Genomic DNA, 130,450 nt, shown 5'->3' on the forward strand with positions numbered 1-130,450 from the left:
TCACTGATGGACATTGCATGAAGCAACCATTATTGCAGCTGACAAGTGCTTTTCAGAAAGAAGTATCTGCAGCAATTTTCTGATTTCTCTCTGCCTCTCCATAGGGAGTATTTTAATATCAGTTTTAGACACTCATCAGATCAACAGGCTATTGGTTTCAGTAAGTCCTCTGCAGCAGTTTCCATAACTCCAGCAACTCGTGCCTAGTATTTGTCATGATAACGGAGATTATTTCATAAAAGTCTCTTTAGCAGAAAAGGAGGAAGGAAAATATCTCTCCCTCTGTCCTCAATCTTGAAAAGTTTTCTTTGAGAGAATGTCAGTGGAGATCTAAGCAGTAACTATGAATGGTTAAATTAAAAGTAAGTCTGAAATTATTTTTTAAGTCTCCTTAATAGTGATGAATCTTAGTATAACTAGGAAGTGTATCTCTACAGAAAACTGTGTTCTTCAGACACCTCGTGTCATAAATGAAATAAAGTGTTGTAAAAATAAACAATTTTTTGTTGTTGTGGGTATGGAGGCTTTTTCTCTGGATAGACAAAGGATTGCCTCTGTGGCAACTCTAAAGAGTGCAAGTCTCTTATAATAGAATCTGCAGACATCTTGAAACCACAGACACTTGGTATTTTTCTGGATTTTTACTGAGAGATAAGATAAAAATTTCCACTGATTTTTTGTTTGCATCTTATCTTCTCAGTTTATTTCCAGGTGCAAATGATAAATACGGCCTCAGTCTGTGACCTGACTTCAATTAAGTGGATGGTGTCATTAGCAGAAGTTTGTGCTGGATTTGCTAAATCTGAAGAGACATCTTTTCTCCCTTCTCATTTTGATGAGAAATGGCTCAATGAGCCATTTCTCATTTTGTTTCTGTTTGCAAAGAGTGTGCATGTTTGCCAGTAAGAAAGTTTGTATTTAAGTGCCTCATGTCTAAATATGAAGTCTGAAAGGCATTTCTACAAATGACTTTTTACTTCTCATCACATTCATATAGTGCTAATAAGTTTTTAATTTTTTTTAAAGAATATTTCCCTTCTTGAAAAAAGAAGAGAGACGTATTTGAGGCATTTAAAATAAAAGAAACTTGTACTTCAGGATGAACCCAAGTACAAATCATTTTAATGACCAGAGTTTACAGGACAAAGATTACAGAATGTACAAGATAATTTCAAATGTATTTTGTTCAGAAGCTTCTGTCCTGCTGTGTCAAACCTTTTCCCAGTGATGATAAGTTTGCTGCCTTCTGTTTTTTGTTACTTAAGGATTGTCCACCTGCCCCACTTCTCCTGTCTGACATGACCTGGAATTGTTTCCTGTGGAGCACTAGCCGAGTTGAATGCCTGACATTGCTAAAGAAAGACCTGTGATAAAGGATTGGTGGTGAGTAATCAGAGAGAGTTTTAAATGAACTAAAAAGGAATCAACCACAGTGAAGTAAAGTATGTGGAAAGCTGTCTACTCGAGGATAACAGTGAGGTTTCTGATGACATCAGTTTGTTCCGTGACTTTGGACAGGACAGTGTTGGGCCTGGCCATACCCCAGGGAAATGATGCTTCCATTTCCAGAGTAGGACATTATTAATTCTGCAATGAGAGTGAAGGAGCATGATTATCTTACTTATCTGTACATTTCAAATAAGAAAATAGTGTAGCCTTTCCCTTTTGTGAAACATTTCTCAGCCCTTTGAATAGAGTGGGGAATTCTGAATTTCAAACAGCTACATCTATCATTGTAAGCCCTCACTATCAGCAGATTAGCACATTTCTGGCTGCTTGCACAGCAGTGGTGTTTGCCACATTAAATTGAAGAGTTTTTATGTAAAAATTAGTAACTTATTATATTAAGATAAATAACCATGTAATCTTCTGTATATATCCTAAAATACCATGATTTTGGTTGCCAGTCTTCCATAAAAATTAGAGATGCTTTTAACATAAGCATCTATTGTTGTATTGACAGGCGTTGAAAAGAGCTACGTAAGAAACAGTGGGACCTATAGGCTTGCTTAGACTGTCTTGTCCTTCCTTCCCAGGCCTCAAAGGAGCCTTTGATGAGAAGGAACTGTGCTGATTCTCACCTACTGAGGCAGTGGTAACAAAGGATCCAGGTGGGAACAAATCTTTTTCCTTCATGATATTCACAGTGCATCCATCTAACCCACAGTGCATGTCTCTCAGACAAGCTTAGGAGAAAATAAGAGTTACAAAGACTTACTGGAACATATAGTCCATTTTGCAGACAGTTATTTCTGTAATCCCATTAAAAACATGATCAAGCTCCACATTTGAACTGGCTAGAAATTGTGATAAGAGCAACTTCCGGGATGCTTTCAGTTTCTCTTTTTGAGTTACATATCTTTTTCATATTTACAGTCTAAATATATTCACAGTCAATTTATTCTGCTCTTCTTCCCTCTCCCCTTGCCTGGTGGTTTAGATAAAACTGTGCTCTTGAGCTGTTCACTGATAATTTCCCGTAATCATTCCGTCTTTCACTGTTATTGATAATTGTGTAACTGTGAGGAGAACTATTCCTTCTGTAAGGAAGCTGCTAATGAATTGTGTTTTAAAAGTTCTGAGTACTTCCCAGAGGAATAGAAAAACTGCTTAAGATTCTGAGTGCTGTATTTATGCTATCAGAGCTGCACTTGTTTGTGGTCGTGTTTACACCTCAGCTCCTAAGCAGAGTGTCTCAGAAGCTAACAAGGTTGTTGCCATGGCGCTGGTGTTGGCACGCTGACATTTTCTGGAGGTGGTGGTGAAGTTGTCTCAAAGCAGCACTAGTCTGATCCTCTGAACTGAATGTCTACTGGAAGGCACCAGGTCATTCTGTGGAAAGCATCAATTCCCCAGCATCATCCAGAAGGAATATAGCTGTTTTGATCTGAGCCCGCTCCTTGGCATGAACCAATGTATGTGAAAGCAATTGGTAAATTCTTTTCAGAAACACAATCTCCATCTGGCCTACAATGCTAATATATCTGTTCTCATTCCTCCTCACTGTGGAAGACTGATAGGGATTTTCCTAAGACTGGAACTCCTGTGCTGCAGGTTTGAGGTGATGGCATAGTATTTCTGCAAGTGAAAAACCAAGGGGTGCAAAGTTTAAATATAATAAATCTAGGACATATTAGTATTTCTTTCAGCATAAAATGGAAACTGTGAAGCTGTGCCCGCTGGTTTCTCTCTCAGCCTTGAGATTGTATTTGATTTTTTAATGGGACTATTGATAAAATTATTCTCTGCAGATTTTTCCTTATTCATTTTGATTTTGGTTGGTTTTTTGTTTGGGTATTTTTTAGGGGGGGAGGGCATTCCCCTCAGGCTGTGTTGTGACCTACTGAGTTTATAATTAGAGGCAAACTGAAATAGCACCACCAGAGAGTGCAGCAGTGATCTCATTAAAAAGTCAACATTTGCTAATAGAGAAAAACTGATGTTGAAAATGCCTTTAGGTGGAAATTCTTAACAAGGTGGCTTCACTATAATGATCCCTTACACATCTATTAAGGTTGCATTTCTTTTTGAGAATTCATCAGTTTATTGTAAAAATGTTGAATAAAGGTGCCATTTATTTTCTAATGTGTCACTTAGAAGTGGGCTAAGATGCCATTGTCTGCTATGGAAGCAGCAGAATAAAAGGCTTATAAGTTCTGAACTCTTTGATACCACAATTAATACTGCTGCAGTTTAACCATCAGTTAAGATGTCATAATTTACTACTGAAACAGAAAAGTGAAGGGTTTATAAGCCATGAGCTTTTCTTCACACCACAACCACTATTGCTGCAGATTAACTATCTAATACCTATTTTAGGTTGGTTATTTGACATACTGTTTTAAATAAATGAAAAAAAATCACTTAGGGCAGTGAGAAGGTTTAATATAGACTTACTGCATTTAGAGTCTTTACAAAAAAGGAGAAAAGAGTTTTTCTTGGCTTCATGTTGGGCTGCAGGTTTGAAGGCACCTGAAAGCCTTTCTGTGATTATGACAAGCTATAATATCCAGCCTCCATAGGTCGCTGGTTCAAGACATTGCTCTTAGGCATAAGTCTGCAATGCACAGAATGGTTGGTGAAGTAACTTTAAAACCAACTCAGAGTTTCAGATTAGGTTTACTAAAAGCAAAGAAACTCCTCTGAGGTGTTTGTAGTTCCATGAAAAATGGGTATAAGTCTTTATGGGACTGACTGTGGCTGCCAAACCCAGGATGTATGCTCACTTTGAGCATTTAAGCAGTCAATATATTCATAGAGGCTGAATTACACAGTATTTATCATGCTCCAAGCTGGATATCTGAATTGAGCACTTTGTGGGACAGAGACTTAATGGACTGGGGGAGAAGTATGGCATGTGGTCAAGATTACCAGGAAAAGGCAGTGAACTAAGGGCTGGAATGAAAGATCAGTAAAAGAACAGGATTACAGAGAAGAAATAACATCTGAGACAGCCTTGGAATGAAAGATCATTGGAGGAGACACAAGAAGACTGGAAGAACCAGGGGAGAGAAGGTATGCACTACAGAGAAAAACAGTGTGAAGGGAGATACACAAACCTGGCTCTTACCTCCCTGATTCCTCATGCAGAGTGCTCTGTAGGAAGATATTCTGTTGTATGGTTCAAGTCTATCAGGATGTTATAGAATCACAGAACAGGTTGGCTTGTAAGGGACCATTAAAGGTCATCTCATCCAAACATTCTGCCATGGGCAGGAACACCTACCACTAGACCAGGTTGCTCCATGGCCTGTCCAACTTGGTCTTGAACACTTCCAGGGACGGACATCCACACATTGCTCTTTGTGCAACCTGTTTCAGTGCCTAAGCATTCTCATAATAAAAAATATATCCAATCTCAATCTACCCCCTTTCAGCTGAACATCATTACTCATGGTCCTGTCTCTACATGCATCAGTATAAGGTTTATTTTCACTGTAATTTAAATCATCTTTATATACTGAAAGGCAGACACAGAAGGTTTCCCCAGAGCCTTTTCTTGTCTAGGGTGAAAAACTCCAACACTCTCAGCTTTGTAAGGGGGTTTCACCCTCTGATCATTTTAATGGACCTCCTCCAGACCTGAGCGCACAGGTCTACCTATTTTTTGTGTTTCCTAAATGGATGTCTTCTAGCTATCAAGAGTGAGGCAAGATTTGCCTTAAGGGAAAGATATCTCCAAAACCTCCAGTAACAATAATATTGGGCCTGAGTGAGTGGAACAAAGCTAGGTGAACTTACAGAAAATAAAACCAAATTTCTGTAACAGAAATTCTGTGAAAGTATCTGTCATATCACAGTAGAAGAAAGCAAGGAAAAAATCAGGTAAAATTTGTTTATCCAAAATGGGTTTATTTATTCTTTGTGTTGCAGAATAACCTCTATAATTCATTACATAGGAATAATAGAAATTCTAGACTTTTCTTTCTAATTAACAAAATCTTTGTGGTATAGTGCATAAATGACTCAAATATATGGGAAGACAGTTTTAAGAATATGAAAAGAGAGGTTTAGGTGATTAAAGTGACATACTGACATGCAGATACGAAAAATACTTCCTTTTTAAAATGAGTTTACACTAAATTCTCCATCTTGAAACTTTCATGGACTCAGAAGCTTAGCATGGATGCAATCATCACTCTTTTTTAAAAATATAGAATCCACATTTAGTCAGAATTTGTCTTAGAAATGTTTGTTTAATATGTAATACTTTGCCCAGTCATTTCAAATTATTTGAAGCGTCAGGTATGTGTAGTACCTATTCAAAAAGTCTCAATTTTGGCAGAACTTTTTTAAAAAAAGTTGTGTTAATTTTTGTTGCTTTTTTCTTCATTTTTTGCTTACTGTGGATGATATGTGGAAGACTGGGGAGTTTCTGCACTACTTCCATCTTGTTTTCTGTAGCCACTGACTAGCAGTAGTACCTTCCTCTAAGCAGGAGACAGAAGAGGACTCCCTTACAGGTTAAGCACTTGGTTACATATTCCTTAGATCAAAGGAACCTTGAGGTAAATGCACGAAGTGCACCAGAATTCCCTCACTTTAGGATGGAAATGAATCTGTTTAATCTGCTTCCTGCAGATTCAAACTAGAGAGTTCAGCACTAGGAATACACAATACAGTAGTTTGGGTAAGAAAATAAGGATTTTTAGGAGGGTACTGCTGTAAATATTCAGCATATTCCTTGTATCTGTTGTGCTTCTAGACCACAACAGATTTCATTGAGAAATTTCCAGGCTGTAGATTTTTTGCAATAATATGGTTTTAGAGGGGTTGTTTTAGCAGATCAATAGAAATTGCTGAAGTTATTTCTGTCACTGAGAATCCCATGTCTGTTGTGGACCAAATCAGCTCTACTATCATGGGAAAAGGTAGTTTCCTCTCTGTCCACTTTCTTTTCCTTCTCTGTCCTCATATCACCCTAACTAGTCCCCTTCCCATACTGCAGGATCTCCCTGTGAGGCAGGGATATGTAGGCTCTTCCCTCTCTTTCCAAAGGTGTTAAATATGAAAACAGTGTCAGTTTCAGTGCCTCTGAAAAGCCCAGGCATGCTGACTCTCAGTATTGCAAGCTTGCTGTCGACTCTGAAGGCACCTAAAGGGTGCAATCCCAGAAGCTTGGTTGGAGGACAACTCAGTTAACGCTTGCTCCTTAGGTAATTGAAAGGTTTCTCTCTTCCTGCTTGTATATATTTCTGAGATAAAACTCCTCCAAAGCAGACTGCAAGGGCTGAAGTGGATGAGAGAAAGGACATTGTTTTGCAGAGAAAAGAAGAGACCTCACAACTTTGTAGAAGTTGTAAAGCTGGCATGTTTGTTTATTGCAGTGCTGGACACATGCGGAGATTGCTTTCCTCAAAAGGCATGCGTACCTCTGAGAACTTCAGGTCTGTTTTTATCTCTCTCTCAAATACATATCCATACAGTTTCACAATAGGTTCATACATATTTATTTTTATGGGTTTCATGTGACTTTTACCACTAGTTCCTTTTTATCAGAAAGAATTCAGAGGTCAGGTTGACTTGTCCTTACAGCAGTCCCTGTCACACTCTATCATCTTCTGTCCCCCCCCTTTATCTCTGTCCTTCACTGAACTAATGTCATTGAGCTTAGGCCTTGCAGTCTGGCTAAATAACTATGGTTTCTAACCAGAACTCAACTCAAAAATGTATATTTCACCTAAATTAAAATGGATCTCTATCCTGGAAAATTTTTACTTTGCCTCAGACATCACCTGAGTCTTCACTTCACCATGAATGAGTTTGGGCTCTGCATCAGCATTATTGTGAGGCCCAGACAGGGTTTTTGTCAAGTAGCTGGCTGCACAGAAGGCTTGTCCTGCATAGCAGGATACCTGAGCACCATGGCTGGGACAGCAGAATGGTCCTGGGTGGTCCATGGGACCTCCACTGCTCCCACCAACCCTCCAGCCTGCACCAAGTTGTGATGTTAGTGCTCAGTCTCACCCAGATCTGATTTTGTTGTAACACAATTGGAGAATTGCACTGGGGTCGTTGGAAGAATGTATAAAAATTGTCTAGGCAAACACCAAAAATGCACACAATCCCAAAGACAGAAGTAACACTGTGCGACTAAACAATGCATATAAATCAAATGACAAACATCTAAATTTTCAATAACCTGGAAATCAATACTGACTTTTTGCTATTAGAATTTCATCTCTTGCTATCATCTTAAGACATTTTAATAACAAAAACAGGTCATACTGCTAACATTTGATATGAACAGCGGTGTTATTGCGAAGACTGACATTCATCTGAAAACATTTTCTTGCAAGACATTTCTTCCTTCATTTCCCACTCAGACCACTTTAATTTATATCTGAAACCCTGCAGTGCTAGCATAATCTGAAATCTCAAAAAATTTAGAGGAACTTTAGAAAGCTTGTTTTACTGCTTAGAATGCTTCCAAGTCAAAGTCTAGAGAACAATGTTAGGCTTTTTTACTCTTTACTGTAGAAACCATTCCTCTCTATCACCTACATATTCTTTCAAAGTAATTAATTTTTCATACTGAATAAATTGCCAATTTTTGCATGCACTGAAATACTTGAAAAGTGAAGGGAAGACAAAATCTGTTGGACAGGCTATAGAAATAAAAACCTATTTTAGAGATTTGTGTGCATCAGCATTTCAAAAACCATTTCTATGATGCACCATTACACACTACAAATCAACAGTTATCACTGATAATCTTTTATAAGGCAATTTGCATTTCAAAGGGTTGGTGTTAATTTTTCATCTTCCCCTCATCCCACCCTTATATCCTTCACAGAAAAAAATTAAAGGACATTTATTTTGAAACAAGATAATGTGGCCCAGTTCTACTTTGAATAAGGCACTTCCGTACAAATGGTCAGATGAATAAAAATTTACTCTACAAATCAACAAAAAATATCTCTTAATCTTTTTAAAAAGTAGCTCTATTTTCATACTGTTTAGAGTCCTGGAAGCAACTGAATCTTTTGCTCCAGTGTGTTACATAATGTGTCAAAGAATATTAAATCTCCACAAGTATTTCTGGTTGTGGGGCAGATTTTGATCTCATTTATTTTTACACTAGTGCATTCTACTCTTTGTGGAGTTTTCTGCAGCTTAAATTCTGTACCACATACCAGAAGTAAACTCTTAAACCTTCACAAAATCTAATTATATGCTACAGTGATGTCTTTTCTTCACAAAGAGGGCTATGTTTAAAAAAGAATTTATGTTCTTAGCTTTCTTAAGAAGTCTCTAGGCCCAAAATAAGCTATTCAAAAGTTTTCTGCTCAGTTTCATCTTAGTCTGCAAGCTCCAAAGCCATTACCATTCTTCAGCAGCTGAACTTTTCTGCAGACAGCATTCAGCAGCATGTATCCCTCCTTTGGTTAAACACCTTTGGATGCTTCTTACATCAGTCTCTTCAAAAGCAATCATAAAGAAAGCTAGTAGCCTTCACCCACCAAGCAGCTCAGAGTGAATAATCTTTTGTTTACCCACAAAGTGGTTTGACCCCACACCTCCTACCATGCTGCTTTGTCTCCTAAATTACAATGTGCTCTCTGGTAGGGCTGTTCTGGCTCATTCCTATGAAGCTGTTCCCCTCAATCCCCAGCCTACAGCAGATGCTCCACCTGCCTTAGAGTACCTTGGAGTGACTGTTGTGACAGGAGTTTTGCGTATGTGAGTGCACGGGCACACACTCATTGGGCTTGGACAGGTTTCTGAGATCCTTCCAAAGGATGTGCTCAAATTTCAACTAGCTGCTGGTATTCCTGCTTGTACTCTAGTTGATATTCCTTCTGTTTAGATCACAGTTAATTCAGCCTTCCTTTTCTGAGGCTTCACTAGTAACTTCTATTACAGTCTTTGCTAGTTTTCACTTAGCAGAGTTACTTAGCAGTAAGAAGGCCCTTTGTCACTCTTCTTGTTGCTGTCAGACATGCCTTTGAGAAACTGAAGATGAGGTTTTGTTATGCTAGCTCTGAACATTAAAGGGTCAAAATAAAATGCCCCAAAAGACGTGGAAAGAGATACAGGTCACAAGCAGAGTTTTTGTGTTGGCTGCTGACAGCTTGGGTAGCTTTTGCTGTGGTTTCTCTTGGTTGGATTTACCATCTGGCCTGTCCCTCCATTTTTCATCCTCTGAAGCACTGTGGGTTCTTGTGCGCTTGTGTCAGGTGGCACCATCTAACCTTGGCTCTGACTGAGTGGGAGACCTGTGGTGACCTTCTCTGGCTTACAGCTGTGACTCTTTACTTTGCTCCTCACGGGGCAGCTATTGCTGCTTTAGCTGCTTCTCTCATTTCTCACCCACCAGACTGCTGTGCTGCTACTTTGAAACATGATAAATTTCTCCTTGAACTTGTTCCTCATAAAGGAGCAGAGTAGCAACACACTGCCAGGTCAGATATGTGGATGTGACAATCTCCAGGCTGCAGGGCCAGGGTACTGAAGTATTTTATTGTCCATTCATGGGGTAGTAATGTCACAGCAAGTACCTCAGCAGACACAGGACAGTTCCATCTGCAGATTCAGCTCGTTTCATTCAGCGATTTCAAAATAATTTACATTTTAAATAGCAACTTAGAAGTGTTCATTTTCTTTATTTAGAATGTAAAAATGGAACAGCTGATCCCCATGACAGTAATTATCATGATGGTGTGATGTTGTTGATACACAGATCATACAGCAGAAAAGGAGGACCTACAGATTAAGGTGTCCAGTGGGAAAGTACAGGGCAGATGTGGTTCGAACCTTTTTATTTGGGTGGGTTCATTTGTTTGTTTGTTTGTTTTGTTTATAAGTAAATTACTTGTATTAGGACTAATCAAAAGGAAGCAGCTGTTCTGTGTCTGTGAACCAATTTTTAAATAGTAGTGGAAAGTAACAGGAAAAGATAGCTGAATGATAAAACAGGGACATTTTAAAAGTCATTATTTGATTTCTCAGGAAAAATTTGCTTAGGAAAAACTATTTAAACCAGAAATTATGTACTTGTTTCCACAGTTTGGAAGCCGAACGGTGTTGTTATTATTTAATACTCTCCCCTTATTTCCTGTGAGTGAACCAATTCAAATTGCAACAGTCTCTAGTCAAAGGCTTGAATTGCACCAGGATAGGTAGCTGGGATGAGTTTCTCTGCTCATTTGAATCTCAGAGCAAGCCACAGCATTTTCACTAGAACAATAGAGAGGCTAGAGAACAATGAGGCTAGAAGGCTTCTGATATCTATTGGCTTACAGAGAATCAGATGCTGAAGCAGATGTATGTGGCCCCTCAGTACCACTTCTACAATTGAGAGGACGGTTAACAGTTTTCATTGCTTTGCCCATGTCCTTTCACTTTTTCTTTCCCTGGGGAAAGCTATGTGGACCATCTTTCAGTCTATTCCTGCTGCTCCTTAGGCACCTTCTCCTGAAATCCATCAAATGAAATTAAGTCTGTCTACTGGGTGTCTTAATTGGGAAAAATTACAGCTGTTAACAAACTTGAAGCTACACCTCAAGTGACTGAAAATGTGGCAACGAAAGATAGCTTAGTGTCTAACTTCTGCCTGGCTTAGGGGTGCAGCCACCCAGTGTTTGGCACCAGCCACACATAACACAGATATTTTCCCTGTGTTGGAAAATTGCTATAGAATAACCTCAGGAAATGAGCAGATGCAACAAGCAGGAGAAAGGATATAAATCAATAGTGAAATAAAATTGGCTGGTAAAATAAGCAATGGTCAAAGCACACCATCTGCTTTTTTTTTTTTTTTGTTTTCAGAGCCTACAAATCACTAAGCAATGGTTGGAGTGTGTTTAAAAGCATTTGAGGGGAAAAATTATGTTGCTGTGGTTCCTGAGCATATGTAAAAGAATGGATTTCAATTGTATCTGCATCTTTTCCAATAATTCACAGGATATTAAAATTCAAGACTATTTTATTCAAAAGTATTTCTGTTTCTGAACCAAATTTTCGATGGCCAAAGCAGCAGCTATGTTTACAATTCAGAGGCACAGCTCTGCTGTCAAAGCTCCAGGAAAAGCATCTGCATTGGAAAACTTTCTATAAGGCAATGGCAATTTTTTTCTTTTCTGAAGGAGCATAACTCAAAACTGCTGCGAGTTGTGATTTTGCCGTGTTTTCTCAAAACACTTGGAAAATTTGCTGCCTTCAAAAGGTGGTCGTATGTTAAATCAAAATGTTTGCTGAGAGCCACATCTTTCAAAATTCCTCCCCACAGGTGTAGTGTGCCTCTGCTTCTTCTGGCAGCTTCCCTGAAAGTAGACTTTGGACTGCAAAAAGAATCAGTACTCCCTTTTGCTAAAGAAATATTATCTTTTTTTCCTATGGCAAGATATTAGATATTATAAGAGGTACAATGAAGCACATCCCAAATATACTAATGGCCTAGGACTTGAATGCAAAATACAGCTCTCTAGTTCCATGTCACATACTTCAGGGAAATAAATTGTCATTCTTTTTATTGAGACCTGCCACGTTATCAAAAGGATACCAAAATCTACGGCATACAGTCTCTGTCTTATGTAATCCACTCTCTCTGAACTGTGTGCCTAGTGACAGATACAATTCCTCCTCCCAAACCCCACCTTGCCTTGAAGTTTACATTAAGAACATCAGAAAATAGTAGTCTTGCCAAGTTGCTATTGTCACTAAGGACAAAACAATAGTATTGGCCTTCTATTTTAAAATAGCATTGGTTTTGATTACTAGTAAACTTCTTTCTTTCATCTATTACACTAAGTTACAAACAATAGAAACTGGAACCCAAATTAAGTATGATTTCCTGCTGTTTCCCTCCTGACACTACAGGTACCTCTGAGATTAAGTGATTCTGCTCTTCATCTCCACCACTTGTCTCATACCCTCTTTTAGGTGTATTTCACCAGTTATGTGGGAGAAAGCTCACCTCGTTTTCTAATTTTTCAGGTTTTTCAAAATGTAAGATTGTAATAGTCAAAATACTTGAAAGCTAGTACATATCCCATGGTCAGCATTGTAACACAGGGGAGCAGAAATATGCAGAAATGCTAAAGAGTTAGGGATTTCAGCCCTGAAGGCCAAGGCATGTTATTTAAGCTTTGTCAAGCCCTAAATCTTCAGGTCAGATTATACTACATATTGCAGCTGATAACTGTCAAGGGACCAGTTCACAATTTGCCCCACCTGCTTTAGCAGTGTATGAACAAATATTTGGGCATCCAGTAATCTCTTGCGGGTTTTTTACTTGTTTGGTAGGTTTTACTGATGAATTAGCTCTTGAGGGATCATCAGCTTATCAGTTTCCAAGTAGCTATCAGGTGTAATCTCTGGACAACCTGCTATTATGGCCCAAAGAACCTTGTATTCTATTGTTTCTGATGTGGTCAAGTGAGATACAAGAGCCTTACACTTCTATTACAACTGATCATCATTCATTGTAAGAGTGTGCAGTTAAAACAAATGCATATTTTCTTTCTTACACTTCCATATCTCACAAGGGCCACAGTCCCATGCTTTACTATCATGTTTTATTGCAGCATACCTCACATGGTGATTTGAGACTTTCAGGGGGAGTAAAAAAAAGGTCATTTATGTGAAGGCTATTCCAGATATTATAAAAATTTTGAGGCCATAAAAAGTGAAAAAACAAAAAAATTCCAGTGATTTTTTTCCTCTATGATTCCTAAAATCTAGGACATCTGTGAAGGGTAAACTTTTTCTTGGTTGTCTTGCAGGGAGTCTGAAACACTGAATTATACATATATACATACATACATACATATATATATATATATATGTATATATATATATATATAGATATATATATAGATATATAGATATATATAATATTTTACTACTATGTTAAATACGTATAAATATATATATATTTAACATATATTTATTTTTGCTAATTTTATGAGTGAGGAGAAAATGTTTGTGGAGGGGAATGGCGTCTTTGCAATCTCTTTCTTAATGAATTGGAAAATCAAGGAAAAAAAGGTTTGAGTCCTGGCTTTTTTTTTCCCTCCTGAAAATATGTGGGACAATTTGCCCTCTGAGCTCTTTGGAGAAAAAAATATTTGTACATAGAAGTGCGCTTGGACTGGGAAGAAATCAAAGCCTTTTGATCACACTCCCCTGCTTCCGCCACAGTTGTCTAGCATAGCTTAACAGGGTAGGTAATGTGAGAGAAAGAAACTCGCAATAACTAAACACAGCCCTGATTCAAGCACAGTCTCTACCAAATACCATTGAGTTCTGGACAGTTTCCAACATTACAGACAAATGCAAGAACTTCTTCAGATGAATGTATATGTGATTTAAAAATAATCCCGGATCTACAGGAGTTTTCACTGTTGTTTGATGCAGTATGTGAGGGATTTTAATTTAACTTATTTTGGAAGGGAAACTGAGAATTCTTGGTCAGTAAGAAGAGAGAAACTTTGTTCTTTCTGTAGGAAATAATTGCCATTGTAAATTTTCCATGTGTTGGCTTGTAAGGCACCAACCTAAGCACTACAGTTCCTGCAACCTTGCAGGGCTGTCACAATTTGCCAGTCTAATTGCTCTGCTACTGTTTAAGGCTGCTGGACTTACAAATGCATCCAGCCTTCTTCAGAAAATACTGAAATTTAATGTATCAATATAGAAAAAAGGAAAGGAAAGGAATAGGAGGATTTATTTAAATGGGATTTTTCCCTCTCTGTCAAGTCATAACTCCCTGTGCTCTCTTAGAATGTCTTTCAGCTCCTACTGTGTCGCTGCAAGGGATTTACTTGTAAATTTAATCTCTTTTCCTCATCTGTTTGACTACTTAAACTTGGTGACTTCTAAAACATAAACAAAAATCCATACATTTGTCTTGCAGTTGTCTTGGGAAAAGGCTTATTTCTACAGGGTACCTTCAGGTATCTTTGTGCTCATCTTTGGTTTCTGACATGCTGTCTGGCAAACTGTGGCTGGCTTTGGGCTGCACCACAGCCCTACCATTCTGGAAATAAAACTCAAGATAACAGAAACCAAACTGTACAAAATGAATATATAGGAAACCTACCAGGCCTTTTTGCATAGACTAGAGTAATGTATTATTTGTTGCCAGGTGTTACATGGTCCTGGATTTTTACCTGCTTACAGGAAAAAAAATCGAAGAAAACTCAGCAGACTTTTGCTAGCTGCTGAATAAACATACTGCCATTATTTTTAGTTGTCTAGTGATCACAAGATATTTTTTCGTGATCTGCATTTTTTCATGACCTTTATGCAATGAAACACTAGCATTTCTCTATTTCCAAGGATGCAGTAAAGCCAGTCATTCAGTGGCCTCCACTTATGTTAAATTAGCCATGGTTTAAGTTGTGATGTGACAATGTGGCAGGAGTCAAGTTCCTCCACTTCTAGCTAGACGTTTAGGTGTAAGATATGCCCAGAAGTGTTCCAGCAAGTGGTCACAGCTCTAAAAGGACATTGGGAAACACCTTATTTGAAGGGTCCATGTACAGTCAGGCACTAATACTGTGGTATGTATACAAAGTAATACAGCTCCCTTTCCCCCATTTTTTGTCCTGTCCTGTTAGGATTTTTATTCATGCTGAGTTCAATTAAGTCAGATACTTAGCAGTAACTATAAATAAATACATCTTAGCATTGGTGTCAAATTAAGATTTATGATTTGGCTTCCTTGTATAAAGTTTAGTCTCCATAAACCTTTGTCACTCTACAGGGTGCTCCTTGGGGCACTAAAGGAATAGGATGTTTTTACACTGTTCTGCCATATCACAAAAGAACTATGAGTAAAGGAGAAATAATCTCCGTGTTCCCACTCTCTGTTACACTGACGGAGAGCAGCATCTGAGAGGTGGGTTTGGCTCCCTGGTTCTCCCTTTTTGTGATGTAAAGAAGCACAGGGCTTCTGGTACTGGCTTAGACTAAAATAAATAATGGGATACAAGCTGTGCAGCTTATAGCCATATGCCCCTAGAAAATTTGAAACATCCTCTTTCTCTGCAGAAGCAGGAGAGCAACAAGCCCTGCATGGTTTATTAGGTTCAGGCTGGCATGGACTGCTGCTACTTGTTCAATTGTTGTTCAAGTCTAGACCTCTAGCTATCTCAAACCCACTGTTTCATGTTCACTGAAGAAAGGAGTCTGTATGTTGCAAAGTTTGGACCAGTAAATCTCATTTGTTGTTAGTGCAACGTTTTTCAGCATTTGTGCCAAATTAAGCTCTGGTTGAGTTACCAAAGACAAAAGGAACCCATAATCCTGCATGGACCTGCATTGCTTTGTAGCAGTCAGTGAGAAAAAAAGGAAAAGCAAAAGGATTAGTCTGCAATATTTCACTAGTATGGTGTTAAACTCCCCCTAAGTTGTTGTGTTTTCACAATTAATGTGGTAGGATTAAAACAGTAAAAAGTTTATCAAGTCTCACTTAGATGTTCATTTCAGAAATGTGGTGGATTAAAAAGCTATTTTCCTTGGATTGTTTGCTACAGCTCTTTGCCAGAACTTAAAACAAAGGGATGCAGAGGATCTTTCCAGTGTTCATTATTACCCTCAGGACAGTGAGAACCATATTGACATTACCATGTTTTAGAGGTCACTCTGAAAAGGAGGCTGAGCATGATTCCCAGTGCTTCTGGATTAGGAACTGAACCCTCTTTGGGCAATGGGATTTTTACCATTGTACCAATTGACTCAGTAAGCATCTGCCTCTGTTTATCATCTTGCCTTGATATAAACACGAGAAAAAACTGAAAGGTATTTTCAAGTTGTTATTCAGATATCCTTTTTCATAAACTGGTAAATGGTTTGAAGCTTCATTTTATCTCTGAATGCAATAAGAGAAAACATACAAACAAAAAATTGAATTCATTTTGCTTGGATTTGGGCTGTGCTAGCAATCCTTAAAAATTTACATATTTCCCATATTTCACCTCTGACATTTTAGAGGGATCTTCCTCTTTGAAGGAAATATGAGCATTTTGTGATCTGATTTGGAACAGACATTGATTTGGAAACTTCAGTAAGATAGGGTGATTTCTTCCTATTTCTGCTTATTGCAGGCTCAATATAAAATCATGCAATGGTTTGGGTTGGAGAGGACCTTAAAGAGCACCTAGCTCCAATCCACCTGCCAAGGGCAGGGACACCTTTCACTAGACCAGGTTGCTCAAAGCTCCATCCAGCCTGGCCTTGAGTACATTCTGGGATGTGGCATTCATGGCCTCTCTGAGAAACCTGTTCCAGTGCTTCACTATCTTCACATAAAAGATTTCTTCCTAATAACTAAAATTTCCCCTGATGTTTTCTTCTCCATTCTTTTAACATTTTTGAAATCGGCGCAGTTGCAGATGCAGGCCAGATTTGAAACAAAAATATGTGTGATATATAAGTACATTCTTGCTCATAAGGTTCAGCTTTGGGTTTGATGAAAAAGAAAATTTTCCTCTTTTAAAAGCTATCAAAAGGAAAAAACAAAATAGAGAGTGCCTAAATAAATCCTTTTTCTATAGCTCCTAGAAACAAATAGTTGTCCCTTGACTTTATTCCTAATCTCATTTATTGTTTTACAGGGATCTTTTTTCTAATTGCTGTTATTGTCTTCAATTTGCACTGGCTCTCTTTTGAGTGCCTGCAATTCACCATGCTCAGATTACATGTGACCATGACATTGTTCAAGGTTCACGTTTTATATTAAATTGCAAGATGATGGGGAAGTATCATATGACTGCTGCCAATACTGAAGAGATATTGCCTTATAGACAGTTGGATAGAAGGCTAAGCTGGTGCAAACTCTGACATGGATCTGCTCAAATATTCTCCTTATAGTGAACTCCTGTTCGAAGACCAAAAGATTTTTATAATCCAAAAATCTTTGTTTGCACTCAAAACACCAGAAGGGTCATTCTTTTGAAATAAAGAAAGCACCAACCAACAAATTAGGGCAGAACAGAAGTAAAAAGTGTCTGTATGAGATTTGCAGGCCCCCTCTGTCTTGTCAGCCAAATGCTTCTGTTGCTGGTGCAGCTTACCCCTGAGATGACACAGGAGGTTGAGAAGGTCGAGGTAGAAGAACAAGCCCTCTCTTTTCCCACCTCCAGGGACCTCTGTCTGCCTTGGTTTTCTTAAAAAAATGTATACATCTAAGTCAAGAGAAAAACAGAAACTCTTTGTGATGTGCATAATGATCACAGGGTTTTCTTGGGCATTGCCTCTATTTTTTGTTATCAAGAGGGCCTTTGGATGGAGGTGCTTTTTCCACAACAGCAGGAAAATACAGAAAATTTCTGTATGTAGCTCTTATACAGAAAAATCTGCAAATGCTATTGGTTTCTATATGGAATTAATTTCATAAGATATGAAGATATATTGGCATTTTATTTTCTACTTTTGTTGCAGGCTGATGCAGGCAACTAATTAATCAAAATATTCTATTTAAAGGAAAAGATCAAGCACTTAACTCTTATACAGAAAAGCTGCAAATGCTATTTGTTGTAATATAAGGTATGAAGATATATTGGCATTTTAATTTCTACTTTCATTGCAGGCTAATGCAGGGAAATAATGAATCAAAATATTCTATTTACTGGAATGATAGAATTATAGAATGGTTTGGGTTGGAAGAGATCACAAAGAATATCTAGTTCCAATGATTCTGTTGTGGACAGAGAAACCTTTCACTAGGCACTTTCTCAAAGCTTCAACCAGCCTAGTTTTGAGCACTTCCAAAGATGGGCCATCTGCACCTTCTCTGGGCTACCTGTTCCAGTCCCTCATAATAAAGAATTTCTTCCTAGTATCTAACCTAAACTACTCTCAATTTGGAAACTATTCCCCTTTTTTCTGTCACTACATTTCTCCTATAAAAGTTTCTATCCATATTTCTTGTCAGCTTCCTTCAGGTACTGTGAGGACTTATATTCCAAAAGAAGCAGAGTCTACCGCTATTTACAAAGATGAATTATTTCCAAGGCAGCTAAATTGTGACTCAAGGCTGTAGAAAATTAATGAAAAAAATTTTTGGCAGAAAGATTTCAATTCTTCCTTCAGACTTTTCAAATGAGACATCTCATTTGAGCAGTCTGAAGCAAGAATTGAAACCCCAACTGTGAACAAAATTAATGCTTTGCAGCTATGCAAATTTTTAACATGCATAGGAGGATAATAATATGATAGAATAGTTACTCTGCATTGTAATACTGCCAGTGACTGTTGGATCAAAGACAATGAAAAAATTTGATGATGTGTATCACATTGCGATAAGCATCTATTAATTAGAGCACACTTTTGCATGCCAATGTATTCATAGATTATGCAGCTTGCAAGACAGTAACAATGGGACCGGAACAATGGTATGTGTTCAAGATTTGGTTTTGAATTACTGAATAAATGGTTGCCCAGAATGTTAATCTGCACTAGAAACTTTCAAAACAATTCTCTCCTAGGCAATATCCAAGCAAACTGGATTTACAGGTCAAGTATGTCTGGTGGATTGCAAGAAATGTAAATGTTTTCTTCTATGCTTGTACAGAACACTCTATGTGAGGGAAAGAGTGCATAGCACACAACTGTTTCTTTCCCCCTTATGTTGTTATGGACAGGAGACTTTCTACATGGAAAATTCTGCAGGATGGCAAGAATGAAATTACATATCTTAGAAATGCAACCCATGAGGGCCTCAAAGAGATGTACTTTTCCCTGTGCTTCTCACTTGCTTCACTTGTGGGTTTTGCCTCACTCCAGAAGAATGCAGGGGTCTTGATACCAAAAATTGGTGAAGTAAAGCCCATTAACATCAATGGAACATTAAGAAGAAGAAGAAGACATTCTTTACTCAGCCAGATTCACAAGGAGGTAAAGGCCCTGAAATTCTGTACACACTGAGTACAGAAAAGGCTCCTGTTTAAATACTATATTTCACATATATTTTCATTTGTTTTCCTGGAATGAACAGGCATATGATAATAATTTCTTCAAAATCCCTGTCTTCACTCCCCTTTGTGCACATGTTCTTCTCTCCTGGGGATCTCTTTGGTAGTCCCTGGTGCTTGGTGACTCCAAAGCCATACCTGACAGCCTGATTAACTACTTCTTTCAAAGTTGAGAGAAAAGATGGCATAAGTGGTCTGGTTACTCTCCCATTCTTCTTCTTGGTTAGTGTTTAACCTGATCCTACAGAATAAGCATTGTGTGGTTCCATGGGCTGGTGGTTTTAGAAGAATAAGCATTGTGTTAACCCACCAACTGTGCAAACTGTTCTTCATCTGGGAACAGTCTTAGAGGACTCCTGGAGACAGATGTGCCTCTGGAGCATGAAAACCTGCAGTGAAAACAAACTAGAGCCTCACAAAGACAAACTGAAACAGGTTTTGACAAGTCACATGGTAACTAAACTATTTGTAGATTTTTATTCATTCATAGATGTGTATGCTTTTCACATAGAAGATTTACCACCATCCTGGATGAAGAAGATATGTAGCAAGATTGCTGCAGACAAGTTGCTCTTTGGATAGTTGCTGTGTCTAAGAGAGCTGTAGATAGAAAGGAGCAGTTGTCTTGAATTAGTGGTCTCTTTATTCATTTTTGGTAATTAAGACAATTTGAGGTGCATGTAAGATCATGGTTCACTAAGTTTTTATGTAACCATCCTCTGATATCTATTATTTCAGACTTGCCTGTCCTCTCCATGCTGAAAGCTCAGATATCTCAACTCCTTTTCCTTTAATTTTTTTATACTTTTTTGAACATATAAGACTTTAGATTCAGCAGCAACTAGACAAACTTCTGTTAGTGACTACTGCTAAAAAAGTCAGAGAGAATCACAACCCAGAAATTTGAAAGAAGTTTGCCAAAAGTAAGAAGTGTCATTTCCTCAGCCAAACTATGGATCATTTCTGTAAATGTTATTGTTTCCAACAGTGTTATGATGTACAATATAAGAGTGTGGGAAAAATATAAACTAAGATAATTTTGTGATGATAGCAGGGAGGGAGGACAATTTTAGTGGATTTTAATTAGAGAGATTACCTATACCATATATGAAGTATTTTCAGCTTAAATCTTTTCAGTAGGAATAGAGAAGAAAGGGTGAACACACAGCTTTGACTGTGGGTATCAGTCCAACTCCATTACCAGAACTGACTATAGTTGAAATAAATAAAACAATTTGTTACTCCAAATTAGAAACATCAAAGAGAAAGAAATCTATTGTTCTGAGACACTGATGAATTTGGCTCAAGGGGTCACTGCCATCAGCAGACAAAAGCTGACACATGATGCATTGTGCTGCACTGCACGTTGTGCTCCAATAGGCATGCAAACACAATGTTGTTCACTTTGCATCATATGCCATTGGTAAGACACCACAGTCCTGAAACACTGACTATGTAGAACTATCTGTCCTTGTGCGCCTGTAAGTGGAATTTAAAATTGTGTCACATGTGCCATTAAATGGAACTTTCAATTATGTCACCCCCACAGAATAGCTGATAAAAAAGACTAAAGCAGAACAGTACTAGATTTTTTTTTAATAATTCTTAATTAAAAGTGAAACATCAATGAGTATGGAAAAGGAGTGTTCCCTCCAGTAACATTTTAGGGAGAAAAACACAAGGTAGGTCAGGAAACATTGGTTTTTCTAAAAAATCTGTGCTGAGCTGAAGAGGCAAGTGAGAGACAGCAGTACTGATGGTAGTAAGAATGACATGAATTGTGTAGATTAGGCCCACAAAAGAAAATTAATGACCTAAACTTGTGAGCCACTGTACACATTGGGCCAAGAATATGTCATGAACTTTTCTAAAACTAGTTCAGTACAGAAGATGAATACTCGGCTCTCCTAGACCCAGCAACAAAGAATACAGCTAGAAGGGACCTCTTTAGATTGTGTAGTTCATTCCCAACTACAGGAACTCTTCCAGAAATTTTCCTGGCAAAAGGGTTTTTTCCTAGAAAGTTCTATATTCTTTCTTGCATAATACATTCTCTCTCTTAACTGTCCATGCCATCATAGACATCTTATCTACATGCAGTTGAGGATTATTGCTCTTGTTCTACATCCAGGAGACATATGGAAATACTTATTAATTCTTTCACTGAAATGTAGTGTCTTGACTAAATAAATATCCAGTCATTCCTGACAAGCCCAACACCCTGAAATTTTGTTACCACTTGTTGCTCTTCTCTGAAAGCTTTCCCTTAATATAACATTTCTTAAACTGTGGTGCTTAGAGCAGAGTATTCCCACTAGTAAGGCTTTCACTCGTGTTGGTTGTCAGTCAATTTCACTGCTGGTAGTCCTGCTAATAACTCAGATGATGCTATATCGGAAAAGTATGAGTGGTTAAAGCCTCTTTGATCTATGAGTCATTCTATTCCCCATCTCCTTTCCTGCAAAGCTGCTTCACAGATGTTTTTCCAGTTGAACTTGTGCAGTTCATTATTCTCACAGAAACATAGCATTGTGCACAGATTATCTCCTTGACTTGCCGAGATAATTTTGCATTACTTCTTTCTGCCAAAGTGTGTGCAATCTTTTCCACTTCACACACACACAAATATATTTAATGCACAGTCTACTCAAGTGTTCAAAATGATTAATGTAAAAGCCTATTTGATAAATTTTTACAGTTTGATGGTGAAGCAACAAGGACTACTCTGACTATTATTTTTTAATCGATTCTATATTTGGTTCATGGTAGCTCCCACCTGAACAGTATTGCTGCAGTAAAATTCTGGAAAGGTCATCAGAGACAGAGAAAACCTTCCCTGAAGTAAGAGATATTGCATCTACTCTCTTTTGCCTATCTGCAAAGCTTTCAAAGACTTTTTTTGCCCTTGAGGAGATTATCTTAGAGGGCAATGCATTTTCCCTCTACTTGTAGCTTTTAGGTTAGAGAAACTGGTGTCAGGAACGCCATAAGGGAATTGCCTAAGAGAATTGAGTATATGATATCTTGAGGTCTATTTCATCCCAATTTTCTGTGATAGAAAGACATTGCTGGCTAGATTGTTCTTTGGCACTCTGCTAGCTTTATATAAGCCTGATGAATGCAGCCTCCAGAGACTTATCACATAAAACTCAATTATATGTTCTCCAAGAAAGAGCTGGAACAAAGATATACTGGGTTGTTAGGGAAAAATATATTTTGGGAAGTGGAGACGTTATTCAGCTATACATCTCATCTTAATTAAGAGTTGAGCCCACAGTAAAATCTTAGTGGAGTCTCTGCTTACATATCTTCTTGGTAGTTGCATATTTTGTACTTCACCAATAAAAACAACTTGCCAGTTTGCACTGGACTCCTCTCTGCTCTGCTGTCATTTACTACTTGCAAAGCCACCAAGAAGTTTCAAGCACTTTGAACTTTTGAAACCAGTGCAGTTTAAAGCAGAGTCCATGGAGTTGCAGGAACCATTGGCACATCCATGACTCAGACCCAAGCTTGTGTCCACTTGTGTCTTGGCAGAGCAGTGTTGTAATATAACTCTGCACCACCAATTCAGAAGGAACTATGGGAGAAAGAGGAGAATTGTGAACCATACTTTAAAGATAAATGCTTCAAGACACATTGAAAAGAGACATAGTAACTGCTTTTCTCTGTGACTTTCAGGCTAATGAGTATAGAGAGGAAAAAATGTTTTGTTTTCCATTTTAACTGCATAAGATTACTTTTTGTTTATGTCAGAGCTGTTTCCAGCTCCAATAATGGTTTGTAGCCACCTAGCCTTCTTGTCATAACTACTCTGGCAGTGCAAGAGCTTCATACTATTTAATGCACACAGTTTAGAACCTAGACTTTTGTCTTTACCAAAATTCATTTTTTGATCGAGTAGTAGTTATACAACAATGCATTTTTTGTTTTAGTCCAGCTCTTGCATTGTGCAGGTAATGAAGTTTGACACCTTGTTTCCATGTTTTCCACTGCACAAACACTTTAAACAAGTGCACATAGAAACTACATGACTGTTATCTTAATACTCCCAGGAGGCTTAGACAGAAAGACTGGTTTGCACAAAAGATAGGCAGGAAGAAACTAGTGCAGGGTATACCACTTCTGAAAGCTGAGTATTTTCTAAATCATGTACTTGTCAGCCCTGGTTTCTTCTCTCGGTAAGAAATATAATTTGTCTGTTTCTTCTGGGGGCAAAATGACAATTTTTAAGCCTCAGTAAATGTGACTTGTAGAATATGTTATTTCCTGTTGTAACTAAAAAATAACACAGTGAGCCATTTTGTTTTGACTTAGTGGTTATTCTGGACTATCTTAAGAACCTAGGTTTTTTCTGTTGTTTCTAATTTTTTTTTTTTTTTATGATCAAAATGATCTGTTAAGTTTGCTAACTACCTCAATGACTGGTCTTAAGAAAAAGGCTGTGTGTTATACTAAAATAGGTGGAGATTTGATTTGTAAAACAATTTGTAAGTTCTCATTCTTTCTTCTGTACATGCAAACACATGTACAGAAAATATTTGGGCTAGAGATGTGAGCATTTTAACACTGGAAAATAAGTTAACTCATTGTGGATAATCTTATACTGATTTTTTATAAAAAGTTGCATATTTCTCCTTTTATTTCTTCTCAAACAAAAGAGTAAGCAAACACCTTCTTCCCAAACATAGAAATGTATTAAATTCTTTTTTAACTTAATGAAAATGTTTGTTAATAAGGTAAGGGATAACATGATCTTATTGTTAATTTTTTAATAAATTTATTAGGCTTTTCACCAGTCTTGTGCAGACAGGAATTTAATCAGGAGCCACATAGGTTTGTTTCACTGCTGGGAAGATATAAGGCAGTTTACTCCAAAAGTCAGAGATGCCTTTCTTGCTACTATTGAGAGATGTAAGCTGTTATGCTTCTAGTTTGACCTGTTACCACAAGGAATAACATAACATAACATGTTAAAAATTCAAAGGGGTATACCCAAACGTGCAAAAATGTTCAGGGTTATACCCAGGCCTGAATCTATTCTAACTTATGTCCTTAATCAAATCATATTATAACATGAAATGCCTATATCCAGCTAACTGAAACCCTTGCTCACTGAAATGTTTTGACTGTGTTCCAGACTTGAGCTACAGACACAGACTTTTTTCCAGTCTTTTGCTCAGGGTATTAGAGAATGCCACACACCTTTTGTTCACTGTGCCAAGTCATTGTGAAAGCTAGGATCTGCTGTGAGTTATCACCTCTGAAAAGACTGCATTATCTGCATAAAACTACATCTGTAACTATGGACAAAACATCCCAGGGCTTCACTTGGTTTCTAAAACTTTTGTCAGATACTGCAAAATTCAAAAAACCAAATAACCATCTCCAGGAATCCTGTGTGAAATTCAAACATTTTTCTGTCATTTAACTTATATAAAATAGGCAGCTTTGTAGAAGATGATGAAACATTTGAGACTAAATACATCATAGCAGACTCTTTAGCTTACAGTTTTCTGAATTTGAAATCAATCCAGGACTACATCAGATCCATTCTAAAAAATAATGCAAGCCTAAGGATACCAGAACAAGCTTCATCTATTAATCTCTCTCAAGCGTAGTGCCAACTAGAATTATCTTGTTAAAAAGGAGTGTATGAGTAAGAGGTGTGTGTCTAGACATAAATATTCAGTCTGGATCAATATTAAATGAAAAATCCAATCCACTTCTGTAGTCATAAGGTGGGAGATGTGACAAGATTCCTCCAGAATCTTACAGTAACAAATATGTAGTGGGTTTCCCTGTCTGGATAAGGGTTTCCAGTATGATGCAGTAAGACAAACTTAGCATCTAATAGCTGTGTTTTTGGGGGCTTCTTTGGTTTTCTGAATTTGCTTGTTTTGTTTAGGTTTCTTTAGGTTTCTTTCTTTCGGTTTCTTTCTTCCTCCCTTTCTTCCTTTCCTTTCCTTTTTCCTTTCCTTTCCTTTCCTTTCCTTTCCTTTCCTTTCCTTTCCTTTCCTTTCCTTTCCTTTCCTTTCCTTTCCTTTCCTTTCCTTTCCTTTCCTTTCCTTTCCTTTCCTTTCCTTTCCTTTCCTTTCCTTTCCTTTCCTTTCCTTTCCTTTCCTTTCCTTTCCTTTCCTTTCCTTTCCTTTCCTTTCCTTTCCTTTCCTTTCCTTTCCTTTCCTTTCCTTTCCTTTCCTTTCCTTTCCTTTCCTTTCCTTTCCTTTCCTTTCCTTTCCTTTCCTTTCTTCCTTTCCTTTCCTTTCCTCTATATTACCTGCTATACTTTAAAAAGTGTGCCTACTTGAAAAAATTCTAAAAATATCATTGAAGGGCAGTACATGTAAAATTATTTGAATCCTCCTTCTAGGATGGCTACATACAGTCATATAATAAGGCTGTTGATTTTGTTCATACTTCCATTCCAGGGTAAATACTTATCTAATTTATTTATCAATGGACAATACAAAGACTTTCTTAGCTTCCTTCATATGTACTTGCATGTAATGCTTTATATGTCTGAATAGCAGGCTTATGACTGTAGAGTAATAAATAATGAAATCCGAGACCTGTGCGATATAAATGCAGAAGCAATAGACATCTGAGAAAAAAGAATGCTACGGCTAAAAAAATGAAGTGTTTAATTGTAAAAAATGCACCCAATAACTCAGGGATGGTATGAAAGCTTTGTATGAGTACGTCTGCTTGCAGAAGAGAGCTTCCTATATGAGGAAGTTCTGACACTTTGCTTCTGAGCAGAAACAGTCTGATTGTGTTGGAATGACAGTTGTTGAGCCCTGTTTCTATTTGTTTATACAAATATTTATTCTTTCCGGCGTGTTATCAAATTAAATCCCAAACTGTTTTAGTTTATTTTCAGTTTAGAAGAATTAATTGAGGAGCAAAAATGTTTCATTTTTATCAAATTGTAATGGCTCAGGGAAATGGTTGAACACAATTGCAATCTTTAAATATTTATCTATCTTGGGTTCTACAGCTTGGATGATACTTAGTTTAATCTGTTTACATTTGATTTTATTTTTAGGAGCAAATATCACGTGGCAAATTCAGCTTTATTCATGAAAGGTACTGAATTCTATCATTTACATCAATGAATACTAAACACACTGATTTTAACAAGATGTAATGAATCATACTTTCAAGTGTTCAGCCCACCTCAAAGTTTAGCTCATAATGTGATTAATCACATAGGCAGGACAGGCAGGATTTGAACAACAGCATCCTTGCTAACGTAGCAAAATATCCACTCATGGCAATGAAAAAAAGAAAGCCCAGGATTTTTCAGGCTGAAAAGTGTCTTCCTGACCTCAAACCAGTTTGTTGTTCTTGTGATCTTAGTGTAGAGGAAGAAGAGGGAGTGGACTGTTCTCATACTGGAGTAGCCAAGCTCTGTTTTCTCCTGTGGGAAGACTGAATGCTGCACTCGGGACAGGACGCCCAGGTCTCGAGACAACAACAGTGTAGCTGCACTGCTTTTGCAGTTTACAGGCTGTAAACAATAAAGTTAGAGGAAGGTGAGGTGGGACTGGCTCACAGGCAGAAAAATGTCTGGCTGCACTAATGCAGCTGAAGGAAAAACAGAAATTACAACATCCTTGCAGATTATGTATAAACACTTTATTTTCATGAATTGAGGGGCAACATGGCTGAGAAGAAAGTTCTATGTGAAATACCAGGTGAGGGTTACTGTTAGGGCACACAAACCATACACCAGCCTGTGCTCTGGCTGTGTGATGAGGCAAGGGCTTCTCTAAGAGACATGTCACAGAGAAGTGCTGAAATATCACTGAATGAAGGTGCATAAATTCACCTCATCAGTGTCTGTCCCAGACTCTACCAAACTTCTCTAGCTGAATCACTTCAGTGTTGTGCAAGCCTCTGTTGTAGCAACCATTTCCATGCATTGAAAGTGTCTACATTTCTGGCCTTTGTTATGCAGCTCTATTAACAGGTACTTCAATTTGTTTCTTCCAAAGCACCACACAAACAAATTATTCAGATGAATGATGCTGTAACTTTTTAAGTAATTTTCTCTGTTCATAAAATTTCATTAAGTAAACATTTTCTTTGGCCTTCACATATTTATAGTTATTCATATCTGCCTGTAGCAGTGGCGTATTTGTGGCTAAACATCAGAAGACACCAAAGCTTTATAGAAAAGAAAACAGAAAACATAGTTTATCAATTTGGTTATGATAATAAGGTTCAATTATTTTACTAAAATGAAAATGTAATTTCTAGAACTAATAATATAATGTGTATATATATATGTATATATATATATATATATATAGTCAATTTCAATAATTGCTAATATATGTATTCAAGCTGGTAATATTTATTTGCTGAAAATTTAAAATGTATTTTTTGCAATTGTCTATTAAAAAAAAAGAAGAAACAATACCAACACCTTCCCCCCGCCCTTTCCTCCCCAGATTCTCAGTTTATTTTGGGTCCAGTGAATTTTGTTTTCTTTACAAATTGTGGCCTAATTATCATGACTGGAAAACAGCTCTTGACTGAGACAGAAACCTTGGAGACAAGACACTCTGGGCATTTTAGCATTAATGGGGTAAGACAGCCTTGGCTTTGGCTTTTTCTGCCACTCACCTTATTCCACAAGTAAAAGAAACAAGACAATGGGACATTCCTGAACTGACTGGAGAAAAACTTTGTTTTCCCTAGGTCAAAGTAATATGCTCTCAACAATTTCACTTATTCAATTTGTATCTATCACATTAACAGATACAAAACTCTAGTGAGAAAAAAAAAAAGCTGACTATTCTCAAATACATATAAATAATTAAAATTCAACCCAGGGACCATTACATAAACAAAGACAGAATCATTTTTGCTGTTAGCCATCTCACTTGAGTCCAATAAACACATTTTACAAAACCCTAAAGCTTTTGTTAATGAATTACAGATAAGAGACCTCAAATGAACCATGGATATTTTGTGTTTCCTTTCTTATTAGGGATCAATCACAAGGGAAATGTAGGCAGACTCTGAATCACTAGAACAACGTGGGCATGCCAAAGAGTGATAACACAAGGGAGCTTAAGATTGCAGCTGTGCTTTGCTGCTGTGTTGATACACAGGATACATAGGCACACAAGATGAGGGAATTTTTTATATCCCCTCTTCTTGTCCACCTGAAAGCAATAATGAAAGTATGATAAATATTCATAAACATTCACTTTCATCTGGGAGTCCTTCCGGGGGGAGTCTATTCAATTATAATCTATACGACCTAATCCATGACTACTTTAGCTTCTTCCTCTAAAACTAATTTCCTGTACCAGAAAACACTGTTGGTACCTTTGTTGTACAGTTAACACATAATCTCCCTTTGACATAGAAATTAGATGTTAACACATCAGCCTCTTTGAGGCAGTGATCTGGTAGGGTTTTGTGCAGCACACATTGTACAAAATCTAGAGGACTGCAGTTTTCATGAAATGTAATAACCACAGGCATTACTGTCTTCCAAGCATGGCTTGGGAAGAGGTAATGGAGGTGATGCTCTGGACTGGACAATTATCAGAGTCTTAGACAGCAGGAATCCCTGTCCCACTAAATACTGAATAGGCTGTATAGTCATGCTGCTTACCTTTTTCTTTTTCAGAGACTTTATTTAATGCTTTGGCAGGAGAGACATGCAGACCGTAAAATATTATTCTGGGAGGGTTTCCAAAAGGTAGGAGATGAATTTCTAATTCCAAGACTATGATGCAGGAGGGAAGATGCTGTTTCTATTTCTGGCTGTCTTCTATACTGACACGTTCAGGAGAGGTTTTGGGTTCTTAGGTGGACAGAGCTATTTCCCTCTGCTCAGAGACCTGGGGAACGGGACATATATATTGCATCTTTTTTACACTTGTGTTTACCTATTAGCTAGTTCTTATAGTTCCTCTTTGGGAAACAGTATCTGTGCAGGAAGCCTAAGCGCTTAAGATTAATTCCCCTAGCTCAAAGCAAAGTTTCTGCGGTGCTCAGAACTGTGACACTGGAGTGGCTTTATTGACGTCACATGATAAATGTGACAGAGTGGTACACTCTGATGTGGCAGATAAACGTGGCACCTGATAGTACTCTAGACAGAGGTTTGTTTCATCATCTGTTGAAATTAATATCCTTTTACTTACTGTTAGAGGCATTTGATCCCAAATATTTGATTTTCATGTGAGGAATTTGTCTTTTATACTTCAGAAAACAGAAAACTAAAAAGAAGGCTCAAACACAGTTCTGATAGGAATTCTATACAGGTATTTCTCCTTGCATCAGCAGCAGTTGCATAGAACATGTAAAAGTCCAAGACTTTTACAGGCCTGCAATGACCTTGGAAACACTGCTTTTGGTGATTTCAAATATTTTCAAGGTGTGATACTTGAGACTGGATTTTCAGCAGCTTCTGAAGACCAAGACACTATTTAAAATGTCAAGTATATATGTCAAGAATTAATAGAGCCAGCTTTTATACTCACATCTGAAAGAAATAAATTAATTATTTCAGAAGATATAGAAAAATTGGGTTTTTTAGCAAAACAGTTATGAGGAAGCACACTGATGAATTAAGCAAATGAATATAAGGTATGCATATAGATAAAATGGGATAACCCCCCCAATCCCCAATATGTGTTGTCCAGATCCCAATTTAATTTATGAAGAAGGGAGCTAGAAGAATTATTCAGCACTTTGGTGCCTCAGTATTTTTCAACCATTTTCCCCTAAGTTAAAATCAAGTCCTTTGTAACTCATCTGCAAAGTACAAATACTGTGCAAAGCAATTTTGAAGTAGAAAGACAACTTTTTCACAATACTGTACACTGCAATAGCTGTAACTAAGTCTAAAATAGATATTTTTTTCTCTTTGGCTTCACCATGTGAGGAAGTACAAAAAAAAAAAGCAAGTAAAAAACAATGTCCTGTATATTTATAGATTGGCTATATACAGTCCAGCTGCAAATGCTGAAGTTCAGTTTCTACAGTTCTTTAGTTTTAATACATTTTGAAGGCTATGAGAAAAGTAACATTTTTTTAATGTAGATTGCTAATGCTACTCCTGTTAGATGGAAGACAGAAAATTCAAAGGAGAAATTAATATACAGAGAAGATTTGACTTCTTCCATTAACTTAATATCTTCTCCACAGAGGAGCTTCTCTTTATGTAAGATCAGCATTTCTCAATGCTGTTCTTTGTCTTTCAATAATCCCTCTGTATCTTTCCCTTTCATATAATTGAAATCAATATTGTCAGCTAAAATTGCTTCCTAAATTCTGTTCAATGAAGATGAGTGATAGAGTGCAATGGAATAGTAATTAAATTCTAAAATTTGAATTTTTTTTTCCTCCTCATGACAAAAAACTGTTAGGCATTATATTCCTTCTGAAAGGTGAAGAAAAATGCTGCATAAAACTTATTGACCAGCTGTCAGTAAAAAGGTGATTCAAGGACCCTAGTCCCTCTGATCTCCATTGCCTTGGGTTTTTTCTTAATTAAATCAGTCTGCATTTGCATATAGTTAAGTATAAAACTCTAGTCACAATAAAGCTTGAATAAAGCTATATAAAGAGGAGGAGAAACCTTTATGGGTCTCACCCTTGATGAAAATATCACTTTTGATGAAAAGCTATATACATTTACTTTAAAATAGATTTGTTCCATTATCCAGCTAATTCAGTCATGTGAAAAGTCTTCCTCCAAATCCAAGCAAAAAAAGCTTTTTCAGTATTTATTTACCTGGATGGTTTGCTGGAGGAATCTGTCAGTTTGCCCACTGACTAGTGAACCAGTCACCTTAGCAGGGGTTTTCCTGCCGCATGACTCACAGCTTCAAAACAGGAAAAAGAAAAAATATTCTGTATTTTACTGCAATTTTTTTCATATTCAGCTGCCATTTTGTTTTATTTATTTACAGTAGGGCCTTGATGGAACAGCAGTAAAATTTTCTGGAGTGCTATGCATCCTGGAGCACTACACTTACAAATAAAATCTGAAAGTGTTTATACAGAGGAAAAAAACCCAACAGTTGAAATCAATGGGTTTGAAATTCTTTGAATAAATTACTTAGTATTCTGCTTCACTAAATTATTAAGTTTTAGTCTTGTGCTCTTGCCACATGGAATTTTACTTTAACATTAAAGAAATATTGTATGATTGGGTAAAAATTGGCAATCATCCCAAGACATTACTGAAAAGACAACTTTGCTTCAGAGTCCTCTACAGATTTTGAAAATCCAAATGAATTAAATGATTGTCCCTTGTTAACACCATTGTGGTGACTTCATCAAGCAAATCCATTGAATTTTTAGGCAGGACTTCTGCTGTGGGGAAGAAAAAGGGATTTGAATCTTTCCCAAACTCATATCAGTCCAAGTATGTATTACTATTATATTTTAATATAGTTCTTACTAATTTTTGCAGTTCTAACATCAGGTTTACTGGTCTACAGTGTCACTTATCATCCCAGGAACCTTTGCACTGTATTAGCCATTTGCCAGATGTGTGGTGTTGACACAGTCTTTAGCAAGATGTTATATGTTCTGCAGTTAGCAATTCAGCTACTTCATCTTCAAATTCATTTATAAACACCCATTGATATTTTTCCCCTTTATTTCTTTTTACTATATCCTTATACTGCAAAACAATATAGGATAGCTATTCAAACGATCCATCTTTTTCTTCTTTGTGGAGTACTAAGTGAAAGATGTAAGATCAGGACTCAAGGCTTTGAGGTCTTTATCATATCTACTACTTGACTCTTTAGATGTTTTCCCTTCTAGTAGCTAAATTCTCATGTCATTTATTTTTTGGCAATGCCCAGGATTAAAATCTCACATGTAATGATCAGCCAAGGACCCAGCTCATGTCTGCATCTGCCTAAAACTGATTTTAAGTATTTTTTCTACCTCTGTCTCACCATCATGGCCAACTCCATTGGACATTTTTGCAACTTTTCATATAATTTCTCTTCTTCCCTTACTGCTCTCTTCAGAACAGAGGTGTTGCTACCTGTTTCCACAAACTCACTTATTTAATAATCTCATGAGATAGAAGTGTCCCCTACCATGTGAGAGACAACGCCGCAGATCCCTTCTGTGTGATAAAATTTTAAATCCTGCTGAGCAGGATTGCTAATTGCCAGAATATAAGGTAATGTTTTTCAATTACTCTTACTGTAGAACAGAATAATTAAATAGCCACTGCAATGCTTTTCAGACTAATGGCTGAGGAAGTAATTTGAGACTTGGAAAGCTGGATTCCAATCCCTGTACTAATGAGTGTTTAAAGTTCATTTTATTAAGTGTTTTATTTCAGAAAACTACTTAGGTTAGTGGCTAAAGCATAGAGTTAGGAGACACATATTAAAACTCATCAAACAGAAGGAGATATTGACCCTATTTGTTCTGCAACTTGGGCATATGCTGAGCAGGTGAAACATTGCATGGGCACTCCTGCATCCTGTTTGTCCTTTCTTCATGTTCTCTCCATTTTTGCAAGGAGCAGTGATGAATTCTGTGCCCCAGGAAACAGTTTGGATGTGGGATCTATCCTGGCATGGTAGTATCTCATTTCTCTGAAGTGCCATCATCCTTCACAAAGCAGTTGCCTGCTGGCTAGCTTAGGCTCAGGTCCTGCATTTCTATTTTGCAGTTAGGTGATTAACTCTTGAAGTATATTAGGTAAAGTTTCAAGTCGTAATCAGCAAACAAAGGGTTCCCATTATATTAGTAGCTAGATACCCAAGAACAGTTATAGTGCTGAGAGTACAGAATTAACAACCACTGCTGATGTGGTGCACAGCTTTTGAACCTTTAATTCAGGTCACAGACATCAAGTGATGCACTGTGGGGCAAGGTGTGTATTCAAAAAAGGAGGAGTTTCACTGGTTAACAATTTTAAGTATCACTTATGACCTAGAATGATAGATTTCATAATTTTATGAAATTATTGTCAAGATATACTCAGGTGAGAGACAGTATAAACCATGATTAAGAAATCCATCTACTAGGAAATTTTCTGGAAGCAGAAACTTACAGTATGCAAGCTACTGAGCAGTTATTCAAAACAGGCAAAGACTGAAATGAGAGAGGTGTTCTAGGATACATAAAAATTGCCTACCTTAAATGAGCACCTTTTTAAATTAAATTCTAAAATTGAGAAAATACAAAGATAAAATTGCAAACTAACCCTAATTTGGATTATCTTCTAACAATTCCTTCTTTTGCCAGTGGTCTTGTGTGCTTCATTGATCTTTCATAATTTCTCAAGTATCTGGATTATTATTACATCTTTATCCCAGTTTGGTCATACATTAGTGCTCCACTGGCTCACTGAAAAAAATCTAAGAGGAGAAAGGCAATGTAGTGGCTAAAAATCACCCCTTAAACACTTCACTCTCACAGTATTCCAGGCATGCAGGGATTCAGAGAAAACTAAGACAATGTAAAAGGATTTTTAATCAAGTTTTAAAACTGCTGATATTCTCCTAGCCAAATAAGGAAGTTTTATTTATATTACTGTAAAATATGTATCTTTAATTCCATGACCACCTGGAAATGCTACTGCTTTCTTCCCGAAGTAGCCTAATTCCAATAGTTTACTTTTAATGTATTTTATTGATATTCTTTTAGAAAAAAGTCTTTACACTCAGGGGAACACCTGAACTCAGGCTGGAATACTCTTCTTCTACTCTTCTGCCTTGTACTGAAAAATAAAGTCTTGTACTAGAAATATGAAAGAATACCAAATCTGGTAGCACAATACTAATTGGCTTCATTTTCAGAATTCCTAAGCACCTGATATAATTGTCAGTTTAGCAAAATATATCAGTCAAGAAGTTCCAAAAGATCTGTCACACCACCTCCAAGAGTTTAACATAATTTGCAGAGTACCCGAGTCATATCCTTCACAGGTATAATAGAACCAAATGTGTCCCCTTGACTGCAGTGCTCTGTGACAAGTACTTTTAAAAAATGTGAATATTCACAAGCCTCCTGAAAAGTAAACTGGGTTAATCTTTGCTCGTGCCTTAACAGGATAGAGGATGTTAAGAATGAGCTCATCATTACTAATCCTGTGTTCTTTGCTTGGACTTTGGAGATAAGCTTGGTTTCAACAAATGACATAAAATTAGGAACCTTAGGAAACTACTGCTTTAATGTAGCAATAAAGGAAGAATTTTTAATGTTCTTTTACAAAATGACCTGAGGTAGGAATATTAGACATTGCTGCAGGTAACACAGTGAACAGCTTCAGTATGCTCTCACAGATAAAGATGCATTTTAAAATAATAGGGTGAAGAATAACAAGAATAGCTTAATAACTTTGAAGACACATCAGTAAGCATTCTGCTCTGAAATGCTGCCCTGGACATTCCTTCTCAAGGAGGTGTTTCAGTCCTAAGTGTGACTAAGAAATGGATAATATACATAGGCCAGGTATAGGAAACACGTTTGAAAGAAAAAACTACATGGACTTCTCACTTAACTTTTTTGAGTGGCCTTCTGTTGTAAAACACAATGTTATTAAAATAGGGTTTTTTTTTTTTAAATAAAAAGGCTAAAAATAAAATGCAATAAGAACAAAAGAAATGAGACCTGTGTCTCCTTTCTCTTATCAGAAAAGTTAGCAGCAAGTGAATGAAATATTAGAAACAGAATTATTCAAAATTTATAGTGGAATTGGAGTTGTTTTTTTTAAATTTTTCCTGAACTTTTACAAATTATTTTCTTGGGGAGTCTGATCTCTAATGCCAGAAAGATTAGAATGTGGACAGGGCATCAATTTAGATTTATAACTACTGTTGCAAATAAGAGACCTTGGAAGAGGGATCCAACCTATTATCTCACGGCAATCACTGCCAGAGCTGTTACAGGGCACATCTGAAACCAGACAGGTCTGCAGACCCTGTCAGCCTGCTGCATTCTGGAAATGCTCTTCCTGCCAGAAGCAGAGCTGCTTCCTTGCTCCACATCCACCGATCCAGCCTCATCAATCGCCAGGCTTCTGTCACCCACAGCATTTAAAGTCACGCTGAACACATGCCCTAGCAAGGGGAATGGATTGTCCCCTTATTTACTGCCAAGTCCTGAGCACCATCCATATACCAAATGTCTGATCAACTTCCATCAGAGATAGGATACTCTCCTAAACTTGGGGTCTAGACACTGCCTTCTCCTCACAGATTACAAAGAGAGGCAGCCCTGGTGCTCACAGGCCTTATCTGCTTTCTGTAGTTGAGAGGAAGGACATGTCAGCCATCTCTATCATCTGCTGAGGACCTAGATCCAGCTCGTAAAAATGACAAGAAATTTTCACTAGCATGATTATTCTTAAAAGAGCAAGTACTTTACACCAATAAGCCAGTTTTCACTGCTCAGGAGTCCACTAAAATGGTATTTGTATTCTACAGAGATAAAATGTGTTCCCAGAATTTAAAACAAGTATTTAATTACAGGCATTCTTGCATTTAAGAAATTCAGACATGGTGACATTCAAATTCAGACAATTTTTTTTGTATACGTATTGTATTTCTGGCCAAAACATCACCTCTCCTTTTAAGCACCATTTTCAAACACTGTGTCTCAGATATTTTTTTTAAACATCTGCTGTCACATCTATTTAGGAATTGCAGCTTTTTTTATCCCTCATTGCCATTCTTTCCACCTCACATAATTCATCTCTATAGTTCCACGATTCCTTCACAGTGACTGCTGTCTTGTTTTCATTTCTAGCTCTGCTGCCATGAGTCAGTTTCATACTACAGACTAGAGACCAGTAAGCAATACTCTTCTACTTAAAAGGCTTTTACCTGCTTACAAGGAAATTGCTTATGAGCATACTAGGGGGCATTTTCATGCAAGTTCACACTTTGCATCATAATAAACTGAAATTACCCTCTTCCTTCCAGTGTGTGACTGTGCAATCACTTTCAATGCTTCAGTGCCGACCTTCCCAGCCTGCCCACAGCCCTGTTACTACATAAGTACACATGTAGAAATAAACGTATATTGGCAGAGTTTGTGCATGCCAAAAGCAGCCACCGTTCTACAAATGTAAATCACTACATTCCATTAGAAAATGACACCTATAATTGTATGTCTCTTTATTAATGCCTCATAGTGCCTCCTGTATTTCGCTTGCTGTAGACATATCATCCTCACCAAGAATCTGCAATTACATTTGCCACTGTCTTCTAGGACAGATTTCAAAAGTAAGCCTTTGGACTTTGTCTACAAAATACTTGTTTACTTGTGCAAAGAGACACTTCTGTAGAAAGACATGAGCAAATATTATCTGTCATATACATTTGATCTGTGTAAATACTTAACTGTAGAAATGAAAGCATTACACTCAAAGCACTTGAGCTAGAGTAGAAGGAGTAAAACTGAATCGTTTATTACTAGTAATTAGTTTATTACAGAGTAATTAGGTAATTCAGGTTTACATCAAAATAGATTTAGGAATTCTTTTTAATCTCTAATGAAACTGGAAACTGAAAGAGGTTTTGTGGTTGCAAATAAAAGAAAATAGATAAACACATATTTTCATAGATGTCATTATTCTCTTCCTTATTCCATAATCCTACTGCTAGACTAAGCCAACAAGGACCTTGCAAACTTCTGCATTTTTTTGGGAGATCCAGCCCCACAGGGCAGCACAAAGTGATCTGAGCAGAGATATTTTTGTGCCACCCTTTTGGTATTTTTGTGCATTGAATAGATGGCTATTCATGAGTGCAGAAGCAGAAGCAATAGTGTTCACCTGCAAGTCTTAGCTGCCAGACCTCAAAGGCCCTCATGCACAAAAGGGAACAGGAAAAGGGAACATAGAAGCACTGCTTACAGCTGATTATTTGCGAAAGCAGAGATGGGCTTTATTGATTTATTTTTGTGAATAAGCATAGACAAACTTTTTATAATATGGGGTTTTTTTCATTAATGCCACATTTCCCTTTCTAAATAAAATTTGTGGATATTTGAGTCAAAGAGAAAGTATTTTTTCCTTTTTCTGTTATGCAAAATGTGCTCATAAAGCACAATTCATAAAAATCCTGGTGAAGTTGAAAAAAAAATTGCCAAAACAATTTTTTTGAAGTGGCTCTTCAAAGTAAGTAAAGAGTGTATACAGAGACTTAAAATAAATTATTTTAAACTAGCAGAAATATAGCAGCTCCACCTCTTGGAAAAACTGTCCTGTCAGTTATGTAGCATATGCATGAGAAGGGCAGCAGGGCAAAAACTCATCCAAACTGACACATGTATATTAGCTTGATGACAAATGAATTTGATGGAATTTAGCTTGTAGTGAATCCTCCTTTTCCCACATACCTAACAGACATAGGAGAGATGACATGCTGCATTTAACATGCAAGAATAACAGTGACTATAGGTCACTACAGGTGACTACAGATTGGCATGTTTTAAAGTATAAGCAATCCTTGAATGTCAGATTAAACTCCCAGAGGTTGTCGGAAATTTCTAGCAAATACTATACAAGCCTCAAAATTTCAGGGCAATTCTGAAAGTAGCTTTGGGATCTGGGGTTCAAAGTGTTGTGTGTTTCCCTGAGCATTCAAATGCTGATACTGCACTGAAGCAGACATAGAAGCCTGATCATGAGAAAGGCTGGAAATGACCAACTGGTTCCTTTGGCTCCTCCAAAAGGGAGAGCACTGGATGTTGCTGCTGTTTGGTGAGGATATGCACCCAGCTTTTGGAAAGGTGCCTGTTAAAGGGCCTCTCTGCACCTCTCTGTGGGGGTGGAGGTGGGATCCTGTTCCTGTTCTGATGAGAGTGACTGATTTTTGTTTAGACATGTGACTTGGGTACTTTCTTGCTCAGTGACTGATGAATCATCTCAAATTTCATAAGCAGACAATTGTAAAGGGATGAGATTGGTTGTTTATTCCCTCAGTTACAATACAGCTTGATTTTTAGGACCTGCTTTCTGAGATGGAATTCATCCAGGCTGGCAGAAAAGAAAATAACTTTTTCTTCCCTACTGTGTTTAAGCGAACAATACCCAAATACATATGCCTTAGATTTAAGAGGCGAACACAATAGCTGATGGTATTTAAAGGAAAATATTATGCTCCCACCCCATCTGGAGAGAGTTCTCAGTAGAACCATTCGTTAAGTGTTGGATTTGTGATTGTGTCCCTGTCCTCTGTTGACACTTCTGACTAGCTGAAGCTCTGCACACTGGGGTTGCTACATGCTGGAATCCACATCCCCGAACTCCAGAGTGGGGATCAAGGGCCTAGAAACAAGGTACATGGAGGCACATGTAGATGTTGCCGCTCCACCCTTCAGAGAACATGACTTGCTGAATACTGGAATTCTGTTCTTGAAAAGACTTTTCATGGTCAAGTAGCGTGTAACACTTTGATGACTTTTTGTTTCAACACTGTCACTTGCACTGCTGTTTCCTGAGACAGTACAGGAAGATGTTTTATCTAATGATCACAAATGGAAAAATGGATCCTTCTACAAAAGGCTTTCTACTCCAGAAGACAGGCTTCTTTGAGACAGAAAAGGCTAGTTTTATTTAGACCAGCTTCAACACTGATAAATTTTTGATATTGGTAAAATTTTCTGAGAAAGAACATTCAGGTCATACAGTAATAGCAGAGATTTCATAATTTAAATAGGAAGATCTTTTCCACATTGAACTTGGTTTTGATCTTCTGAAAAGATAAATAATCTAAAATACTAGTCAGGGTGAAGAAACCATACTATCTATATATTTTTGCATGCATGTTTGCATCAGACTACTCTAATGTAGAATATATTTTGAATGTGTGAAGAATAATAATTTTTTAATTTAAGAATTTAAGAATTTTTTAATTTAATTAAGAATTTAATTTAATAATTTTTTAAAAGTAGTTCTTCTGTTGAGAAATCATCTGGTTATCCAAACTCTTTAAAGCAGTCTACTGTTTGAAATATCACTTTGCTAATACAATAGCTACTAATCTCATATACTGGGTTGCAAAGATATTCTTTACCCATCTGGAAGGAATTAATTGTAATTCTGTAGAAATTCTATTTCCTGAATAGGGTAGGATTTAATGGAAAAGTTGTTGTGTTTTAACCCCAGCCAGCCAACAAGCCCCAGGCAGCTCCTTGCTCAGTCCCCCACCAGAGAGACTAGGAAGAGAATGGGAAGGGTAAAAGCCAGAATACTCATGAGCTGAGATAAAGACAGTTTATTAGGGAAAACAAAAGCCATGCACTCAAGTGAAGCAAGATAAGAAATTATTTCACTACTTCCCATGGGGAGGGAATGAAATGAAATCACTTCAAACATTCCCCCTTCTTCTTTCTTCCCCTCAGCTTTATGTCCTGAGCATGGTGTCACAGGGTCTGGAAATCCCTTTGGTCAGTTTGGGTCACCTGTCCCAGCTGTGTCTCCTCCCAGCCTCTCATGAGCCCCCAACTTCTCACCAGTGGCAGCACAAACACAGAAAAGGCCTTGGCTCTGTGTAAGCCCTGCTGAGCAACAACAAAAACATCTCTGTGTTATCAACCCTGTGCTCAGCACAAATCCAAAACACAGCCACTGTGAAGAAAATTAACTCTTCCCTAGCTGAAAAATATTGAAATAAGGGATAAAGTAGAGAAGTGAGAAGAATTATACTTCAGGAAATGCAAATTTTATAAAATTTACCATCAAGTTCTGGAATATCACTTCAAATAGTTGTTTAGCTGTACAGCCAGGCCCAGCTTGAAGCAGAGGGTGTTTGAGTAACTCCATACTTTAATAAATTCTTCCCTGTCTTCTACCACCTCAGAAGTGCTTTCAAGTAACGTAAGTGTCCTGTTTCCTCGGCAGCAGGGAAGGGTGACAAGGAGGGGTAATGTGAAAGGTAGGGGAGGGGAGAAAATAAAGTACTGCAGACATAGCTAGCTAGGAAGGAAGGAGATGCTCTTCCCAAAGTCATTTCTCAAACCAGCCATTTCATAAATTAGAAAAACAAGTACATAAATACAATCAACAGTAATTGAGTAGGAAGTGTAACTGCAGGTAACAAAAAATTGAACATTTGCATTCATCTTTTCTCTGCTTGCATTTGTTCTGCAAGTGCATAAACTTTCCAGACTTGTTAAAGAGAGAATTTCTGAAAGCAGGACCACAATGTACATTGATATTTGTGTGTACTATGAGCACATCCATAAAACTTTAGGTGTGATGATGACAACACTAAACAAACAGACTTCTGCAACAGGAGATTTGAATATGCTGTAGAAATTGCAGACTTTCAGGGTATCAGGAATGCAGAAACAAATTAAAAAATCTTCCAATAAACACAAAGAAGGAAGCTTACATTTTGTATGTTTTGAATTGTGAGGGTTACTGGCTGGAAGAACGTACCATTACAGATTTGAAAGCATTCATACACACCTGATAAAAGCAATGTCCATCTTTCACATTTTACAGCCTAATAAGGGAACCTGTTATTAAGTAACCTTGAAGGAACTTTCCAAATAGAACAAAGAAAATACAAATCTATAGCAATTCTGTTCTTAAAGCTAAACAGAGCACTAAAGATTAAGTACCTATAGGGGAAAAAAAACCCAACAACCTTATTTTTAAACATGGGCAAATTTAATTATTTAGAACCAATTGCTACACGAATCACAGATGACATATTTTACAGAGAGAAAAAGCATGGCTAATGTCCACCTCTGCAAGGTATAATTTTATATTTAGATGTAAGTGGTGTCTCACTGGCTTTAACAGGTCAAAATGCTGCAAAAACATTCTGCACAGTTAACAGTAAATTCTTACACTTGATAATTCCATACATGCTAAAAGTCACTCTGCGCTCTTGCACAGGCTGAAATAGGAAAAACTATTTAAATGCATTAAATTAGCATTTCAGTAATTGTACTGAGTTATCTGAGTTCCATTACAAAACTGCAACAGTTTGTGAGAATAATAAAAGGCAGTCTGATTAAACATAATTTAAGAGTCACTTGCTGAGCACCTGAATCAGCTGGCTAAAAAAGTATTAATGTTGATACATTTAGCTAGCTATGAAATTCTTTAAAGGTGGCAGTATCCCTTGATAATGAAAAAAAAAGCAAAGGAAAGAAAATAAGTCATTAGGTGTGTGTGACCTTCAAGTACTATAAAAATATCCAGAAAAAATGGAAAGTGAATTAGGTGAAGAAATACTTTTACCAGGTATTTTTTGGACCACATTCAATATTTTCAATATGTATAATAAAAATAAAAATTGCTTTTAGTAAAAAAAAAAAAAATAAACCCCCATCCCTCAATGCCCCTTAATTGGATGAAAGGCATGCAGCAATTCTAGATATCTCTTAAGCTACATCCCTATGAATGAAGCCATTCCCAGTCTTTTAAACTTTGGCTACTGTTTTAGAGCTGCTGTCAATCCAGTGTCCTTATGTGCCACACCCTACACATCCCAGATTACAAAAGGTTTTAAACTGGAGCAGACTTGCATTTCCATTGGTGGTGCTGCTGGAGAAGCAGAAGAAAGTGCCGAAATAGTCAAATTGTATAAAATCAAAAGTAGAAACAGCAAAGCACACATCCTGCTAACACACAATTGCATTATCTGTATGGAGTCATAGTATTTTCCTTGTCCTTTTAATGTGGAACATTATCAAAAGGTCTAGGAAAGAAGCATAGGTACAGCAGAGGTGGTATTCCAGTTAGGGTATATAATTACATGACACCAGTCATTGCTGGGGTGAAAGTCAGGGTCTGGTGGGTAAAAGCCCTGCCAGATGGTATGGAAAAGGTAATTTACACACGTGGTTCATGCAGTTAGTTTCCATGCCCATCGTCTCAGCAGCTATACTGCAGTCCTTTGGTATGGTCTCAAGAGCATTTTTATTGCTGTATAGATACCCTTGAATGATCTTGTATTACCCTGTATTACCCTGGTGTTATCCCTGTTTTTATCGTGACTCTGCCTTCACTGAATGACACCTTTCAGTCTAATATTGAGCTCTGCAATGCCAGGTTGGTTGTTTGGTTTTTTTTTTTGTCATTGGAAAAAGCTTTTTCCTTTGCTGCCTTCTTAAAAACTCTAGGTGTTGTGCAGAATATGCTTTGAGAATGGAGTTTCCTTGGCTTTTCTTTTTTCTTTGTTTCACTTTCTTTTATTTACTGTATTTCTTTATTTTTGACCTTATTATGAGTTCAGAATTCTCAGTTATTTTTACAGGAGCTTGGCATTAGTAGGGGCAATAGGGTAACAGCCAAAGTAGCTTTCTAATATCTTTTATTGTTGTCTGTAGCTGTTGTATCTCTGTTGTATGTTGCTATGTGAGCTTTTCAAATGACCAGCTGATCCACGCCACTTCAAATATTTCATAGTGGTTTTTATCCTCCCAAAAATCTAATTTTTCTTGTGTCTGTTGTGTTTCCAGTCCTGTTGTTAATACAGTTTAGCTCAATACTGCTTGGCAGTATTTATCTTGTTCTTGCAATTAGAGAGGTTAGGAAAAAAAAAATCTGTTTTCCAAATATCTCCATTAATCATAATTATCAAGGGAGATCTGCAGTAACTGCTTCTCTCTTTATATTAAGGTGTGCATGCACATGCATGTAGGCATACTCATGTAAAATCAACCTTTTTGGCACAGCATATACAGGCCTTAAGACAATCAGTAAGAGCAGTTCCTCCCAGTATATAATGAAAAGGCAGGAAAAACCCTGAAGTTTTATCCCAAACAGATAAAATTTCTGCCGTAGGTGTTCACCGTTGCCATGTTAGCATGATTGAGCAGTTCTGAGCTGCCACACTAATTAATGTGTGGTATATGAAATAATGTAACAATTAAGTTTGCATGAAGAATAGATTTTTTTTTTCAGAAAACAAGCACATCCATTCTTTAAAATTAATTTCAAAATTATTTAGCAATGGAAGATAGAACAAATAGCTAATTTCTGTTCTTCCTCATTAATCATACCACAGCAGGGAAGGTTTATTTAGCTCTGAAAATGCAAACTCTCCACAAGTCTTAGTTTATACCTTGAAATTGTGATAAAATATCCCAGACTGCTCAATGAGACTGAAGTGAAAACCTGGCTTATCAGTTTTCCAGCAAGCTGTGCGATGAGTATGACCTCTTGTGTTAGACATGGGAATATTCTTTTTTTTTTATTCACACAATGAACAACCAAGACAGTAGACTAAATATCTGAAAGCTTGTAACAGCACTGTCCTTGCATTTCAACAAATAAACAGGATAGCAGAAGCAGAGGTATAAAATTTGGGACTTGTGACTTCTATATATGAATTACAAAAATAAATGCAATCATTTCCCGACACAGCATAAAGATATCAGATATTTTAGTATAACAAGACCTTAAAAAGATTTTTTTTCTTCTTCTTCACAATTCTAATATAAGCTTCCATGATCAGAGTAGATGAAGTTACAGGACAGAGCCTTGGTGACTTCTAAATAAAACATGGAGATTTACAAATTTCTTAAAAGGCTTTTCAAGGTAAACTAGGTCATAAGCATTTATATTCTGGTAAAGTGAAAGCTTAAAAGAAAGTACCTTTAAGAAAAATTAAGGACACAGAATGAACAGAAAAGGAAAGATGGAAACTTGCCTATCTAATTTTTACCTAGTTCACAAAACATGTATTTTGAAACCATAGTTCAGCAAGACTGAAGCAGAACAGTAGAAGCCCAGGTTCCCTGGGATTTTAATTTCCAAAGATTCCTGAGATTCATGTGTGCTTCAAAAAACAGGCAAAAATGGGACAAGCAAGGCAGAAGTACAGCACCATGTTTTTCCAAAGAAAATGGAATATCTGAAGCTGCGCTAAACAGCCTGTTCACTCTTAAGAATAAAAGCACCTTTTATCTTGGTTGTTGGTATTCAGGGAAATTAGTGCAACCTTGAGCATCCAGATATACTTCTGTGTAACTTAAAAATGAAAGTATTTTATCATTTGTGGAATGAAGTCTGTGTAGATTTCCATTCAAAACTTGGTTGTAAGACAATTTTTTTTTTTTATCACAAGACATTATGATTTTTTGTATCATATATATTCCCACTTATGAGTGCTTTTCAAAATAACATGCTATGTAAACATAACTGAATTTTGGTCTGTCTGTAAATAATTTATCTATACTGTAACACATGATATTTACCACATTAGTGAGGGTTGTTTCATTGTGTGGGTGATACATGTGCTTGCTTTAAAAGCTACATATTGATTAGGAATTACCTTTAAAATTTTATAACAGAGCATATTTTAAAACGTTGCTAATGACACTGCCTCACTCATCTTTCTAACCTACAACTCATCTAAGGATTTCAAAGGAAATTGAATGTCACAGGAGACACAGAAATTATAAGGATGCGGGCTTTTATCCTAGAAAGGTTTGGTGGATTTTGTCTTTAACATTGCCGAGAAATTAAAGATGTAAGGAAGTCTTCCATGGTATCAAATATAGTCTGGGAAAAAAAAAAAAAAAAAAAAAAAAAAAAAAAAAAAAAAAAAAAACAAAAAACCCCTCTCTTATAGTCTTGCCTAGTTGACAGCTGACAGGAATGACACAGCTGTAACAAGGAAAACCACTTCTCATTTTCATAATTCTTTCCTTAAATAATCTTTCCTTAAATAAATGCAGAAAGCAGACTTTACCTGATGCAGACATGTCTCTGCCTAACGGAGCTGCCAGAGCAGATTACTCAGTGGGGGCTTGAGAGGCAAAGAAAGGGGAAAAGGCAAAATGGCAGCGGACAACCAACTTGAGGCAGTGCATGGCAGGGAGCCGGAGACGGAGGGGACCTACTCAGTGACACCGGTCCCGTTTCACGGTACAGCTCCTGCCGACCCGGCGGAGCACGGCTGCAGCCCTCGAGCCTCCCCCGGCTGCGCCTCTCCCTCCTCCGGCTGAGGGAAGAAGGAGCAGCCGGCAGAAGCCGCGCGTCCCCCCCACCCGTCCTTCGCGACAGGCCCGGGATGTGCCGGGAAGGGCTCCCCGCCTCGCGCCGCGGCCGCGGCCCCTTCCAGCCCTCCGCGGCCCGGGGCGGCGGGTGCGGAGCGAGCCCGACGCTGTGTTTTGCAGGGCGGCGGCGGCGGCGGCGCTGCTGGACAGCTCCGGAGCGCGACGCGGCGCCCATGTTCCGGAGACGGCGCAGATGTGAGTGGGGAGCCGGGGAGAGCCGCCGGGGAGAGCCGCGGCGGAGCCCCTTCGCCGACAGGCGAGGGAGATCCCGGGAGCGAGCGCGCTCCCCGCCCCCGGGAAGCCCCGGGTTTCCGCGGCGCGGGCGGGGCGGGCGGGGGGCGAGGGCAGCCCTCACCTGCGGGGGGCGGGAGGCGGGATCCCCGCGGGCGGGGGCCCCGCGCCCCCCGCTGACGGCGCGGCCGCTCCGCCCCCGCCAGGTGACGTGATGCCCGTTGTTTTGGTGCGCCCGACCAATCGGACGCGGCGGCTGGATTCTACGGGAGCCGGGATGGGCCCATCGTGGCGGCAGCAGGACGCTCCCCTGCCGACCGTCACGCATTGCGCAGGGTGCACCACCGCCCGGTCCTCCTGCGGCTTTAACGGCCCCGACATGGACCCGCCGCGCCACTTCCCGGCGGGCTTCGGCCCCGAGCAGCAGCAGCAGCGCCAGCAACAGCAGCAGCAGCAGCAGCGCCCGCCGGCGCCGCCGCACTGCCAGCAGCACGGCCAGGACAAGCAGAGCCTCCAGCAGCAGCAGCAGCAGCAGCAGCAGCAGCAGCAGCAGCAGCAGCAGCAGCAGCAGCAGCAGCAGCAGCAGCAGCAGCAGAGCCCGTGCCTCCAGTGCAACAACTGCGCCTACTACGGGGCTGCTGCGGCAGCCGCGGGGGATAACCTGCCCCTGCTGCTCCGCGCCTCCTCGCCGCTTTCGGGCGCCTTTCGGACGCACTCCTCGCCGCTGTCTTCCGCCGCCTCCTCCCGGCACGGCAGCCAGCTGAACGTCAGCGAGTTCACCCCGTCCAGCCATGCTGGCACGTCCAGACAGCCTCACCAATATTCCCAGTACCACCAGTGCCATAGCCTGCAGCAGCAGCAGGCAGCCAGCCCCAGCAGCAGTGTCAGCAGCAGCAGCACTCACCATCATCATCACCATCACCATCACCACCACCATCATCAGCAGCAGCAGCGCCGGGAGAGCAACCCCTTCACCGAAATAGCCATGAGCAGCTGCAGGTACAACGGTGGCGTCATGCGGCCGCTCAGCAACCTGAGCTCGTCCCGCAGGAACCTGCACGATCTGGACTCCGAGTCGCAGCCTCTCCAGGCGCCGCTCGCCAGCCCCGCCGCCGCTGCTGCCGGCTCTGCCCCCGCCGCCGGCAGCCCCGCCGCCCCGGAGATCGTGGTCTCCAAGCCCGAACACAACAACTCCAACAACCTGGCGCTGTACAGCTCCACCGGCCCCGGCCCCGGCCCCGGCACGGGAAGCTCCAACAACGGCGGGGGCAAGTCCAGCAAGAAGAAGAACCAGAACATCGGCTACAAGCTGGGACACCGCCGGGCTCTCTTCGAGAAGCGTAAGCGCTTGAGCGACTACGCGCTCATCTTCGGCATGTTCGGCATCGTCGTCATGGTCATCGAGACCGAACTCTCCTGGGGCGCCTACACCAAGGTATCGGCTCAGGCGGCAGCCGGTCCCGCCGCCCGCGGCCCCCGCCCCGTCCCCGTGCCGCGGTGTCCCCGCTGTCCGGTGCCGCCGGCCGCCTCCTCGGGCCGGGGTGGCGGTGGGGCGGAGCGGCCCCGCGCGTGGGTTCTCTGAGGAACGGCGGTGTCTTTCTCTTGCAGGAGTCTCTGTATTCCCTCGCTCTGAAATGCCTTATTAGCCTCTCCACGATTATCCTGCTCGGGCTCATCATCGTGTACCACGCAAGAGAAATCCAGGTAACTTTTCCTTCTGTGGGTCAGGGAGCGTGGCTGGCTTAGGTGGGGGTGCGAGGCGGTTTGTCCAGGGGAGCTGTGCTGGTAAGTACTGGGCACGTCCTGCCGCTTCAGAAAGCAAGCGTGGTCTCTGTAAGGCTGCCGAAGTTGGTGAATGGACCTCAGCCTCAGCCGTTTGGAGACGGGCACCAAACGACGGGCAGAGAGCAGCCAGGAAGCTTTGCCTGCTAGGGACTGTTGTCTGCAGTTGTGCTGTAGGACTGCCTAGCCTTAAGGTTATAACCTGCTTTCTAGATGGTGTGCCTGTCGTCTCCTGCAGCAGATGTGCAGCAATAGTCTTTTATTTTTCAGTGACTAAATTTCATATTGTGCGTTTTCTCTTGACAGTAAGGTTAATGGTCTTCACTGTGCAAGGTATGTAATCCTCAGTGAGCTGTCTGAAATAGGAGTGCACTCTAGGAGAGTGCTTAAAAGGAGGGGGATGATTGATATTTGACTTGTTTTATTTAATGCTGTAGTGTCTAGGAATGTGACCAGAGAAAAGTGTTAGGAATGATAGGGCTGAAGGTAAGAGGAACATAGTGGTCAAAACTATAGAATAAACCTCACAGATACTGTCGCAGGTTCTGTCCAGGTGACTTAGTCCTAATTTCAGTTGCATTTTTTTCGACTAAGAAATTAAAATGTAGCATTTCAGCTCAACCAAACGGGACAACAGACAGAATTCAAAGTTTTGAAGGGAAAAATAACCTTACTCATAGATATAGTGCGTTTGCTTTTTCAGAGACTCCTTGAGCTGAAGACTGAAATGTCTTGTTTCAAGGGCAATGAAGACTTTTCCATTGGTACCATTCAGTTAAATAAAAAGTAAAAACTTAAGCATTGCATAGTACAATTCTTCTTCTGTGCAAATGAAAGCATGTAGCTTCAACATTAAATGGTACATGGTCTACTAAGGGTAGTGTTTGCAAAGTATTATGTCTTGGAAGACTTTTTGCCAAATTGAATCATGTTGTACAGTCTTTGCACATGCAAAACTTCTTCTCCTGGCTCAGAACCGGATTTTTCTGCATTAATGTCAAAGATATTAAAAGCTGTTTAATGATATTGTATTGAATAAACAAGTGTTCTGGAGAGAGAGCAAATTTATAAACTACAGGACTATTGATGAACAGGTTTCTTTATCAGTATAAAAATAAATAAGTAGCACTCCTGCAGTGTGGGAGTCTTATTTGGTGTATCTTTCCATAATATTTCTTCAGGCATGAACAGCAAAGCACAAAACAAGCCCTTTCCAAATGTTTAAAATATTCTATGCATTTTTCAGAAATTTTAAATGAAGAATTTTATGGAAGATAAATAGTTGAATGAAATAGTTGAAAGAAAATGAAATAGTTGTAGGTCTGTGCAGGTACCTCAGCTTGTACTGAATAGTTACTCCAAGATTCAATAGTTTGTTAGGTTTTTTCAGGTAAGGATTTAAAAATTTTCACTGTCTTAGGAATCAGATCCCTTATGGATCAGAAAAGAAATATTTTTTTTAAATTGTCGTTCCATTTTGGTCAGTTTTTTAACTGATCATTTTAAAGAACTTCATCATGTATGCAGCTTCATGGCAGGAGTTGTGCAATCATGTGGCTTAATCACGGTTAATGTAGTTTTCAGTGCTGCTGGACAGAGGACAAGTATACCTGCCTGTAAAACTGAAATACCCCATGTTTCAGAATGAGAGACACCAGAAACTGTAGTAGTTATGACAGTGCCTGGAGGAGCTGCAGCTTCAAGAGGTTCTGTCATTCACATCAAAAATGAAGAGAACTTCTCTGTTTCAAGGAGTTTGGAAGGAAAGGATGTAGTACCTTCTGTAGCTGTTAGATATCTGCTCTCTTTTGAGCACACACTTGACTTTTAAAAAATATGATGATGAAAGTGCAGGACAAAGGCTCTGTCAATTCTGTGGTAATAAAATCTATGTTGCACTAGACACCTGGGGAGAAAAGGTATCTTTAAAATCCCTTGGCTAAGGGCATAATGTTCTCTAGGCAAAAGAAGATACTGTGTAACCCTGATAATGTAATGTTTTTTAAATAACCTTTAAAGCAGACTGTTTTCTGAAGGCAGATGTGTCATTAATTTAAGCAAACGTTCTGCTCTGTGCAGAAGAATGAATAAGGTCTGCAGAACAGAGCCCAGCTGGTTGGTTGTGTCCTGGAGGATTTTTGCACTAGCTATTTGTCAGTCCTGTTCCCGTTGAAACATTATTTTCTGATTATTGTCTGAAACATACTTAAATATTTGTTATAGTGTAAATAAGCAGGAATTCATTGAGAGAGGAAAATTTGTTCCATTGAAGAGAAGAAGGTGGCTGTATTCAGCTTGCAGCTGTGGTGTCTTTCATACGGGAGCAAACTAACCTTTACATGAGTGGATTTTTCTACAAAGCATGAGGCAAAGAAAAATAGTGGGAAATACAGAGCTGACAGTTTAGTGATTATTACTGAGTGCAGGATGAATACTGACTGAAAAACTACTGTTGACCTAGAATACTGGCAACTGGAAGTCAGCTTTTTCATTCTTTTCAGTAGTCTTTGACCTTGATTTATTGGTAGGGTGATCAAACAGCCATGCTGCAAGGATGTCCATGGGACAGTGCCTAGAAGCACAGCAGGTGGCTTTAGTCTTCTCTTGAAGTGACATTGCTTGTGTACTTTGTTTTGAAAAGTCAGCCAGTTAAACCAGTCTCCGGAGTTTATCTGCCCCAGACTTGCTCCTCTTTTTTTAAGGGAGTTGGGAGGGAAGTTTATAAAGGTTTGCCAGGGTTCTTCCCAAGGCGAGAAGTGACGCAGCCGCGTACGGCGAGTGGGTGTCGGTCCGTTCCGGCGGTCGGGCCGCGGCGCGTGTGCGGTGGGGCGCCGCGGCCGCCGCCGGTTCAGCACCGCAGACAGCTCCGCGCGTCCCGCCCGCCGTCCGAACCGGGACCCGCGCGGCTGCCCCGGAGCGCGCCCCGGCCTCTCCCGAGGGGCGCGACCTGCTGTGCTTAGGCGAGGCTGACCGCGGGCATGCTGAGCGGTCTTTGTGAAATGCTGGGACTGTTTAAGCATCTCCCACAAATGCGTTTTCAGGTATGGCGCTGTACTAGCCAGACTCCAGGGGTAAAAATGTGAGCTGTTACGAATTTTAAAAAATGTGAATTAGTGTTAGAAATACAATCAAAGTCAGTTGAAAACAGTTGGGTTCAATTGTTAATTCGTAGCTTAATTTGTCATTTCCCAAAGAGAGGATAAAAATTGCGAGCAAGATTGCTTCACATCCTTCCCCCTTCTAGAAAAAGTCCTAATGAGTAACAGAGTTAGAGTTGAGGCTAGTGATAACCCCAAAATGTGTGTTCACTTTTTGCTCCATTTTTTGTTGTGCCTATAATGCTGTTAAAAACATTACACTTGGGAGATAATGAAATATGCATTGCTCCCTCTCCAGGCCTGTGTGGTTGTTGATTCAGTTCTTCAGAACAAGTGCTTTGTGTTTGAAAGATCAACAGGAAAAATGTAATTCATCATTACCCCAGCCTGGAACAGGTATTTCTCTGACTGTTACACCAGTTGAGAGTTTGAAGAGGTGAAAGAGGGAAGAGCTAAAAAGACAACATTACCCAATTATCATAATATTTTTTGATGTATTAATTATCCACTTCATGCATAAACAGTTTGTTACTTAATACTATTTTACATAATTAAAGCAGAGGCAGTATGTAGCATAATTAAAATTGCATTCTTTAGAACTTACTGTTCCATTCCACATTTCTCTAGTGGAATTCAATTCATAAATAAAATGGAATTTAAGAAAGTTTTGAGTGGCAGTTTACAAGGTAAATCTGTGTTTTTTTAAATTTTATTTAAAAATGGACCTTTCTGCCTATCTCTAGTATGGCTAGAGATAGAAATACTTTTTAACTATGCACCTCTGAACTAGTACTGACACTTTCTTGTATTATGAAGAGCAAAAGGATTAAATCAAAAGTCTGTGAGACTGCCATTCGGAGGTCTTTAATGTCTTTTGTTGGGCATTCCACCACAGCTGAGTATCTGTTGAGAGATGGTGTTCAGTGGAAAAATATATCCACTGGAACACTTCTTTAATGCTGGACTGCTTAGTGTACCCTTTCTGTAAATAAACATACTGCCTGTCCTGAATAATAGTAACCTGAGTATTGCTAACCTGTGATGTCTCAGACAGCATCTGGGCTTCTTTTTCTTTTCCCTGATAGAGATGCTGCCACTCATGCAAAAACATGAAAGTTGTTGGTATTTGTTAAAGCTAATAGAAGTCTTGTGTGTATGTGTGTGTGTATCTGAAGTTTCTAACCACATTTGAAATGTATTGCTAGTTCATACTTTGATAGAACACCCGTGGAAAGGCTTGCAAACTCCAAGGTTAAGGTTAAGTTATTGCTTGCATAGCCGAGCGTCACAGAGCTGCAGGGAGAAAGCAATGTCAATCCCAATGGTTCTGAAGTGGTGGGATAATAACGTGCCACTGATAGATTTGAAGTGAAACATTTTCAGTTGTCATTACCTTTCTATGAAATTACCACAGCTGAGAGCCCAAATGTCTTCCTGAAGAACCAAGAATCTTCTTTTCCCTGTGCCTGAAAACTTGAAAAAATGGAACAAGCAGTATCAGGTAACAGAAAAGAATGGTAATAACAACATAATACCTATTAATTATGCAAATACATCCCATAATGCATGATGATAATAAGCACAGTTTATGAGAGTTTCATTATTTTACTGGAATCAGTGGAAAGTTTTACGGTAAAAATTATGCATTTGTGAACAGTTAAATCCCTTACAGTTTCTTGTCATAAGAAGTAATGTTCTTCTACAGACAAACTTATTTATTTTTAGTTAACTGTTATTTATTTGTTTCTATCCATGTCATTGTTTCGCCTTCACTGGAGTGGTACATCTGTATTTCATTGTCTTGCTGGCAATCTTTTGACTTTGTGTGGAGTTCAACTTGTCTTTGCTTCAGTGTATTGAAGCATCAGAGATTGCTCACACAGACTAAATCTTCAGCTTAAGAAATGAATGAGTTAGACCAAGAGCGCAGAGAGCAAGTCTAATGAAAAACTGCTGCAAATCAAAAAATAAACTTAGAGTGTTACTTAGCCTGATCTGAGGTCTCTTAAGAATTAGTGATTTCTTTTTCTAATTATTCCAGTAGATTTTGAGTCAAGCAACAACAAAGTCGTTGTGACGAAGTTGATCAAGGATACGATAACTTCATGTGCAGATTCAAAAATTCCCTTTTACCAATTAAATTTAATACATATTTCACTTCTGTAATGAACAGCAGAAAATCATCACACAGGAATCCAAGGAATCACACAGGAATCCAGTGTCACTGTATTTGACAAATTAACAGCATATCTGTCAAGTTAACACTGTACAGTATTCTTGTGAAAACGCTAAGTTTCAGTTCTGTTCAGTACATTTTTGATAGCTTTATGTGCAGATCCTGTTGATGTAGGAAGCACTGCAGGTGCCCGTTGTCTCGGAGAAGCAGCAGTGGAATGCGTATGGCATGGAAGGCAGGCTTGAAAATCCTTTAATGGTGATCAGCCTTGGAAGGGGCAATAAGGTTAAACATATATTATGTCTCTATTTCCAACAGGCTTCATTAAATCATAGAAGGAGGTGGGACGTGGTGGTCAGTACACTGAGTGGTTGGTCCGGCCATACCTAGAGTTATTAATTTATATCTGGTGTTGTTCCAACCAGTTTTAGTGAGGCTGTTAGAAGTTTTTCAAGACATAACAATGCATTATGAGGTGTGAGAAGGTATGTCATTGTCACTGTTGGAGGAGAGAGAGCACTGAGAACATTTGTAACCAGGAATCAGATTGTGGATTTGTATAAATTGTGTAGCCTAGCTGAAATGAACAGATGCTCTTGTCTGCAGTGTTAGAGGCATTCTGCATGCCCATCTTAATGTGAAACTGTGGTACATGTCAGATCTTTCAGCTGTGAGACCTTCAGATTAGGAAATTCCATCAGGTACTTGACTACAGCTCTTTTTGCCTGACTTTAAGTGAAAGTGTGCCAGAACTAATGAGTATACATAAATGCCTTTTTGGTTTTGGTTCTGGTTTGTGTGTGATCTACTAAATGTAGTATCTTGGGCTTTGAGTTTGATTTGAGATGTATTTGACATCTGTTTTGAGTGAAGATCAAAACAGGAATGGCTGCTGTTTAGGACTCTGGAGAATTAAAAGGTTCTTTTTCAATCAGATGTTTTCACCATTGATGATGAAAGTTGTCACCTTGCCTTAGTAGAGGACAGAATATTGCTCTGAGCCTATGAAGCTCCTTTTAAGATGTAAATTACCACTAAAAGAAGAGGCTGTAACTGATCTTGTAACTAGCATTCAGGTAAGCTGGAAATATTGATCACTGTAAAAATTTAATTAAAAATTTTATAAAGTGTTCAGGAATTTTGTGAGGAAGTTTTCACAGCTTTTCCCTATGGAAAAGAGTAAACTTGCATATCATGATAACACACACAAATAGAATTGAATTTTTCTCATGCCTTTTTTAAAATTTAATAGCATTTATTGTAATTTAAATGACATTACATTGAAAAATATGAATGGGAAAACTTATGTTAAGTAAAAGTGATATGAGAAATTCAGATCAAATCCTTAACACATAATGAGTGCTTTAAATTGAAATGCTCTAAAGATCCAATTAATTTAGATATTCACAGATATAGTTCCCTTAGTGTGATTATTCTTCTTAGAGAAATATTATGATGTATTCTTGATTCAGTTGTGTAAATTGACCTTGTCCCACTGTTTTAATGAAAGCTATATTAAGAGATTTCTTCCTGTGTCTCTCAGATGATCAGAAGAAACTGTCATGAGGACATGCTTTACAGCTTAGAAATAATTATTTTGTTAAGGCAGCAGTCAAATATGAACATCTTATATTTTAAACTGGTGTGTCTGAACCCAGACTTTTGCAAACAAAATTGTTCATTTAATGTCATGTGTAAATATTTTCGTATTGCAGAGTATCAGACATTTGTAACTAACTGATTCATTCACTTCTTCCCGCTTGAACAGTCCCTGCAATTGTGCCCTTCATCTATACAAACACAATCGTTAGTAAGCATAGTTTTATATTGACATTTTATAGATGGGCATGAGTATTACATATTCCATGAAGGAGTGAGAGCATTGGGTTCTGAAGAGCAATGGCTGTATTCTAAGGTGCTTTCTTATCTTTTTCATTTTGTTGCAGACAGACCGATCTTTTGGAATTAAATTTCTTTTAAGGAAATTTTAAAACTTTTCATGATGGATGAAAACACTTTTATGTGTTCCATATAAAGTAAAGCAAAAGGGCAGGCCTCAAATAACTTTATAGTTTAAAGACCTGCTCTTAATCTTTTTAAGAGTAATGTGCTCTGGTTTTGTTTTTTTTTTTTTTTTCCCTACAGAAACATATTAAAACAAAACCTTGTGTCAAAGTAGCAGCTTCTGAAATTTTATCTGTACTAGTACTATAGAGTTATCTTGATGTGCAGTGGAGAGGTGGGTTCTCTGTTATATGACAGACCAACAAAACTGTTTATGGAATTCTAATTGAATACAACCACAAAGTTACTGAAGGCTGCAGGAACCATGAGGGTGAAAAACAGAGTTAAGAGGCTGTATAGTGTAATCTCTTAAATACAGGTCATCTTCAAAACCCCTGCTTGTGAAAGAGTATATTTGAAATAAAAAAATAATTGAGAAGTAAATATATGTGGGCTCGTATCTACAGATTTTATTTTTACCTTTGTATAAAGACCTTTGTGACCTTTATCTGTATTCTGCAAAAAATTATGCAACTGTGTGTCTTCCATAAACAGTTATACATCAGTTCTGTGGTTTGATGAGAAGGTGTAAGATAGTCTGAAAAGAAGGAAAAACTTTTCTAGCAAGTATTTATATGGTAAAAGTATTTCATAGTAAAAGGCATTTATCTGGACAATTCCTCACTTTTTTTTTTTTTTTGGTCACATAAAAGATGTTTTAATGAAAGGGAACACAGAGATTGAGTTCAAGTGCTGTGGATAAAATCTGGGGATGGCTTCATAGCTAAACTTGAAGCTTAGGCTTGCCTGTCTTGTAGTCTTATGCTCAGATCAGTCATTTGTCATGTAAATAAGACATTGTAATTGCCATCCATCTATGCCTATAATTTTCAAGAATTATATGCCTACTTTAGCAGATGTCCCAAAACCTGCAATATAAAATGAATGCAGTGTTCCACAATATGTTCTAATGAGATACTATTATTTATGAAGCATTTTATTCCTATTAAAAGTTTTATTCCATCTTTCATAGCTCTGCAAGTTCTGTAGCATTACTGCAGATCTACACAGTCATTTTCACGTGCCCTATAACTGACCTCTTATGGTAGTGTCTTTCAGTAGAGGAATGCATTGTGAAGCAATGCTTCATTTTCAGCCACTTAGCAAAACAAAGATTTGTTCTAGTTGGTGAATGGTATTTCTTGTTTTGTGACAGTTGTTAATAGCTGTCAATAGCTTTTAAGAATATGGTCTCTTGCAGCCAGAGAATAAGGCACGTCTTTAATTAAAAACAAAAATGGCACAGTAACTTTGATTCAGTCTGCACCATTGCATCCACAATATAAATAAATAAATACAAAATAAAACCCATGCATAAGAAATTTGAATTCAGTCTGGGAACCTGGAGAAAGACTTAATGTCCAGGTGTGGCTTGACAGCACAAAATAAATTACCTTCTACCTCGATATATTAAAAACAATATTAGAAATAATGATCCTGAGCATTCACTGATAGCATCTAAGTTTAATGACATTCTCGCCAAAATTATTCTCACTGTGTTTCTGGTACAAGTACTAGTTATTGCTTTTACACCAGTTATGAGCAATTGACTTCAGAAGTGCATCTGTATTTTGGAGTATCTAAATTAGTGGGATCTTTAGAGCATTTCAGTTGAGTGCAGCCTTATTATATGTTAATGATTTGATCCTCAACACCTTTGTTATCATTAAAATTTTTTTTCAGGGGGATTTGAAAACTCTTGAACAGACACTGATTTATGAATATGCTGAAGTTCTCTTAACTGACTTTGCCTTGGCCATTTCTCTGCAGTAGCAATAAAATTCAGTTTTAACCATGCAGCTACTATAGCAAGATTGTAGTGGGTTCTTTTTTTGTAAATTTCTTCATAGTTTACTACCCATGATTTTTTTCCTGGGCACTACATAAGAAGTGGACTGCTAGAGCAGAAATTCTTGTCCATTCAAATTCAAGTACAACTGAAAAGGTACCTTATGGCAGCTGCTATGGAATATGATCCTTGTCTGAATGGTGTAATGGATAAAGGGGATTCACACTAGGACCACTCCATTCTTTTGCCGCTATTCAGGATTAAGCTTTATGGTAAAAGCCAGTAATTTGCATTTTGTTGTAATTTTTGCAGTATGATAGTTTAGAATAATTTAAACTTCTTGTGGTATGATAGACAAGTGGTAGGCCTGATGAATTGCTAGATAAGTTTCAGTGTAGTTTTAAGACAGTTTAATGGCACTATGTTTTGAAAAGGTATTGATATAAGACTACCCATGGCCAGTCTGGTTTTCAGATTCAGTTGTCAGAAAAGAAAGTGGCTCTCTTTATGGGGAGCTGTACATGACTAGACATTTGTCTACCTCCCAGCAACAGAATAGGATGCAATGGAGTCAGATGAGAAATTTAACAGTGTGGCTGTCTGCTGGCAGGCCATTCTTCTCCCCCACCATTTGGCACTGGAAAGGAAAAGAGGGGACAGGGTTTTTTTGTATACAGCTTGTGTCAGCAAATCCAAAATTAATAGTCCTTGCATTTCACCAGTGGCTTTTGTATGTATGTTATGGCTGGGAACATCCTATGTCAACTGCTGGACATCAGAATTTTTTCTGCTCTAGTATGTCCCATTGAGCATAAGGCTTGTGAAAATAAAGCTTTCTGAAACATTTTGAACAGCAATTTTATTTTTAAATTGTGGATGATAAGGGGATTGGCTGAAACCAGTGCAAGCATGTTTGATGTATTTGGTTTCCAGAGATATTAAAGAAGCAAGTTTCTTTGAGAACAGAGCATCATTTACCTGAGAGCTGCTGTAAACCAGACAGATTTGATGAAGCTGTAACATTCAAATAATTTTTGGGCAGCAAAAAGAACTTTGTGTACTAAGACATAGGCTGAGACAATTCTTTTCCCTGAGGAAGCAGGTGCACTGATAATTAATAGTGACCAAGTAAAATGGTATTTTACCTATGAAGAAATGCAGATAAATACCTGTAAAGAAACTTGAGCCTATGTTTATTGAACCTCGTGTTGAAAACTGCCCTACTTAAAGATATTTTAGGTTGATCTTTGAAGCAGTTTGAAGACTTCATCTACCATACAGTTTAGCCAGAAGCCCACTTTAGGCTTTCTAGCAGAAAAGATATTAAGTACATACCTTCTTTATTGCTGCCCTCTCAAAATTTTATTTGCCAGGATGTATTACAGAGACATTTGAATAAGACCAAATGCCTCTAAACTTGGAGTTAGTGCATAATTATGCTAATTAGGATTTTGAAATACACAAGTACTTTTAACTCCATTCTGCTTTTCCTTCTGCACAACATACTTTCCCTTATTTTAGTAGTCACGCTTTAGGACAATACTTGGATTTTATATTTCTATATTTGTAGTTGTTTTTAACATACGCTTGAATGAAATTCTGCGTTAAACTGTATTTCCAAGATAGTAAGAACACAGAGACTTCATGATTCCTGTGGTGCTGATGTGTACTCACCCACTGTCATGTAAATAAAAATGTACTTAGTATAAAACGACCTCAGCATTCAAACTTTCTCACATACCTGAAGTATTTATGTGATTAGTAAACACTAGAGGAGGAACTGAGAAGACAGATTCTTGTGTATATGATGTGTTGGTACTCATCATTTCCTAAAAACAATTTCCTATTTTAGAGTCACTGTTGTGCTCCTTTGGCAGAATGAATGAGTTAGCTCATCTTATTTAGCCTCAGATTCAGTGTTTCTTCCTTTAACTCCTGTCTCCCCTGCAAAAATATTGCTGGTTTCTTCAGAAAATACTTCCTTTTTAAAAATTGATTCCAGTTTTCCTAGTAGTAATGAAGTTGATCATCCCTGAAGAGAGTGAGGCTTCTCTCACAGTGGCAGATGGCAGTCATTTTGGGAGACGGTGATTTCTTCATGCAGCGATCCATAGAACAAACTATTTTAGTTCTGAATGAAGAAAAACAAATCCTAAATGAAGAATTGTAAAATAATTATTTAAAGTTAATAACATAAATATATTGAAATGTAGATTTCTTCCAGTGACTTTTGCATCTGCAAGAAGAATGTAGAATTAGAATTACTTTATTTCTCAGGTACTTGAAATGGAGAAAAACATATCACAAACCACTATGTTTCTTGATATATATTTTTAAATTTAGTTCTGCAAAATAGCACAGTTACTTTATACGAAAATGTGCTGTGTTCTTCATGTACAAAGTTTGGTAACTGCTGCTCCAGTGAAAAGCTAAAATCATCCCTTACTTTGATATCAATGTTTCCATCCTTGTACTACCAAGTTCACTGTAGTAGTTGAAGCAGACCTAACACACCAGAAGAAATTTTTGAAGAGTTTTTTTGTTATTGTTGTTAGAGATTATTTCATTAGCATGGTTGTTTTTTCAGTGTGATAATTTTTTATAAATTTGTGAAAGTAGACCTAAGCAATCCATTTACTTTGCAAATTTCCTTTTTAGATGTAGCAAAACTGGCACAATTTTTATGCACTCTTTTAGTAGGGAGGGTGTGCCGGGGTGTGCCAGCAAAAGCACAGGGCAATGCAGGTTGGCAGCTGAAGGGAACTGAACTCAGAACAAGGTGTGGTCTGGCTAGCTTAGGCTACTGGTAGGTTTCTTAAGGGCTGGCTGCATCCAAAGAACCATGCTCAGGCCTTAGAGATGCTCCAGACCCTTCAGCTCTTTGGGCCTCCTCTGGACCTTCTCCAATAGCTGCTTGTCTCTGTTGTACTGAGGAGCCTGGAACTGTACACAGCACTCAGGTGTGGTCTCCCTAGGAGTAGAGGGGCATACTGCAGGATTTAACCATTTATAACCTCCCTACCCTGCTGGCCACACTCCTCCCAATGCGCCCCAGGCCACCACAGGCCCTCCTGGCCTCAAGGGCAGTGCGAGCTCATGGCCAGCTTGTCATCCCCGAAGACTCCCAGGTGCTTCTCCACAGAGCTGCTCCCCAGTAGGTCAGCTCCCAGCCTGTGCTGGTACTTGGGGTTTTTCCTCCCCAGGTGTAACACACCCTGCACTTGCCTCATGAAGTTTCCCTGGCCGACTCTCCAGCCTGTCAAGGTCTCACTGAATGGCAGCACAGCCTTCAGGTGTATCCGCCACTCTCCCAGTTTTTTTCCTTTCTCTCTTATTGTTCTTGCACTTCAGTGATGTTCAGAGCTTTGATGAACCATGCTGCTTCTGTATCTGCGTGGAGGACATTATTGATTCTCAAGGCCAGGCACAACAGTTTTTGGAAATTTCTGATGCTGGATGGAAGTCTTCTTCATGTGGTAACTTAGGAGCTTATTTTTGTTGTTTTATGCAGCACAGGGGGTAGGATCTGAAACACTGGCATAATGAAATAGCTGTTAAATTAATGTTGTTAAAGTGGAGGAATACTTTTCATAGACATTGACAAGTAGAAACTCCTGTTTCTGTCAATTCAATTGAGTCACATAGTGCTTATTTTGCTGAATATCTCAAATGAATATACTCACCCTGAGTGGTGGACTTTTATTTATGGAGCTCTGATTTGTTCGAAGGTTCATAAAAATTCATGTAGCCAAATATCTCTCTGTTGATTACAGATCTGAGGAAGCTCAGCTGTGATTGTTCAAGAAAGACTCCAAACAGAATTATGCTAGGAAATTGTCTTGTGAAATATCTGTTTAATAATGAAAGTGAAAAAACTCTGCTTTTGTTTTAATTTTGTTTACAATCTATTATTAATAGTAAGCTCATTATCTAATTACTTTGATTTTTTAATATATTTATGAGCTTTTGATGACTTCTTAGCTCAATCCATAATTATGCTTTTCTTAGGGGGTTCTCTGTATCATTGGGAAAGAATCTTGATATCTTGGAATGTTTTTTCTATTATTTTTGTAGTCCTTGGATTTAGATTCTTAATACTGCATAGAAAGTAAGGACATTATCAGGAGTGTCTCACCTTCTTTGAGTGCCTAGAGCACATATATGTATATGGAGAGACCTATATGGAAAGAAATTATGTACGTCCCAGCAATTGCTTGTGCTATAATGGTCTTTTGGCATTGTAGGCTGTTGGGGGGAGGAGGGGGTGTTAAGCTATTGCATAGTTTGGGATGAAGAGTACAGCTGAAAATCTGTACAGTACCATTTAAGAATATTGAGGAATGCTTCTGAATATCTTTAGAGAGAAAAAGCTAAAAAGAATACTGTTAGCATGTGGATTAAACCAGAAGGGAAATATGGGTAGGTGGAATTTAACTTTGTGTGCTCATGCAGAGTTTAACCCTATGTTATTCATTGGTTCTAAATTCTTTTCTTTCTAAAATTTCTCCCTTTTTAAAATAATGATCTGAGGGATAGATATTAAAAAAAGACACAGACAAACCTGGTTAAGAGCATTGTTTAACACACACATCATTTTTTTTGGAATGACTGTGGTTATTAGTGACCTGTCAGAGTAACCAAGATGTACTGTTCAGATGTATTTTAATGTGAAATTTTTGGTACTGCACTTCTGAAAATATAATTCACAAGGACTATAAATTCTCTGAGCCTCTTTTCCCCATCTCTTCTCAAGATGATAGCATTTAAATACAGTATTTAAGAGGGGGGCATGTTTAGCCATCAGGAATCATTAACATGAAGTTTGCTTTGCATACATGCTTTAGTTATAGCAAAATATTAATCATTGTAAAAATTTTGCACAGAGATGTCAAATTTAAATGTACTACACAAATAATAATTTTTGGGCTGATACTAAGTACCAGACTTTTAAGATCTTCTGTTTAAACTGGGATGTTTATAGTTGGGAGGGGAATATGTGTGTTCATGCATGTGTACAAGTAATAGAGCAGTCTGGCTCCCTCATTTGAATGAACTAAGCATGTTTCATTTTGTAGATAGCTAGACCTAGTGGATTAGTTTCTAGTGACCTACTAGAAAATTTGTTTTTTATTCTGGATATGGAAAGCATTCTGGCAAATACAAGATAGGTAGTCCCTCATGTCATTTGTGAAAAAATGTATTATTTGCCTTCTGTGCTCTGTATGTGCAGAAGAAGTTTGATGCCTCATGACTTTACATATGTATTAAACCCACTAAGATGTCTCATGAAGGGCATTGTACTTAAGATGAGGAGTACAGCAGCTTCCAGAAACTCCTGGAAGGTTCTCCAAGGTTAACAGGCATTTGGGTGACTTACAGACCATTTGATTACATGCCTTCTGATGATGTAAGAAAGTAATTTCCATCTCCTAGTTAGAGGTGACTGTGCTAAAGGCTTAAGATGGCAATCTCCCGTCATGACTTGAAAATGGCTTTAAATAATTTTTACTTAATGCAGTGCTGTGGGACAGTAACTTGGCTTTTTAGACTAGTGGGACAAAGAGTATCTTCTTTGTCTACCATAATGTTTTTATTTTTTTGATTGTGTGAATGCTCCTTTGTGTAATACCCACTATAGAAAAATACTGGATCAAAAATTCTGGTAAGTCATCAATCCCAGAGGCTATATTTTGCTACTGTTAATCATAGTCCTATCAGTTCTTCTGTAAGATTTAAGTGACTCCAGTATTTAACCATTTTTAATTTGGGTTCTTAAATTAAACAATTGCAACAATTTTCCTGTAAGTAAAGCTGATTTCCTTTCTCCATGGAATGCTTCCAGCTCTACAGCTGATGCTGCCTTATCACTGATTATTGCTTCCCTTTTGCTCCTACATTATTGTATCCCCACAGTATAGCAGGGTAGTGATGTAGTTCTCAGGTTTCTTCTTTTGCCTGCAAAGGCATTTTTAAAACATGACTTTTTCCTTTTTCTTTGCATTCACCAACATTTAGAAAGCTAACTTCCCTCCTTTTGCTTCTCTCCTTTAGGGAGTCTCTGATCCAATTTGTCATTGTGTGCAATCTGTCTGTTTAGAATGCCTTTCTGGTTTTTTTAATCTGGTGTTATATAAATGTAACTGTGTAACTCACAAGTGTTATGTAAATATACACATACCTATCTACATATATATCTGTCATTTTTATGTTTTTAAAGTGGAACATTGATTCTATATCTTAGATTCACATAGAACATGCTAGAAATACATTACATAATTCCAGGTGAAAATACCTTCAGAATTGCTCACATGAAGTGGAGACATAGTAAAAGTATATGAGAGTTCTATATTTGGAGAACCTTGCAGGACACTGATGAAGTACGTGCATTAGATTTGAACTCTGAATAATTACAAAAAATTTGAAAACTATGAATAAGAATAGCATATGTGACCTTGACTGGAGTTTGTCCTTCTCTGTGAAGTGCAGGACTCAAATCTACAGAAAGATTTGGTCACTCTTTTATTAAATTCTCATTTTATTGCTAGCATCATTCTCCATTCAGATGAGGAGTAGTATCTTGAAATCAATGCATGATTATTACAGCCAGATTGTCTGAAATCAGCCAAGAGTGTGCGTACATACCCTTTGAATTGTGCTGTTCAGCTGTCCTTTTCCTTCTATTTATGTTCCTCACTTTCTGGAGTGGGAATATACATAGCCAAGCACAGAGACATTCACGAATACCTCTGTATCTTCCAAATTAGAAGTGAAGCTTGCATTAAATGGATTTCATAATTGCAAGCATATAAAATGTACGTGGAATCCTGTACTAGTTTCTGTGTCATTTTATTATGTCTGACTTTAATTGTTATTCACAGCATGTGGTTCAGGCGTGTTCGTGTGCTGCAGTGTTTGATATCTGTCATAGTTTGAACCTAGGCAAAGAACTGTAACAATGTCATCCTCATAAATGCAATTTTGAAATGTCAATATTGTTATGAAATAGAAATGTTTTACTGTATCTGTGTCTTTGTGACTAGCGGTGTTTTCTGCCTTTCCTGTTTTTACCTCCTAAATCTCATTATATGACAGCTAAAGGTATTATCACTTTAAAATATATATATTAATTTTCTTGGAATAAATTGTCACAGCTAAGGTCACAGGAGGTCAATAAGGATCTTCTGTGTCCATAAGCATAACCATTCCACTGAGATCTGCAGAGAAATTTTTCTCTATGTTTCATTTTAGGATTTCTTCTGCTGACAGGTGACAGTGTTATCAAGTATGTGTTCCATAATGACGTCTCAATGTTTTTAAAAAATTCAGTCATAAAATAACATTATCTCCTACAAAATGACAAAATCAGATTTTAATGCCCGTGTTTAGCTCAACATTTCTTATTCTCACCTTTTAAATTGAATCAGTACTGAAGGTATAATTTTTCATTAATTGACTTTCTGCATATAGAATTCTTTTTGAAATCTCTGAAAAGCATACATAAAAATGGAGGAGAGAAGGCCATTGCTTTTTTCAGCAGATTTTGAAACTTTGACATGTATTTGATATGTATCTTACAATTGAAATATTTAAATCAATTGTAAATCTATTCTTTTTTTTGTAAACCCACGCAGCATTCGAGAGATCTGATAGTGTTCTAAATATCTAGATTTCTTCTTGACTGATGTAGCACTTCTAAGATCTGACTGCGTTTGCAGGCTAATCACAAGAATCAAATGCACTGGAGCTGTACAGTACTTTGGAAATTTGTCCCTTCATACCAAATAGTGCATTTGCTAAGTGCAAACCTGCATTGTCTTGGTAAGACAGACGTACAGACAGACATAAATTGACCTTCCAGTATCACAAATCTAGTATCTGTAACTTCCAGAGTGACCACAGGTAAAAGAAATGGTATGTGCTCATGGTGCATATATTGAATTCACGTAATGTTTCTTCAGCTTAATTCAACAGTGTATGACTTTGTCTTCAATAGTATTGCAGAAGAGATAAGAACTGTGTGTAAATGTGGTGAATTCACCTTGACCAGCTGTGAGACCTGCACCCAGCTGTGCTTTTGCTCTCTCTCTTCAACAGCACAAGAAGAGATAATAAGATGAAAAAGTTTGCAATTTGAAATGAAGATGAGATCCCTTGCCAGTTACTGGCACTGGCAAAAGAGGCAAAACTGAGGGGAAATTAATTAATTTTATTGATATTTAAAAGCAGAATAGGATGGCAAAAAATATGCTGTCCCACCCCCCTTTCCTCAGGTTCAACATCTCAATTCCCAACTCCTGTGTCTTCTCCTCCATGAGTGGTACAGAAGGCATGAGGAAGGACAGTGTGTCCACGACGGTTCCTCTCTGCCACACATTTTTTGTCCCACTTTTTTTGTGCAGATGTGTGGATCTCCATGGTCTGCAGCCCTTCAGGATAAATCTGCTCCAGCATGGGACTTATGTGAGCATTAGTTCTTCTAAGGAGAATCTGCTGCAGTGTGAGCTCTCTGCAAGTGAGCGTTTCTTCAACAAATATCCAGCTTGGCCTGGAGTGGTCTTCTCCAAGGGCTTCAGGGAATTACCTTTCAGGGAAATACCTTTATCATGGTATTTTTTTCCATGGGTTTCTCTCTGTTTCTGGTGCCTGGAGCACCTACTCCCTCTTCTTCTTTTCCGACCTTAGAATTTCTAGTGTTCTTTCTCACATTTTTACTTTTACTCCTCACTGCCTGGGCCATGTTTTGCCCTTTCTTAACTGTGCTTTCACAGAAGCACCACCTGCTTTACAGGTGAGTTCAGCTGTGCTCTGCAGTGAGTACATTGAAGAGCAACCCTGACCACTTCTTGCTGACATCCGCCCTGCAGCCATCCCCAGAGCCAAAACCTTATCATCAACACCCAGTGTAATAAGATGGAGAGAAAGAAAATAAGGGATAAAAACCACATCCATAGAGATAGAAATTTATTTTGGTTTATTGTGTTCCTTACTGAGGTTAACTTCTTTATTTCTTTTTGTATCAGATCAACTACACTGAAACTAATTTGTGACTATCACTTTTCTAAGCAATTTCAATGGAGCACTTTTATGAAAGATAAACTGAAGGTATTATGAGTAGGATGTAGAGAGTGGTTTTTTGATCACTAAAAACACATGCAGTTAAATCAAGCTTGTATTTTTAAACTTTTGAAAGAAGGAAGGGGGCAAACAGCAGTGCAGATGAATGGGGTTTCGGTGTGTGTATATAGAGTTTAGGATGCAAAAAATACCTTTCTTACGCTAGGGAGCACATAATGTACTTTGTCTGTCTCCCATTATTTTTGAATAATCTAATTTTAAAAATTCTACAAAAGTATTTTTTCCCTCTTACCTGTTTACTGAACAGCCTTGTTAGGATTCAAAGTATAGTTGAAGTGATGAGAAGGTCTTCTCTCTAAAATTGTATCTTCTTGGTACATATGGGTTATGTTCCTCTCTAAAAGAAGTCTATTTGCAAGGTCTTGCAAATCTCTACTCTCACCTAGTGACAAGTACTGCTTGATTAGCTATTTATTTCTTAAATCATCAGGCACATAATTTGCTGAACAGTGTGAAATGTTTTAGTACCTTGGTTCCTGAGTGCCAAGTTGAAAGCCTTGATTGTGCAACAGCCATCGTGTGCCTTTAATTTTTAGCTACTGGACATCCTTGGGCCACTCTGATATTTGCTGGCTATTATTTTTCATATTTTCACCATGAGATATCTTCTTCAGTCTTTGTGCACTTTCTCACGCAGTTTTGTATCTCATATTTATTATTATTGATATTGATTATTATTGGTGGCTTGAAGAAAGCTTGGGTACTGCTATAGAAGGTATAATATCACCTTGGCTGAAGCTTAACAGGAATCTTGAAAAATATTTTTACTTTGTAATTTAGTTATCTCTTCAAAAACACCTAAATGCTTCTCAATTTTGTGAATTTAGAGTAAACAACTGATTTTGAATGGACAAGGGGTCCAGACTTTAAAAAAAAAAATTTAAAATATATGAGGAATTCTGAGTTAATAATTAATAATGAAAATTCAGTTTCATGTGCAGTTTTAAAAATAGTGTATTAGAAATTCTTTTTGTCTTAACCAGAGTTGTATTTCCTTTCATAGTGATGTAATAATGTCATTTTCTAAGATTTTTTAAAATTTTTTTTTAGTGGTCTTTGGCAGCATAGAAAACTGTGATAATTTAAAATGGAATTATAACAGTTTTTTGAACAATGTACTAAAGTTAACCTTATATTTTATAATTTCAGTTGTTCATGGTGGACAATGGAGCAGATGACTGGAGAATAGCCATGACTTATGAGCGTATTTTCTTTATCTGCTTGGAAATACTGGTGTGTGCTATACATCCCATACCTGGGAATTACACATTCACATGGACAGCCCGGCTCGCCTTTTCTTACGCTCCATCCACAACAACAGCTGATGTGGATATTATTTTATCTATACCAATGTTCTTAAGACTTTATCTTATTGCCAGAGTTATGCTTTTGCATAGCAAACTTTTCACTGATGCCTCATCTAGAAGCATTGGAGCATTAAATAAGATAAACTTCAATACCCGTTTTGTTATGAAGACTCTAATGACAATATGTCCAGGAACTGTACTGTTGGTTTTTAGTATCTCATTATGGATAATTGCTGCATGGACTGTCCGAGCTTGTGAAAGGTAAGGTTTATTTTTTTTCAGTTCTTTCTATTTGTCTTTCTATTTTTTACTCCTGCTTTGTCTCTTAAATTTTGAATTCAGGAGACTTAAACATTGTTAGAATGCAGCTCCCTAGTCCTTGATAATTTGAGTGTTGGTTGCGTTGAATTCTGTGACAGACACTGTCAGCAGTGATTTGCCTCTTAATCTGATGGACTTCTGCAAAGAGATCTGTACCCCACTGTTTACTTGTAGCACTACAATTTCATTTCAGTGTATTGACATATTTAACACACTGGACAGACACCACAAAATGCCTTTAAGAGTAGTTGTTAATATTCTGCATTTATACCAATTTTCATTTATTTTCTTTGTGAGATAAATGTACTGAGGATAATATAGAAAAAATAGCCAGGGAAAATGCTTGGGGGGATGTGTAATTTGAGTGTTGTGCTGAAAAAAGAAAGAGAGTGCAAAATGCAGTTGAGTTCTTGGCAAGATCAGTAAAGGGGAACAGGCAGAACACTTACAGTAATATAACTCCTTCTTCCAATGAAAATCAGAAGTGCATTTGAGAGTGTGACTTTAAATTGCAGCTAGTTTTCCAACCTCCCTTTACCACAGACTTCAGTGTAGGTGCAGAATAAATGGCTATCAGTGCTGACAACTGGAAATTGAATTTCTCAAGTATTTAAGAAAAAAAAAGGGGGCTTCTGATTGGATAGGATTGCTTAGGAATATGAGATAGGTTAACTCTAAGACAATTAGAATGATTCTCTATAAAAGATTTAATGCCTTGGACAGCTCTTAGATCCTGGAATTGATTTCTCCTCCTTAAGCTGAAAAATCATCAACATATTTAAGGCATTTCTGCTTCTTCTGTTTGTTGACCATTTTGTTTTTTCTATTCCTTTCCATGTCTGTCCATTTTAGAATCAGTCTGGGGAAGTTACTTGTGACAGCTAAATTATTCAAGTCAGCAGTAAAATCAAACACTGTTGTGCATTTTTAAGTTACTGCTTTCATTCCTTTTCAACTTGTTAAAAGGAAAAATACCCGATCTTAAAAATGACTGTAGGAATCATGGTTTTGTAGTTTTATTGCTAAAACTTCTTATCAATATTGTTCCTCATATTACAGCTAGACTAATAGTTTAAGAATATTCTGAAAATATTATATTAAGACACAATGACATATTACAGTTTCAAAATATTCCCCATAGTGGCAACGAAGGAGTACCCTAGATTTTTACTCAATCTGTAGTAGCTGTGTTTGCATAAGCGTGTTCTTGTTTCAGATGTAACTGACTTCTGCAAAGTCTCTCCTCTTTCTCTCATATTCTCCACTTCTCTTCCCACTAATTTTCTTTCAATGCAATTGCTGCTCAGGAATTCTTGAGTGTCTACTCAGGCATTTCCCAAACTGTTGGTTTGAAGTGGCTCTGAATAACTTCAGCATCCATTGCTATCATTACATATAACTGCTTGATGATGATGGTGATGATGATGAAATAATAATTTTATTAACTTTTTTATACATGTGCTTTCAAAATAAACTAGTACAACTCAGTGAAAATTACTGAAAAATATTTGCTACTGTCTGACACATGTCTGTAAAACATATTTATTTGTTAGTATACACACTGCAGGATAAGAATGTATAGTATATAAGTAACACTAAAAATAAAAGAAACAAAGACCACCTCACTGTTTTTTCAATCAGGGGGAATGATGACAGCACTCTCATAAAGTTTTGAGTTTTTTAGTTTGCTTATTTATATTTAGAAAGTGACACACTTCTGCATCACTGTTATTCTGGGAAGAAGATTATTTATTTGGTTAGTTACACTGAATTTTCTTCAACTCTCTGCTAAGTTAGTAAGGGATTTTCCACATTTTAATTTGCAGTTGCTGTCCTTGAATTGACTGTAATAGTTTGGACAGTAGGCTGAGTAGCTACAGACTCCTCTAAAACTGAAACACAACACAACTAAAAGCAAGTTAAATATAAAAGTTAGTACTAGGTTATTATAATTCTAGCATAATTGCCTTCTGTCACTGGATCCCAATCCAAGATTCATATTTAAAAAAGGAAAAAGTTAATTTTATGTTTCAGAAACATTAAAAAGAATTTATTTTGGCTTTTGGAATTAGATACTTATGTCATTCATGCTAGTTGCACAGCCAGTTTTTTTTGTGTTTTGCTTCCAGTTTTTGCTTGAGGGAATAGGTAAGTATTTTGCCAAACAAATGATACTGACCCTGGATTCCAGTTACTAGTCAGCCCATCAAAACCATTTAAATCCTTAGCCCCTGTAGAGGTATGTGGTAAAATAAAAGTTCTCAGAAGAAAACCTCAAAACCCCATACAACAGCCGTGTATCATGAGAAAGGACAAATATCACCACTGAATAATTTCTGTTCTGTGTAGAAATCACAGTCCTCAGAAGATGTGTCCCAAGGTCCTTATGGCTTTGAATTGCTTAGATGTTAAAAGTGTAGTTTACGCAAATGAGGCACATTTTTTCCCAGCTACTCTTGACTTTTTTCTTAGCTTTAAGTCGAGGGAACCTTTTTTTTATTTTAAGTAGACTGTTTTTTGTACACAAAAAATAAATTTTTGTACACAGATCCTGAAAATAAATTCTATCATTGAGTCTTTTCCATTTGCTACTATATATGAAAACATAACAAATTTTAATACATCTAACAGAAATTAGGAATTAGGCAGCAATCTGCTAGCTTTGGTTTGAAAAGGAGTGATTTATATTAATAAATTTTGATGGTGTTAACTATTTCTTGGCATCACTCTAGCACCATGCTCTAATTTCTCTTATATAGTAGCATTACATGAGTTTGAATTAGCAGTATTTCTTTGGTGTATTAAATCATTTAACTGACCATCCAAATTGGAACAAGATGATGGTAATAAGTCATAATAGATCAAAATATTAAGATTTGGGAATGGAGAGGAAAGATTCTCATTCTGTTCCATGTTCTCAGTGAGGAGGGAAGTCACAGTAGGCGGTGTCCTTTATTGTGGAGTTGTGTGTGCTCAGCAAAAGCTGTTGCTGCTGAATGACAGCCTGGTGTTCAGACTGTTCTACTCAAAGTTAAGTTTTTATATTGCAGACAATCCTGGGAATAGGAAGGGAGATTGGAAGCCCCACATTATATAGGAAGGTAACATGAAAGAGCATCATTAACCTCTCTCAAAAGATAACCTGTGGAGACAGGTCATGGGTTGAGCCAGGCAAGTTGGCTGTCTGAATAAAGACTTCACTGCATTAATGGTCATCTGACGGATCACTTGATGCACACTGAACTAAGACAGGACATGTGTCTTTCTCAGTGCCTTAATGACTGTATAGTTAGCTCCCAGAATGCTAATTATAGCAAGTGACACTTTGGGTTGGTGAGCAAGGTATTTTCCATGATTGGAGTGTAAGGTCATGTATGAGGGCAGAAAGTGTTACAGATAATGGTGGTGGACAGCCAGCTGAGTATAAATGGGTTGCTAGGGCTGCAGAGTAATCTAGATGAGGGAATTTGGAAGGCAAAGGTGGGGAAAGCATCAAGTGTTGCTGTATACATAATGTCCGTTTTGAGAGGAAGATTGCATTGCATAGATTTCATCTGCCTTCTGATTGCCAGTAGTAGTATATTCCTGTTTTTCATGTCTAGGCTTCATAATGAAAATCTAAATTTTTATTGCGTCTAACTCAAAAGATGTTTGTATTTATAACATCTCTGAGGCACATGATCTACAGCAGTTATGAGTATATTACTTTCACATTTGAATTATGAGCCCTAAAAGCAGATTAGTTTTTGCAGTTTCCCATACATATGTGGTTACTCAAAATGGATTTGTGCGTGAGCATCAGTTGTTTATTTCAGTTAGAAAAGTTTGGTTTATCAAGAAAAAGAAAGTCCGTATGTTTAGCGTTCAGTCATGGAAGAATCTGACTAGAAGAATCTCAGTAGAAGAATTCTACTCTTCTGTAGAATGGGTGTTTTGTCTCTTCTGTGAGAAGTGGGCTGCTTTTCTAGGTTGTGTGAAAGGTAGCCACTCTTTATGATCTGGGTTTTTTATGGAAAGGAAGAAAAAATATTGTCTTCCGAATACACACAAGGATATAACATGCCTGTTTCTTGTGTACCAAGCAGTATGAACCAGAAATGCCCACATTACACTGTTGTATGTCCAGAGCAGATCATATCACATGCCTGGCATTTCTGTGGATTTGCAGAGGAGAACTGAGAACAGAACTGGATTTTCTTCTGCAGAGAGCACACTTTTGGCACCATTTGTTGTTCTATTTGTTCATCTCTTTGACTTTTGGCAATGAAGTCAGTTCAGTTTGCGCAGTTTTTTTTTAGTCAGCATTTCTCCATTTTGTCAGTTTCTGCTCTGTATTCTCTCCTTTTTTTAACAAAAACAAACTAAAAAAACACACATATGCAAAATCCCATCTGTGTGTGATGGTGAAATATTTTTCTGCTTTCTGCTCATTCTTGTTTTCTACAAATAAATGTCTGTCTTATTTCTTGGAAATATGACACCATTACAAAGTTTCCAGTAAAGCAGCTCACACATGACCACTGGGAGGCAAATGTTAAGGATTCATTTGATACAAGCTAGTGGATACACTGACACTTCAGTTGTAATTCATGAAGGAAAAAATGTTTCTTAGCTATCTAATTTCCTCTCAGTATGTATTTCAGTTCTTTACTTGTATTGAGGACCTTATCTGACGTTGTATGTTGCATGCATTTTAACAAGGCCACCTTCTAATGGAAATTGCTTTTTGCATTCTCTGCAGTGTCAGTGTAAAGATTCTTGTTCTTAGTTTAAAAAAAGCAACCAAAAAACTCAGAAAAGCCCCAACAAGCAAATAAAACCCATCAACAACAAACCAAGCCTGGACATTTAATTTTAAGGCTATTATTAGGCTCAGAAGGTCAGAAGCAATGACATATGTTTTCATTTTTTTCAGTCTCATGACTGTCAAGAGATCAAATAGTGTTTGTGTGTGGACAGTGCTGGCTGTTTATGATTCTTTACCTTCCCTTGGCTCACAGCTCACTGAAACTAGAATGTGCAACTGGCAGCCAGGTTTCTTCAGTGGTGGAAAACATTAAGAGTTAAATATTGAAAACAACAATAAGCAATGATGCCGTGTCATCATCCTGACTTGCAGCTGTGCTGTGAATGAATGGTTCTCTGCCTACTAGTCTTAATTCCTGGTTTTCCACTCTGAGTGTAGCTTAACTTTAAATGTTAGGTTACTATTTTATAATATTTACATCTCAAAGCATTTAATAATTTAATAATTAAAACCACATGTAACCAATTGCATTTTTGCTGCAAAAGTTACAAATAGACCATCAGATCCATTATTTTATCATACAATGAAGGCAACAGGGGAATCTATTCATAGAAGTACATTGGTAAATGTCTGACGTGCATAACCCAGATCCAAAAAAAAACGATCAATCTAAATAAAATATTCCTTTTCTAGGTGTATCCAGAGGGATTAATATCTAAATAATATGTTCTTTTGCTTGAAAACAAAACAGTTATGTATATTTAAGGGGGAAAGCAGATGCACCTTCTGATGCATGTAGAGTTTGCTGTTTTTTTAAATTCATATTTTCCTTCCCTTTGAAAATGCTGTTTGTGTATTCTCAGCAAAATAAGTTTGGGATATAAGTAAGAATACTCTTCAGTTGGTTTAGGTTATTAGAATTTTCCTTATAAATATGGAAAGTAGCGATAACTGATGAAGGGTCACTGGATATAGTCATGCCTTCACAAAAATATATCAAGCCAAAGAAGATCAGTGTTTCTGTAGTCCAAAAATAGCAGATCCAACTTTGAGGGAGTGCAAAAGACAAAAAGTTAAAAAACAAGCAAAAAAAATTCTACTTGCTTAATTAAAGAAAAAAATATCTTTCTTTCAGATTAACTAGAGCAAGAAAAGTTTTCTTAGGTTAAGTTCCCTATTATTCACAAAGGACTTATATGTATATCAGTTGTAGAATAGAATAAAGTGGAAGAGCTCATGTACAGTTCAAAAATAGTAAGCAAAGTGAAAACTATTTTTCTAAGCAGAAAAATCTGAAAAGAATGAAAATACTTACAGGGAAGTACTTACCTGCTTTAAGGGATGAAAAGATTTTTTTTAAATTAATCTTGAATCTATAAAACATTATTAAGAGAACAGTCTTTGTTCTGGTCAATACGAATGGTTGTACGTGCTCCAAAGTCTTTCAGATAAGAAAGCAATTTATGGAATTTTTTTTAACCATTATTTCATTACTGGATCCAAAGTTATATATTCTGATCCTCATATTTTTAGATGTGATAATTGAATTTTTCATCCCTCTTTTGGCCAGCCTTTTAAACTATTCAAAATATTTTCCTTCAAAATGAGTGAAAGCTATTTGACATAGTACCCCAAAAGCAATCCTTATAAAATAGGGTCATACTGAAGCAAAAGGCATGTCTTGTTACTTCAGAATAGAATTCGTTGCTTCAACAGTTCAACATCTTTGAAAAGTGCACCCTGAAGTGTGAATTTAAGGTTTTCTACTGGTTCTCTTTCACTTCTTGAGCAAAGTGAGGAGTATAGGCCATGGTTATCATTTCACTGCGAATAAGCTTCCAATATGCTGACTCTAGCCTTAGATATTGAAGAGTGGATTCTATTGGGAATTTACGACTCGGCCCTTAAAATTCAAATTTATGAGGTCCATACAAGGATATAGATAGTGTTGTGAAATTGTGAAATTCAAGGAAATTAGTTGTTTAATGGTGGGAAACATGAGGAGGTGCTTTTTCAATATTTCGTATGTTCTTTATTTTCCTTTTCTGTGATTTTACCCTCTTAATTTATTGTCTCAACAGCAGATTTTTCTTGCTTGGGTAGTTTTTTTTCTTTAAAAGTTCAAAATCAGCTATAATTTTTACTACAGCTGATCTTGAGATAGTAAGTGATTTGCACCATCACTTAGAAGTAGTAAGTATTGCTGTGTGTCCTCATTTATACTTGTGCTCACAAAGCAGTGATATTATACTAGTTCAGAGCTCAGGCTGATCAATCTAGAACATTTCTTACTGAGACAATAGAACATGACTCTACTTGCAGTTGTTTTTTCTCTAACCCAGATTGATATCCAATATTTCTTTTTAAGCCTTTTTCTGTGATAAATGAAATCCACTGACAAAATTCCTGTGGCTTTCCACAAGAGCAGTTAACTGCATTGAAGTATATTAATTGGGTATTAAAGGCATCGTTGCAATGCGAATTGGACAAGTGTCTTGGATTATTTAGGTTGCAAGTTTCTGGGTCAGGGTTTGTCTTTGAACTGTGTTTGCGCACTGCTCAGCACAGTGGTGTCCAAGAATAACACTTACATATATGATGCTGCAGTACTAATAAATGCCGTAATTTCTAGTGAGGAAAAAGGGAAGCTGAACACTTTGAAGGCTGGTAGTGTTCTGATGAAGATGATGCCTTCATGTGTTGATAGAGCAGTTTAAGCTGAACTGTTCAGTTTTGATGGATGCTGACTGTGCTGGCAGCTTGTGCTGAGAACACTGCCCAGGCAGGAATTACACCCTGCTAGCTGGCTTCTTTTCCCTGTTGTACTCCCTGCCTCAAGTGAGAAGCCTAGGGCAAGAGCCTCCGTGTTCTCACTTGCAGAGGGGAGTATGTTCGTGCTGGTTTGGTGGTGGGACCTCCAAGTGCCCTGTGTGGTCTCAGTGAAGCTGTGCTCCCACAGGCGTGTGCAGGCCCCGTGCTCAGCGCTGCGGTCTCGCCTCAGGCTGCCTTGGGACTGAGGAGAAGTCTCTGTACTGTACTTTGTGTACAGTGCTTGTGACTCAGGGCTTAAGGGTATCTGCTGTTGCCAAGACTGGCAGCAAAAGAGATCAGTCCCTAATCACTGGGAAGGTGCAGGGAAGGTAAAAAGTGCTCCAAATGTTCCAGAGCAGCAGGTACCTGAATAGGTTAAGAACACGCAGAAATAGAGGGTGTCAGTGTCGTGGGGCTACAGCCTGGGTTGAAACCTGGTTGCAGACTCTGTGGAAGCCAGTGAGCTTGCATTAGCTTCAAGTCCTTTGATGGTGGGGCTAAAATGATTGCATCTGCCTGGGTAATCATGCAAATCATGTCAAATTGTTGGCACGAGCCTTGGGTGGAAACCTAAGTATCAGTATCAGGAATTGTATATAGGCCTGCAAATTGGTTTTGCAATGTTTTGGGGTTTTTTCCTTGTGAGGGTGGTTGTTTTTAAAAATTTTATTTATTCCATGAATTAAGTAAATATTTGCGAATAACTTTGACTTGCAAAAGACTACTTAAAATGTGAAAATAGCAATAAAAACCAGTGTATGCAGTCTTTAAACAATAAAACCTATTCTAATACATAAACAAGAATTATAAAATGTGTAACTGCAGAACAGAAGATTTTTATTAATATTAGTGTTACTGTAGTCTTCTATGACAAACATGGTCAGCCAAAAGTGTAAAAAAGTATTCACTTAATATGAAGTGAATGAGATTTATATTTCAGGTATGCCATACTTCAAGATTATGTTTCCCACGCATAGGAGTACAATGATACATTGTTCACCAGTGCTTATTTTGCTTGATGACATTATAAAGTAGGCCATTGGTCATGTTAAAGAATGTCTTAATACTTTTAAACTTGAGTAGATATAAGTGCAGTTCCATAGCATTTGTTTTGTCTATTATATTGGCTGCATTAAAAAAAATCTTGAGCTGTAGACAGTTTTGGAGTACAAGGCAGAAGAACTTTAAAAACCTGGGACTTGAAAGTTACGTGTAGGACTGGATAAATGAACTTAATTTTTCAAAGATCAGGATTTTCTATAAGGCTGGAATACTAAAACTCAGCTTTTCCACAAGCAGTTCTGCAATCCAAGGGCTTTCACTTACTATACCATACCTGTGCTTCAGTTTCCTTCCCTGTTGTGCTGTCATTCCTCTTTTGCAGCAGGTTATTTGGGAATCTTCAACAGGTGCAAAGAGACCTTACAAGCGAGGTATATGCAGCTTGAAACTGCAAAGCAGTTTTTACTTACTAGAAGTAAAATATCCAAAAGCTTAAGATGGAATTTAGTGTACTACTAGACTAAACATTAGGACGCTCACTAGCCCAGTAAGATACCAAAAGAGGTTTTCCTGGCCATGCAGGAGTGAGATAGGCAGTAAAGGTCTGTTCTCCACAGCTCCCTTTGTGCTCCTGCATACCCATGCCATGCTGCTGTGGTGTTTTTGTCCAGATATGTTTTCTCCAGATATGGATGGAGGATCTTCCAGCTTTCAGTGAGACCAACCAGCTTGGCTGGCCCTCTTTCTTTTGGTTTTTTTTTCCTTTTCTTTAGGACTTTACCTTTCCGCATTGGGAATGACCTTGAAACCTTGAGTTATAGACCATACCTTTCAGGAAGAGCTGATACAGTTCCTTTTAGTTAAACAAAAATGAGTGACGATTACCCAAGGCATTACTAAAACATGCATATCCATTTTATAATATGATGAAACACTTGTATCTTGCTACTTGAGCACAGCAGCTGAACTTGGATTTTATTTTCGTTATCTTTAAATCCTTTTATATTTGGTTGGATTTTTCTTTCATAGGAAACATCCAACAGCAGACTAGGAAGGATACAAAGGACATGGTTTTAATGTAGTGAGCTTCTGGTCATTGCACAGTAGAGCAAACAGTTAAACAGAAATGTGACTAAAAAACTTTAAAAGTTTGGGGCTCAGCTGCCAAAACTATATGGTTCAACCTGTATGGTGATCTCATAAGTTAGCTTCTGCTGTGAAAAATCCATGTTCAGAAAGGGGTGCTGATTGAATAACTTGATAATTTAGGAGTTAGCAGTTCTGTGATATCAAGTGTCATTTTTTTTAAAAAACACTTTAACCAGTGCCTAATTATTATTTGTAAAATCTCTTATCTTTTTAATAAACACAAGAGACACCTAGAAGGAGTACCTTGTCTTAGTTTACAGAAAGAACTATGAGCCAGCCTGTGTTTTGGCTGTCCAATAAGGTCTGGATATTTTTTTAATGAATCAAAGCATCAAAGAGTCAAAATACCATGTTTCCTAACTGCTGTATAAAAGTTAAATTGAATAATTTTATGTAGAGGCAAGAAACAATATTTTAGTTTTATTGCAACTTAATGCTGCTTGAGGAGAGAGGATGAATTTGCCTGAGTGTGTTTTCCTTATTTTTGGCTGTCACCTTTCTAGTACATACAGAGGGGATGTAGGACGCGAGTTCTAGAGAAGAGAAGCTGCTGTCTTGGTCAGCTCTGGCAAAAAGTACAGCAGAGCATGGAAGGTATTTTGGTTGCAATCAGTCGTGCCAGCGGGTCGGTTGCTTTGTGTTGAATTCGGTGTTTGAATTTGTGTCGAATGCCGCGCGCCTCGGGGAGGAGCCTGGCCGTGGGCTTGTGGCACCACGCGCCCCACCAGCTGCCGTGGGGTGGGAGGCTGTGCAGGGTGCTCTGCCGCAGGTGCTCTTTGCAAGTGCAGCCACCGAGCCTCAGGCTTGCTTTTGGTAGCTGCAGAAGGATGACATTAACCTTTGTTCCATGTTCTCCAGTCACCGCATTCTTTGTTTTTATTGAGCAACCTGAATTTGCCAGTTTGTAGACACTCTAGTTTAATTGGCGTGACTTGTCCAGAATTGCCCGAAATATATACACGGACCTTAGTGTCAGTTCAGGAGCTGGACTCTGCATTTTGCAGTAGTACATGTGGAAAACGACCTTGCAAAATATTTACAGTAAATAATAGCCTTCTAATAAAAGCAATGTATCTTTTCACTGCATTTCAGAAAGAGGATACTTGATGTTCTAATTCCTTGAGTTAAAGGTGACCTCTTATTATTTTGTACTAAAAAGAATGCAGTGGATGTAATAGGCAAAGCTTCTCACAGTCTGAAATCAGAGATACAACATTCTCTGAAATCGAACAGAGATTTCAGATCAAGTATTCATGCCCAAATGTCTTTTCTTTTTAACTCTGTTTTTAATCATTCATCTTTTCAGAAAATCACGATGCACCTTCAGACTAATGAGCTTCTAAAATTGTAACCCTGACTGTTTAAACTTTGATGTTAAATTGCAGTCTTTCGCAGTAGATTCTTTCCAAGGCATTTAAAGGCAAATTATATGTTACATTTAGTTAATTGAACACCTTGATACTTGTCAGCTCTCAGTAATACCTTCTGCATTAATTTTCCTTTCCCAAGCCTTCCCACAAGGATTTAACAAAAAAATGTGCATGATAGTTCTTAATAATACTGCTTTTAGAGTGGTATTTTCTCCTTGCAAGCAGATCACATCAGTTGCCTTCCTTGTTCCTTGTGTGCTGGGAGGCAGAAGACCTGCTGATGCAGTCAGTGTACCTCAGCAGGACACTGTTGTCCTTCAGTGATTGTATTTCTAATGTGGACTACGATTTCTCTTGATTTTTAGAAAATCACGTATATCACAGATAATAGGCAAAGTAGCAGATGCTATGTCCTGAGCTAGTATCTGCAGGAGACACAACCATCTGTACCGGGAATTACATATTCTATTGGTTTATTTTCTTTTTTTTTTTTCCAAAGGAAAACAAAAATTTAGACTGCAATAATGTTAGTTTGGTTTTAGTAGGATCAACCCTAGCACTCTTCTGTTATTGAGGTAACATTGGTAGTAGCATTTTTGGTAGTATAGAACACTGGAGTGAAGGTTTTATTATACCAACAAAAGTATGGTAAATATACAAATAATGTGTAAAGTCACAAAAGCAATAAACAGTGCATATTTTTTGGTGACAAACTGCATTATTTACTGACAAAAAAAAGGTGTTCTGTTTGTTGAAATAGCATGAGCTAGAGAATCCGACCTACAGTTCTGTTGTGACCTTGACCAAAGTCATTTAAGCTCTTTGCGATTACGTCATGCATAGAATCATGTGTACTGCTGTTGCTTGGTCTGATGTCCCTGTTCTGAATAACAAAATTTATTTGAACTTTGTGAGCAAAGGATTCTACTAAAGTGTGATTGCAGTGCTGATGTTTTATATTGTTTCAAGTTATTGTGCAGGTAGTGATGCAATCTAGATATGCTCATTCTGAGAAACCAGGTGAGAGGTATGAAAATAGAGGAAATGTTGTAAATTCTGCATGCTTACATTTTTCTTTCTCGTGCTTTTGGATAGGATATTCAGAATAGGTAAGCCATTCCCTGCTGAAGTCCTTGTGGGTGTACCACTGCTCCACATGTACTTCTCTAGTCAGGACCCCAGAATCTGGGAGACGAATTGATAGAAGCTGTATATCATGGAAAAGAAAGACTATAGATTTCATGTATTTTCCAGGGATCTTTAATCCATGTAGTTGGAATTCTTTTTCTTCTCCCCCTTTAAGGGAGTCACAACTGAAATTTTGGAACTCAAAGGATGCATCTAGAGAAAACCAAAGGGTTTTTCTTTTAAACTTGAAAGATAATTTTTCTTTTAGTCACATCATGGTTTTCAGTTCTTTAAAAGGTAACACTCAAATGTAGTTGAATTCTTACAGGAAAAGTTTTCTGTGTATACATCTATCTATCTGTCTGTCTGTCTGTCTGTCTATCTATCTATCTATTGATCTATCTATCTTCAAAATATCCTTGTTTTACATTTTTAAAGTGAAAGTTTTGTAGCTTCAGAGATACAGCTTAGTTATAACATGGCCTGTACTCTACTCAAATGAGACAAACATCTACAGCTCAGTGTCTAGTTTTTCTTTTCCAAAACAAATATGCTGAGATCTCAGACTTGTTTTGTCTTTAATGTTATGGACTTTTGGTAATGGAATAAAGTGTCTTTGACCTGCAAGAAATTTTTCATTTCTCATTTAAAATGAAGAGAGAAGAAAGCCCCAAATAAATATCTCTTTTTGTTACTTTTTGCATTGCTTTCAAGTTATAATTTCAGATACTTTTTATGAAGCAGGGCAACTGAAACAGTTAAAATACCATAAAAGTTGCAGCTCTCCAGTCACATTTGGAGTTCTTAAAAATGCTTGGGATTCTTTTTTTCAACTGGATTGAGTTTTTCTTGTATTTGTAAATCTTGCAAGTCAAACAAGAGAAGAGAGGAGGCATAATAGCTCCCAAAGAGCACTATTCTTGCTAGAAAAAGACCTGCTTGTGCATATTACACTTTCTCGGTATTTGTCCCATATGTGAGCTCATCTCATTTCTAGGGCTAAGAGAGCATTGTAAATTAGATTTCAAGTTTGTTTAACATCTCATCTTCCAGCGTGTTGTTGTAACTTAATGCTAATTATGTTGGCAGCCTTTGTGAAGCATTAAACACTCTGAAAAACAAATAATTAGTAAGAGTTAAAATTAAATCGAGTTTTCCTAACAAGCAGTCCCAAAGTTGAATGTTCCCACTGTGTACATTCTTAGTTAAGCATAGCTCCTGATTATGTGCTTGCCTGTTTAAATCTTGACCAAGGAACTGGGTTGAAGCATGAAAGTCACATAGATAACTCATATATCTGCTGTATGATTGCCACTGGTGTAAACAATAGACATTAAATAATTTCTGGATTATTAATGGACTCTTCCAACACGTTTTACATATAGACTCTAAGACACATGCTTCAAGTGTAGATAGCACAAAAGGTAAGTTCTGCTGCCACACCAACCAGAGTACTCCCCTCCATTAAAAACAGAGTGAAAATATGTGGATTTTTTTTTTTTTTGAAAATGTCATCTGCTTAAGTTCCTTTGGAGCACAGAATTTCATTCTTTCTTCAGTGCTTCATTGAAAGCAGTTAAAATGCATTCAGAAAGTCTTGAATGAAGGCCAAGATATCTGGCAGCAAAATGGTTTTGGTAAAAAAAAATATCATTAGAAAGGGTTCTGTCATGTTCATAGTCTTCAGAGAAAATAGTAGAAGGTCCTTTGTTTCTGGTAAATGTTTGTCATTAAAATGAAGGTGATCACTACAAAAGTTATACTGTACTGAAAGAAAATGGAAAACAAATTGAAAATGCAAGTTTTTTTTCTGTCTGACGAGCAAAACATCACATTTTACTCTTTTTTAATGACTAAAGAGGGGGGGAAGTGCAAGGTTCAGACTACATATAATCTTACACTGACAGTATGACAGAATTTGGTGACAATATGTCAAGGCCTAAAACAGAGCAAAGAAAACCATAATTGCATCTAGCATATTTAATGTATTATGGTGAAGGTCTCTTAAGCCTTTTCTTTTTGGTTACATTTAGGTGGGCAACCCATCTGTCTTCAAATGTGACACTGCAGAGGTCTGTATAAGCAAATGAGGATGATGTTCCTTTATTACCACGCCAGAGTAAAGTACTACATGTAGCCCTATTGCATTATTTCTAGCCTATCTGAAATCATGGTATTCTCTCAACTTGCATTTCCCTTGAGGCCCATGTGGCAGAAGTCCATCCTGCAGCTGGTGCGTGTGAGCTGAGTCTGCTCTAAGACACGGTGAAAGAGTCACAGAAATGTCTTCTGTGTAGATAACCTTTCTCAATCCCTCTAAATGAACATCTCTGCGTTAATCACAAAAATTTACTCCAAAGTATTTTCCTAGCCTTCTGATTGGTTTGACAAAGAGAACAAAATTTCAAAAGGGAGAACCCTAGGGGTTTTTCCTTAAATGTTTACAATCTCATGCTGAAATTTCATACGTAAAAAGTAAGTGGGAAATATTTGTTACAAGTGCTCTCTTTGTTTCTTTTCCCATTCAGCAATCCACAGTTATTTTTTTAATACATTATGCTTCAGAACATTAAAGGTGTAGTCCCCAATACTTCACTAATGAACTGTTAGTGAGATCTGGTACAACTTTCAGCTGACTCTCAAAAGTATATAGACATTGGGTTTGGAATTGTCTTTAGAAATATTCAGTAAAATCTGTTTGGTTTCAGGCAGTGACTTACAGAAGCTAAAGTGTAAATACAGTCATTCCTTTTTATAAAATAAATTAAAATTTAATCAACAGTAAGTTCAATTTGGCTGATTTAAGTTAAGCATATAGCTGCAGCAGTGTTCCTGATACAGAGTGGTAAACTGGTCCCCAGTTCTGAGTAACTCAATGAAACTTGCACTGACCGCAAGCTTCTGCTCTGATCTAAACAAAATGAATTCTGTCTAGATGTTTTTAAAATGTTTATTTGTAAATTGCTGTCCTATTTAAACCAGTTTTATTCTCCAGTTTATCCAGAACATACATTTTGATTAATCCAGTATTCTGTTTTCAATTCTAAAGGAAAGGGAATTGGCATGTTATTTATTTTATTTTATTTTATTTTATTTTATTTTATTTTAGTCATCTGTTCCCAGTGTCCTTTACATTAAAGAACTTGCATATGTTGGTAAAATTGTTGATATCCCAATGAACTTTGGATAAAAAAACCCCAAACCAGCAGTCTTTATGAACATGAGCTTGTGCTTCAATTCTTTTTATAGATGGTAATACATCAGCTGCAGAACTAATAAATTTTGTGATGGTAAATTAGTTCCATTCGAGAAAAATTCATTCAGAATGCTCTGTTTGTCGAAAAATCTTTTTGAAGAACTCAGCATAATCTTTGCTATATAATTTCACCTTCTTCTGTTTTCTCCATCCATAAAAGGCTAACTTTTACCTTGTTCTGCTGTTTTATGTCACAAAAAAAAAGGTATGTTTCATTTAAAGTCCATTATGATGAATTCTATTTGTAATTTCTAAATTTTTTCTTCAGAAAACTAATTCAGAATCTTTAGATATCAGTTGATTCTGATAATCTCCATTAAAAAAAAATCTTTCCTCCTTCTGAGAGAGGTTCAGGTATAAAATAGCAACAGGGAAAATGCAAAATGCAAGATAAGGGAAAATTTTAGAAGGGTTAGAATTAGTTGCCAGTGAATATAATGATTCACAGTAGAGCTCATTAATAAACTCTTTGATTTTGAATTATTCATATTTTTATCATAACACAGCTTTAGCCAGTGCTTTTGCGGACCTCAAAAAATCAAAGCAAAGCAAACTTTAGAAATAAAATTCCTTCTCATTGTATTGACAAATTTTAGTGATTAGACTTTGTGAAAAATATGGATGTAAATAAATATGCAGGCATATCTTTTAAAATAAGATTTAAAAGTACTGAAAAACAGGAATTTTTCCTCACTTCAGTTTCCTTCTTCCATTTTCATATATTTTCTATCACATTAACTGCATATTTATAGTAGCTTACTTTACAGAACAATTTATGATAAAGATAATATACAGAACGACAGGAGGAGCAGCTCTTGGATATTTCAGATTTTATTTCTAATAGTTAGTGTGTTTGCAGTCACTGTCCTTTCTGGATTACTTGTGAATTTTGCTTTCAAAGCAGAATTAATGTTTACAAAAAGTGTGGCTTCTCAAGGATTTTAACATACACACTCCTCTTATCAGCTTTTTTCTGAAGCTTTTCAGACAGTATGTCTCTCCACTGGATTAAAGAGTCATTTTAAATTTGATTTTAAATTCAAATAGCTTCAAAAACATATTCTTAGGTACTTAGCCTGTATACTAACAGGTAGAACAGTGAGATGGAGATGCTGATGTAAATCAATTTTGTGCTTAAGAAGAGCTTGACAAGGAGTTCACTCCCCATGGTCAGTGCTCTCTTCACTAAGCTGCTAAAGTGATAAAAGAGTGTCAACTACTCATTTTTCCTGTGCTTTGTGGAAAGCCTGATGCATTTAAGAGGCTATTTTGCCTCTTTTGGATATGCCACTATTTTTGGCAAAATGAAGAATTTCGGTGTTATGCAATTTTTTAATGTCTAATATAAGAGAATTATTTTTAAACATGCGAGTGATTATAGTGGACTTTGAGTCCATTGGGTTTTAGCCAGAGCTTTGGGCATACAGGCTAATCAAACTGGGAGGTTGGGAGCTGAGAGCTCACAAGGTGAAGGCCACCAAAATAATCATCAGCTGTAAAAAAAAAAAAATCCAGAGTCTGTCAGAGAGCTATGAAAAATTAAAATGTGTTATTTCATTTCCAAAAAAATGAGGTTAAAAATGCTATGCCAGTGAGGTATTTTATGCTGTGACCTGTTGTGCTTTCCATTGGAAAAGATACTAATGTGTTTTTTTTGTGAAGACCAAAAAGTCACATGTGATTATGGAATTGTGGAGCACATTGTAATACATATGTCAAAGTCCATGAGTAAGGATATTTTTTCATGCCATACTGTTTTGGTGCTGATTGCTATTCCTGATCCAGCAACTAATATCAACCATTAGAGCCTGATTTTGTCTCTTAAAGCTTATGTAAAGCATACTTAGTTATTCTGCAGAGTCTGGGTGTGTATATAGAAACTGGGAAAGGCTAGAGAGTTGAGTTTTTAAAATCTAAAGGCCCTCCTTTGGAACAAGCAAACTCTTTTTATTGGTGACAGAATATTATCAAATGTAAAGAAACAGAGCTGGGAAACGCTGAATTCCTGACGCTGCTCTGCAACATGAAGATAGATCTTTCTGAAGGAAGAAGGTGTGAATGTAATAAAATGTCTTAGTCCAAATACTTAAGATTAAGCAGGATTTTGTACACAGAATAATAATTGTAAGTTTTTTGAAATGAGAAGAGTCAGTCGTGGAATTGCTGCTGTTAGTCCCAGCTTTCACCTCTGGGAGATAGAGAGGTATTCCTATATGCCTTGCATTCTGTTCCGTTGTGCACATTTAACTTCATTAAAATGAGCCATGTTTAGGCACAGTGAACCTAATTATTTTTCAGAACAGTCAGATTATATGTTTAAAAAACACTTCTGTAGGCAAAGCTCAGGACTTTTTGTACAGCTTTCCAAGAGCTTTAGGTATATTCTTTATCCTGCTGAGTCACAACAAATCACAACTTCAGTTACGCCACTGCAGGAACAAAATAGCTTGAAACTGCTGAAAAGAACACAGTGGGAGTAAGAATATGCCTGTACTGGGGGATAAGTACCAAAACTGGGGCTTGAGGAGAGGTGGGTGCATTTCTTAATTGAGGCAAGAAAAAATTCTCCTTAAACTCTCTAGAAACTTTGATAAGACACATTATTTTTTCACATAGTCAAGACCTTCTGAACCAGTAGTCACCACTTTATTTGCAGGATTACTTTTTGATACATTGGTACTGAGCTTTCCTATCTTTATCTCTATTCTTTCTAGTGGATTGCTGTCTGTCACAAATTTAAACCTTTCCCAATTTCCCAATACTTACAGAGTTGATTCAACAGATTCTCCTTAACATTCTTAACACTATTATTGAAAGCACATTTAAAAAAAAAAAAAGATCAGGTACTTTTAAGGAGCTTCAGCAGCTTTTTTGCTTGAAACTGAATTGCTTCTCTTGGAAAGATGGAAAATATTCACAGGTATAGTGATTTAACACAGCATTAGCTCTCTACAGCACCATTGAAGACAAGGCTGCCCCCAGTGGAAGACAAATAAAGGCTTGGCATCCTTAGTAAAAATGGCATTTAATTCTTATTTCTTATTCTTTACTGGTGGATTATCTGTTGCTCAAGCATTGATGGGTGGCTATCTGATAGAGGCTAGGGGTAATTTTATGTCTTTACCCTTATGTTTAAATTATAGTTTATATTAAAAGTAATGGAAAAATTTCTTACAACATACTAGCTCACCCATCTGATTTTGTGTTGGTTTTTCTCCCCATGTCCTTTTGTTTTCTTTTAGATTATATTTTTCATTCATCTTAGCAAATAACATGCTAATTACACAGAATACTGCACATTGGTTTTATTAGCTTTTTGTAAATAGCCTGAAAATGCTCTTAGCAGAAAAATCATGAACATTTTTGGATGTGGTAGAAGCAATCCAGTCAACTGACTCTTACCCATTACTTTTGACTGGGTTCACAACTGCTAATGTTGTGAGTCAGTCTGTTTGAAATGCAGGCATTTGTTGTGGTGTTTTGCACTTTCATTAAACATTAAACATAACTTTCATTAAAGTTATTGTGACAGGAATGTTTTTTGCTGCTCTTCGTAAATATTTGGGGGACATCAACAGCAGTGTTAGGAAAAAGATAAGGAGTGGCATACATTTTTCAAAGCTGCCCTTCTGATCCTAAGCCCATCAAGGCAGGCAAAATTTCCTCCATTGACTTTGGATATTTGGAGTCATCCCCACTGTTCCTTCCATGTGCCATTATGGATTTCTTCTTTCCTTTCTTTTAAACAGGAGGAAGGGAGAAGGAGTACAAAGACATCTCTGCTATCATCACAGATAAAATGCTGCTGGTACTAACCATCTAACTGAGAGTAAAAAGACAGTAACAGAATGGTCTGATACTGTGGGGGAGCTCTAATAGGTGGTTAGATCGATCAGTTCCTCAACAGAGCCTTGACAAGTTCTGATTTACTGGGATAAATCAGTTTCCAGCTGTTAATAGTCTAAAAGATTTTAACGTTTGACAAAAAAAACCCTCAGCCTAAATTGCCATTGCTAGGACTTTCTTCTTGATTATGGTAAAAGCAGCAGAAATGGTCATCTTTTCACTAATTTTTACTTCTTTCCTTGACTTGTTCAAGGAGGCAAAACCAAAAATAGCAAAGTTATCAGAGGCTGTTTATGGAGGCAAGAGTAACTGAATTGGAACTGCTGAGTGTGAATTAATGCACTGGTGGTCAAACTTAATGTTATACTTGATTACTTCTTATTAATCTCTTTTTAAGGTGAATGTGTCTTAGATGTCCAGATGTGAATTTGTGATAATTATGTGCAGCTAAAAAGCAGATGTTCTACCAATTAAATGAAACTTCATCACATACAAACAGGGAAGGGAAACAGTGCTGAAAATCATGACACTAACAGTGAAAGCAGAAGAAGACCGCTGTTTGATAAAGAATTTGAAATATTTCTTTGACAAACAAAGCCACTGCAGCATTGTCGCCTGAGGAATATATTTATATTTTTCTGAGATGAGTTGTAAAACTCCCACTCATTTTGGCTTGAGAAAGAATTGAGCCATGCTATTTTTTCACAAATATAATCATTCAGCTATTTTTGGTTTAAATTACAGTGGTGTCAAGACTTATATATGCTGATTGGTGAGAACTGGATGGTGGTGTTTCACAGGATGATGATTGCCTGGTGAAGGGTGTGTTCCAGCTGCAGCACTGCCTGCCTGCTGACATATCCCTTATTAGAAAAGAAGTGTGATAAATAATTCTTACGCCTGTGTGACTTCAGCCAATGATTTTTGTACACTGCAGGAATACATAGCTTTTGTAAATGACCCTTTATTCTGCGGCTGTGTGAGTCTGGGTGTAATCAAGAAAATCAAACTGTATATAGATGCAGTTTTAATACAGTTTAATACTAGTTCTTATCTTCAAGTGATTCACAATATTTCTTACGCAGCTTTTTATTGATTAAGAATAATGGGCTTTAAATATTTATATGAATATATTTGCTGTGACTAATTTAAAAAATATAAAAAATATAAAAAATATAAAAATAAAAACCTGTATATAAATAAGAATTAATGACAACAAATCTTCCATTTTGGAATTTGAATGGTCATGACAAGATTCTGCTTTGTGTGAAACTCTTCACTGAAAGGAAATCTTTGTTTCTACTTCTTTAATTCTGAACTTTCAGGTTTCCTAGCTTTTCATAGTAAAGTGTTTTCCTATTGGGTTTCAGAAGTTTCAGATGTAGAATTAATGGATACTTTGGGAAAACTACAGTTGAATATTGGAATGTGTTACACCCAGCTGTCTCTCACAGTCCAGCTGGAATGAGGAGATGTTTGTAGTGGCTTGTGATTGCTGACAGAGAGCAAGACAGCTCTGCTCCAGTGCTGGTGTGATTGGCTTTTCTGCTCTCTATAATGTCCACTGGAATTGGCTCTACTGGGGATAATCTCAGTGGTGAAGTGAAAGATACAGTTGTAGGAATGGCTTTTATGTGGTCTTCTGGTGACTTCTGGAGCCATGCATTAGAGATGCTCTTATAGAAAATCATGACAAAGTTTAACTTCTGCTGTGACCATTTTGCTATTCCCTGCATAAATGGAGCAGTTCACTCTTTGATGCTGGGATAACACGTCTAAGGTCAGTGGGTTGACTTCTTTCCCCTTCTTAAAAGAAAGTAATTTAAATGCCTGTGGTGTTAGTTTTTAGCCATTTCCATGACTGTACAAATAAAGATTCTGCAATACAACTTTCTTAAGATATTGCTTTTTCTGCTTTGATGCGGATAAAATAATTTTTTTTTTACCTGACTGTGGACACAGTGTAGCAGAAGACTGTCCTGACTTTGCTGGTTCAGGCTTGAGTCCCAGGTGATAGTGGTGCCTGGTGACTTTGTAAAGTACTTGGAAATCTCTGCAAACACAACAGTAATCTTATGAAAATCCAAAGCACGTAGACATATACCAGAACTGCTAACCAAAGAGATTAAAAAATCTTAAGTGAGGTTACAAAATAGATGGGACAAGATTAAACTACCTGCTTAAAAATATGTCAAAGAAATTACAGGATTATCGTGAGAGTGACACCCTTTTATAGTGTCTCAATTTTACCTACAGATTTTTAACTTGAGAAGTCAGCCCTTCAACTTTCCATGTACAGTTGCAAGAGAAAAAGTTTTGAGTTTTTTTTTAAATATTAAATTAGGCAAATTATGTAATTTGCATGCTTTACTGTGCTGGAGCAGTTGCAGCAATAACTGCAACTATTCCATGTCCTCCCATAGCCTTTGTTTCTTAATCACAGTAAATTCATTAATAATAATGCTGATAATTTTTAAATTAAGCATGCAACATTTGATTGCTGAACTATAGCTTTTAAATCATAACTAGGTGAAAATACTCTGAGTAGGAAATCCAGGACACCTGACCTAACAACTAGGATGGAAACATTTAAACAGGTCCTTGAATTGTGCTAACAAATATTGATGTGCATAGCTTTAATGAATAGTTAATCTAGGGAAGCTTAATTGTCTCCATGTCTCCAAAGAAGCTTGTAAAACTTCTGATGTGCCTTTTAAAATTTATGTCACCTTTTTTAAAGAACCTATGTGTAGGTTGGCTTGTGTGTTTTCTGACATGGGTAAAGGAGGATAAGCGGATAAAGACTCCCATTTTCTCTTCCATTTCTCTTCAAGACTTAAGAAAGTAGTTTTAATATTCTTATGGGTTATTTATTTCTGGAACTTAGTGAGTTGTCTTTGATTCTTCTGTTTCAGTCGTATGAGGCATGGAAGTGATCAGGTTCAAAATCCAAAGAGAGGCATTAAAGCAATGTATTATAAATATTTATGTGGACATTTCTTAATATTTGCCTGAATTGCTAACCTTAGAATGTATTGTAGCTTTAGTACCCTTCTGTGAAGTTCATCCAGATCCTATGGATCGTATCTCTTGATGCTCCGTACGGGTTACCATGATAGGTACACAGGCTTTCTTCTTGCCTCCTGGATGGGACAAATGTGTTTCTCTCTCTGTATCCATATATTTATTTCACAGCTGTTACTTGCTATGATTCTTGAGTGGAGACTAAAATCCCTAACATTTAGTGCAGTCTAGAAAAAGAAACAATGTCCGATTGTGTTTTGCTACATGCAAAGCTCTGTAGTCATGAGCTAAATCTGCCATTCTTTTTTTTAACTCTTTTTGCTGTTGTGGTTATCATTGCTGATGTCCTTAGGACCTCCAAATGTGGACTTTTACTACATTTTTCTAAGTTTTGTTCTAGGCAAAACAGAAAAATCTGCATAAAGTATGTGAGAGACAACACTGACACCAGGAGAGAGGAAAATCCAGGTGAAGTGTGGAACAGACTTGATTGGAGTGATTGCTCTGGTCTCTGGCAGTCAAAGAGCTTTTATGTTGTTGCAATCATCAGAGCATAGGTGGGACTTTGAAGATAGTATTTTGCAGACATTTATGGTGAATATCTTACATGTGTGAGAATAGGGAATTTCCTGAGAGTGCCTCTGTGCTTGCTCTGCATTCTTGGTCCGTCACGGAGACTGCAGTCCGGACAGGAAGGAAACAGAAGCAGTTATTTCAGTTGTGGGAAGCAGGTTGTTTATGGATTTGTGAACTAATTAAATAAATGGCCCTCTGTGACCCCCTGTGAGACACGGATTTAGGGACTGGCTAAAATAATACCCTTGGGGAATCTAACAGCATTTAGTTAACCGGAGGCTTCACAGCAGCTGCGGGGGTGATTGCAACCTTGAGTCTGCAATGGCTGCTGCAGGTAGTCTCTGTGGCAGGGCTGCCCTGTCCAGGAAGCAAAATTCCACCCTAATTAGGCTATTAGGCTTTTTTTTCCCATCACAGAGTGAGTGGTGACAACAGGTTTTTAAACATAAAATGTATCTTCACCTTCTATACAGTATATATGTCATGTGAAGACAAGATTATTTATCTAAACTTAGCAGTTTTTAGAAAGGAAAAATGAACATATTCTACTATAATATTGAAACTAATTCAAGAAACAGCACATTGTGAAATTTCACATAATAGCTGACTAAACACTAAAGGGAGTTTTTGCTGTATTTAAGGTAAACATTTTTTGGTGGTGAGAAATACAATGGCATACTTTTTTATTTACCTTGAACTTGTAGAAGGAGGAAGAAGACCATGGGTTGTCTAAGTCAGTATTTATGTGTTCTTTTAGGATTGGATTTCTGATCATAGAGTTGCATTTAGGCCAAGGAGATGAAAATGTACTCTGCTGTCTGGTTGTGCACACAGCCCGTTCTGACTCTCATATTTGCCTCAGACCACAGCACCTGTGGTGTTCTGGGGTCTTATACTACTGCAGAGCATTACCAGGACTTGTAACCCTGGTGAAGAGATTATATTAAAAACAAAGAGGTTTCTGCTGCTTTAGAGTAATAACCAAATACTGAATTATAAACTATTTCTACTACTGGTGTTATTTTTATATCTTCTGATCCATTACTGCTCCTGTATTTGAGTTATATTTAATTCCTTACAGCTGCTTTTAAAATGAGATTGTAAACAAAAATGGTCGTATGGACCAGTCAATGCATTTTTTTTTCAGAGAGCACAATAGTTTAGCAAATGTTTTCATGATAAAGAAATTGTTTTCTTCTTCTTTTCAGATACCATGACCAACAGGATGTTACTAGCAATTTCCTTGGAGCAATGTGGTTGATTTCAATAACTTTTCTATCCATTGGATATGGGGATATGGTACCAAATACATACTGTGGAAAAGGGGTCTGTTTACTTACTGGAATCATGGTGAGTGAATTTGTTAATTGGATATGAGATTGTGATTGCTGTTAATTAATTTGAAATTAAGCCAAAAACTTTTGGTAGTCATAAAGAAATATTCATCAGCTGTCTTGTAGAGGGTGTACTTAATCAGACCATACCCAAAGTCTTTCATTCCTAGTAATAAAACAGAGTTTTCTTTTTTTTTAAGCAAAAATTTAGCAGCTGTGTAATGAAATACAGAGAAACAAATTGCACCCTGACATAATTCAGAAATCTCAGTAAAGTCTTCCATTAGATGTTAAGGTATCATATCATCTTGATGATCTTTGGGCATGTATAATTGGACCAGTACTAATAACAGATCTTCAGTTATGAATTTCTTAATTTCTTATGAGTTACTTAGAATTAATCACAAAGAGACATAATGGTGGCTAAATTCTTTAAATTCTTTTGTTTGAGTATAGTTTTCTACTCTTTCTTACGAGTCTAATAATACATTATTCATAGCAGTCCATTGCTTTAAGTGGAATGATGTTATGCTATTTGAACAGTGAGACCTTTTGCTACCATTGATACCATGCAGCAATTGTTAGGTTATGCATGCTCAATATATATTTATTAAGTGCATTTCGTGTCTATTTTTAATTTTTTGTGCTGCACAATTTGATCAAAGTTGGGCAGGGAGTAAGGCAATGTACTGTTATGGTGGGAAAATTTACAGTTATCTACACTAAATTAGATGTAAACAAGTTCTGGACTCTGCCACCCTTATTTGTACCAACTTCTGTGTAAATGTCCCTGTGAATGAGAAAGGCTGAATGATTGTCATGTATGTACAGTATGCAACAATAAGATACATACTTCCTTCTGAATTTTTGCCACTGATTATAAGTAATGCATGTATAAGTAATCTGCCTCTGTTAAAACAACTATATTGGGATTATGGCTGAAAGCAGATACTGTCAAAGCATTGTCCCTTTTGAGCAGATAGGTTGATAGAAGATTCATTTATAATAAGTGTACATTTTATGTCCAGAGAGAAAAAAAAGCTGCTTTTTTTTTTGTAAGGTTTAAGGATTTTTTTTTACAAATGCTTCAAAATAATCTTTTACAAAAACCTGATCGGTTTCAGTTTATTGACATTTATTGATAAAGATTGATAAAGATTTCCAATATATTTTCAAAAGATGGTAAATGCATATCTCCTTAAATACAGAGTTTGCAGTAGAGTTGAAAGGTACAGCCTAAAAGCAGAGGAAGGACTCACGGGGGCTTTTTTAAAGGCTCTTGGCTGAACTCAAATTTGCCATCTTCTGGGGTGTTTACCTTTGCTCCTTTCTGCGTTGGATATTGATGCCAGAGAGAATGAAATGTGGTAATAAATTCACTAGGAAAAGGGATGGAGAAGCAGTGTTTATTGCCACCTTGCAGGGCAGGGATTGCAGAATTGACAGAATCCTCATACAAAGTCACTTCCACTGCTTCCATGAAAAAGTCAAGTATGGATTTATACATACTGTTTTCACACATTGGTATCTCTTTTTCACAACTGGGAGACTTTTAAAATGTATGGATGATACCTTTATGTCTCTGATTGGGTTTTTTTAGTATTTATAAATTCTGCAGCAGCTTTGGAAGAGCAAAGGCTCCAATCAAAATGTCGCAGTAATGAATTTGGGAAAATGAGCCAAGTAGCTGCTGTGTTATGATGGGTAAAACAATAGAAAGACTAACCACTAACTACATTAAAGTAAGCTTTGAGATAAAAAAACATGGAACAATGAGAAAAAGTCAGATGCTGGATTTATTCTGGGTTTTTTGGTACTTGCCTTTTGTTTTGTTTTGTTTTTATAAAGGACCTGGGGAGTATGAAGTATGGCACAGTAAATATAATAATAAACTCTCTTCTAGACAAACCTGTAATACCGAAAAGCTTACAGGTCTTGAATATCATTCTTTAAAACCAATTACTCTTCTGAAACTTGTACAGTAACGTAACTAGTTATTGTTTGTTGTGGAAAATATAAAATCCTAAAAGAACAGACCTAGTGATTTTTATTTCAATAGGAGCAATTGATGATCTGATTAAAAGACACACAAAGGTTACTGTTGAATGAATCTAGTAAAATAAAAACATATATTTGCTTTTAAGAGGTAAAGTGTAATTCCCTAGCATGTGAAGCAGCAAATGCATTGGATTAGTGTGATCAATGCCAAATACTGCTGAGTGTTTGCTTTTGGGTAAGGTCCCTATTAAACTGGATGGAAGGGGGAATAAATAGAAATACATGTGAATACAAGAGTAGTTACACAGACAACTGAAGAATTATTATTGGCTTTGTGGAACTGGTGGCCCAAGGAAGCCCACTTTGGTGTCTTGATCCCTAGGGATCAAGGAGGAAGGTAGACCCTGGTGCCATGTCTACCTTCCTACTTCTGCCTCAGGAGCTGCTTTCTGTGCAATGGAAATGGGAGTGCTCAGGCTGAGCTCTGCCTTGAACTCCAGCCTGAGAAGTGGACTTTGTGCAGCCTGCTGGTGGCACCTAGTTGTGTTGGTGATTGACATTGTAACTACTGCTGTCTTAGGTCACTGAGGTAAAGTGACACCTTTTAAACTCTACAAATGCACACTGCTGGAAAATAGGAAAATATTTACATATATTCAGATTATACCAAAAGGAAAAATGCCTTGAGAATTGTTGAGAGTAAGATAGCAAAGAAGTATGTTTAATGTATTAGAGAAATTGAGGGAAAAAAACCCAAAATGAAACAAAAACTAACAAACAAACAAGCAAAAAAACCCCCAAACCCCCCCCTCCAAAAAAAACAACCCTGTGAACAAAAAAAGCCAACAATGAAAACATTTACATTTTGATCTTTCAAAGCACTTAAATGTATGAAACTTTCATAAAAATACTGACACAGCATGTTACAAAGAGGAGTCAATGCAGAAATGTTTTACAGTCAAGCAGGTGAAACTGAAAAGCGAGTGAAACTGAACTGAGTGCCTCAACTCAATTACCAACCTGTGTTTTTCCAATGAAACTTTACTGGGCAGCAGTCGTGGACTGTGGGCCAGGTGGGCTATAAATTGAGAGCAAAGGTATTCTCTGCCCCTTGTGTACTTTAGGTAGCTCTGGAAGAGTGTGCTGGATGGATACACATACAGCTGCTGTCACTGTTCTCAGAGCAGGATAGAGAGGAAAGAGGGAGGCCTGTGGCGTCTTTGCCGTGCCGGGCAGCTTGTTGGTGTACTGAAAGTGCATGTGTTTAGTGCCTGCTGGAGCTGCCATGCCTGGTGGTCAGTGCCCGCCCAGGCAGATCTCTCAGATGCTCATCAGCAAGGTGATCTCAGCTGCAGGTGGAACACTTTCCTTGTATGGTTTCTAAGTGGAACTGCTGGTGTAGGCGGCGCTTCCACTTTTTAAATGGCTCTTTGCGTTTCAGGCCTTGCAGTGGTTTGCAAAATTTTCCCTGCTTTATAAGGAGATTAATGAAGTTAGCAAAAATTTAAAGAAGTTCTGTAGAAATTGGTAAGGGAGAGTGTGAGAAGATATGGAAAGCTTTGTAATTATGGACTGTGAGATGGATAACTTTTGCAGACCTTTGTAAGCTTTTGCAGTTACACAAAATAAAACAAGGGCAATCAGTTCTTCTGACTGCAAACGCAAGGACCTGCTATGAGTTTTAAGAAGGACATTTTTCCTTTTAGACCCAGCATTATGTGGTGAGGTGGTGCTTTTATTGTATGATGCAAAGTTTATGGTGCAGAATCTTCTGCAAAGCCACCCACCAACAGTTAGAAGCAGACATGTAAGCCAAACCTATGTTGCTGCAAATAAAATGGATGAATTGCAATTGTCCTGTCACAGGATGCAGTTGGTTTGGTATAATTCAATGAAGTTTGCTTTAAATGAAATAGATATTATTTCAAGTGTCTGCTTTGCTAATGTGGAAATTATACTTTAATTGCTTCTCTTGTTGAAATGAACTTTAAAGGGATAATTAGGCTTAGGAAATAACGAAATAAATACAGAAAGTTTCTTAAATGTATACAATAGCTGTGGACAAGATTTGAGTTTTTCCTTGCAAAAACTTTAAGTGGCATTTTTTAACTACAGTATTTGAAGACCACTCATGTAGATGAAATATTCTTATTAGAGTAGTTGCAATGAAGTCAGTGTGTACAATCTGGCTTTAGGAGCAATAGTTTTTATTAGTTCCAAATGGTGAAATCAAAAATTAATATCTCATTTTAAATCCTCTCATGCTGAAGGTTTTATGTCCTTTGGAAGTCTGCATTTATTTCCAAACAATCATGGTTTTCTTTGCTATGAATCATGGAAAAAGTGATGAGGATGAGGTGTTTCTCGTTTAAGAACAGAGGACTCTTCATCTAAGGCTTAATTGTGATATTTGTGCAAATGATAATTGTAGACAGCCTGGTCTTACGAACAAATACAGAGAACTATCTAACATAGGAACGTGGCACTTAGAGTAGCACTTTCTAACTGTCCTATTTTTTGTAAGTAGCAAATCTGAACTGTATTATTTTTGAAATTTATTATTTGTTAGATTGTAAGAAAAAAGAGGTGATAAACAAGTAGATTCTAACTGCATAGTTAACATTGTTTGCATGTTTTCTGGGATGAGTCCTGAAAAAGAGAAAAACTAAGGTAAACATCAGATTCGAGCTAACATGGAAATTATTTTCTAGGACTTTATGGGTAGTGTACAAAAAGGTCATAAATTATTGTGCATAATAATGTCTAAAATGTGTGATTTTATGAAAATTTTTGTTTATGTTGTTTAATTGCGTAATGTGTCAGAGAAACAATGGTTTATAAAATATAGAAATGTATTTTTAATTACACTTTAAAAGCTGAAAAGGTATGATCAAATCAAGTTAAAGCACTGTGGTGCATCATTCTGTTGACAATAAGATATCTCAAACATCTAGATCTCTGTTCAGTTTTTACTTCTCTGAGAGTACAGCAAATATGAAAAGCTTTTTATTTAATTGATAGCATCTTGGGTCCATGTCTCAGATACACGCTAGAATGTGATTCAGTAGATTCTGATAATTCAATAATAAATATAAGTGACATTAGGACTTAGAACAGATTGTGTTTGTTCCTTCTATCATAGTAGAACTTAAGTAGACAACGTATTGAGCAGAAATTTTATATGGAGAAGACAGTTAATGATGCCTGCATTCTTAGGGGTAAAGCTGTTAAAAGCTGGGCTGCTGAGAAATTTGTCCGCTCTTCTACTATTGTTGTTCCAGCACAACAAATTGCAAAAATGGTAACTTTGGTAGGGAAGAAAGGTAGTTTGGGATTATTTTGTGTCTGTGGCTTGTTGGAGTGAAATTTCTAGCTGAAGTAAAGAATCATAAATAATCAAAATCAAGTTGAGAAGCTTTAAAACATGATCCCTGAAGCAGTGGTTGAGTGGACGTTAATCTGAAAAGTGAGGCAATGGCAGAGGTTTTACTCCATTTGAGTAAACAACACCTCTTGAAAGGTTTCACCATCTTTCAAAACTAAAAAATTTAAGGAAAAAGACTTCTTCAGAAGGTCTTTAGTTTGTACCAGTAGAGCAGGGAAGTTTTTGAAGTGTCAGAGGACACAGGAACTTTTTCCCACTGTGGTCTAGTTAGGGATGCATTTCAGTAAATTCAAAGGCAATTATTTCCTGGCTGGAATGAGAAGCACTTGTCTCATGCTTTCATTGTCTACATAGGTATGACTAGAGCTGATGACTGTTGCAGCAAAACTTCTTTGATCTGAGAAAATGTAGTTTCATTTGCAATAACCTTAGATTTAATACAGCAGTTTTTGTATACTTTTACACATATTCTCATGAAACTTTTGCATTTGCAACACAGGTGAAGAACAAGAGCATCACTGGTAGCTTTCATCCTGAATTACTGAAGTGATGTTTCCCATCAGCCTTATAGGCTGTTAAGCCTGCTCATTTAAGGAAATTAGACTTCAACCCTTGCCCAGCAAAAAGTTTTTTATGAGTTTTGGGTTAAACTGTCCAGGGATGTTTTAGCTGTTATGACCACTGAAGGTTTACCAGAAGCCCAGTCATCAGGGCATATTCAATTGTCAGGGATTCTGACAATTCTGAAAATTGTCCTAATTTTTCTGACAATCTACATTTACAGTACATTCATTAACGCTACAGTCCTTCATAGGTTTCCCTGTAGAAGAGACACTGTCTTCATGTTATAAATCGTTATGTCCTGTATTGTTTCAGATGTCTCTCCTAGTACCCAGCTTTCATTTTTCAAGAAGTTTACTTCACCCTCACTTATGAATACCCACTCTTTTGTGTGACACTAGTTAATCAATTTCACATTTATTCATAACATTTGAATGGTCTTCATAATTTTTATTTTCGCAACATTGCTAAAAACCTTATGGACTGATTAGAAGTAAACAAACCTGCTCATCTATTCCTATATAGATCAGAAATTTAAATGTTGCAGTAAAATTCCAGATGTGATGCAGACAAATGCCACTGAAGACAATAGTAGCCAGGCAAATATTGAATACATGAAAGTGTAAATAATGCAAAGGTTTTTTAGATCACTCTTTGGTGAGATAACATAGTTGCTGTCCTATTACTCATTTTATTTCAGTCTTGCAAGGTTATACATCTCTCCCAGTAAACAGTGACAAATACAAACCCACATTTATACAGCACCACTTCCCTAGCTTCTGCCTGTGTTGTTTTGGAGAGTTTTTTTTACTTCAAGACACATTTTTTAAAAAAATTTTTTCCCCTTCCCTGGTGGTCATATATGTCCACCTTTGAGAGAGCCAAATGAACAAAATGCCTGTTTAAATTCTTACAGGATTTTCATTTTATGCAGAGCAGCAGGAGGAATGTTGTGCCTTTTCTGGTGCAGAGCTAAATTTCCCACCAGAACCATATGTCTGCAAAGCGCACCTTCTCTCTCCCTCAGTGGATCCCAAGAGAAATGAGCAAGAAATGTGGCAACTGCCTTCTTTCAGCTACAGGCAAGTATAGCAGGACATTTTTGTGACGCCTACAGCACTCAAGATTGCTCTTCATTCCAGTCCAGTAAACCAGAGATGCCAGGTGACTTGCAACAGAGGCACTGGTACACAGAGTTGCTTCCCTTCTCACCAGCAGCACCCTGCAGGTGGTTGCAGGAGTGACTCAATTCACTGTAGTCTTGTGAAGGTATTTCACATGAAGGTATTTCACAACCTTATCAAAAAAAGAACCAAGTGACAACGCCCGAGGCATTTACTTAGAGGACAACAGGGTTTCTCTACTGACCAAATGCTGCTTTGAGTTCTAACTGAAAATGCAGCCAGTGCTAAGCTTTATTTGCCTTAGATAAACCCTTGGGTGAAGAGCTGAAAGCTTCTCTGGCTGTCAGTGAAACTGGACCTTGACAATAATGTTAGATGTACATGCTAGTCTGCCCTTGAAGTCTGAACCCTGCAGTTTTGCCAGCACTGTCTTGCAGCAGTGTGGACCTTCAGTCTTAGCACTTGTGAGTGGTAGTAAAGGCACGGTCTTGATCCAGATTCCTTAGCCACATTTTCATTGTGTGCTGTGGGAAACACCAGCTTTTTCCTTCCATCTGCCATGGCTGTGTCAGGTGTGGTTTACTGTAATGTAAAATCCTCTGTAGTAACTTTTAGTTAGTCAGCTTTGATATGGCGATTCTGCTGATAATCAGCAGAAAGCTCAGTGTGGATTGCAAAAGTGAAGAGGACAGAGGGTTGTGGTTGGACAGCAAAAGGCATCTCAGCTGGCACGTAGTAATGTATTGATGTGTGACTTTAATAAGGAAGAGAAAAGGAAAGTCATGTCTAGTATGATGTACATACTATAACTGGGTAATACAGGCCTACAACCTTTATTAATTCTTATTTATATTCCTGTAGCCCTTCAGGACTCTTGATCCTATTGATGCCAATGCTGTATAAAGACAGTAGAAATACATAGTCCAAGTTACTGATGAGTTTACCATTCCCATAGAGCAAATAGAATGGGAAACAAGGAGGAATTATGTAGGGTAGTAGAAGTCATCTTGGCATATCAGAATCTGACATACCTTCGCTGGTTTTACTAGGCTTTGTAGTAAGTAAAATCCTAAACAAAGAAGGGGAAGGTTTTAAAAGAATATTATATATTAGATTTATATGTTTCTTGGGAGCTTTTACCAAGTAAATAGGTGATGCAAAGAATCTTGTCTGAAAGATCTTGTTAGAACTGAAATCCCTGAGGAGTCATAAAATACTGCAACTGAAGGCAAATGTTCTGCATACGATGCCATAGAGAAGGGACTACATCAACACAGAGCAGAGTAACATTTTAAGAATGACAGGTAAAGAAAATAACCATTGCAGCAATGTCTGATGTGTGTAAGACGTAGTTTGCTTTGTTAAAGCAGTTGAAAGAAGGCTTGCAATAATTCAGAACTAAGTGCCAAGAGACTGTGCAGAAAATAGGGAAAGTTGCAATTTATGGCACCTGTAAGTAAAATGAAAGAAAACACCAAGTAATAGTCATGCTTTTTTCTAAGAGTCACGTTTAATTTAAATTCATGTCATGTTCGGTTGCTAACTTTAAAGTGTAATTTAAAATACAATTAATTTCATCTTTCTTCTTTTTCACTTTTCAAATAACATGGGCTTGACATTACTGCCTGATGACATTATTTTTTCCCCCTCAATTTAATCCATCCTCCCATTCATTTTTTAGGTGTATCAGCCATCTTTATATTTATGTAACAGAGAAAATTGTTATCCGACTAGTGTTTAAAAACTGCCTAAGCATATATGAGTAAAATGCCAATGTGCACTTCCACTTACATTTCTATCAGGGAAATTCACTTTGGATTCTAGGCATCAAAGAGGGCTAGAGAGGAGAATGGCTTTCACAGACTTGTGTACCTGCATGAGCATTTGAACTTCAGGTGTCATTCTTTGTCCTCAAGAGGAGCAGCATATTTAGAATTAAAGATACAAAGAATGTCCTCAAGTTGCTTGCAGTCACATCAAATTGCTTTCATAAGGGACAATAGCTAAATAGATTGACAATCAAGACAAGTTCTGTCCTGTGTAAACGGTTGTGAACCCAATGCTAAAGGTTGTACTGCTCAGGAGTGCAAATTCTACAATCACCATGAGAGATCTGATGCCACTGTGAAGACCAGAGTTTGTTGATTTGCTCTGGTGGAAGACTGTGGATATGTTTATTTTCAGACTTCTTGCTTTTACTGTAGACAAATATGCTACACTTCATATCAAGCAAGAAATACTGCATATTCAGGATTAAATTCATGTCCTTCATCTTCTGATCCTTGCAAACAGGAAATAAGCATTGCTCCGCTCATCAGCGGAGTCCTAATCTTGCCTGTTCTTCAATCTGTGATCTTTAAGAGCTTCTCATGCATTAGTAGATAATTTCATTCAGCTTGTACATGCCTTCTGGAAAACAGAACAATTCAGGTGTCAGAATCAGCTTTTAAAACTGGCGGTTGCTGGCAAATACTTGATCATAGAGTACTTGAACACCATCAAATTAATGAATGACTCATTCTGTTACTACCTGTTTCTACTAAGTGGAGCAGATGAACAATATGAACAATAGTCAGACCTTAGCCTTGGCTTGATCAATTTGCTTACAGTGCGTGTGTTGTAATAATTTCTGTCCTAAGTGCCCTTAAGACCAGGCTGCTTACCAAGCCAAAACACACTGCGATAACTCCATAATGCCGGAGGTGGTCAGGGGCTGCTGATTAAGGAGTGTGAATTCCAGATAGAATTGATTAATGCTTTGATACCTGAAAATATATGGGCCTGCCTTTTTAATTTTCTTCATCTTACATATAGTTCTCCTGAACAAGAGCTGGAAGCAAAGATTTATTTTATTATTTACTTCAAAACTGGATAAAAATAATGATGTTGAAAGTTAATACAGTAATCAAATATAAGACTTTGTAGAATTTTATTCTCTAAAAAACCCCTCCTGCAGATGAAATAATTATTAGTGCTTTCACTTAGTTTGAGCAATTTTAATAAATAAATAGCTGATGCATTGCATAGTACTGGACGAACTAGCTGACCTACTGATTTTCTTATGAATCAGCATAGTCAAAAAATATATCAAGTATCATGCACACAATGCTACAATTTTTTAAAGTAACTATAGTTCCTCCATTTAATTTCTGCAAATTTGAATAATTCTCACTTTATGAGTATTTTTAAGGATGCTGAGCTCTTTAGGGGAGCCATGTAATACTGCAGGTTGCTGTAACATAAAATACTAATTAGCATCATATAGGTTAAGTGGAATTTTAGTCATTGTTGGAAGCTGCTATGAGTGATTATTTTTCCTTCACGGTACTATTAAATGTTAACATGCAGGTAGTATAATACTTCCTGCTTCTGAAGAAACACTAGAAGAACTCATGTTCATGTCCTGAGATCCCATCATATACCACAAAACGAAGAGGTTTAAACTGAATTTAAGGTACCTTGCTATCACAATAAGCTGTTCTGGTGATGAGGAAGATAGCAGTGCATATACACCATGTCACAGCTCACCTGTGACAGTATTGTGACACCGCAGGCAGTATATTTTATGTGAGACATAAAACTCCTACTTTTGACAGCATTTGGCCCTTACAGCTGCTGTGCCACATTGAAAATGCCTTAATCACAAAGGCAGGAATGATTTTGCTTCAAAGCAAGCTGTTTTGCCTGCCACCATTCCTCTAGCCTTTTTGAGGTGGATTGGGAAAGAGTCATCTAGCATTTCCCTCCCCCAGTGAATTGGCTTAAATAGGTGGTTTTTTGCCAGTGGGGTCTGTACTGATAAGCTCATTTCCATTCTAGCTTTGAGCAGGCAGAACTGTGATTATGTCATTAAATCAACATCTGGCCCTGGTTTTCCTGACATACTGAACCAAAAGATGTCTGCTTTTATCTTCATTCCCTTGCTATTATATGGGGTAATTTGTTAATTTATTTGCCGAAAGAGAAGTCTTCTGCATAATAGCATTTACCTTGACAGGAAGAAGACCTAAAGAGCACTGTCTGTTTTCTGGGGAGGTAGGATGTGTTAGGGCATCTTCTGCCTTGTCCTCTTCCCAGTGGAGGCTCAGTGGACTTCTGAAGTGCTTAGCCTTAAGCTGTGGCTGTATTCTTTCTCTTTAACTGTTGATGGGGTCTTGAGAAGAGGAACTTATAACACCATTTTGACTCATGGAGAGAGCAAAACTTCAAGTAAATTCCCATTAATTACATCATCACAAGACTGGACAACAGATAAGTGGAGGAAAAAAAAAGGCTTAGTATTGAGGACAGGAAAGAAGCAAGAAATGCAGCAAACTTATGAGGGACTCGTTTGAAGGAATGCTGAGAGCTGTTGAGGATGGAAGATGAGAACTAACTGGAGAAAATGAGAGGAGGATTAGATGGATTTTTTGGTACAATCTACCAGAGAAATGGAAAAACTATTAATTCAAGGCTTTCACAGAATTCATTGTATGCCTCAGTAAGTACACAGAGAGACAAGATCCAGTTTTTTAAGGACTCTGTGTGGAAAAAGGTTTCCAATTAGTTAGTTTATTTTGCAGTCTCTATGTTTTTAATAACGGATTTTGTATTTTGAAAGCTAAATTCTGAGATTTCTTCTGGATTTTCTGGAGAGGGTAAGGCAGTTATGGATGTGAGAGATAGAGAATAAATTTACAGGAGAAATATAGAATGTGTAGAAGAAAGCTCTGTGAATCAAAATGTGCTAAGCTTCAATGAGAAGCAATGAGAGATTGCTTTATATTGAAGAGTAACTGACACAAGTGAGTAAGAGCTAGATTGGAATGAACCTGCAAGTTAAATGTAGCTTTGTGTATTTAATGAGATATTTATACTTTTTTTTAAAGAAACTGTAAGATTTTTTTTATTAAAACAAAATATTAAAGCAGCACAATTTATAAATAGTGTAAAGGTGATGATACCTCTAGATGTGTAAAACTGACACTGCTTATTACCTGGCTCATTTTAGCCTCCTTTCTGTTTCACCTGCCCCATAAAGAAGCTTTTGTATTTGTGATGCTGATAAAGCCACTGTCATTCCAAAGAGACAGTCATCTTCGGGAATTTGCCTGTTGTGCACATGCATGTCAATGTGTATACATGCATGTGCATACATATACACAGCATGAATTAGAAAATTGGTATTTTCTCTGTCCAAGTTTTGAACATGTGGTCCGGTGTATGTGTTCTATTTTATATGGTAATAAGATAAGCAGAAATAATATAGGAAAAGATCACTGAAGGACTCAGAACAACAGGAAGATATACTAAAGTGAGTAAATAATAATTTTACTATTATTTTTAGGCCCTGCAGAAAATCCTAAGAAACTTTTCTTTTGTGTGTGTGTGTGCTAAATACTAATATAATCTTATTTCCTCTTTAACAGTTGTTATAACCTTGGGAAAATTTTTAAGAACAGGGTACTCTGTTACTGGGTTTAAAAAGTTGTTTTTAATTACCCCCTTTGTTTATACATTAGAAATGGAAAATGTTCAACCCCTGCAGGAAAAAAAAAACCAAACAAACAACTGAACTTTTAAGTGATGCTGCTCACTTATTATTTTGGTCCCTTAATAGTTTACCAGCCTGTAAATACTGACTTGTCATAATAATCTGAAATGAAACAGCTGTAGTATGTTCACTGTATTTACCTGGGATGAATCACCTGATGCTTGCCATATTTCTACAGGAAAGGAGAAACTTCCTCTAAAAACTCTGCAAAATGCAGTAGTAACATCTTGGGGGTTTGTTTTATTGTTTTCAGGGTGCTGGGTGCACTGCACTGGTGGTAGCTGTGGTGGCAAGGAAGTTAGAACTTACCAAAGCTGAAAAACATGTGCATAATTTCATGATGGACACCCAGCTAACTAAAAGAGTAAGTCACACTTTATATTCACAACTGAAAAGGAATACTGTGTATTAATTTATTTCTGAATTTGTTTTTAAGTAGTCTCCTGCTTGGTATCCTTGCTGAACTTTATCATGGGTATTGTTTTGAAAGATTAGAAATTGGATGCCTTGAGTTTTCCTTTAAATTGAGGACAACTGCAAGTTGTCAGCAAATTTTAAGGATTTGTATAGAATATTGTATAGAGGGCCCTTGTAACTGGAAGGTATTTGGTGTTAATTAGTTAATTAGCAGTTAAGTGCTGTGAAACTAGACTATTGTATTAAACCAAAAGCTTTTGCGCAGCATATGAAAATATATTTTTTGTAGCTAAAATAGATGAAATGACAGATAAAAACAAAAATTTCAAGCTATGAGAGATGTTCTTAAGAAAATAACATACGTTTTCATATGTTGCAACATATGAACAATAACAGTGAGGCAGTCTTTTCAACTGCGTTTTGTACATAATGCATGATTTATTTAGTGGCACACAGTTCTGAAGGACCCTGAAACATACTTGTATATATTATTTTTAGAGGAAACTGCTTTTCACAAAATAGGAGCCATTGGTATTGAAATATTTTAAATGAAAGAAAATGCAGCAAACAAGGCAATACAAATCCTTTGCCGAAATAAAACAGGTCAGTGTTGAGGGAACAAGAAAAAGAATATTAACTGTACAGTGCACTCAACTTGTTCAGTCAGTCTTCATTATTGAGAAGAGCCTATGTGAACACAAAGGTGCTTATAATCACAGCTCAGCAGAACTCAGCAAAGTTTCTCCTTAGTGGTGGGTGCCTGAGATGGAGGCAGTCCTTCTGCTCCAGGCGAGGAGGAGGAGGAGGAAGAGGAGGATGGCTGCCCCAGCACAGCTCCATGCAGCACTGCAGCACTGCACGGCTGCGGGTCTTGTGTTGCAGAGAGCCCTGTGCTGTCCCCACGTGCTGTGTGTCTCAGAGCACTGCTCTGGCTGGGCTGGCTCTCATTGCTGTGCTGCTCACCACTAACAGCCTGTATCTCCTCTAAGGAGTCAGAGCAGGGAGAGACTACGGGTGAGTGAGGAGAGAATCCCTATATCGGTATAAGGGGTGTCTGACAAGGTGTCTCTCTGTGCTCGTTGATTTACATTCCCATTGCAGTCAGTTAAGGTGTTCCTGATACTAGACCACAAGAAATAATTTGTCCTTTCATAATATAGTTACTGTTTTAGTGTTATCTGACAGCTGAGCCCAAAATGTGTCTCAGAGATTGGCCAGATTTTGAGTCTAGTCTTTATTTATGCCTTTTGAAGTTTATTTTGTTCATCTACTCTTCATATAAATCTCAATGTTAGTCTAATACTTCATTAAATAAAGCTTTAAGCTTGTGAAACTCACAGCACATGAAAAGAGAGCCAAGCAAACAAATCTAAGATGCACATCAGATCACAAATCATGCAGATGCTGGGGATTTTCCTCACAGCCTGATGATAGCCATGCCTTTCAGGAGTGCAAGGGCTACTTAGGGATTGTGAGGCCGTCTCTAAACCAAGTTGTGCTTTCAGTGAAGACAGGACAAGGTTCTCCAACACTTACAGGTGCAAGGTGAGGAGGCTGTTGCTGGGCCAAGCTATTGCATGACATTCCTGCAATGTCTTAGCCATTGACTTAGCTCTGACACTGCAGTTACTGGCATGATGTAAAGCTGGAGGAGAGAAAATAAAGAGGAATAATTAGGACAGTTTTTCTTACCAAGTATCCTAGTCATTCAGCCATTAATCAACATTGCATTTAAATTATTTGTATGTTTTTAAGCAGTCTTGAAAATTTTGGAGGGCCTTAAAAGGGAACTGTAGGTACTCTTTAACATTTTATGGAACGCTGAATTTAAAAAATAAGTCAAAGCGCTTTTTAAATAGAACTCTGCCTACGTTAATTGACAGCACATTTTTTCATCTTCTTGGAGATGTTAAAAAAGAAACAAGTATAAAAACTAAATGCCACCCAAAAACAAAAAAATAAAAGAAAGGGACAGAGTGCTCAAACAGCTCTGAAAGTTTAAAAGACTGTTACATGGCCAAAAGAATTAAGAAGTGCTAACCATAGAATAAGAAAGAGAAAAATCTTATGGTCCTATTGAATACACTTAATTAACATACAGATAATGCATTAGTATTTCCTCACTGTAATTTATATTGCCATAAACACCAAACAGTTCCAACTTTTTGAAGAGGGAAAATTATTCCTGGATGCAAAAAGATTTGATCTGAGCATCACATCTATAGAAAAAGGAAACTGCTCAGCAGTCCCCTTTATCCAGTTGTTGCTTTCTTCCCTCAGTGCTTCAGCTTCTTGAGGTGGCCACTTCCCACAGTTAAGACAGCATTTCAAAAGCTTTAGGAAGAGTTAATAACAGAAAAGTAAAAACATAACAGAGTACTACTTTTGTCAGCCTGGTGTTTTTCTTTTATTAAACAGGTGAAAAATGCAGCGGCCAATGTACTCAGGGAAACATGGTTAATTTATAAAAACACAAAGCTGGTTAAAAAAATAGACCATGCAAAAGTAAGGAAACATCAACGCAAATTCTTGCAAGCTATTCATCAGTAAGTACTATTTTGCTTTCTTTTTCCTCCCAAGGTGTTTTCTCTGTTAGTTTCCTTCTCTCTCAGTCACTCTTAGTCCCATCCTGCCCCCTTCCTCCTCTCCCTCCACCATTCCCTTCCCTTCAAGATTGTTCTGGAGGTTGATTTTCTTTCAGAGTAAGACAAAGATAACCATTTACTGTATTATCTATTTACAATAAAATAAGAAGGTACACTGGCAGTTTATGTCCATATAAACCGGTGAATGTTTTTTAGAAGTTTCCCATAATTCTTGAATTATCTAAGACTTTTTTTGTTCTATGCCACTGAGACTGTCCTTTATTTTTATGCATTTTCTTCCGGGTAGAAAAATGTGAGCTACAACAGACAGAAGAAAATTAAAAAAAAAAAAATTCTTTGTAGTAAATGTTTTAATATTGTAAAGTCAGAATGATGTGATAGTAGAGAGTATGTATGTAGTGTTTAATAAACAGAATATCGTCAAGTATAATTTCATGGCTCACCAGCATTTAGCCTCTCTCCACTGTATATTCTCAGTGCATAATATCAAATGTTGGTATGTCAGCTATGACCCTGGCCATCTATTCTAGAAAATGGGAGTGTATGCCAATAGTTGAGACCATTGAGCACCCCTGGCATTATTCAAATGAGTTCTTCCCCTCTGCATGAGAGTCTGAAAACAAGCCTGAGGCCTAAAACTGGTAGAAGGTTTAAGCTGCACCATGGTTGTGCCAAACTACAAGTATTTATCTAAAATTTGCAGTATGTATTTGTCATAAAGCACATCCAAATGAGCAGAATTGCACAATGGTTACTGTTCTTGGAACTACATAAGGGGGAAAAAAACCTCAGAGTTTTGTCCTCAGGAACCGGGGAATTTTGGTCCTCAGGACCATTTTGAGGAATGGTCAGGGTCTGTTTGTTCCATTTGTTATTCACATTCAGCTGAGGCAGCCATTTGTACAGCCTATGAAGATAGTTCCAATGAGTTACAGGGAAGAAGTAGACAAATTAAGTTGAGTTTCAAACTGATGGTTTCATAACTTTTGAGTGTAGGTCTGTGCCTGAGACAGCCAACGAAGTGATGTGAGGGGAGCATCCATGATGAAAAGAACATCTAAGTAGCATCTTACAGGAAAGACAGGAAAAGATGGCCAGGTTTAATCATTTCCTATTAGTAAATTTAGACTAACAATCATTCTCTCTTTCATAGCAATGTTTTAAAGCAGTAGGTAACTAAGCTTAAGCTATGAAGTACTCTGTAAACCTTGATTACTGTATTACATTTAGCAAACTTGCAGGTTGAAATGTTACTGAGTCATTGTGGAGATACTTTGAGGAATAAAAAGACAACAGAAGTTGAGGCATTTTTATGTGAATATAAAAAGCATATTTTTATATAGCAGTTTGGCCACCCTACTTAGCTTAAAGGATTGGGAGATAGAGGGGTTCTGGGGAGAGGATAGCATGTCATGTGCATCCTTGCTGGACTTGAATCGTTGATTGAAATGGTTGTTTCTTAACATTTTAACTTTACTATTTATTCTGTGTGTGTGTGTTGTGTGTCTGTGTGTGTGTGAGCACATATGTTCAGAAAAGAATCTAAAAAGCACAGCAGGCTCGATCTCCAGCTTTTTTTATCAGTCAAGCTCAGAAGAACTTTTCAGGATATAAAGTGTGTTCTGCATCTCCCTTAAAAATTAATTAATCAGGTGGAGGGAAGAAGTAATTTTTTCCTAGGTGTGACAGCTAGATTGCACAGCTATCTTAATAATTTCTCTGTCTTTTACCACTTTGCACTACAGCCCCAAAACTTTTGTATTCAGGAAAAAAACTGCAAAAGATAATTTTTTCAATATGCTGAAGAATGCACCATAAATGAAAAGATTGCACTAGCAGTTTGCTTTCTTCCTGTAGCTGATTAGATGGATGCAAATTAATTTTCCATCTCTTTGCATCTTTGTACTTTTTCTCAAGTGACTTACAATTTTCCATCTTTCTAGAGTCTTAAGTTTTGTTTAGTCCCCTCCTTCACCTTCAAACATTTCATTGGAGACAAAAATAAAAAGAGTGGGCTCTCTCAGGGCTGATTTAATAGAAGAAACCAGACCAGATCATGATTACAGTCATGGTCACAGCTCTGAAATGTGTTCAGCTGCTCTGAATGTTCTGCTTCTCGTGCACATTAGATAAGATGAAGGTGAAATCATAAAAAAGCATATTATGTATTGTATGAATAAGAAAATCTACAGATGATAGTTAATGGGAAGGCTTGAAGATATTGCAGATTCCTACATCATGAGTGCGAGTTAGATGTTAGTTAGTTAGACTCCTCAGGCAGCTACTGATCAAAAGTAGCAACTCCTTAGGACTTTCCACCTGCTGAATCGAGCCCACTGTGCTCATTTGGTTGTTTTAGTATATTTTACACTTTGTTTTCTTTTGTTTTGTCTTTTTTTCAACAAATGAAAATAGAGCTCGGAAGTAAGTTGTATAAGCTGTTCCTTTCTAAACTTGCAGAATTTACCACTGTCTGCATGCAAAAAATAGAGTTTTTATTTGTGAATTTCAGTGGTCTGATTGCTGCCATGGAAATGCGATCCAGAATCATGATCTTTTTCTGTGATAAGTGAAGTTCATAAAATCAAAATTTTATCTTGATGAATTACACTAAGAAAGTCTGTTGGTTTTCTTTAAATCCAGCTGCTGCAGCTAAAGACTTGCCATATCTATATGTTCTTACAGCCTGTGGTAGGTGTTGGGTTGGTTACTATGAAGAATTATCATGTTGGTGTCAACTGGTAGTACAATAATAATGAACTTCCTGGAATTTTAAAATTAAAATACTGCTTGTCAAACAGATGAGTCAATGAATCTTAAGAAAAGCAGAAAACACATATTCTGCACATTATTTGAAAGAATGGTCACCAAAATTCTGGGGGTTTCATTCTCCAGTAAAATAATTTCCTTTGAATAATTGTTCTGACATTTTGATAATACAGTTCTGTACCTTGGAGACTCCTTTTTTGCTTTACAAGATCTCCACCTTGTAGCCTCTGAAAACACGACTCCTACCGTCTGCCTTTTTGTTGCGCTCTGAAAGAAGCTTCCAGGGGAAGAAGAGCATATGGCATTCCAGTAACAATCTCCTGGAGTGCCAGTTTTATGTGATCAGTTCATTTCTACCTTAACAGAGTTATTTCCGTTTATATTTTAAAGATATTTTAAAATTATATTTCACTCTCCACAACTTACTTTCTCATACCAGTTAGCCTAGATATGAAAGGAAATGCTTGTCAACTAAAGAAACTTTTTGGTTTTGGAATATCTTCAAGAAGGTTTTCTTTAGACTACCTTTCTAAGTAATACCATCACTGAGAAATGGACAGAGAATGCATTAGCAACCCACCTGTCACGAAGGTTGCCAAACTCACTTCCATTTGACAGCTAACCAGATTCTTGTTTTGGTTGGCACTTGGCACACTGGTAGACTGAAGTGGTATCTTATCACAAATCTACAAACAACCTTTCTGGTAGTCAATCTGGAAAACATGGGGTTTGTATCAGCGAATGTATAAGAAGGGTCATGTATCTTGCAAAAAATGTGCATAACCAACAATAATGCAGATAAGTACGCATCAAAGAAAAAATGTACCCTTGCTGCTTCTTTCACAGTTTTTCAATGCTATAGTTTAAATAGTAAATTTAAAATGTAATCATATTTAGATTCACAAATTATCCAAAAAAACGAAATGTATTGGCAAGCATGTTGGTTATTTAGCTGCTGGTCTGATGGAAGTTCTGTTTAAAGTAAGGAGAAACTCACTTATCACTGTATGTTCATCAGGTTCCGACACCTGCTAACCCAATCCATTTCCGACAGAACAGGGCTAATACCTGTATCTAGTCATGTAGGCATGGGAAGATTCTTGATTGCTACAACAATAATGACAAAAAACTGTTGTTCTATGTTTCTTCCTATATCTACTTGTCACGATACTGAGGCTTTGAGGAATGTTTTGGCTTTCTTTCATGTAGTCTGGATAAATTGTTATCTTCTTTATTGAATTCAACTTTGACCATGGCAAATGGTATTCTCAAGGACATCACATTTCCTTGCTGTTTCCTTTTTTGCGGTGTTGAAGAAGCATGCTTCTCATTGTAGCAGGCACATGAAAGATTCTGACTCTACACAAAGTAGTCAAGGCATTGTCCATGCAGTTAATTGCTCTTGTAAATTTTGTGCATGCTCTCTAGAAATCCTAGTATGACCTCATACAAAAAAAAAAATCTGACTTAAAATTCCACTTTTTAGATTAAGAAGTGTAAAAATGGAACAAAGGAAACTGAATGATCAAGCCAACACTTTGGTGGACCTGGCAAAGGTTAGTAGGCAGTTACTGTTGTTTCAGCATTCATCCTTTCAAAATGAACAGTTTTTTAGTGAAAATGTTATGCATTATATGTGCAAATATTGTTAACAAGGTGTTATATGTAGCAAATGAAAATATGTGTGTGTTTTGTGGTAGCACCTACATCTTGGAGAAGTATCCTGATGAAAGTTTGAACATGCCATTTTTTTTTATTTTTTTGTACATTTGAAAAAGACTTCACAATTGAGAGGCTGATCCTGAGAGCTCCTGAGCTGACTGCAGAGGTCATGGTAAATGCTGAACTGTGAGTGGGCCGTAGTGGTGTAGTGCTGTGAAGTAAGAAGACTTTGCCATGTGGTGATAGTGACTGTGCCCTGACAGACCATAGTAAATAGCCTCTAGATTGGAGTTAGAGGTTCTGTATTCCTGTTCCTGTTGTCTTGTGCAGCAGTAACTTTGGACAAGTAAATTTAGATCTGCATTTATTTAAGTTTTTATAATGAATAATAGCTGCCTGTTTTGCCAATATATCATAAGGCTTTTTAAATCTTTTTTAAACCATTTGAGCTGAGGTAAAAGAGGCTATTCAGGTGTAAGCTGCTTGTTTATTGTTGTTAGAATTTTTCATAAGCATGTAATAACTAGAAAGCTAGAGGTCTGAGCTGATAGCATTTTGGACTTCCATTGGAACTTAATATTTAACAGTTACTGTGACTTAATTTGAGGCTACTTTAGAAGCACTGATGGGCTCTTCTTAAGGGTTTCTTGTACACCTCTTCATTTACCTCAAAATCCTCCTTGATTTCAAGTGCATCAAAGCAAAGATTAAACTCTTCAGTGTTCATTCCCCTCTTGCTTTACAGAGCCACGTGACAACTTCAGGTGAAAATACAGTTCAGTCTAATGCTTCTGGCAACTAATAAGGACTTATAATACATTATTTTGTGTAGACTACTTCACTTTCAAGGGTTATGCTAGCATCCTGAAGCAGGAGGCAGAGCAATAGGTTATAAAACACCTGATACTGAAGTGATTTGGTTACACTTCAGGCAGTCATTCAATTAATTTTCCTTTCCTTTGGATGGTTCATAAATTTCAACTGATTTTTTTCTACTGAATTATATCCAGTTTTGACTCTAGTTTAAATAATCTGGACCCTCAATCTATAAGAGGCAGATATTCAGCCATTATGTTTTAAGCAAGTCTCTTTGAAACAACACATTTCAGATTACATTTTTACTGACCATTGTGCATTTTAAAGTACATTCTATATATTTTCTGTATTCAGCAGTGTTTTGTGGAGGCCAGATAGATTGGAGAGTGCAAAAGTAAAAAAAGCATAGAATTGAGTTTTTACTTCTTGAAGTACTTTTCAAAAAAAATCTACTCAACTCCTCTTACTGCCAATTCAAGAAAATCTGCCAAGTTGAAGGAGCAAGCCAGTGAACAACATTTGTGCTCTGTTGAGCTCATTAGAAGAATGAAGGTATTTAAAACCAGAATCAAGAACAATTAAGGGTGGAATACATCAGTGGAGCCTTCAGTCCCCTGGTAGCTTACACTGACTGTTCAAAAAGCTTAGCCTGGTGCACTCCCAAACATCTGAATTTCCAAAAGGGGCCTGGTCTTTAATTGATTTCAACTTCGACGTCTAAAGTGCTACTAAAAGCCATTATGTTTCTACTCAAGAAATCTAGTAGAAAGTTTAGTCTACTGTAATTTAATCTACAGGGAAAATTATTTCACAAAAGTAGATGTTGTTATAATACCCATCTCCTGTTTTACAAACCCTTGTACAGTTGTGCTACTTGTTACAATACTTGTAAGGTCTCTCTAAACCTTTACTTACATCCTTCTACTTTCAGACTCAAAACATCATGTATGACATGATTTCTGACTTAAATGAAAGAAGTGAAGATTTTGAGAAGAGAATTGTTACTCTGGAAACTAAACTGGAAACTTTAATTGGTAGCATTCAAGCTCTTCCTGGACTGATTAGCCAGACAATCAGCCAGCAACAGAGGGAATTCCTCGAGGCTCAGATACAAAATTACGATAAGCATGTTGCCTACAGTGCTGAACGATCACGATCTTTGTCAAGAAGAAGGAGATCATCCTCCACAGCACCACCAACTTCATCAGAGAGTAGCTAGAAGAGAATAAGTTAACCGCAAAATAAAGACTTTTTGCCATCATATGGTCAATATTTTAGCTTTTATTGTAAAGCCCTATGGTTCTAGCCAGCGTTATCTGGGTTCTGATGTCAGAATCCTGGAAACCTGAACACATTTTAGGCCAAAATGAGTGAAAACTCCTCTTTTTTTCCCCCCTCCTCCTCTCAGATGCACAGTGAATGCACCTAGTATTGCTATATTAGATTGTTCTTCCTGTAATTTCACTTTTTATTCATGCACTTCAAACAAGCTTTACTACTACAATACATAATCTAATATAATAAAAATGTTAATTTCTGCACATAGTTACTTGATTACTTTGACCTAACTACCAAAAAAAAGATCACAATCAAAAGACCTAATTATGAAATTTAAGAAACTAAATCGAAGCTTAATAATTATCTCTAAGTATGAAAGCTAACTGTCTAAACTTTGCTTGCAGTGGAGGGGGAAAAAAACCAATATTAATCTAACAGTGTGCTGTGTATGTATAGTCATTTTAAAAGGTCATGAATGGCTTTGATTTCTGAAGTGATTAATTAAAAATACAGTTTATCCTAGAAAATAAGTCTCAGAATAAGCTATGGGTTTTAAAAATATTCTTAGGGCTTTTATTTAACATGCATTGGTACACACACACACATAGATAATATATATATACATATGTATTTATGTATATAAAATTATTTATGCAATGCCCATAGCAATGATCTTTTAAACTGACTATTCGTAAAGCTACTGGCATGCAAAAAGCACAGGCAAAGTCCTGTTTTCTTATTCAGAGTCTCATAACAATGCCAGGTACGTTTGTCCAGATCAAAAGCATCACTTTCACCCAGAAGCCTCCTAATAATGCTATTTGGGTTTTGAAAGTGTTAGGTTACTACTTTCTCCACTCCTTTCTTTGTGTTTCTGGAGTGAATGACTGACACACAGACTTAGAGTACACACGGGTGTGTGGTGGCAGCACAGTGTTCTGTATACATTATGTTTGGGCAATCCCCATGGTTCCTGCTATGCAGTCAAGCTTAGCAAAACACTTCTAGCAATATTTCCAAAATCTCCTGTCAAAAGCCAGCTGTAGACTGGAGTTACAACAGAAGGGTATCTAGAGTACTTTATTTTCATGCATAAAAATAAGGTCTCCTACTTTATTAAAGAAAAAAAAAAAAAAAACAAAAAAAAAAAAAACAAACAAATCACAAAGCATAGCCACCAGTTGGCACTGGTGAAAAGGTTTTGACTGACATTGCTCCTGGTTTATGCTCCAGAGTAGCAAAACTAGGTAAGTTTAAATGCTCAGTACATGCAACTTGCATTAACAATTCCTAGTTTTAAACAGGAAATTTGACTTTATGAGACATTTTTAGTACTTGCTATTTACAAAATGTGCCAGTCCAGTCTGCCTCTCCCCCAGTTTACAGCCAAGGTGACATCTGTAGCTAAAGTGGCAGACATGGCTGACTGTTTCTATGTCTGCCTGGAAGTAACCAGCTTGCTCATTGAAGAAAGTGAGGAAATGCACATTGCTCCATGAAACACTGTGACTTCTGGTCAGCAAGGACAGGCAGGAAAGAGTAATGCAGGAGGTCAGAGCAGAGCCCTTCTGGGCAAGACAGAAGAGCTTTCCAACAATCAGAATTCCCCAAACCAAATACATAATCTGAAAAACAGCAGACACTTTAGGCCTATTCAAATTAAAGGATCTTCCTTTTCTGGTGTTACGAATGTATAAATGATGAATGTATAAGTGACATCCAGAGGTATTGCATGCTTATTAAAAGGTCAATTACTTCTCTAACTTTTTATGTCCTTGAGAAAGATGATGAGTTCAGTATTTTTCCCCCTAGAGCAGGACAGTTGCATGCCTTTGGCGTGCCTTATTTACAGACTGTGGTATTTTGTGACTGGAAATAACAAGCAGTATGCATAGTATTTGCAGTTCTGCTTTTGTTTTTATGGAGATCATTTTCAAAGGAAAAGACGGATGTTATATAGTCCTAATACTTTTCTAGTGCAGTCCTTAATTAGATGATATTGTGAGTGGTCATAAGGCCAGTAGTGATTAATAATATTGGAATTTAATAGTCAAGATTTAGAAATCTTTTTTCTCCTTTTTTGCATTTAGTTTAGAATACTCTTCTTGACATTGAATGTGAAATACACTTTCTGTAGCTTGAATACATTCCTTTTTCTCCTGTCAGCTTGAACTAGCTCTTTCATTGTTTACATCTTTTTAATATATGTATTACACCCATTTTTTGCACAACTGGGTTTTTAAAGAACTGTAGGTCCACTTTGAAAATTTTTGTCAATCTGTCAATTTTAATTAAGATCCAGCTACAGGTATTGGGCTGGCTATTTCTGTTGTGAAAGAGCAGCTGTCAATCTTTGACCTCTCAATTTCTTTTACTCACTAGGACTTGGAAGCGTGAACCTAATATTATTGCCACAGCTTTATGCAATGGTGAGATTCATCAGGATTATTTCCATCAGTAGCATTCTGTAACAACCTGCCAAATTGTTCTGGATTCCTTTATTTTCTTTTTAAAGCAAAAAACAAATGATGTCACCATGTTATACTCCAGTTCTACATCTTAATTTACCTTCAAGACCAGTACAGATATTTTATCTGCATTTTCAGCACGTATGATTTTTTTCTTATAATATCTGATTTCAGCACTAAGGTGCTGCATGGGGATACACTACATGAAAGGACTGATATAAACTTTTATTCAGGAGAGCACAAAGCACTCTTGGTTTGATTTTCTTACTCTTGACACTAGACTCCTTTTAGTCTTCCCTTGTCTGACTTTTGTAGTATCACAAATTCCATTACTGAATGTTTAGTTCCAAAGCTTTAGCTCTACCATTGTCAACATATATAATCACCAAAAGGAAAACATATCATCATGACAGATCGTGGAAACTGTATATTTAAATGTAGACTTTTCTTGTAAAGATTGTTTACAAATGACAGGGAGTCTTTCTCAAAGCATATGGCGTATTTACCATATTACAATTGTAAAGCTTCATGCACCTCTTGCCTTAGTTTCACCAGTAGGAAAATTCTGCTTTTGGTTGCTATTAAACTCCTTTTCACTACATTCCAGACACTGGTTCCATTTATAAGTTTCTTGGGAGTGTTGTTGCTAGTCTGCTTTTTTAAAGACAGCGAGCAGAGATACCTTGCTCAGAAGGACTGAAATGTAAGAGTACAAATAGGCCTGTTCACCATGCTTAAAATTAAATACATTGATTTAAATAGTACTTTTTACTTACATTTACATTTTTTGCAGAATCAGAATAATGTGTTCATATGTTTTATGCTTGCAAATGCTCTGCAATTTTTGATTCTGTAAATCATTATGTATTTTAAGCTTGCATATCTTTCCAGACAGACTTGTGCAACTCAGCTCTTTACCTCCTCATGTTCCATAAGGATGTATCTTTTATGGAAAGAGATTTGTCATCTAAAAGTTTGGCATCCAGCTTAGGAGCTCTAAATGCCTTCTGGAGGTTCATACCTTGTGAGCTATTTCAAAACTATGGCTCCCCAGACTGAGTTTGGAATCACTGTCATCATTAGAGCAAACATAAGTGATAAGTATACTGTTTTACAAATTGTAAGACTCTTTCCATGTCAGATCATATGTAAACATTCAAGCTGATATGCCGCACATTAAGAGCATATCTAAGCATAAAAGAATAAAAGGTGTTCAATGTGTCTAAAATTCAGAATAAAATCTGTAACCCTTATCAATACTAAAAATTAAAATTGTTTGTAAACTCTTTTCCCCTAACAGTTATGAAAAATTATTACTAAGCTTTATTCACAGAAGGTTTTCTCCATCTGTCAAACTTTGTGTTCATATCCATTCTTTTTTTAAAACCAAAGTCCTTAAAGTCTTTTTTCCTTTTATTAATAATTATTAAGGGGTGACAAAATAATTATAAAGGGGTTACAAGCAATGAAATAGAGGGGAAGGTGGGAAGGAGCTAACATATATGTTATTTTCAGAATTCCACCTCTGCGTTAGCATATCTAAATGATCAGGTAGAAATGGACACAAATTTTAGCCAGCACTGCTGGCTACCCAGGCACCCAAGCCTGCCCTAGCCTGGGAAGAGCACTGCCATATCTGAAAAGTTCTGGGGTGGAGCTTACACGCACTCAAAGCCAACCATTTATGTGTGTGGAAATTAATGTCCACAGAACCTTATATGTGTATGAAATTAACATACAGCTGTCAGTTAGGGCTTACAAATGTGATCCTGTATCTGTTGGCACAAACTCAGAGAAAACTAAGCTATAATGTATATTAGCCTTTTTATTCTGAACCTTTTAAGGGGGATCTGTAAGATCTTATCTCTCTCCATGACTGAGAGAATAAAAAAAAAGAGATGCTTTGCAGTCAGGTGCGCATAGGGTTAGCTCTGACTTGCCTGAGTCCCTCACTGCACATCAGCTTTGGTCCAGAAACCACAGGGTTTTATTCACTCCAGAAGAAACAGGTTTCTCTCACTATAGAGGGGGTTAGCACAGCACTGAGCGCATAAGTCCCGTCTCTCAAGAGCAGCCCGGTGCGCAAGATGATAACAAAAAATAGGAGAGGAGGATTGTGATAATTTATGCAACTCTGCTCAAGACTTAGGGCTTAGCACAGCATCAAGCCCAATGCAGACAGTTGATTCCCTGCCAAGAATTGCCTGCAGCTGGGCAGTACAGCACGTGGTTGGAGCAGGTGGCCCTGTGGTCTGGCCTAGGCTGTGCAGACATCCTGAAATGGAGGCAGTCACCAGAATTAGCATCACCCTACTGCCATATACTAGACTTTGTTACAGTGATATAGCTGAAGATCTATTAGATAAATAAATTTCAAGGCTTTTTGTGAAGAAGATTCCCCTGCAGAGGATTGCAAGGCTTTTCTGCACATTGAAGGATATGCAACACAGTGTCAGTGAAAAGAAAAACATAAACAACAGTCTTGAATCTGTTGAAAACTAGCATGGCAGGTAACAAAATTAGATGGAGAACAGAAGCTTTGTGCTGGCTTCCCTTTCATTCAGATTCACTTAAATCCATTAGTATCTTCAAATATTTAGGAGAACCTATACTGTTTTCAATTATACATGAAGCGAGCTACAAGCTTTTAGTTAGATTAAAAGGTTCTACTTTAAGACCATGCCTATTCTGACCTACTGTTCTCTTTCTAACCTGAATTTCAAAGTACCTTGAGTCTAAAGAGGACATGCATATTCTCCTATGTGGATTACAGCAAAGTAGGTCTCTGAACAAAAAAGCATTTTCAGTCCAGATAAATGACCAACCATTATATACACCAGCAATAATAATGGAGTAAAAATGTTCAATTCAGAGCTTAGAAAAGGTTTAAGTGAAGCCTCACTCCAGGTATGAAATTCATGGGGATCAATGAAATATAAGAGACTCTGTAATTATATTTCCTGAAAGTGAATTGTAGGGACACACTGTATGTGTTTAATACCAGCTTATCACCTTATATGGAGAATTTTTCCAAATGTGAGTAATGGGAAGACTGATCATCCCAGAAATACAGAAATAAATACACAGAAATAAAGCAGGATATTTTAAACAAAGAACTCCAAAGTCTAATAGAAATGTGGAAATCTCAAAGAGATTGTGCTAGACTATTCTCTTAAAAGCCTCTTAGCCTCCTTAGGTTAATATAAATTGCAGGAGATGATGTTTCAAGTGGTTTCAAGCAAAAATTAAGCAAAAAATATATCTCAGGAATAGTGTGGGACTTACAAAACATCACTATGTTTGTGCTCAGTACCACAAATCTGCACAAAATGAAATGTGGCAGATCAGTTTTCCTGATGAAGTTAGAATGATAATCACATTAACAGGACATGCATGTAGGAGAACAAGAAATCTATCTTGGAACCTCTCTTTAATTTAACCTGCAGTTTCAAATAGTACGGCACCTTAGGTAGTATAATAGTAACAATTAGAGCTCCAATTTTATTTTTTTTTCCTAACACTTAGCACAAATGAATGCACTTTGGGTAAGAGGCCTCTGAGGGGTGCATGCCACCCCCTCTGTTGTGGTAGCACAGCCTCAACCTTTTGCTCTGTGCTTATTCCTCCTGCAGCTGCTGGGCACTGAGAAGTGTGGCTGCCTCTCAGCATCCCTGGTACGGAGCTGCCCAGACTGACCTGAAGGGAGGTGGCCCTGGGGCCCTGAGAGGCCTCCGGCCCGGTGCCTGTCGCTGGAGAGAGCAGAGAGCAGCACCCAGCCTGGAGCGGGCCTTGGCCCCAGTGGGGCAGCAGCCTGTGACCTCTGCTCTTCCTCCCACACCACTGCATCACGGCATTCTTCTGCTTCTTAAATGGTCTACTACACTGAAAAATGCTTTGCTTGTCACATCTGAAACGTGATAAGACGTCACTCATTGTGACAGGCTGTGCTACCGCTGTGAAGAAAGCATAGGGTCTGCTTCTCCACTGTGGGCAAGGACCACGCTGTGGCACTCGGCAGGACTGTGTATGACAATGACCTGCTGTCAGGGTTTGACATCTCAAACCACGACGCCTGCTTTCAAGATAGAAACCAAAAGCACTCCAACAGCTTCAGTTATCAGGATTCAAGGGGAATAAACATTAGAAAACTGTTCTGGCTTGGCAATGAGATTTGGAATCTTGGCTTCTCAGTAGTTAAAATTAAATCTACTTAAAAAAAAAAAAAACACCAAAAAAACAGAGGGATAAAATGGCAGAAGAAGAGACATCGATTAGCCCTGTCTGTGTTGGCCAAAAGACTTGTAGATTGACTCCTAATCACGCAAGTTCAGAAAACAGTCCCAAGGCTGAAATGTGCTAGCAAACCACCTAGTTTCACTGGTTTTCTTTGAAACAGAGCTTTCAGACAGTATGGCTAGTAATGGTGGATCAAGCACATCACAATTCTGGTGATTTCAACATGCTTGAAAGCACTTTTGCTGCAGAGCTCAGTACCTTTGCACTGATTTGAGGCTGCTCAGCTGGCACTTCTGCCCAGCCAGTTCCAAAGACCTGGCAGAAAACATCTCTGCCCTTTGAATTCACCTGGTCAGCTGTACTGTAACGCCTTCCTGTCAGCTCAGGATGTCACCCACAGTCAGGTCTGCAGAGAAGAAGCCCTGTCATGATTTCCTAAGCTACTTTGGAAAATAATGGAAGAACAGCCAGAGAAGTTTCCTTCCTTTCAGACTTTTTAGTTGCAATCTATACACAGAGGAAGCTGTTCAGTTATCGAAAGTGCAGTGGGAGGAATTTAGGTCATATTTCTTTCAGTTATCAGGTGCACAAAAATGAACACAAAAATTGAACATAAGAAATAGATTGCTTTTCCAGACCTTATATATTCAGGGTTATATTTCCTGCCTTTCCACTCTGTTTTATCCAGCCTTTAAAATGCATTTAGTAATTCAGCTGTACTTATGTTCAATTTGAATCAATTACTGTAATACAGCAGTATGAATATATATGCCTTTCCAGAATTGCAGACACTCTTTTCAGCTGCAGGAAAACAGAAGAGAGATGGGAAAAAAAGCAGGTAGGCTTCTCAAATAATTTTTGCAATGAATTTCAGAGAGGCAGAAATACGACAGAGAGGGTTTGATCCTCAGCCTCTCTATTAGTGGGCTATGGATGCATCTGGGTTTTCCCTTGAAGGCTGTGCCCACATCTGTCATGGAGAGGAAATAGGGCATATCTGCAGAAAATGCAAGAGTCTGGTGTCTGGTAGCAGCACGAGGGCATCTCCTTGTTGTCCACATTTCACCCATGTGAACCTCTCCTTCCCCAGCTTTCTGCTCAAAGACCTGCAGCTGTAGTATACAATATTCATAATGGACTACACCAAAAAAACAAAAAAATGGAGAAAATGTTTCTTATGTGTGCATGAGATGGCCAGAGTCACACTGGTGGTACTTGAATGCACAATTCAGGGTATGAAGTTCTACCCCCTGTGATTGCTCGATATGATTTGCTCTGCCAGGAGCTACAGAGTAGCACACCCCACACCACTCAAGTCCCACTGTTTTTTGAACAGCTCTGGCTCAGTTCACCTGAGTCCATAAAAAATGCAAAAGGCTGAGCAACACAGCTAGGTACAAAGCAGCTGCACAAATGAGCCCAGCAAAGAGTGTGGAGATTTGATTTTGTGAATGAAGAAGCATTTGCTCACAACTCTGTTTAATTCACTTAAAGAGAGCCAGAAGCTTCCCTCCATGTGTATTATTGTTCCGAATGACTTCCAAGATGACTGTCAGAAAATCTTGATAGAAATGAATTGTTTATGTTGTAAGCCCTGGCATTTCTGCTAGATAACTCTCATATGGAATGGAAGTCTCAGAGAACAATGAAGTTATTTATCCAAAGTAATTTATAGGAAATACCACTCTTTTCCCTGAGATTTGCTTTCTAAACTATCAGGGATGTATGTACATCATGCACACCTGTAAATAGACATTTCCTTTTATTTTCAGGCAGATGAGGGGGGAGGAACATTTGAATTAGAGCCAAAGCAGGGTAGCAATGACATTTGTAGGAAAAAGATACTTTTCGTTTTTGGAAGGTTTAGCTACCTAATTTTCTCTGTGTCCTCAGAGGATTGAAATATAAAGACACTTAGAGCAAGCACCAGCAAGCAGATTTCTTCTCCTGCTCCTTTCCAGGTACATGCTATAATAGCTTACCATTCATCAACTTCATTCTTTCAGTGACAGGATGCTCTCCTTGAGAAAGCAGGAAAACTGGGCTCAGATCCCTCTGGAAAGCAGTGTGTACTTTCCTACTGCCTCTTCCTTGTCTTGCTGTCTGGGAAGAACCCTGGGCAGCTTGGTGTTTAGCTTCTTTGTGAGTCACAGTCTCAGCTTCTGCAATCCGGCAACACTGTGCAAGTGTAACATTACCAGGAAAACATGAAGCTGTTTCTTGTGGGGTTTGAAAGCAAACCAGACAGAGAGCAGGTCAATTATGCAAGTACCAGACGCTGTTTGGGAACTAATGCCATTGTTAAATACCTCATGTGAAGTTAGTCCTGGGCTCATCCTGTCCCCAGTCTGGTTTTGTGGGAAAGGAAGAGGTGTTAAAAAATAGCCTACAGCATTCCTAAAAGAGGAAAGAAAAAGATAATTACTTTTAAAGGTCTTCTATAACAAAAAGTATGAACAAAAATATTTTTTCCAGAAATAATGGAATCATTCGGCACTTGGGAGACTAATCCCATAAGGAGCCAGAATTAAAGGTTGTCAGTTTCACCAGTTGCCCCATCAAGTTCTGTTTGCTTTCTAATATTTAAGTGCAATTTGCTTTTTTCCCTTGACATATTTTTTCTTTACTTAATGTAAGGTGTTTATTCATTATTAGGTCTTTGCCTTCACTTCAGTAACAGAAGAGTACTTCTCCAGACTTTGTTTGATGTGTACAAAATCACATTTGTTTACACAAATATGTTCATCTTTGCAGTTACCTTGGTCACTTTGCTTCAAACTCTGTGACATCCATCAGAGAATTAAACAGAAGGCAGCATATTAAAGCAACAGGCTCTTGAAATCCATGGGTGCAATACACTCTTCTCTGTTTTCTTCATTATTTTATTTCTTTATTATTAGTATTGAATATCTGTAATGACAATAAGGCAAGAAAAGTTTACTCTGGTTAGAAAAGACTGGGGCTGTCTTGTGTTTAGGGTGTCACTGAACACAGTGAGACAATTCCTACTCTCTCTCAAATGCGCTTCAGTCTATACAAGTTTAAAAGCATGGGGGAATCTCATCCACCAAGTGATGGATTATATCATAAATCTATCATGGAATTTCAAGATTTCAATTTAGACTGGTCCCCTGAGTTCATAGCCACTTGCTGCCCTACCAGTACTTCTACCAGAAATCTTTTGGCAGCTCTCTGCTAAGCATGTGGAATCTGCATATCACATTTCAAGAAGACATAACCTTTCAGATACATTGCCTGCAAGTCCTCGACACAGCCTTGGCAGTCAGGGTCACACAGGATAAACAAGGAAGTGCACAACTCTCATATAACCAAAGCTTTTGTCATGACAGTTCCTTCCTTTCTTTCTTGGTGTTTATTCAGATGTTGTTTTTGTTTGTTTGGTTTTTTTCCTAGGTTTTTTTTAAGGGGGGTTGTTGTTTTTTTTTGATGGGAAGGAGTTGTGTTGAGTGGGATATGCTAATTCAAAAAGGTTGATATGTCAGTGTATTAGTTTTATTAGCACAATTTTTACACTATATTGAGATAGTGCCTTTGGCCTATGATATCTCTTGTCCAAAGTAACCTCTGCAGCTTTATCAAGTTATAGTGCAAAAAATCTGAAAACTTTTATTAAGATTTTGGATTTCTATGCTCCTCTTTAGGTAGTTTTCTTTTCCCTTTCCTTATTATGTTGGTTTCAAGGTACCTGGATGGGTACCAAAGACCATAAAAATTTGAAGGCTGTTCTCTATTTAGCATTAAGGAAGTTAAATAAAAAGCTAATGCTGTAGACAACTTGTTTGCAAGATTTAAGATGAAAATAATGTATTTCTAAAAGGAATTTACCTGAATATTTAATCTTTGCTCTTTTTCTTCTGTTCCTAAATTCCCGAGAGTTTCTGCAATTTCTCTATTTGGTTTGTAAGTCTCACTGAAGAACTTCAGTGCTTACAGTCCTGCACAGTTATCTCCCCATGAAAGAAGGCAGCCAGAGACCAAACAAGAAGCAAATTTCCATGGAGAATGAGGCAAACACAGAGGCAAACACACAAATGCTTGTAGCAAGAGATGAAGTTGGAAAAGGAAAGAGAGGAGTCCATGTTGGTTAAAAGTATGTTGCCATTTAGACAAGAATAATATTGGAAAGTCCTTTTGTGATGTCTGGATCTTCCTTACAAATACTTGCAAGTTTTAGTATAGCTGTGAGGCAAAAAAAGAAGGTGCTGAATGTCAGCTTTATCAAATGGGAGCTCTCACAGATGCTTCTAAAGCTCAGAACTCTTTCAGCTCATGCATAGCTGGATCTGCACAGCTGGTAAGCTTTACCAAGCTTTACCAAGCTTCAGAGAGTTGTTTTTAGCTTAGTTGTTGCAAACTGGTCTAAAAGAATAAAATGTGTCCTCTGTTGCAAGACAATTGGTGCAATACTCCAGAACAGTCTGGAGTCAGGATGATCCTACTGTCTTCTTAAAGGGAAGGAAAAAAAAATGAAAGAAAAAAAAAAAGAAAAAGAGAGAGAGAGAGAGAGAGAGAAAGAGAGAAAGATCTCAAACCCTCTACAAAACCAATAAAAAAAAACAACAATAAGCACCAAACTCAAACCCATCTACCTTTCTCCAAACATATCACTCAACACTGTCCACAAAATTCACAAATACTGACAGATTTCCTTGAGTGGAGGAACCATAAAATTGGTTGCCCGACAGAAACTCTCTGAGGATGCAGCTCTTGCAAGGGTGTTGCCACCGAAATTGCACTTCCATGAGCAGTGTAGTAACAGATCCTCTCTTTCTCCAGCTGCTAAGATCCTAGAAGTTTTTAAAAAATATTTAGTTTTAATTTTCTACTACATTGTTGGGGATTTTTTCTGAAATTAGGCAACACTTTTAAGAAGAAAGGTGGGACTGATTAATTTTATAACCCTGCATGCCTCCCTGCTTTCAGAACCCAGGTCTAAGCACTTTATATACTGTACGCAGTGTATAAGTTCATTGGTAGAGATTGCTACCAATCTCTACCAGAACTAGCTAGCTAGTTTGCTGTTGCAGTTATTGGTAGTTGCCTGAGTAACAAAATCTGGTTCCCCTACAACTGCAAAGAATCTTCAGATGGAGGTCTCCCCAAGGCTCCTTCCACACACAGGGATTTGCTAATTAAATCTCCTGGCTGGCCTGTGGTGAAGATGTGCATGCTCGCCTTTCAGAGGCAGCTGGCGGGTGCAGGTGGACGAGTCAAAAAAAGGAAATTTTTTGCCTATAAATTTCTAATATATGCTTTATGCATTAACTGCATAACTACTTAGAAAGTACTGTCAGTTCCTTGGGAGCTGGAGTCCACAGTATCTGGAATACATCAGACCCTGACTACCTTATAATACAGTTTTTCAGGCCAGAGTTACCTGGCCACATAAATACAGAAGCAAACCAACATTTGTTTGTGTACACATAAAGAAGCATACTTTTTCCTCTCAGCCCACATTTGCCCCAGATGCTTTGATTTCTTCTCCATATAATGTAATATTATTGATATTTCAGTGTGTGTATGCTCACTGGTATGGCATGACACCTCAACCCACCCTGCCTAGAGATCACAGAATCACAAAAGATATGAAGGCTAGGGAATGGAAGGGATATAAATTGTGCAGTTGTTTTTAGCCTGACAACAACAATGGCAAAAATTTTAATTTCTTCCCCCCTCATCTCCACTCTACCAGATACCCTAAATTTGTGCTTTCATAGGGGAAGAAAGCCCACATCACAGTGGTTCCCTCAAAGACACTTATATTGAATAAATGTCTTTAATAACTATCTATTCACATATTTTATTGCACACACATAACTGAAAAAAATGAACAGGTATTACTACTAATTTCAACCTGTTTTGCAGATATTGGCAGTCATGCCCATGACTTACTATTTTGCAGATTAAGTCCACAGTTCTTAGCCACTAATCATGCATTACTTCAATCCACAGGATGTACATTGCTTACATACATGCAACAACTAAAACAGACCAAAATTCGTCTCCCAAAAAACAGTTAGCATTATTTCTTCACTGGAAGTAAAAGCCTTGTAAATATTACTTTGGCAAATTAGTTATCAAGTTTCCTCTTTAGTACTTCCTCTACGACTATTCTTTCCACAATAGCTTTTACTAAAGAGCCCAGTTCATTAAATCTGAACACCTGTCCAGCCTTTATTTGCCATGGATTGAAAAAAGAAAAAATGACTGGATGATGATATGCGAAAAATAATTTTAGAGATGACAATACATAAACCAAATTCTTGGTGAATATATAGTACACCTTGATTTTCCTAAACACAGTGAATAAATTTCAACATTTTAATGCTGTTAGCAGGCCTTAGCATTAGTCTTTGTACATAGTTATGTGGTTACACATTACTTGGTGTAAGTTTGAGGAGAAATACAAACTTTATGCTGATAAGTCTTTATACCTTAAAAGACTCCAAATATAGTTCCTAAATCCATATCCCAGTACAGAAACAGCCAGCTTAGTTTTAGAGCTTTGATCAAATGTCCTAATACTTCACATATAGTAATATTTGTAAAGTACTTTGCCTCCCTAAACAACAGCACACCTCCCTGAATTCTGAACATACTGTCTGTTTAAACTAATTAATATATTTGTTTTGGGAACAAGTGAGACTGCTGCCTATTGTGTAAACAAAAATACCGTAGTCCAATTTGATCAGCTTCAACATAATTGACTGCACCCTCCAAAAAATTAAAACAGAACTGTAATTGCATCATCTGCTGTTGAATTTGCAGATACTGAGTCTCCATCCTCTTAAATATGTTACATTTTACTTGAGGCACTGTAGGCATCTCATTTCACAGAGATGTAGTAAAGAAAATAGGAAGGGATTGGGTGGATGGTGGTTTGTTGTAATTTTTTTTCTCCAAAACATATCCAGGACATACAGCACTGCAAGAGGCAGGGTAGCTTAGTACTACAATTCATGAGGAAGACAAACATTGTCTTGCATGATCTCTTGAAATGGGAGCTTTCTTCTCTCTGCTATCAAGATTAGTTGCAGGAAGAGGAAAGATCAGCTATCCTTCAGTAACTTTAATGAATCTTGGAGATAAATACCTGAGTGAAGAGTAACAGAAAACAAAAGGAAAAAATCAGACCTTAGTGATAAGGTGAAATTAGACATGAAAATAAATAGTTTGGCCATAATTATTGTATTCTCTGACAGTGAAATGGAATTTCTCTCAAATGTGATTGATAGCCAAAATGGTATAATCAAATCCACTTGTGTTGCAGAATCATTGGGGTTTTTTTAAAATACGTTACTGCTAAAAGGAAAATATGTAGTTCATATTAAGTACATCCTAAGGAAGAATTTTAAATATTCTACTGCAAAGAAAATTCAAGTATCTTACTGCAAAATGAATATCAAGTGCAGTCTTGCTTGTAGAGAGCAGCCCCCTACTTCTCATATGAAGCATTACTTTGGCAACTGAAGAGCAAGATGCAAGGCTGACTACAACCAAGAATTCATGTGAAAATCCAGAGATAACAAACAAAACAGGGAACAAATGTGCTTGTTTCTCTTGTGGCCTCCTGTCCCCTGGTATATTGGTGTCACAGGCAGCTTCAGCCAGTATCACATATCTCTGGGGACTCTCAGCTTGTCCTCTTTGGTGCCTGACACCAGTATAGAATATGGTATCCCATATTCATAAAATTCATACAATTTTATTTCTTTCAAAATTGTATTAATTCAACCAAAAATTTCTTTTAAATTTAAGTGAATTCCATTTAAAATGAAAAGCAGTGTAGTTTTAGTTCCTAAACTCTTTGCGTCAGAAGAGATATGGACCAAAATCTTTAAGGAGGTCTTCCTTTTTCTCTGCGCTTCCTATATGAGATAATGACAAAATTATATAAATATAAAATGCCTATATGAAGAAAAAGGTAACTGAGTGCTTTCAGATGAGAGACCTTGGAGAAGGAGGAGGCAGGGAAAAGGAGGAGAGCAAAACCAAAGGAGATTCATCTTAGCACTACAATTCTGAAATTGTACCTCAAAAAGTATGGGTCAGAAATATTATATTTCTTACACCAGTGCAAAGGTCATGTATTTTAAAATAGATATTTTTTACTGAATGCTATTCTAACTTCCTAAACAAATAACTAACTTAGTCTAAACTATTTTGGGCAATGATATTTCTTGCCATGATGACACTGGAATAAAAATTCATTTCTGGCTGCAGTGACACTGAGTTCCTTTGGGATCTGTCTTCTGGCTTGAACTAGAATTTTTTTATTTATTTTTTTTTCTCTTTTCCCCCCAGTACCACTAAATAGTGGAGGATCCTTGTGAAGTGTTAAGCCTTCACAGCAGGCAGCTAGAGCAGGAAACACATAATGAGTCCATTCTTTCTTACCACAAAGCAGAAATATAGTCTCAGCCCTATGCAATTCTATCTTGCTGCTTAGAGATCTGATCAGAGGCTGATGCAAGTAAGGGCTTTGGTTTAGACTTATTGCTGTCAGAAAGGCAATGTTCAGCAGTCTGCAGCAATACTGTGTGCATTACAGGCATGTGCCCAACAGCAGCTGGGCGTGTGGGAGGGGCACATAAAGTATGTAACTGGATTTTGTTGTCTTGCATGATAGCAGTGTTTCTGGCATGATCAGCATCTTCACAGGAAGCTGCAGGAGTTCTCCACAGATGTTGGATACTCCAGTTGAGCAGCACAGATTCTGGTGCTTGGGTTGTCTAATTAAGATGGCTTTCACATGGGTGAAATGTCTTTGTACTAGTTTAAGCTGCAGCCTTCACATCAACAACAAAGAAATCAACTAAATAACAGACCTCAGGAGTGAGACCTCAATCCATCTTGATCCTTTGCCTCTGGACCTCTCATGAAGCTTAGACAAAATATTCAAGTTATGTTTCGGCTACAGCTCTCAGCATCCTTTTCCTGAAAAGCCACAGAAGTGGAATTAAGTACCATCTGGCAGGACAGTTAGTGGAAATTTTTTGGGGTATCAGGATTTTGCTGGCTGCCATTAAACTATTGATAGCAGCCATTTCGCTGCCCTTTTTGTATGTGGACGCACGCAGGAAAATTGAATAAAACAGCATGACTGCTGCTTTCAGTCAGAAAACTGAGGAGCTGTAAAGATTTAAATTTTTAAATAAAATTCTGTCTTTTGCCCACAAAATACTGAACAATCTAGAATTATTTTTTTTTTATGACTGTATAAAAATATCTTTCATAGGTTTGGGAAGAGTCCATGAAAATCTCATGTTTTATGATTGAGGTCATCAAATGTCAGCATGACTTATTTGTCTGAAACTATGGTCACAGCTGGAAGGTAAACTATTGTTGAAAAGATAAGGAAGATGAAGAGGCTCTTTAAAATAATGCAGATGATGGTACTGTGACCATTTTCTGAACTGTCTTCAACCTATGACAGGAAATCCTGTTGTCCAACTATTGCTCTATCTTTTCTCCTATCAATAGGCAGGTTTTTTGTTGTGTACAATGAAAGACTTGATAATACAAACACGGAATCTGAAAACACCTATACCTACAGAGGAAGCCTAACTCTCTTTTAATGAAGTTTGGGGAGGCAGGGGTGGATATGAATAGTGAGGGAATGTTCATAATCATAAGGTGCAAGAACTTTCCCTGCTACTCAGAACACAGCCATGAGAAGCACCTAAAAATAACTTTTATCTTCACAAATCCACAGTCCTGCAGGAGACATTAATTTCTGCCAATAGACTGAAATTCCATGAGCAGTTGAACATGAGCAAACTTATTATTGAGAGCACAAGGTTGTCTTCCAGCAGCTTCCTGAAAACCACTTACAACAGTCTTCTAGACTAGAAAACTGAGCCTGGTGGGAGATCCAAGTACTTCTTTAACCTTAGCATTAACAGCATATCCATTTGGGGAAGGGAAAACTTAAATTAGGTTGCTATAAATACTGTCAATCCTAGTGTCACAAGAGGAAGTTCAATTATCTTAGGCTGGTCCCAAATTCATGTTCTGAAAATGAAA

General features: G+C 37.5%; 1 protein-coding gene across 1 annotated transcript; it reads left to right on the top strand.

The window, feature by feature from the left end:
• Positions 1-45,849: 45,849 nt before the first annotated feature.
• KCNN2 (potassium calcium-activated channel subfamily N member 2) lies at positions 45,850-117,455 on the top strand. The gene is made up of 8 exons (XM_063179910.1): positions 45,850-47,070; positions 47,244-47,339; positions 66,829-67,247; positions 91,425-91,566; positions 104,405-104,515; positions 106,987-107,114; positions 111,430-111,499; positions 113,353-117,455. Exons 1-8 carry the CDS (start codon positions 45,850-45,852, stop codon positions 113,638-113,640), a joined length of 2,475 nt encoding a protein of 824 aa, XP_063035980.1. The 3' UTR covers positions 113,641-117,455.
• The last annotated feature ends 12,995 nt before the right edge of the window (positions 117,456-130,450 follow it).

Source organism: Melospiza melodia, chromosome Z (genome assembly GCF_035770615.1).
Source record: "Melospiza melodia melodia isolate bMelMel2 chromosome Z, bMelMel2.pri, whole genome shotgun sequence".
Classification (NCBI taxonomy): domain Eukaryota; kingdom Metazoa; phylum Chordata; class Aves; order Passeriformes; family Passerellidae; genus Melospiza; species Melospiza melodia.

Excerpts from the sequence above, each read along its gene's own strand:
- KCNN2 (XM_063179910.1), top strand. The coding sequence starts at position 45,850 with ATGCCCGTTGTTTTGGTGCGCCCGACCAATCGGACGCGGCGGCTGGAT. Across the intron at positions 67,248-91,424 it reads ACTGTCCGAGCTTGTGAAAG|ATACCATGACCAACAGGATG; the intron begins GTAAGGTTTATT and ends TCTTCTTTTCAG. Across the intron at positions 91,567-104,404 it reads GTTTACTTACTGGAATCATG|GGTGCTGGGTGCACTGCACT; the intron begins GTGAGTGAATTT and ends TATTGTTTTCAG.